Genomic DNA, 106,155 nt, shown 5'->3' with positions numbered 1-106,155 from the left:
AAGTGCTCCAGAGGATTGCTAGACCCTTGCCTTTTATAACTCCATATGTTTGATAAACAGAAAGTTTTAATATCAAAGTGTATTTGAACATATTTCATATACTATTATTGTTGGAAGCTCTTGGATGCCTGCCATGTATCACCTGAAATAGCATCCGTTTGGAAACTCTTTGTGATAAAATGGACTTGCCTGTGAAATATGATACTACAGTAACTCAGAACTATCAGACGGTGACAGATTACAAGTCTTCTTTTGTGTTGACCTGCATGTTTGGATCTTTATTGTGAAACTACTCATGAATTTTGAATAGGGTTTGGGGTTTTTTGTATTGTGCTGCATGTGATGTTTTGTTTTGTTTTGTTTTTTTGTTTTTTGTTTAGTTTATGTTTGTGGATTCACCATGAGCGCAATTAATCTCATGATGTAATAATTGGATTTCAATTACACACAATTTTAGGATATGGTATGAAAGAGCTGCTAAGTAATCAAAGCTGGGTGGGGTGTGGTAAGGGTCATTGCTTGATATTGTAAATCAAATTTTAGAATTTTTGTCGCTGTTTAATTAATCCAACTTTTATAACTAATGCCATCAAAGTTGGTAATATCCTGTAAAATACTAGATGAGACAGAAATGCTCATATTAGACCTAAGGTAGATATTGATGGATGTCAGGTCTACAGTTTAAATATATAAACTACTTGATACAACTTGACCACACTTTACTGAACTTGGGGCATGACTATTTTAGGACAGGGCACTTTGATATTTAGGAAGCTCACTTGAAAAATATAGCAAAGATGAGGGGACATTTTTTTCTTTTAGATGTGTTCCTGCCATGCAATAAAGGAAAAGAAAAAAGTTATGCTTTCATTGATTGTTATGCTTTGAGAAAGAGAACACAACTGGACAAGCAACTCGATACTTGTGGGAAATACAGTCTGAATTATTTTGAGATACAAACTATAATACCTTGACGTTATGCAATATGTAGGTAAAGAAGTATAAGTCAGCACAGTCATTTTCAGTACGTTGTAGTTCATCTTGAGAAATATTATGCATTTGCTCTGAAGATGAATGGTTATCTTGTCGTATGACAAGTATGAGTATTCCATGGTTAGATTTCTATTTTTGAACCCCAGCTCTCTACCTTGCAGAGGTGTTAAGGTGAATCCCATCAAAATAAAGAAATGGAGTCCCATCATTGGCTTTAAATAGCAAATGGTATTAGAGAATCCAAACATTTTAGACTTCAGAGTGAAAGAGGCCTGACATTCTGAGAAAACAAGGAGAATTTTCAGCCAGACTTATCTTGTGTGTCAGTTTCTGGTGATTGTCCACAGGAGATAGTGTTTACTCTGTGTTTAAAAGCAATAATGAGTGGGACTTTGGTTAGCTCCAATTTACTGCAGGCCTTCACTTTGAATGCTATGCATTGTACTTTACTCACAGTTTATATAGTGTCACAGACACCGTTTCTTATTTTGCTCATATTTGTTTCTTTTTGTTTTGCTTTCATCCAATCTCACTACAAGATACTGTGCCATATTTTTTTGTGAAAATCGTATTCAATCCACATGCAAAGGTCACCAGTGCAACCGTATAATCGTGCCCTGTGATGTTCACAGGCATGGGTGCGATGAGTAGTGTGCTCTTATTTGTGTTGTATATATTAATCACCACATATCAGCTCATGTGTGCAAAAATTGGACATATGCAATATATCAAACTCATACGTTTCAACATAGTCTTCTCATAATGGAAGTTGTAGCCTTTTTCGTAGTGTGTGATACAGCGGTGTACCAATGATTGCCTTTTCCTTCTGTTCGTAGACAGCTCACCATAGTATTAAAGTCAGTTGAAGAAGTTAAAGAAGTGTTTATATGTCTTGCCAAGTGGCAGAAGAGAGAATGATGTGAATCTATGTGTGTGACGAAAGGCATTACTTACAGGAAGTACTTTCATATATATACTTGTAATTACAGATTAAGTTATCTTAGTGTGAAAAAAAAAGGTCTGTATATATACTACTTTTTGTTTTGTGGGGGGCATGTCCGTATAATGACATGCCTTCAAGATTTGTATGTTTCCATGTTGCTTTCATCTAAAGTATGTGAGACAGTGTGACATGTTTATCAGTTAAAAGTACTTTGTGATAATGTGTGTTCTTTTTTTGGTACAACCTATTGTATGTCTTGTAAGTATATGTCAGGATTCAAGGAACGGCGCTGACATCGTAGTTTGAAGCTCGTTGGTATTAAGAAATGATCAGCTGAGTGGCATGTTAGCTGTCACAAGAAATGTCAGGTGATATGCAATGCTTTTACACTTCTAGTAGCGACATTATAGAATTTTACCTGCTTCATTGGCCTTCGTCCGTGTGGATGAAGTGTACTGGCTGCATATTCCACGATGAACAACTGTCGGTCATGAGTGCTATTCTGATTATTGTAGTTTTCTTGTTTGTGCAGTATTGGAATGTGTACTGTCTTTCACATGGCAGCTTTACCTGCCCATAGCTTCTCAAGTGTGCCAACAAACATGTCACATGTTCACAGGTACAGGTGGTCACTTGTATGCATCTCACGGGTATTACAAAACACATTTTCTTTGGATTTCGTCGCCAGGGTGAAAATTGAAAAGTATTTGCAAACAACAGCAGACAGTATGCTTCCTACAGTGTTGGTATTGTAGACGAAGACACACCTGAATATGCAATATAAATCAGCAATACACCTAGATGTGCCTTGGAAATACGGGTACCATGTTGGTGCCCTCTGTAGGGGAGAAACGGAAAGGCAACTGAGAGTAGTTTGCATCATCTGTCAAATCTTTATGTTTGTCCTTATTAGAAGAGCAGAATTCAAATGCCAGACTGAGTTCCAGTAACCTGTTTGCTACATTTGATAGCTCTATACTCCTGTACTTATGTGTTGCTCATTACTGCCTTTTACTATTTACTGCTTTGCTGACTCATATGAAGCTGAATATTGTCTCTATGTGGCATAAAAGTGAGATGGCATTACTGTGTATATTTTGGTTGTTTTTTGAGGACTCGTATGTAAGGCGTGGTACCTTCTGTTGAGTTCTGCTTGTAGCACATCTCTGCCAGGTAAGAAGCCTTGGAATACATTTGTTTACACCAGCTCATTGAGGTCATATAAGGGTTATGAGGCTGATTCTTTTTTTCTTTTCTTTTTTTGACAAAGGTTGTGACAGTACATAATTGACATACTATGTACCATCAAACTTGGTTAATCACCCACCTGTCTATAAAGGCCAGATTATATGTTTGCCTTCAGTACATTTCACATGTAAATGCATCTGTCTTTAAATAGGTCACCTGCAGATGAAGATGGATATCATCATTTTTCCTTCCATGGTCTTTCTAAACAGGTTTCCCTGTACCATCCCTGAGACTAATTATAGTAGTGAATCAGTAGGCCCCAGTAATCTTCTATTTTTCCTTTGAACTACTTGTCATTCAGAACAATTAAAGCATGTCTGTAGCCTTGATGGTAGCGATGACGCAAATTGTTTTATTTTAGCCGCAAAAACCCAAAATTTGTGCCAAAGATGGCACAGCTGTTTTTATATCAATCATTGCAGAATAAGTGAGTATGTAATGAGTTCACCCCTCGATGAATGAACCATTGAGAGTTGCATCGAAAGGGATAAACTGTAATCATAGTGTGTGGGGGAGCCCTTGCAGTAATCCAGCAACTATGAATGTGAATTATCATCATGTCAGAACTATCAAAATATAGATTGTGGGGACTTTTGGAGACTTTTATACTTGATGAAAATTTGTACTCTTTTTATATAGTGCATTTATATCATATAGAGCAATATAGAAATTTGAAGACCCTATTTTGGTATGATGAACTTCTTATGAAAAGGAATATCTTTTCAAATTCTCAAAAGAAAGTAAAAAGAAAAAATGGAATTTTGATTTCCCACCTTTTACAAATTTCAAGATAGGAATTTCCATTATTTGGATATTGTCCATTTGATAAAAGTTACAACCACAATTGTGTTAAAGTGTTCAGTTTCCGTTTTTGAAGAAAGGGTTTTTCTCCCCTGCACAGATAATATTGAGCTTTTTTCATTGATTTTAGTTCGCAATGATGTTAAAAGAGTTGCTGTGAAAATTGTGGTTCCCAGGGGTTTTCATGTTCATGCTGATTTTTTTTCTTCACTTTTCACTATGTGCTCCAGGGTACTTCTGAATTTTGAACCACAGCTGTGTGGGCAATGAAAGCTCAAGCAGTAGGCAGAAGTTTTGTGCAAAAACAACTAATGAGGGAGTCCTTTATTACTGGCCTTTGTCAGCTTTGATAGAGATTTTTATCCTGGGAGACTTGTATCATCGACATTACAAGATACCTCCGATGCAGACAATGTAGTACTCAGAAATTCACTCGTCCTCTGTGAATTTAGATAGTAACATCAGAAGACACTTCTAAGCTCATTCTTAAATCAAAAGACTAAACTTGGTTAAAAGCTGATTCGTGATCAAAAACTAGACTCTGCTAAAAGTTGATTCCTGATCCAAGACTAGGCTCTGTTAAAAAGCTGATTCTTGGTCAAAGACTAAATTCTGTCAAGAGCTGACTTTTTGATTGAACGCTAGATTCCAAAGCCGTCAACTCTTGCATAAGTTTTTGGCTTACTTGATCTGTCTTTTCAATCTTACCGTTAAGAGTTTCTTTTTTTTTCACCAGGTATTTTCAAGTTCAAGCGTTGTTGCTTTCGTGCCATTCAGATTTTGATAGTTGGCATTGTGTTGTTGTGAGCATAGTTATGTTAAAGAAAAGGTGTTCTTAAAGTTACGTGTTGAAGATTTTGAATCTGAATGTTCTTGTTTTCTTCCAAAGTACCTGTGCATTGGTTAAGATCTTGATTATTGAGCCTTATATACAGAAATTAGACATGTATACAATGTGCACACAGTGAAATTTCACTTTGAAACCAGAGTGTGATGATAATGTTATTACTATTGACCTATTAAGATGATTGTGTCAATGCATTGTTCAAAGATTTTGAATGTCTACCAACAATGCAGGTGAATTTTAAAAGAGCAAAAAGTGTCTTTCGTGTGACATGTTTTCATGTACTCCGTCAACCCACTCTTGACTACCAATTAAAGATCCTACTAAAGTTCTCTGCTGGATGTTACGCCATTAACAATCTAAGAACTCTCCAGTTAAATCAGAAGTTAAATCATCCAAAATATTATCTTGCCAACTGAATATCTTTGCACATTTCCTTTGTGGAGTACAGAAGTGGGCACAGAGAGAGAGAGCTCAGACACTTGGGGTAGCCCGCCAGCTATCTTGTGCCCTGTAAGATTACACAATAGTGTAGTTCAAAGCCAGTTTGAATAGTTTTTGCCCATTTTTTGTGAGCCCAAACTTAGCCAAAGTATGGTGGTGCTAAACTGGGGTTGATTGATGTACTCAGTAGAAATAGAGTGTGACTGAACTCAGGAGTTGTAAGACCCCCCAACTGCCAACAGAACTGTTTGTTTGTATAAATGCTGCTATAAAAGAGAGAGGGGAAGAAATAAAAAGTACATGAATGACATCATAAAATAAACTGCTGCTGATGGATATCCTCCATAAAGAACAAAACATTTTTTCTTTAAATATAAAAACCATAGAGAGATTTTGAGACCTTCAAACTCAACATTTTAAATGTTTATTTCTTTTACTTATACTTATTAATACCACTGGTACCACATATCTTCTGCATGGCATCTCTCTTTCCAGTCATGCTGGATATGAAATATATTCTGGTGTCCACATTAAGGCATGACTAGTCATAAACACAAGGTTCAGATATCCCATCCCAAGTAGCAAAGAGCTTGCTTCATTCTCTCCCCCCCCCCCCAAAAAAAAAAACAAAACAAAACAAAACAAACAAACAACAACAACCAAAACAAAAACAAAAACAAACTCCAGTATTCATTCCGAACTTGCCAATATGCAGTATTACAAGTGTTACAAGTATTAAAACACAAAACAAAAATAAAGGGGGAAAAAAAGAATGTGGCTTCTTGGATACAATAGCTGCAGTACTCCCAGCCAACTTGGTTGTGCCCCAGCTTGTATCATAGATGCAATGATTATATGCTGCAAGTGGTATGCACTGCTCTATGAAATAGAACTGTAGTCAGTATTGACATGCATTGGTTGGTAGGAAACTGGACTTTGTTAGCAGCAGCAACCTTTTGGCTCTGAAAGGAGGCAGAGAATTTAATGGAAAGAGGGAGAAAATGACATTTCTTCCTCTATGGGGAGGGTAGATGAGATGAACTAAATCAACCCTTGGTTCATTGCATTGTACAATCAGAATATTATTAAGGAATGGCCACTCTTTTTATTCCTACGTATTGATTCTCTGTACTTCCTTTATGATACAGGGATTCCTGTTGCCCAAAATACCATGTTCCCTCTAAAAATGTAAATATCGGAGTACTTAACGCACTTTGTACTGGATAATTCAATTCGAACATAACTGAAATGTCAAAAATGAGTATTCATAATATAATATTAAAGTAATGGTGCTGTATTGCATGAGTTTGTCTGGCAGCTTTACCTGCAGAATTTCAACACATTTTTAAGAGTGGTACATGCATTGGTCAAAATATTGAATGTTAAATGTAAAATAGGTGTAAATTGTACAGCTCAAATTTTTCAAGTACTCAATGGTGCTTAGATAACTGTACTGCTCTGAGATTGCTGATGACCGTACACATTCAAAATGTAAGGAAGAAGATGTTGTTACGGGCTGGTTTCATGCCTGATTTGAAAGTGTTACTGTATTCCTCTTGTTCTTTCATCTTTTGTATTAGTACTGTTTTTCATTCATTGTTACTTGCTGCTTTGTGATTCAAAAATGTTTATGGGAAAAACTGTTGAACGAGTTTGTGAGAAGAGGCGAAAGTCAAAATATGCAATTACATAGAAAAAGAAGAAGAAGTGATTTTGGTGAGAAAAAGGTGGTAAAGATGATTTATAAGAAAAATTAATGCTGTGAAAAATCAATAAAGATAAAAGTACTCTATGATTTGTCCACAGTGCATGATTTACAAAGAATGTGATTTGTTGGTGATGGGGTTATGTGCCAAAATGCTGTAGGTATCAAATGTAACCAGTTCTACCCAGCCTTTGTCCACTATAAAGATATTCAGCGAAATTGAGTTGCCAATGTAATGACAACATGGTAATTTCTGCAGCAGAATTCTGCCATGATATGGTGGGTTGATAAATCTTTTGTGGTATGTGTGTGTGTGTGTGTGTGTGTTTGAGTGGCTGTGTAGATTGTGTGTGTGTGTGTGTATGTGTGTGCATGTTCTTGGTAAAGGCTTCCAATTGCACATACATGTACTTACAAAATAATTTTTCCAGAAGCACAGTCACACTAACCATACACATTCTTCTCTTGCTGCCTCTCTGCCTGATTGCATAAAGACTTTAAAGGCACATGGTCCCGGTGGTTTAGTCAAATGCGTACGCGGGCACACGGCGCAAGTTTCCTATAGAGACCTACACTATCGACTCCTCTTTAGCGCTTATGCTGTGACCCATTTCCCCGAGTCCAAAGAAGTCCCATCCACTCCAGTCAGTGGTCCAATCACAGTTCGACTCATGATTCGGCTAAGGGGGATGGCAGCTTTAGCAAACTTCTTATGTGATGTCATAATAAGAAGCACATATGCACGCACCCTGGCATTACTACAGACTGCATGATGCGCAGAGACGACATAACGAAGGCAACGTTACTTGGCAACACCTACGCACTTTACTCTTGATGACAGCTCAACTTCGGCAATCTTCGTATCAATGCTAACGGTGATCGGCAGTATTATCAACAGCGCCCTCTATGCTACCGGAATTATGCGCCTGTAATTTCTACTTAGAAGTTGGTGTCGTCCGCAGGCCTAAGGGTGGGGCCAAAATTCCTGAACATAAGCTGGTGTTGTCCAGGGAGCCTCCAGCAATGCCAGTTTATCGAGATTTTTTAAATGATTTGCCTTGGATGGAGTGCCATAAAGGCAAGGTGTGATGCTCGGGTGAATGCTAGACTCATGGGTCATGTTATTTTACCGGTTCTTCTTTCACTTGACTATTGATTTGGGTAAATTTTCTTACTACATGACCTGTACTGAGATTTGGTAAATACATGTCTGATTATTTCACATGTTAACAGTGTACTGTAAGACCAGAAATTTTCTTTTGCATTGTTAAGTTTGCAAATTTCGCGAGAGCCGTCGTGTGCGAAATCAAAATGCATGCAAAAGTTCTTATCTACATTTTTTTTGTGTGTGCATTGAATGCCAGTGGAAATTTTCGAAAATTTCATACTACGAATATTTCTTGCTTTACATCATGCTTATTTGTGCATGTTTCTTTCTATAGCAAACAAAGATCACAGTCAACTTGGAATAATAACAGTATCCATCACAGAGATTACTCAGCCAGGTAAAGCATGTTCAAAGCTTGTTGCAGTTTGGACAGTGCTCAATATATAGTACAGGGTTGATCAATTGGGGGGGGGGGGGGGAAGTGAACTTTGAAACGCGATTGTGATAATTGTTCCACAGAGGTTTGACATTCACAATGATTTAAGATAAAATAGTTTTCAGAGGGATCTCAAAATGTATCATACTTCCGAACAAGCAGCATCTACATATGTAATTTACTGTCATGTGGAAGATAGATGTATTCTGCTATGGCCCAATTTGTGATCCATTAACTCAGTGAAGACTAGTCCCGAGCATACTTGGACAGGACCCTGGTGTCTACAGGATATGTGTGTTATAGCGAAATCAGGGATGCCAAGTTCGAAAAATTTTTATGAGTGAGATTTTCATGACTCAAAGTCTCAGCGCGCTCATGTGCGCGTGAGCGAGGGTGTGGGAGGGGTTAGTACGGAGCTTTTTCAATTTTCAGCTCTTAATGGTGCGATCAGGCGCAACTGAAGTGACTATTTTGTACTTATTTTGAAAGACAAAAGGGAAATATACCTTCAATTGCAACTATCACTTTAATCCTTTGAGCTATGCTCATTGTTAATAGGCCCAAGTTGCAGATTTCACCCAATGCGTGAGAAAAATGGGTGCTATGCGTGAGATCGTGAGACGGACCCTAAATGCTTGAGTCTCACGCAGAATGCGTGAGACTTGGTAGCTCTGCGAAATCAGCCCGTCCTCAACAGGTTAAAAAATATATGTATAAGGCACTGTATCAAACATGGTGGGATATGCTCTGAGAGTGCTGTACTGTCAGCGTATTTTTTTGGCTAATAAATTGCATTTTCGTAGTTAACCAATTGAAATTGTGTTATCACACACACACACACACTCATTTCTTATGTATATTTGACCATTTTGGAACAAAACTTGACAGTTACACCTAAATAAATATCTAAAATGAAATGCCATTGAAGTTTTTCTAATCAAAGACTCACCACAGTTGAAGAATACTCAGTATCCTCTCATTCAAAAGATCAGAACACAGCAAAAATATTACAGAAAAATTTCACCCCGGACCACACTACAACAGCATCACAAATTTGAAACTGGGTATGTTGTTACCTCCGTACTTGCATACATAATCATTCATGTTTATTAGAGAAATTAAAGGGACGGAACAACATATTGCATAGAAGGCGGTTGCAAGAACAGTTTACATATGCACGTATATCCACTGCAATCTTTTACGAAACATGAACTTCTGAATAAAAATTAAAAAAAGATAACAGTGACACGAACAGCAATGACATCTTTCCAAAGCCTTATTACCTTCAATTCATACACACTTGCGTAATCATACAATAAATAGCAAAGTTTCTTCCCAAATACCATCAATTCTCAAATCTATACATAATCATTTTACCTCTATACATGAAAGACCAATCGCATATTGATTAGAATGAAAATGTCATTTGCATCATAATGAAACAAAAGTGTGACTGTGCCATATGGAACTCGGCACAATTTGTCGAGAACTTTGCCAGTGAGCTCTTCTCTGTACAGGCTTACTTTCATTGCACTTTCCTAATTCATTCATGCAGTGGTTCATATATTACATACAGTAACAACAGAAAATGCCATTTGAAAATAAAGCATCCTCGTATAATAATCCACTGTACTGTACGAGCTGAAATTTTCGCGAATTGCTACTTGGAGGACATTTTCACGTGTTGTTAATTTCGCGGTTGCAAGGGTCTAACTCGACGTAGTTATTTGCACGTTGAATATTTTCGCGTGTTGTTATTTTCACTGTTCAAAGGCAATTCGCGAAATTCGCGAAAATAAAACCACCGCAAAAATTTCAGCTCGTACAGTATATAGTTTAGCATGACTGTATATAATAATTAAAATATTTATCATCTACCTATAGTATAAGAACTAACGCACCTGTGTATATATACCCCAAGAAAACTAAAAGAGATAGCTCCTCTACTGGTATCACTGTTGGTATTATATAATACAGGTGTACAAGTGTACAATGCCAAACTTCTCATCATCCCAACACTTCACAATGTAGTTCCTCCTCTTTCGCAGGTTTAAAGGGCAAAACAACTCATTTTTTTTTCCCCTTATGTCTTTCAATATCTTATTCAGTATCATGGTAATTGCTACTGGTAATACACAACTCAATAACACAGAAATTGCATAGATATCATTTTAATTAGCTGCTCTTAATGATGCCAGTCATCGATTATTAGAAATTACATTGTCAAAAGTGTCATCAAAAGATGAAAGAATAGTTACTGGTACTCATCTGCCACATCTGCAATATTTAGGGTGCATAAAAGTAAAAACAGGTGCCCAGTGAGGATATATCTACAAATCTGTGACATTTCATACCCAGTATTCATATCAGAAATTGAAATATATTTATAGAAAAAAAAAACTGAATATCTGCTAATAGAATTAGTTCAAAAAGAAACTTTCTACATATTCCAGAAGGAACAAGTCAGTACCATGTACAAGTTCATTTTCAACAGTAAAGAAGGCACACAAAAAAATTGATAGTGTGGCAGCATAATCTCTACGAAGGAAGCATGAAATACATTAAACTCCATCTAATTAGCACACCTTGTATCCATCATATTCACTTCAGTATAGAGAGATGAAGAATTCTGTAGAAAATGTAAGGCATCATTTCTTTCGCATATGCAGCAAGAAAAAAAAGAAAGAAATTGTAATACATGATCCATGCAATCGTAAAATTGGCAAGCTATTCCATGCACTGATACATACATATAATGGCACTTGTAAGTTATTACCTACAGTATTGGAAACTTGCCATATCCATGCTATCATTGTTGTAAATGAGAGTAGGTTCACAACTGGTGTGGTATATGTTAAAATGCCCATTTTATTGTTTTTCCCCCTAAATGATTCTACTCCTGTTAACTCTACCTTCACCCAGCAGACAGTTTGCCCAAGATGTAACAAAATGCAACTGGATATGATGAAATTCTATGAACTTAAACTTCTATTTCTCTTCTTGATATCTCCCTTCTATGTTAAAATAATATGTCACTATCTATTTTACACGAGTAGAAATTAAAAACAAAATCCTGCTTAGCAAATTTTGTTTCAGGTATTTTACAGATATAATGCAAAGATGATAAACATACACTGTGTATATCACATCAAAGCCAGTTCAAAGTGACTTTAACTGTCTTAGTAAATATTTCTTATTCACTGGGAGTTCAGTTCTCAGGAAGAAAAAAATGATAATCAAGAATATAACATCCCAAACTCATTTCTACCAAGCTATCATGACTTCAGGAGATTTGATTTATTCTTCGTATTTCCATGGTAATGGCAACTTGCATCTCCTGCTGATTTCCTTCAAAGAACCTTTGCAACCTGCCAATCATTAAAATTTTCATTTCTCATAGAAAGCCCTCCAACCCTACTTATAGCAACCCAATCACCTCTCAGAGTCTTGCTTTGTACCAGTAATAATTGTGACCGTGCACCTCAAAACGAACATAAAGTCGCACACACTGATTTTACGTGAGGACTGAAAATAAGTGAAATGGGTCAACCTAGCCGAACTTGACTTTTTCATATTTTCGGGAAGAGCGGGTCTTTTTTTACATTATGCTAAAATTTGCTATCATAAAACGGGCAGGAAAGTGTGTTTTTTTAGCAGTTTATCTCGAACATTTTTGGTAGAATAGTGTGATTAGGTGTGTCTTTAGAATCCCTTTTTCATTTCTGAAAAACCTTGTCCACACTCTTCACTTTCAACTGTAATAACTTTTGAAAGGATAGTGCTACTACTTTGAAAGTTAGCATTGATTATGGACAGAATGTGTTAGTGAGGCATGCTTAATTTCAGTTTAATTTGATAATCCCTTCATTGTTGTTACTCTGGTGGTTTACTTCCTGTTTTTTGTCCCATTCATCGCACAGCCAGCACGGTTTGGTAAAGATTAAGCGCTTAAATATACACTGTGCTTCAGAGTCTCTTTTCTCAGTTCACACTTTTCCTGAGTTCGTGCTTTCTTTCCAATATTTAGATAGGTTAGGAGAGTCCATTTGATTTGAGTTATACATCATTTTAAAGCTTAAAGTCTGCTCTTTCAGAATATGGTCTTAACTAAAAATTCATGCCTGGCGACTTTTTGTTTGTTTTGAGGTGCAGGGTCACAATTGGTAATGCACATTTCAGTGATTTTTTGCTCAACCTCTGTATGACCTGCTAGGTGCATTATCTATCCAAATGTTACACATACTTCAATCAAGTTGACTCAGAAGCTCACTCAATATTTACCCATGGGTTGCCCAACACAGCAGGAATGAGCTCAGGAATGAACTCAATTAGGAAAAAATAGCAGACAAGATGTGAGCATAACAGCTTCTCACTTAGGTATGTACAGTACACCAAAAAGGTCTACATATTTGTACACATACTTCAACAGGCATACTGTAAAAGTGGAAATCGTTGTGCATTTCGTGTGACCAGAAACCAGCGCAAAAATAAAAACACGCTAATAATTTTGCACGTCATATGAACCATTAATAAATGTCTTGATTTCACGGAATTGAAAGCACGCAAAATTCAACTCACCCAGCCAAGCGCAAAAAATTACTCGCACGAAAATGCATATCACAAGAAATTTCCGCTTTTACAGGAAGGGCCCTGAAGGACAGCACTGCTGCGAACACTAAAGAGGGGTAACCCTGTTCAGAGTCAATTAAAACTGGCCTGGTTGAAAATCTGATCAGCCATACTTCTTGTGTTGGGTGTCTACCTGTACTGCTCCAGGGTTCGTTCCTCCTTCTCCACCTTGTTGAAAGGGTTGCAGGGAGGAACAAGAGTGACCATCTTGGACATACGGGACGTCCTCTTGAAGGGTGACTGGTTGGGGTCATACCGGTCTATCCTGAGGGGGGACACAAAGGAATCATTCTCAGATTGGTTAACAATTGCGTTTAATTCATGGGAATGTACTCTGGTCTTTATTTCCTGCTTATTTTCTTTTGTGCTCTAGTTTCTCACTCATACATTTTTACCCAACAGCGAATAAATTTTTACCATAATTGACATTGATCACTAATGCCTCAACCTATCCTCTTTCTCCCTCAACAACAACAAACAATACAAACAAACAAAAATTTAGAAAAAGAAACTGTCACAAGACCTCAACCATTCATCCCCCATTATCATGACTTACAAAACTGTAGCCCTATTAAGGAAACAGTCAGTGACAGCCATGCAGTGCTAATGTGTACTTTGATTTCAATGTGGTAGTCATTGGCTGTGATATACGATATATCAAAAGAAACAGATTGTACTTTTAACAATCAATCACTATCTCTGTGAACATAAAGAAGAGTGACATAGTGAAGACTGTGCACTGGTAACGTATCTTTTCAGAAGCAAGAGTCAGAGTTAGAATGTTTGACGGTGAGAAGAATGAAGGGAGTGAGGATAAACGTCATGAATACCTGTGAACTCTGGCAGTAGTCTGAGGCGGAGGGACAGGCACATTGGCATTGGCTGGGTCTTTTCCTCTCCAGTGGGTGCATCCAGTGTAGCCGGGGATGTTGGGTCGACTGGTGAGAGAGAAATAGCAGAGAGATGGTACATATGAAGAGTTTGATCGCAAAACTCCGTTCTTGTTATCAAAGTTGACATAATACAAGTGTATGTATCTACCATTATAGGTGATGCTAAGAAAAACAGAGAAAATGATAAGAAAATATGGGATATTTTTATTTATAACTTCCAAGAATGTTCCTTGTTATGAAACAAGTGAGGTATCACTCCACAGGTTTCATCTTGCTCTATCTGATGATGGACTTGCTTTAAAATGTGAAAAAATGGTGCTTATAGCCCATTTTGCCATGAAACTCTTCACATTTAACAGTTTTAAGCGGAGTCAAAGTGCTGAGGTGTCAAGGAGCATGCTTTGAACTCTGAAATAACAGCTTGATACCTTCCCAGCACATGTGATTCTTGGACTACAAAATATCACTCATGACATTCCTCAGCCTTCAAGCAGGTGGTAAGATGAGTTTCAACTGCTACAATGTAACTTAGCTCACACATCAAAATTGAACATCTTTGGTAAATTACTGCTTCCATCCCCTATCAAGATGCAGAGTGGGCTTATTAGTACCAATAAGGCTAAGTTGACAATTACATCCTATTCTGTGATAAAAAGATACATGCCAACATGATTATTAATCTAATTCAATCTCATCTCCTCAGTCGTTGCCATGGATACTCACTGTGCTGTGTCTGTGTACCAGGGCAGGCTGGTTCTCATGACAGCAGACGGGAGGAAGAACTGGCGTGGGTGGTCCCTCTCACCGTATCCACCAATGAAGGCTGTGTAGTTGGGAATCTGGTAGTTCTTTCTGTGAGGGCTACAGCTGTGATTCCATGGAGAAGAGAGCATGATGATTATAATTAGTTTGTTCAATTCACTTAACAAAGCACACTTCAATAATGCATGAAATGATCACCCACAATATACATATCATCACAATATATGGATTTTCTTTTATACTGTTAATGGTAAATTATACACTTCGTGTATGCAGGGGTATAAAAATAACACCAAAACAAAATTCAACTCAACTCGATGGAAGGCTGGGGAAAGACAGATACCATACATACTACCAGTAACACATGAACATGTATTCAACTGAAGCTGGGAAATGTGAGTTACACCACTGTTTGTTGCTGTTGTTGCTGTTGTTGTTGCTTATAGACAGGACTTTTCAATGAAATACTAGCATGACACATTTCAGAAAACGATATTGAATAGCATTACTTACAATTCAACGGGCCCTGTCATGTGATATCCATTCCTGGTCTGGAACCAGTCAAAAGATCTTCCCAGATTCTGAGCAAAGAAAAAAAGAGAATAAGAAATTTGATATTCATGCTGAGTTCCATCACATTTACAAGATATGAACAAGATCTCATCTATAAAGGGCGGGAATTGTTTAGTTTGTGTGATACTGTGTCAACTTGAAAGTAAAGCAAAGGATCAAGTAAATTCTAAGATTTCATCAGTTTGTCATCTTTCTACCTTTTTGTAAAGAGGCCTACAGACCAATGTCAAAACTGAGACAATTTTTAATCATCTTAAAGTAATCATACAATGTATTTAGCAAACATATGCACATATATCTCAGTAGGAATCATAAGGCCTGTATATATGCTTCATATATTGCCAACAATCACATATACATGGCAAATAGCCATGAATCAAGTTGAATTCTGCAAAGTAAGATATTTTCGCTGCATCAAATTTTTTTGTGGCATGAAATTTTTTCAAATTATCACTGACATTCACTGCACATAGTGTATCCAAGAACTTCTATGTGCATTTTGCTTTCGCAAATCTTGGCTCTGGCTAAATTCATGGAACTAAAATGCATATTATGAATAAAATGAATATTCTTTGTCTTACAGTATGTAATTTTTTTTTTTCTTAAAATGAAAAGTAGATGGTTGCAGTATACAATTGTCTACTATTTAAATGCATTTCAATTTAAGTCATTACTGTGCATTTACATTCTGTTGAAAATATGAAAGTAAAGTTTGAATTGAATTGGTTTGAATACACTACATTCGTGTACAACAATCATTAATGCGACTATACATGAAAAATGACCAAGTTTGCTTGTAAGATATGCATACACAGATTTATGCAGTGTAGTGGCAATAATATGATATCAACTGCAAGGATTGGATATGTGTCACTTTCTACATGTATTGTACAAGCAGAGGAGGTCAAGTCTTGTGACCAAATATTGACTAAAAAGCCTCATCTCCACAGACAAATTACAGTAATACACATCAGAAATGCCTGTATACTGCAGTATGCATACCTGCCACTCCTGAGCATCCGGTTCGTAGCGCTTGTTGACATTAAATCGATGTGAGATCTGGTCTGGCTGTCTCTCCAGGGTCGTGGCCGGAGGGTCAACTTTGGGGGCAATCTTGGCATCCCAATTGACATCCTCATAGGACCTGAAAATCGGTGAGCAGAAAAAAAAAGAAAGAAAGAGAAAAATGGTTAACAATGTGTTGATTATTGAGCATGACAAGTTAGCTTTGTCTATTTCTACTTTATTTTGTGCTTTTCTTTTTCTGGACGACTTGGGGGTGGGGTAGGGACAAGGGGATTTGAAGTGAGCCATTTGAGTCTTATCAATTGTAACAGACATAATATTTTCCATTGTAGAAATATCAAAAGATGAGATGTCATGCTTGGCAGTGACTGAAAGATAAAATATAGACACAGAACTTTCGTGATCTTTTCGTGATGGGTTCAATTACATGGCATTTTACCCAAGCATAGTATCGATTACAATTCATAATATTTATAATTTTGCAGCATGTTAGGTGGCAGCTGGATGAAATTTGCCCATGTCACACTGGTACCTGCTTGCTTCTGCAACATATCTATATGTTATATCATTCTCTGAAATAAATATCTTCTATGAATTATGAGAAGAACAGTTAGAATGACCATTCTACACTCTCAAATACATCTAGACATTCACATTATCAACCAATTTAAATAGTACTGGTCAGGATCTACATAGGTACATGTACATACTGTACTGTACATGTATTTATTACCAAAATTCTGCTAACAGCTATAGTGAAAGTATTACAGGTGCAAACATGTAATACATACCTTTGTGTTGAAGGCAAATAGATATACCTCAGCGCAGCTTCATCCTTCCAGTCTTTGGCTTTGTCAACAGCCTGGAAAATGGGTAAGAGAATTTCATTTAAATTCACCATCATAACAGCAACATATACAAATCAGGTTCTGACATGAAGAAAGAATATTACACAACTTATTCAGAAAATAGATGGGAATTTTTTGATACATTAATTTGTAAATGAAACAGTTCAAAGAGTAAATATTATAATCACAGCTGCTCTACTGGATTTTTCACAGTAATTGGTCTCACTGGTGTGCATTGTGCGACTGCCCAGCTCAAAACTCATAAAAAGTACCGGTAGGCAAAAGGAATTTTCACTCTTCTACATAACTTGGAAGAGTAGGCTCTAAGCTGTGAAATGGTATTAACTTGTTTATAGACTATCCAAACCTATTCAAAAAATGATTGAATAATAGAGAGTAAGGAGGTGCAGTTTCAAAGAAATGGGAGAAAAGAGGATTAAAGATTAGGAGTACTCAGTCATGCTGTGGTGGAGTATCAATGAAAACAGGTTTTATTTCACATTGATAGCAGCACCAGTCCAAAAAGTTATAGTTCAAGAAAAACTGCTTATATCAGGATTTCTGTTTTGTTTTAGCCTACGAAATTTGGGCAGTAGGTAGAGAAAAGATTACAAACTTAAAAAAAAAAAAAATTGAGTCAGTGAACCCAGCTGACACACTTTGACCCATTACATAAAATCCTAATCTGCAATTTTTAGTGGATTTTGAGCTGGGTGGTCACATATATACATAACATATGTTCACATGAAAATGCCATTGTCTTTGATAAAATTTTCCAGACTTTGTAATTTCATGCACTTTATGTGAGAAAGTTATGATACCTTGTTTTCCACCAAGGGATGCTTTGTGATAAAATGCAATCACAATGAAAACAGGCTGTTCAGACTATACTTACATGGGACTGATTCTTGACATTCTTGCTGTGAATTTGCTGCCAGATCATGTGTTGCTCCTTTTCAGTTTTTCGAGGATCGATGTCACTTGTCCAACCTGAGAAGTAAAACAGGTAAAACCTTCTTGAGCGAATCAGTGAGAAATATGCATGCATACAATATCTACCAAACATTCAAGCAAAAAAAAAGATTCTTGCCTGCACAAGAATTACATGTTGATTCACATAATTGATAAATATATTTCTTACCACAATGCAAGACAACCAGCCATCATGTTGACACCCACTTTGATTACTGTGATAATTACCTGTACCTCTCCACAAATTTTGATTGTACCGACTTTCATCTGGCTTCAAAGCAGACATGAATAATATCATTATTTTCTTTTACAGTGTTTCCTTACAACTTCTTCTTCTTCCTCTTTTTCTTTTTGCTACCTCTCCCCAACCCTGCCCCCCCCCCCCCCCCCCCCCCCCTCAAATACACCATCGCGGAAGAAACATGGTTGACTGACATTCAGTAACACATGGCTATTAAGTCACAGTGTAGCTGGACCTTCCTTGGCATCAATCTTTCATTTTGCATAATGTTATGTCAGTTCAATAGACAGTGTAAATGTATTCATTTAACACACATCCTTGAATAATAATCATTCACTTCCTTTAAAATACAATACTTCTGTACACTGTATTCACATTTCAAAACATGTTTACATTTCCCCTAGGGTTTTCTGCACTGTGACTGTTGTGAGAGGTAATAACAGAGATCTGCAATATTCTTGCAGCAGTATTTCTGAGCAGTACTTGGGCAAGCCCGACCAGACGCCGTGTGAAGCACTTTATACAGCAACTGGGCTGTGTATAGTTATATTTGGGCTTTCAAATAGCATGTCAGTAAATACACACCATTTTTTAAAGACATTTGATTTGTGATTTTATACTTACCACCAAGTTTGGCTCTTATCATTGCATCACTGATCTGCCGACTGTTCCACGTTCCTGGATCATTTAATACTTTGGTTGTCTTCAGCTGCGGGTCATTATAAACTATCATTGAGGGCGCAGAAAATCTAAGTGGATTTGGTGCCGCCTTGCCATTCTCTTTGACCTTCTCTTTCTCCCTGTGGGCAAGTGTTGTTGTCGGTCTAGGAGAAAGCGGAGTGACTGTATTAGGTGGGTTGTCCGATTGTTGCAGGTTTGGAATGCCTTTTATGCCCGTGTTTCTATCAACATCTGCCGCAACTGATACGAAACCACTGGTTGGATCGATGACAGGATAGTTATCACGGTGTGGAGCTAGAGTATCATCGTTGTATTTGACAAAACCTGAATTTGCGGGCTCCTGGAAGCTAGCAACATCAAATCGTCCTCGTGAAATTGGGATCTTCATCAAGCGCCGTCTGCGATTTCCAACAATATTTTGCACATTATTTGGACCCGCATTGGTGTCAACCTGTAGGTGAAGTCGCAGGTCTCCTGTGGGTCGAGGTCTTACCGCTGTGTCGGCCATCGTAGCACTTATTAGGTTCCACAAAATATATCTGAGCTTGGTGGATGTGGAACAGGAAATATTGAATGCCGGTATTTATCACCACTAACAGTTTTAGACACGTCTGGGACTAAGTGATGATGTGAACGCCCTGCCGGGTTACCTTCGAAAGGTAAATATCCGCTATCAAGTCAGTACAACATGGTAGTTTCAGCAACGCATCAATCAGTTCAAGAGCCTTTATTCTTCTGATTATATCTGGTAATTTCTGTTCCAATGTTATACAGAAGCAGCAGATTTCAGTTTTAAAAATCCACCAGATCCCACACGGTCTCTGCTTTTCGGTCTGCTATGTGCAAGCGTCATCTCGATCCCGAATCGGCGGCGCGTGGAACACAACAATACGAGTTGCCATGAGCTACGGGACAGGTGTACACTGTTGTTGACATGCCACTTCACAACTACACTGTACACGACCAGACTGTACAGGTGTACAGACGAATTCATTTTCTATAGGGGGAAATAATTTGGTATTCCGTAAGAATCAAATCATTTTTGGTAAATCTTTTATGAATGAAGTAAGAAACTATCAGTTTGAAGTATTCTGTATGAACTAGATCGAATATCTAGTTGCAATTATCTCATTTTATTGTTATATTCTCCCTCTTTTTTTTCTTACGTCCATTCTGTATCAGAAAATGGACGAGTCCAAATCATCCTCCAGCAGAATTCCCGGGCGGGCAAGTAAAGTTACTGATTTTCTGTAGAGGCTGATTACCACGTCTAATACTTTAAAATTGTACTCATTTGATTGACTGTTTGTTTATTACCTTGTTAGAATGGAAAAGAGGGATGAAATGTGCTATTCTTAATGTTATATGAAAAATATTTCTGTGAAGGTACGAGGTAGGCCTATTGCATCAAGCAAACGTTATTTTTGCTGTAACGCTTTTTGAAATGTTTGATTTTTTTTTCGGTAGAAACATCAAATTCACTGACACCTACTGGCTTTTCCTAATGATGACTTCACAATACAAATTGCTTAGATAAGCGAGTATTTTCAACTTACACAGTGAAATGATAACCGTCTGGTTATGATAGAACGTACGGCATGGGAGGGAAGGGGACTTTGGGTCGAGAGTAAGGAGGGAGGGAGGGAGGGGATGAACATAAGGTTTGCTTGAATCCGTGGATTCATGTAGTCTTAAATTCAAAATAAACAAAACAAAACAAGAAAGGCAGTTTTGCATTGTTTATTTCGTCACAGACAGAAACAAGACAGAAAGAACAGTATGGAGACTATTGGGAAAATCATCGTCACAATTGTTGATAAAACAATGTTAATTAAATTAAAATAGACGAGAAATATTATGCAATACGCACATACACATACAGCCCTAAACACACACATACACATACACACTCACAAACACAAACACACATAGGAAAGAAGCCTTTTTGTGTCATGAATTTTGTGAGAGAGAAAGCTGCACTCAGCTGAAACACTGAACGATTAATATTCACAAGGTTTATCGATTACGGGGCGTACTTTGAAAAGAACTGTCCAGAGGTGAAGAATCGAACTTCAATACTTGAGCAAGGATTTAACATGTACAAAAACACAATAGTAAGTATGGATTGTACAAGGGAGGTTCCTCTCTTTCTTTTTTTTTCCTTTCTACATTTCTTTTCTGCTTTGTTTACCGTGTGTTCATATTCTAAAATTTTGCGAGACGCGTGATGTAGTGAAAGCAGTGTCATCTTGTTTTCTCAAACAGTTCATTTCATTCTATTTAGTATTGATTTCTAGCTGCAAGTAAGTAACCGAGCTGGGTGCTGAAAACATTGATTAATGGAATGGGTTGATAAGACACAATGTATGTCCTCGCTGAAGAGAAAGAGGATAATGTACTATCTCGAAAGACAAATAAGGTCTGTTCATTGTAAATACTGAATGTGGAGAGTGTACCATTATAATCATAATCTGAATGTGCTGTACATGCCTACACTTTTGTCAATAAACAATGAGAGTTTTTCATTTCACATCGATCTTTTGTCTTCTTCCTTTTCTCCTTCTTCGTTCTCTTCTTTTCATAATAAGATTCATGTTCCTGTCTCTGGGTGTAAAAAGCTAAGAGATGCCAAGGTCAGAGAGTAGGTAGGTAGGAGATTATGCGTCACGTTAAGGTCAAGAGGGACACGTCCCCTCGAACCCATCACGATGATATTATTGAAGGGGCTTTCACATTCTTTAAGCTGTATATCTCAGTCTACTACATAATATGCTATTTAGTATATTATGAAGTAGACTATAAACATTATTTAACTTATTCTGTTTTTAAGATAGTCATAAAACGTGACTCCTTGGTAACTGGAAATCGATTTGGGTTTTTTTTTTTCGGTCATGTGTGTGAGAGTGAAAAAAGCCACTGATGCGTCAGCCTCTCTCCTACAATGCGTGAGATTTGATAGGTCTGAGCGTTACTTCGACACGGATCAGGACCCAGTTTTTTTTTCTATCCGGGATCTTTTCTTCCTATATATATATATATATATATATATATATATATATATATATATATATATATATATCTTTCCTACCACCTACCACTATGCTTATAAGGGGATGCAGTGACAACTATGTCTGACTTGGGTATAATGCCATTTATGCGCATGTATTGTAACTAATGTAGTAATAATTTGAAGCTGCATAATGCTGTAATTTTTAAAGGTAAAATATCACCTATTACTCAAAGAATGGTGTTATTGGTGAAACAGATATGGCACAGGAATATCAGGCGGAATTCATATTTGCCTCACTTTGCCTAAATATTAAATCAAGAAGGATTACTATTTTTATAATTATGTGAGGGTCATGCAAGTACGACATAAGTTCATGGTTTCAAATCAAGGATAGTTGCTTGATCCCCTTGTTAGATTTAGAATACTGTGCAATTTCAAAAACAAATGGAGATGGGGATTGAATTTTATCTATCATCACAACGAAAAGACACACAATATCATGCCCACCCTCAAAAGAAAGAAAGAAATGATTCCGACAGATAGTTAAAAAAAAGCACACAATACATATACACAGAGACTCCAACCCCAAGCACCTTCTGATCTGGAGATTCTCCCGCCCGAAACCCCTAGCAAACGGGAGACTCCAAGTTGATGTGTAGGAAGCGCGAAGTTCCTAGGGTTCTAGATGTTCTCTGGTGCTATCTAACGCTTATTATTTCAACATACGATAGCAATAAGTAAGAAATCCTTTCCCGCCGGGAGACACAGAGCCAGGGCGGGAGAAATCAAATCTCAAACGGGAGAATGGGAGATTTTGCAAAAATGGGCTTTCGGCGGGAGATCTCCCGTCGAAAACGGGAGAGTTGGAGTCTCTGTATACACTCTCGTCCCGCCCCCTATTCCACCTTCATATGCCGGCCTCCACGAGTACACGAGCACATGAACAAACATCTTTGGCTAAATAACAGCAACATCAACAAAAGGGAAATAGAATCCAACACCTAGGTGTAGAAGCAAACACACTGAAAGCCATCGGATTTGTTCAAGTTTCACCATAAGTCCCCATAAACCTCTCACCAACTTACCCTCCACCGGTGTCCCCTGAACACCCACTCAAAACAAACAAACAAACAAACAAACAAACACACACACACACACACACACACACACACACACACACACACACACACACACAACAAACCCCAAAACATTGAAACAAACTACAACAAACAAAAAACAAACACACACACACACGAGGAAAGGTCCCGCATCGTCCCTGCAGAATACTTCGTGAAGACGTTATTGGAAACGACAAGGATTACAACTATAGTCATATAGTTTGTTGTATGCCAGCATATCAGCTATGATTAAGAAAGGAAATGCTCCTTTATGATTTTACTTTGGTTTTGCATCGTCCAACACAACCACAATAGAAATTTGAGTACCAAGGTACGAAAAAAAAAAGAAAACAACGTATACACTGGGTTCATGAACGTTTATACAGAACAAAACACACACACACAACACAAACAAAGAAGCACAAGAAAATATCCAGCATTTGTCCTTTTTAATGAGCAAGACTAAATGACTAAACCTGAAGTCAAATATGGAAACTCAATCTTTCCTATCAATCAAATACCCATGATCCATAATTTTTGCCTCAAGAACACGTAGTGCGCTCATCATGGAGCTGTGTCAGTCCGAACCTGTGAAGGTGAAAATGAGATGGCGCTATTTATAAATTTAGTAACCGACATCACACACGCTACTATAGTGTGCAAACGTCGAGTGAAAAGAGTGAATAGCACGAACTTACTTCGTGTGTGTTAGTGGAGCTAACAAAACTATCGTGCATCCGAAATCATGTAAACATTCTGACCGCATTTTCTTTTTTTTTTACTCACAGCTAACAATTAAATACTAATGTAGGACGTATGCTCACAAAAAGGTTACTCATTGTTCAAAAAGTTAGAGGCATATATTATACATTCCCGAAACTTCTAGAGTGCATCAAGTCATAACCTCAGTTTAGGTGCATCCACCCTTTTACCATGATTCTTGGCGCCATCAGATAGGTCCATGACGGTAGATATAATGATACTGATTACTGTCATCATTGTCAGTTTTACCTGCACCATATTGCCAATAGCATGTTAAGTAGGCGTATATGTCGGGTAGTGAGGAAAAACCCTTATTTTACTTATTTCAAACAAAATTCACGCGTCTCATTCGGAGAATAAAAAAAGTTTTTAGTTAACAGAGTATGAAACGAATTGATAAGAAACAATGCCAGAGTATGCTTATAGTCAGAACATATCGGCGTTTTCATGTTTTTGTTTTTGCTTTTTGTCAAGCTTTATGATATTCGTTTGGAGCTTATCATCGAAAAAATGTCGGTCAAGTAATTTGGTTAGGAATTAACTAAATCTGTGGAATCTCCTTGTAGCACAGTTACATCTCGTCAGTTGCAATCTTCCATCTTGACCTCAAAGGCCCTCATACTATTTCTATCATCACTACAGTAACTGTTGTTATTATATATTTATTATCATTATCACTATCGTGTTTATTATCCGGTAGGCACATAGTGGTTATCATCATCACCATTGTTGTCATCAGTACTATAACTATTGTCATTAACTGTATCAGACATCTGAGCAGAGTATTCTTTAATCCTTTTATTGACCTAGTTTTTACCGTCATCATTACTGAATTGAAAAACCTTTAGTGCTCTCAATCTACAAGAACAATGCGCAGAGTTCGAGTTTAGACAAAGAGGTTCTATACTTGTTTGTAGAACCTGAGTTTAGATCACTAATGTACCTGCTGCTTTTCAGCATGGCTGAGTGAAAAGAGTGAACAGTGTGAACATGCACGTGGTACGTGGCGAGCGCGATGTGCACGCTGGATTCAGTTTAGCATGCAAGATCAGTGCAAGTGCGTGCATCATCTATGAGAGCGCGTTCAATGAATGAGTCCGTCGGCGCGAGTGTTGCACTCTGTTACAGACGATTTACCGTATCTCCGAATTCATATCGGCGACTTCCCATGATCTGCTGTAAAATTTGACTTGGCTTCTATGCAGTTTTTATTTCGAGGTTGTCATCAAAGGGTCAACTATGGCATCGGAGGTAGGTAATTGCTTGAGTAAATATGAGCTAGTGTAGGACACGGCGAGATAGGATATTTATAACAGTCCCACATACTGAAATATTTGTTTAATATTTTAAACAATACTGTGTCTTGCGGCGCGGCTCGCGGTCGGGTCGGTGCTGAAATTAGAATCTAGACTGCTATAACCTATGTGTAAATTTGATTTTATGTGTGTCTCTTTTATTTTCAGCAATAGCGCTGTCGGGTCTCTTATCTTTTTTTCCTCAAAAGTGTCTCTCTCCTACCTGTAAATTTTGCTTTCTTGAGATTCTTTTGCGTGTATCTTATTTTCCTTCAGTAAATTTTAACGTACAGCTGTATAGTAAAGTCAATGAAGTACATTGTAAATTTAACTAGGTCTACAATCTGACAATATACAAGTACAATGTATGTAGACTAGGTCTACATATTATTGTACTTTGTAGCTTGCAGTGGTAGACGCCAAGCATGACCATGCAATGATATTGACCAAACAGAGGTCTGTACTCTTGGCGTAGTCTTGCATATAAAAAACAAACTTTCGTAAATTCAACCATATTCAAACGCCGTCCAAAATTCGACCACCTGCTACATGTATGATGGTGCAAATTTGGCACGGGAGGTCGAACCTTGGTGCGGGGTTTTTAACGCAATTTTGTAGGTAGGCCTACGTACATGTATTCTCATACTTTTGCGCCACAACAAAGCAAACCCACTCACTAGGCTTGACTGTCATGTATAATTCCATGCACACAGACCTGTTGTTCTAACATTCTAATTCGTGTACCGGTACATTGTATGACTCAAATATTATCATGCATTGTACATGGTTTCCTGAGTTTTAAGGTTACAGTGAGAGTTTAGCCATTGGATATCTTGGTCATTGTAGGGTTAGGGGTGGGATTTAACCCGTAATATCAACCCCATTATCCACATTGAAAATGTCGCCGTCATTTAGAATGAACATGACAGGGTCTATACTATTAAAAGTTACATCCTGTAGCCGAAAATTTGTTTTGGCATAAGTAAGAGAATGCCACTTTGTTTCCAAGCAAGTACAATTATGAAGTTGGTCACGACGGATGCACTGTTCACTTTTGACAAACACTCTTTGAGTGACCATGCCGGGGTTATTGTACTTAGAGACAACATTGAATATCACTGCCGAGTCAACACTTCCTCGTGTTTAGTCATCTGAGTGATATGGTTCTAATTCATGTTAGTTTCCTCCAGTGGAATTTGGGATATCCACTTGGATACAAAAAAAAACAAAAACATTAATTAAACAATTAGCGCCACTCCTCCATCCATCATGCAGATGAATGTATGGTCCCAGTGACATGCAAGATGGACAGACATTGTAGATTCCCCTCGCCGAATAACAACATTATAAAAAGAAAGTTCAGATAGAAAAGAAAAGAAGAGATACTTGTCTGTGATTACTCTCAGGCCATTATTCCCAGTGGTGACTTCTCTGTCACTTAGTGATTAAGCAGGTGAATTCCGCTTGCTTTTCATTAATGAATTTCTTCACATACTTTCTAGATGAAAAGTTATTTTCTAAGCCTTTGAAAATCAAATATGGGATAAAAAAGATAAAACTTTCTTTTTGGGGGAAAAATGGTTTTGTGATTTCCACATCGCCGAAGCTTATAAGCTCTCCTGTAAGTCTAAAAATGTAAGTTCTCCAAACAGTCCAAAGTACTTTATTTATTTTGTTGTAAGCATGTACTGCATAACAAGGGAAAGCAGTGCAAGTCATCTTAATTATGACTGAAGCCACAGGAGCTGTGTCTTCAGCAGATATTGACTGTAATTTAATGCAATTCCTTTGAATTAATGTAGACTGTACATCTGCTATTTTGTTAAAGGAAGTCAGCAATGTTTAGGAGTGGAGCATAGGACTGATAAATTTCTATCATTCTGTTTATATGATTTGCAGGTTCAAGAATGCAAGGACAACATACATGACGTGGTAAGACTGAATTTACTGTCATCTGTCTGTGCCCTTGCTTGGTTATTATGCTCTCTGGTCCTGCATTTGATGTACAGTATATCAAATGAGTTGATCAAATTGACAAAATGCAACTTGATGTATTTTAGCAAGCATAAACTATATGATAAGTTTAACAAGACTTTAAAATTTTCTCCAATATGACCTTTGTGAGCTAAAAGTAGCAAATTCTTCTTTTTTTTTGACAATTCATTGGGCAAATCAAATATGTGAAGAGAGAAATAACATTTGTTACCTGCTGCCTGTGTAACCCCAGTTATTCAGACATTGGTAGGATCATTAAATGTTTACATTTATTCTGTCCCTGTCAATTGCATTCTATCTACATTGTGATGGATGAGAAATAGTTGTAACTGGAATAACTGAATGCTAAATGTAATGAATGAAGTACTCTTCCTCATGTGTGTGCCTGTCTCATCCAGATGATGGAATACACGCTGTACCTCAAGATACTGTAAAAACCCAAAATTTTTGCGCATGTGAAATTGTTGAAAATTTCATGAGGAACCAAGATTTTCAAAATTAAAATGCACATGGAAGTTCTTGTCTACACTACTGGCATTGAATGCCTTTAGTATTTCACACACACACACACACACACACACACACACACACAAATGATAATAAATAGATAAAAATCATGCTGTGAAAAGGCTATACAGGTTCCAGTTTTACAGGAGGATAGGCAACATACTGCTGATCAGTCAAGAATGTGTACTGTATCTAACATTGTAGAAGAACCAATTTTTCAAGAAATTTATATCAACAATTCTACACCTCATTAAAAAACGATATGCACATCTTTGTCCAACATTAGTCAAAAAGAATATTTTGTTTGTTACAAATGAACCTGTCTTGATCTCTCTTTGAATGATAGAGCAGTGTTTTTGTTTTTTTTTATAAGCCCTCTGAGAAACCCCAACAAAAACAAAATTATTATTTCTTTGAACCTCATAAATTTGAAATAACATGTATCATTTAGGTATCTTTATTTTAGCTCTAATGATATTTCCTTTTCTTATCTTGTTCGCTTCTTGTTCTCTTTTATTTTGTTTTAATTCTCCCTCTTTTCCCTCCATGTTAAAGTCTGAGGCACTGGTTAAAGACACATTTCCAAAGAAGATTGCTGAGTTCAACAAACTACTAGCGGTAAGATATATTGAGGTTTCTTTTTTCTCTCTGTTAGAAGTGAATTTACGATATTGTTAGTGCCTGAGAAACTTTCCTTCTTTTTGATTCCTTTTGGGCAGAATTATGACCAAATAACTCAACTTATTGAGGAACTAAAGGAGTATATTAGCAAATCTTTTTAAATGAATTAGTAAAACATTTAGAAAGTTTAAAGGTACTGTATACGCCGAAAATTTCGCAAGGCTTTTATTTTTTGCGAGTTTCGCGAGTGAGCTGCTATTCGTGAAAATAAAGACACACAAAAATATTGACTCTAATCCAGATATGAATGTGACGCACATGTATACATTTTTCCGTTCCGTACAGGACTCCATGATCACGAATTTAACCACTTGCAAAATTGTCGGGAAGTCTTGATTCGCAAAGATTTAGACTCGCTAAATATATGGCGTATACAGTAGTTTGATTGGCAGTTTACCATTAAACCTATAATCATATGTGTAGCTCAATTTCCTGTCGTTACTACCAATCCAGAGTGAGACTATTGTTACCTCTTTCTTACCTACTGGGGAAAATGTTTGTTTCTTTCCACACTGAGTATAATCAAATTAACTAGTTTTACATACATTGTTAAGAAATTTCTTCTTTTTATGTACATCCATTGAAAGATTGTATTGATGCTGAAACAATTTTATCATTGTTATTGATTGAAAATTCAGAGTATTTACTATATTTCCCCCAAAAATGTATGCACCATGATCATGCTCTAAAATTTGTGTCATGACCAGCAATTATTATTTTTTTTGTTAATGTGTTTGCATTTGTCTATTTGCTGCATAAATGTGATGCTGGCGAATTACTGAACTATTTTCAGCACTAAAATCAATTAAAAAGAGTATGTAATTGTGTGGTTTTGTTTATTCAGGATGATATGTTTCAGTTACAACGCATGGCAGCGGTTCACAGTAGCATCAACATTCCAGTACCTTCACCAGTCATTGTTAATAGCGCTGACAGTGTAAATGATGCGCTCAATGCACAGGTAATAAACATTCCTATTTTTGCCATTTCATTATGATTTCTGTTCTCTTTGTTAGTCCACTAAGATAAGTATACAAAAAGGGAAACAGTAAGATAATTATGATAGCTCCTTGGTTTTACCCATGCATCAACTCTTAACCATTTGAAGAACATGTTCAGCAACTCATAGCAAACAGTGAAACATCCTTTTTTTCACTCTTTGTAAGTGCACTTCTACCTAAAAAAAAACAATACACAAACACAGGTAAAAATAGGTGACTTATTTGAATTCTCATCACTTGATTTATAAAAAGAATGTTTCTCATCATGCATCTACAAAAATTACATTGTCAAGCAGTTTTGTGTTGATGTATATCTTTAATTGATAAGGTAAAAATAAACATAGGACCCCAAAGAATTTTTGTTCTGAAAGTTTCCCATTTTATCTTTCCCTTTGGCTTTGTCTTCTTTATGCCTACAATGCAACACATTGTCTTATTTTATTCTACATTGTGTGTGTGTTCTTTTGTTTTTTTGCTCACTCTATTGAACAGGATTGAACAATGGAAACAAATCAAAATATTCAGTATTGTATGTGTTACAAATTACCTTTCAAAGTGCCTAATATTTTTTGTTTGTTTTTGCAGACAAAGAAGAGGAAGTTGGAAGAGGAGAATGCAGTACAAGGTATCAGTATTTGAATTATGTATCATGTGTTGTTGTTGTTGTTGTTGTTGTTGTTGTTGTTGTATCTTTATGATGCCATGTCCGTAAGTATACTTGCAGTTTGAAGTGAAAAAGTAATGTGTAGTGACATTTTGAGACACCATATTTAGTAAACGGCCAAAGCTGTATTTTGATCCATTCCTGCAGTATCATTGTATGGAAAATATCATAACCAGTACATTTTTGACAGACTCGAATAGATGTGTTTGTTTTGAACTTACAAATTGTGCTTGTCTCAAACAGTTTTCTTTGTTTTACATTCAAAGGCAGTTTGGATTAAAGATTCATAATCATTTTAAAAGAGGAATTATATGGGACAGAGTTGTTTTTTATTTTTGTTCTGGTTATTGCAGAGATGAAGTTTATGAGTGAGATTGTGGTATTTCAACGTTCAAGCATGCCGATAAAGCAGTTGTATGTACATGATATCCATAGTAAGACCAAATTATGACAAATTTTTCAATGCAAAACATGACATTGCTAATTCTGAATGTGTTGAAATATCTTAACCCGTTGAAGACTAATCCCGGTTATACTCAGGCAGGTGTCTGTGGGAAATGCATGTTGTAGAAAAGAAGCTTGTCCTTTGCAATATCTCACTTGCAGGTTGCAAGGTGTTCGCCATCCCGTCGGGGTCAGTCCCGTGCAACAAGCACATATCAGATCTGGTGGAGATCCTCAAACCCAAGATATGCGAGCTCATCGAGCACTGCAACTGCCTCAAGATGTGGATCCAGCTGCTCATCCCCCGCATCGAAGATGGCAACAACTTTGGCGTCTCAGTTCAGGTGACCTTTGAATCCCTTTGCTGCCTTTGAATGAGATGTTTCCCACACCCAGGCAGTCTCTGTGCCCCCCTCCCTACCCCCCCCCCCATGTCTTATCCCCATCCCCTCGACCCACCACCACCACTACCACTACCACTGCCAATACCACTACCACAACCACTTCCACTACCACTACCACTACCATTACCACTACCACTACCACTACTACCATTACCACTTCCACTTCCACTACCACTAAAAATATAACAACTACGACAGTAACAACAACAAACAAAAGTAGAGTATTTGAAAAAATAAAGAGATGTAGGGGATTATTCCTCTGTTTCAGCTGTTACAGATTTTAGATATTATATGTATCCTCTTGCAAGAATTTACTTGATATGTGATGAGTCAGGTTTGCTGTTTTCTTTTTTTTTGGGGGGGGGGGGGGCAGTGGGTGATATCCTCTCTCAAATCATGTCAACTATGTATGAGGTAGAAATGCAGTTTTTGCACAACTAAATAGTGGCTTTCATGCTTTAAGTATGAGAATAATGGAAATCTTGTTTGACCAAAATTATCTCATTCACCCCGATTGAATCAAAGCTCAAGAGACATCAATAGCACTAACAGAGATTCCAGCTGTTACTTTTTCATAGTAGTTTGTACTGTTTTTTGCCAAAATGTGGCAGGCTGCATAAAAAGTACTATTTTTCTCAAATTGTATAACCACACATGATGTCTATTTGCAGGAAAGGTAAAAATGCTGTTTTCCACCAAAAATTGGAATACCGCAATATAGTTTGCAAGGTTGTTTTTTTTTTTTGCATTAAAAAAGCAACGAAATCAACACCTGCCTTGTGTCATCAATCCTTGTAAATATGAAAAGATGAAATCAAACTGAAATTCCATGTTACCAGGTCATATGCATCCCCAAATCACACAAAACAGCCTGAAGAACTCCACAATTTTTCTCTGTTTCTCCTGGATATGGATACTACCCTCCACTGTGGTGTTAGACCAGATCATCTTTCATCTGAGATAAAAGATGAAAAATTGATCATCAATTCTTTTTGTGTTTTGTCAATGACAAACAGGAGGATACTCTTGGCGAGTTGAGACAAGTTGAGAGTGAGGCGGCAGCTTACCTGGACCAAATCTCACGCTACTACATCACCAGAGGCAAGCTGGTCAGCAAGGTGGCCAAGTATCCCCACGTGGTGAGTTAAGGGGCAAAGACTTTGGCCGGAATTCACAAATTTGGTGCAATCTTTGTCCATGGATTAAACCATGGACAGAGACCATAGTTTTGTATGGGGCGTTAAGTGTCGCATGGCCTCTTTCGTTATGAAATCAGTGATTTTGTCGATGAAATAACCATTTCGTAATGAAATAGGCCATGCGACACTTGGCGTCCCATACAAAACTACAATCTTGTCCATGGTTTAAACCATGGACAAGATTATGCTACCTTCATGAACTCGGGCCATAGAGGTAGACTGAGGATGGAGGGCTGGGACTCACCCACCTTGGTTTTAATCACTTCCTCAGCTCTTGGGTCACGGACAAAAGTGTTATTCTATAACCTATAGTGACAGCTTGTATACATGTCATCACATTCAAATGGCTTAATGTGATGGCTTGTATTGAGCATTATGAGCTCACACATTGATTTAAGAAATAAATGTCGAAGTTCACACATTAAAAATATAAATAGAGAAGAACTGGGCAAACTTAGATATTGCATGGATCCCCTAGTCCAAAAAAGGGAATTACTGTGTGTGTGTGTGTGTTTTAACCAAGACAAGATGAGGACAAGTCACGCGTATACTTGGGCAGGTGTCTATGGCTGTTGTAGCAAAATCAGTCTGTCTTCAATAGGTTAAAGAAAAGAAGAGAGAGAAAAATGGGGCCCTATAGAATTAGAAATAGAATTACTCTGCCTCAAATTAAACACCATTGGTCTGTTGTAAAATTCCCTTTTCATACACAGTTTGGTGAAGTTTAGATGGCCTAGTGAAAGACAATCGAATTGTCGTACAAAATTGTGAAAATGTCCTATGTTTGAACTATATTTGAGTAATGATAAAAATAACATCTTCACTTTGCTTTTAAATTCCAGGATGACTACAGGAGAAGTGTGGATGAAATTGATGAGAAAGAGTTCATCAACCTTCGACTGACTTGCCTGGAACTGAGAAACACATATGTGAGTATCCAAAAGTCTTTAATATAGTATTCTGCTGTATGTCGCCCCTGCCACTCCTCCAACCCCGCCACCATGTTCCAGAGAAAACAAAATGTGAAATAAAATAAAACAGGCCAGTAAGTCAAAGCTTTTGAGACTCAAAAAAGGGCTTTGACTTATGGAAATTTGGACCTGTGAATGAAAAATGATATGACAATGTAAGCAACTAGACACAATAATAAGGAGAAAGAATATTACATGAAAATAGAATAATATGTTAACTATGTGAATACAGGAAACAATTTAAATTTTCCTGCTTACACAAGCCCTGCTTACTGTTGCCTCATCAGTGGTAAACTTCAATGTTTGCATGCTTAACTCAACCAAGCCACTGGCCTTTTATCAATGCCCACCCGCTGTATATTAAAGCGACTGTACAGTACTGGTTGAGGTAGGGATTCATGTTTTGAACATTCCTAAGTGAGATAATGAAAAGTCTCTTTTGAAATATGAAAGAGCATGTAATTCTAAAAAGGATTCAACGTTTATTTGATGAAAATTGGTTTTCAAATGGCTGAGATATCCAAAAAAGTGCTAATAATAAAAGGCGACATGCCCCAACTTTATTAGTATCTCTTTGTTTCACCTTGTTTTTGGATATCTCAGCCATTTCAAAACCGATTTTCATCGAATAAACTTTTGATACCCCTTAGAACTGCATGCTCTTTGACTTCTCATAGAGTGGTTTCTGAATATCTCACAAAACGTTAAAAGCTAAATCTTCACCTTGACCAGAACTGTACACACCCTTTAAAGAGAGCCGAGCTGCATGGGGATGCGCGAGGGCCTTTTGAGATCTGCTTTGCATCCTTTTGTTAGCCCTTTGAATTACCTACTTTTGCTCCCCGATTTCGGGAGCAAAAGTTGACCAATCAGAGTGTCTGTCTTGGCTTGCACTCATGCACGCCACAGACCTCCACAGGTGGTCAGTGATGCATGCGAACAGGCATGACAACACCAAGAGGGAAGATGTGGGGAGTGCGCCATTCCATTGGTCGACCGGAACCCATTAATATTATGAATACTCAGTAGAGTTCATGTATTATGAATAATAATATGTGAAGTAGATCTCAAAAGGCCCTTGCGCTGTTGTGCTCACCCGTTACAGCGAGAGGGCCTTGACAAAAGGCTACCAATCCACTGGAATACATCATACAAGTATCTATCCACGTTTATTTCATAAGATGTCTGAATGCTTTCAAGTGAATGTCTCCGCTGTCATCAAAAAATTCACTTTGTTCACTCTTCTACCTTACATTCTTTTTCCACCTTTTTTGTTTTGGGGGAAGGACTTGCCACGATGTCAAATATGTAAAGAAATGTCAAAGCATGTCCAAATTTGTATCCCAACCCATTCTGAGCTGGACTATTTGTCTGTTCAGTACATTTCTTTTGACTTTTTTTCGTGTTGCCATTTGGCAAGTGCCCTTGCAGTTGGCTGAAATTCACTTTGGTGTATGCTTTTCCTGTGTTTCCAGCTGTCTCTGTATGATGTCATCACGAAGAACAAGGATAAAATCAAGAAGCCAAGAGGGAACAACACTGAATCCATGTACTAGGGGGAAAGTGAACTTTTCAGCACATTCAAAAAACCAGAATTGAAGTTTGACATCGTGGACAAAGCCCCTCACGTCTTTTAACACGCACTCTGCAGCAACGTATCATTTTTTGCCAACTACAAGAGAACAACTACTTTTCAGCCAAGCTAAGTATGCACTTACTGGACAATTTAGATAAGGGTTCTGTAACCATTGCGGAATGACCTCATGACAAGGAGAACTTTTTTTATTTTTAATGAAGCAGTCACTATTTTGTGGTTTTTAAGTTAGGACAAAAACTCCCACCCAGTCCAGGAAGTATGTGGATTGGACAAACTTCATCATAACTGTGAGTTAATGTTAAACCCTGTACGAACTCACACTGGTCATTATTATATTCCATCACATTCTCTTTTATGTAAGTGGTTATACAATTGTAGCATGTATGTAATGTCAATTCAGGGTAATAAAGGATGTTTGCTATACAAAGAATGTATGCAGATAATACCAGTATGATATCCATTTGACAATATTGGACCTGCCACACACTTTGTATGAGGATGAGAGCTAGGATGCAAAATCCCAGACAGTGCTTCAGTGTTTTGTATTTGTAGCCATGAAGAATTACTTGAGTCTTCTGCTTCAAAGAGGCATGTTCTGCTGGTTTATGATAACAGTCTATCCTGTGTATCATGAGATATTTCATTAATTGGTAATACATGTACAAGAAGTGGAGCTTCTTTATCTTCTTTATCTTCATTTTTAACTCAAGATTACAAACCTATTTTCAATTGCTGTTATGTTCTTTGAAAAATAACCATTGAGGACTTGACACCAACATTTTTTGTCATTGGCCCATTTGGGCTACTAAAATGATTAGATTTGAAATTTTCTTGCCCCCTCCCCCCCCCAAAAAAAAAAAAAAAATGTATTAGCAACAATAACAATTCATTTGGAATCTTGGTTTCCTGATTACGCCAACAAAAGATAAACTTTTTGGAAATTTGATTTCTCAACATCGATTTTTATTGGCCCCAAGCCATTTTTAATGTCGAACCCTTCCATTTCTGTATTTTGATGGAATTGATATCCAAATAATTGAAATTTATGTGACTGAATTTGGGTAGGCAGATGACGAGAAGATATTCACAAATGTGTTGGATGTATAAGGGTCAATTTATAGGTAAAATGAACAGTTTTGTGTGAGTGTCAATGTATGCACAATATTTTCTTGAAATTGTCACTATTGCTAGACTATTTTGACCTCCAGAAATTGTTTTCTTTGTCAGTCCTGTACTCAAGTTTGCTGCCACAGGATGAAAGTATTTTTGTAAAAAGGATCGGCAAACTGATAAAGAAATAGTGCAGACAAATAATAGCATAGATTTCAGCTGTTGCAGACAAAATTTCCTCTGTTATCAAAACATCAAAGTCATTTTTGACAATTGAGATCATCTTTGGAACGTTTTCAAGGAGCGCTCGGGTTTTATGATTCATTTCTCGCTTCATTACAATGAATTCTAGATGCACTGGATGACTCCTAATAGCTAGACCAGCATTCCCAGCATTCTCACTTCATTTACTGGTTTTCAAAGTGAAGGAGCAGTCCATACTGTAAATTAATGAAGTTTGTGTTAGGCAACACAGACATGGTCAAAACGAACAAACAAAAAGATAGCATGCTTTGCTGCATTTACAACTGTAGCAATCCAAATCTCTTGCACAATGCACAAGTGTGACATTTTGTGACCAACATTTGATTTTCATCTGACAATAATAGAGTGCCCTTAATATGGTTTGTCAATCAGTTGCAGTGAAATATCATGAATTTGAATATGCAGTCGTGACGGCAGCCATGCTTTTCGTTAAGTCTGTGAGGATCTGTGTCCCTTGTCAATAATGATGTGAAACGGTGGAAAAACAATACACCTGTAGCTTGAACAAATTATGATGGCAAAGGACTAAAAAATATATGACAGCCACCTGCTTTATGAGCTGCTGATGATAAGTTGTTTGTGCTCTTGCATGGAATACAATTTCACTATCCGCAGATAAAAAAACACCGACGTTAACGTTTGATTGCACAAGTAATTCGCTTTATAGAATTTCCCTGGCAACAATTTTGGTCAAACAAGCATCTGTACCCCCTCCATATACTGTATGTTTGAGTGTGCATCCCAATTATGGAAATAGATTGGAACCTCCATTATAAGGAGGACCTAAAAACCATGACAATTACCTTTTATATCAGGTGTCCTACTATACCAGGGTACAAAAACAAAGTTGGGACCCACAAAATTGCTATGTTAGAAAAGGATGTTGTAAAATCTGACATTTTTGTGATGATGAGATTCACAGGATTCCTCAGGGCTAGGAAGAGGAATATGTGTAGCTGAATTGTAGCATAGAGCTGATGTACTGAGAGTAGTTGGCACCAATAATAGTGCATATCTTGTCTTCTGAAGACATAGTGCTCCTTTGGAACAGATCAAGGCATCTCTTGTTTCACTAGAGGTTTGTTTGCGCTGCTAGTTATCTGTAGTTACCATAGCAACAACTGTAATGCTCATTGCTGATTGGTCTTTGGCTGCTGTTATGATATATGTAATTATTTCAACAGTAATGAATGCAAGATACACTAGTATGAAAGAAATCCTAAGATTCACCCACTTAAAAGGGGTTCTTCTTGTGGCAAAGTCCTTAGACCAATTATAAGTGTGGGCCTAATCATCGCTTTTCTCATTACAAATGCAATTGGAAAGATGAAAAAATGTTATTATGCAGAATAATTTTATTGAAGTTCCAAAATTATGACATATTTGATGCTTCAAATGAATGTGTTAGCATTATTTTAGGAAAGATTATTGTGTACTTTATCAACATGCAAAGAAGCAGCTGCTGTATACTGCAATGGTACATGTACATTCATGAAAGACCCAAGGAAATTGCACATACTACCTTTTGGAATGGAAACTCTTGGGGGAAAAAAAAAAGATGAAATTGACTCTCTCAGCTTCAGATATCTGCATATCATTTGAGAAAGTTTTGGGAGGAGAATAGATTTAAAGCATGCCCAGGATATTGTGCTTTACTACAAAACTGTGGCAGAATCAACAATGTGCACAGTCATTGGATGAGTATTTACATGTACATGTGGGCGTAAATTCTGGGCTGGTTAAATGACGAGACTGTATGATATCACTTTTTCCTTGTAGGATGATTGAGTGAATTGCACAATCATGAAGAACAGTGTTTTTGTGTGTTTTTTTAAGTTGCTTGTTTTTTTCTTTGGAATAAATTGCTCTCCTGGAATATGTATGATTGTACTGTAACATTATGATTTGCGATATTTTACAAGTTGGTTTGTACAGGTGTGTGTCTGAATCCTGGACATGTCTCAATCATGCCAGCACAGGTGGCACTATGGTATAAAAGCTGGCCCTCACTTACCCCGACCAGACGCCGTGCGACACTTGTGTACAGCAACAGGGCTGTGTATAGTTAGCCCTCACTGAAACAAAGAACTAGTCAAAATAACATGGACTCAAGTCTATGGGACTTTAAAGGACAAGTTTACTTTCATATACATTAGGATTGAGAGAATGCAGCAATATTAGTAGAACACATCATTGAAAGTTTGAGGAAAATCGGACAATCCTTTCAAAAGTTATGAATATTTCAAGTATCTGCGAAGTCACTGCTGGATGACAAGACTACTACAGTGTATGATGTCACATGCGTACAACTATGTAAGGAAAATAAAAAGAGAATTTGACAAAATTATACTTTTTGAATAAAGTGCACATTTCTTCGACTTGCTACTGACGTATGTTAAGGGTAATATTATTCCCCCTGAATTCTGAAAGAGAGAAGTCGAGTGTTCTTTTGTTATACGAGAAAAATGGATATATGTAGAATTTTCTTTATTCTTTCTTTATATCGTTGTACTCTTGTGACATCACAAGCTTACTTAGTCTTTTCATCCAGCCGTGACTGAGCAGAAACGTCAAAAATGCATAACTTTTGAACAGATTGTCCGATTTTCCTCAAACTCTCACTGATGTGTTCTACTAATATTGCTGCATTCACTCAACCCACATGTCTATGAAGGTGAACTTGTCCTTTAAGTTTGAAAATGGATTGTCGTCATTGTGTTTAAATCAATGAAGTACAGTAGTAAGTTATAATTAAAAACAGTGATAATATTAGACCCCTTCTCTACAAGCCAGCCATGAGCACAACATCCAATGAGATGAGATTCCTGGTATGCCTGTCAATGCCGTCTTCTTCACTAAAGTGTCTGTGTCAATGCATTAAAATGATCTACAGTATCATAGAAATAATCACATGTACATTTGTGCCCAAGTGATGTAATAAAGCAATTTTTAGAAAATTTGAATGTGACAGTACATTGCAATTCTTTTTTTCTTTTTTTTTTTTGGTACAGTGCACTCCCATTATAATGAAGACAGCTTTTAACAAAATTCTTCTCAGTTACAACAAAACAGAATTGTAGGTCCCGAAATTATTATCTTTATATCTTTCTATGCTTTACTGTTTTAACAGTTCTAATAAAATACTGTTAAAACAAAATTTCAGTATAACGAAAGAAAACCACTGGTCCCAACAACTTTGTTATTACATTGTATGGGAGTGCACTGTATATTGTTGCTGTTTTTTGGGCAGAACAGAACTGTGTGGATAAGATTTGAAAGGAATTCTCCCCCCCCCCCCCCTCCCCAATTTTAACTCAGTTAACAGGACTGAGTGACAAGGAAAGATAACCTATGAGTCTCAGGATACATGTAAGGTGATCAGAGGTAGACTTGAAAGTTTCTTGCAGACCATTTGTCTGGCAGGCCATCCTACTGGCTGCTAACTCTGGAAGGAAGCTACATTTTAAGTCATAAATGGAGTACCATCTTTAAAGGGATGGTATAGTTTTGGTAAAGATGGGGATTCAGGTTTCAACTTTTTGTGAGAAATCAGAAAATAGAAATCACTTACATGGAATGTTAAAGAGCATACAATTATAAGAGGAATGAAATAATTGTTTAATGAAAATTGGTTTTGAAATGGCTGAGATATCCAAAAGCATTTAAAAGAAAAATACAGTGGTCCTAGTAGAAGGTTGGACCCACCTTTTATTAGGACCCCTTTGTTTTTGGATATCTCAACCATTTCAAAATCGATTTTCATCAAATAAGCTCTTAATTCCTCTGAGAATCATACTCTTTGATATTTCATATAAGTGATTTCTAATTATCTATGCAAAAATGTAAAAACCTGAATCCTCGTCTCAAACAAAACGATACCATTCATTTAATTTGAGCCCTCTCCCCTCTTGCATCCAACTGCCTTTTATTGACAGAGCACCAAATTGTTGCATGTGTTATATTTTACTGACCTATCCAAGTAGACTAGGGCCCCCGTTTCATAAAGCTGTTCGTTAAGTTACGAACGACTTACGAGCGACCGTTGATCAGTTTTGATTTGCTATACTTATCAGAATTTCCATAATTCAGCACAGGAACTGATCACCAGTCGCTCTTAAGTCCTTCTTAAACTTTACGAACAGCTTCATGAAACACCCCCCTGGCCTCTTTCTCATCTCTACAGCCCCATTCATTCTTTCCTCTGACTCCAGAATTTTACAGAACTACTAGCCAGAGAGGAATATTTCATTCACAATAGGTACCATCATCATCATACCAAAATAAACAAACAAACAAACAAACAAACAAACAAAACAACAAAACACCACTAGCACAAACATCATAATCAATGCCACTGCCACCATTACCATCAACCACTTTCATCATCATTATTTGTTCTCATACATGTACTGCAACATTTTAATTATAGGTTTTCCCGGTCAATTTCATACTTTTGTCATTCAAGATCCTATTCCGAGCATTCGATTTCACGCATTCCACGCTCGCAGCACTGAATCAGCAATCAAATTCAAAATCCGGTCATTCGAATTCACTATCGGAGCATTCAAATTCACTCTCGAAGCATTCAAATTCACTATCGGAGCATTCAAATTCACTAGTGGAACATTCAAATTCACTATCGGAGCATTCAAATTTAAGAGAGGAGCACGCATTTCATCAATGAGCATTCAAATTCATGTCAAGCTGGCGACGGAATCTCGTCGGTCATTCAAATTCGTGAATAGGCAACCATGTTCCCATTAACTGCATTCAATTTAAAAGAAGTCCTGAATTTAGTTAGTTTGGGGCCGTGTATGCATGTGTTTCTCACTTGGCTTTCAATATATTGGGATTTATGATGATTATTTATTTTGCAGTAGAGGTCCACCTGTTAATTGACAATTTTGAACTCGCGCTTAGCAAATAGGAATACACAGGCACATGTCCCTGGGATTGGACATAAAATGGACGTGTAAAAGAGTCACAACTCCGCACGTAAAAGATCCCACTTCATTTATTCATCGCAAAGAGCAAAACATCTAACTGGACCCCATATGGAAGACCAGCTTTTGCAGCTGAATATGGGTTATCCAGCCATCTTCTTTGATAGAAAATGAAACAAACAAACAAAAATTAGGCAATGTATAGGCCTACAGACGAGCATAATACGGAGGGTTGGTTGACACATTGGAGGAAAAAAAACACAATTTCGACTACATTGAAACTGATACATGAACATTTTATTCGTGTTGTTTGTTGTGTATTGCTGTCTTATTGATTTAATTTTGCGGGACTATGTGAGATCATTGTGTGTCAGTTTGTCCTAAATTGATGAATTGTCATCATGTGGTTTGTGTTGGGGCGTTGTCAGCATGCAGTATCATCAAGAAATATGATTACTAGTCGTTGTGTTATTTGGATGCACTGCTGATTGGACATTGCAATTTGAAATTTATTGAGATGAAAAACAAAGAATACATGAACAGAGAACAATGTAGAACATGTAAACAATCCTAATTACACTATATGCAAGCATTCATTGGTTGTGTTGGCCCTTTTCCTTTCTTAAAAGTCTCCTCCATTTTCCTCGTTAAATTGATTGCACGAAGTAGGAACTTGATCGCCTAAAAATGAATTTGAACGCTCCAAACAAGCTCATTGGGACTACCACGTGACTATCGCATGAATTTGAATGCACGAGTAGGAAAGTCGGTGCTCGCATTTTGAAATTGAATGCCCAATCGTGAATTTGATTTGACGAAAACGAAATAGAACGCTCATAAATGAAATTGATCGCTCGGATTCTGAATTTGAATGCCCCAATATTTTCGCGTGCGTGCGCTGCGTGAATTTGAATGCACATTAATGAATTTGAGTGACAAAAGTATGAAATTGACCGGGAAAACCTATATTACCATCGAGTACAGTGCACTCCCATAATAATGAAGTCCTCGCAACCGGCAGTTTTTTTTTCATTATATCAAAAGTTTGTTATAGCCAAACAGTAAAGTACATGAAGATACATGTATATAGGTACCACCATCATAGATGATAATTTTGGATCTGAATTTTTACTTTGTTGTACCAAGAATTTTGTTATAACCGTGTTCATTATAATGGGAGTACAATATACAGGCAGTTGAAAGTTTCAGTCTTCATAGAAGAAGCGTAGAAGGTTTCTGCCATGCATTTGAATTGTATACGTGCTTTGTTCATAAAATATTGCCTTAACCACAAAGTTTGCTGGAGGCTGGCCCTACCTAGCAACAACTAGTGAATTCCCACCAAAAGGAACTTAGTCGGAGGGAGCAGGTGAATGAAATGGTTCAGTACTAAATTGTAGTGAGGAAAAAAAGTCCGTGAATTTTGATACAGGTGACCCCTAATACAATGAAGTCCTTTGTATTGGCAGTTTTCTTTCAGTACATCGAAATTTCATTTCAGCCCAATATGTTATACACTACCAATTATACTAGTGATGGTCGCCTAAGAGCAGCGCCCTCCGAAATAGTAAAGTATATAAAGGTATAAGAAAAGATGAAAATTCTAGGGCCTGAATTTTTACTTCATTGTGATGAGAATTTAGTCATAACTGTGTTTGTTACCCGGGATTCATTATAACAGGAGAGAATCCGTGCATTACAGAAACTGTCTTACCATGCCAGATGGGTACACTGGCAGCACTGCACAGCATATGGAGAAACTGAAATCAACCACATAAACACACACACACACACACACACACACACACACACAAGCAATACTTTCAAGGCAGGCAATGGTAAATTGTGTCAGAAGTCTTTTATTACATATCCAATATATGAAAACTATAAAGTGTCTTCTTGCAAATTAAAAAAAAAAAAGACTCACTGTGACCCAAAGTCTGTGGTAATCTTCCGAACTTCTTAAACCAATCATATAGAGTACCATAATTTGGTATATTATCCAATAGCTGTATTTAGTGCCAACGTATAATCCACATCTATGTCTCATATCCTATAAAATGTTGATGTAATACAACATTACATTTCTGTTTGTCATGGGGAGTTAGTTCAGAAGCACAATTCAGCAATCTAGGATGTACCGACAGTCTCTCAACAGTTGCATTTGCAGTACATTATCAAGAAAATATGCACTTTACTCGATTCTTAGGTGGTCATTACATGTGACACCGTTTAATAAAATGAACTGTCCTTGTGCTCAAAGTTACTTCATATTATATTCACTGGATTTCATATAAAACACTAACAAGAGCGAAAAAAAAACTTAACGTGGCTGCCCTCTAGCTGTGCATATATTGTAAATGCTCTTTCCTGCTACATTGTCTATAAAAGTTTGTGTGGAAAACTCCAATGGGGTTTGCAATGAGTGTTTGCTATATTAAGTATCTTCTTTACCAATATCCAATTCCACTGAAAGATCCATTGACCCGCTGTCACTTCATAGTCTCTCTAAAGAACAATTCTAGACCAGAAATAACTTGGTAAGATAAAAAGGAAAAACAATTTGCAAGCACAATGAACATTTCATTCCAGTTTGATAAAAAATAAAGAGGTTATGAATTGTTAACCCGTTGAGGACGATTCCCGAGTATACTCGGGCAGGTGTCTATGGGAAATGCTTGTTGTAGCAAAATCAGTCCGTCCTCAACGGGTTAATGTAGTAAAGTTTTGCAATATGGTTCTGGAACGGAATATAAATACATATGCAGATGAGTGAGATGATGATGTCATCACATTACAATTTTCCTTTTATCAAGTACAAAAAACAGATGAAAATTCAATTAACTTCAAAATAATGATCGGTCAGATTTTCAAACTGGGGCACAATTGCGTTTGAATAAATATCTTGAAACATACAAGAGTTTGTGTACAAACTGTATATGCAAGTTGTTAAGCTTATACTATTAACTCACTCATTTGCATATTCATATTGACTGCTCAAGAACTGTTTTGTGAAAATAAGCAAAACTTAGCAATTCAGAACTTCCCTAACTTTTATTGAATTTTGATGAAATTTTCACTGTTGTGCTTAGAAATGCTTAGACGAACTTGATAACTGGTCTGGAATAGTCCTTCAATGCACAACATCCAGGAAGAGTGACTATCATCGGTGTAGAGCAATGTAAATTTCAGGCCATCAAGTTTATCATGGCAACAACTTCCTTTTACAGTAGCCAGAATTTCTTTTTTTTTCTCACCTTCCAATAACAGTGAATGGCAAGATACTACAGCAAACATACAAGAGAAAAATGGAATGACATTTTAGGATTGTTTTAGAAACAAAAATTGTGTAGACCGTTGCCACTTTACAGATATCACTTCTTCTAAATGTTATCATCCGCTGATTCATGTGAGCTACTGCAGCAACAACTGTCAAAATAACAAACATATAGCAACACAGGGCTGGAAGAAAAGATAGATAAGTGAGAAAAAGAAAACTAGTCACCATGGTAAACATGGTGGAAGTGTTTCCACACTGCATGAAGCTAGTCACCCTCTGGCTACTTGGAACATTAGTTATGAATCTGCATCATGTAACACAAGTTAAATCCCAACTGGAATCAATGCAAGCAGACTCTATGGCCGGAATTCACAACGGTAGTTGAAATTTTGTCGACACATGCACATTTTGATAGCACAAAAACATGTATCACATTATGTCAACAGACATCCCACAGTGAACACACGCTGATACACACATGCACAGGGTGCACCGATGGACTAGATAAAACCCATGGATTGGATTTAAACAACTGAAGTGAATTCTGGCCACTGTGATACAATAGTAAGCAACAACAATAACTGCACCCCCAGTAGCTGCCCCTGCTTGCCACTACAGTAGGTGCTAATACTATAATTACTGACATATTGTACAGGGTAACTGCGACCAGCCTGAACGCGAAACGCACAACTACAACGGAGCGCCCTGGGGTTTTATGTACACTTGTATTTATTCTTTTGTATTTGGGCCCATATGAGGTGGCAAAATTCAGTGTAATTCAGACATTCTACATTATTTTCTTCAACTGACATACTGAAAAAGATGTGTGATCTAAAATCATTCATGATTTCATACAAATAGAGTTGACCATGCACTGGATTGCCTCAAAATGAGTCACACTGTACACTTACAATTCTTCTGTCAAACCAGTACATAGCGTACATAGGGTTACCAACGATTATCTTCATATATGCTACTCAAAATATTCTTCTTTGATATCTAGCCTTTTATTCAATCAATTGCTTGTGATTTGGAAAAAAAAAACAAAACAAGTAGAACAATTTTGCTGCTCTAAAATTGCAACATTGCTAGTGAGAAAAAAAAAAAAAGTTACATGTGACAAGAGCATGTGAGTGGACGTCCACTGTTCCTCTACCTGCTTTTACAATTTACTCTTACAATGTAGATAAATCTATATTTTGAGAGGAAGATCTGGTTTTGGACAAACAATGTTTGTCTCACAGAGCAAAACCCTTGCCATAAATACCATTTCTTTCTCCTTCTTCCAGGATTCAACTTGTGCTGGCTCCACCCTCTCTCCCTACTTCTCTCATCTTTCATTGCGACAATAATGAAAATAGAGATTGTATATAAAAAAGAACACTTATCCCATGCACGAGCCTACGGTAATGAACAACCACACCGTTTCTTTTCCTATTGGTCATATTTTTGTTTTGTTTTTTGTCAACCGCAAAAGAGACAACGAAAGCCCAATGTTTAACAGTCATAGGAACAGCGGGTGTTAAAAATGTCATCAGCTCTGTGGGAGAAGAACATAGAGTCTTGGAATATCCTTTAGCATGCCAGTCATGTTCTTATACATGTATATGCCACGTGTGTTCAATAGAATACTGGGAGGTGTTCTGGGCTGCAATGTTTTTAGTAAGACGGGATGACAATCATCATTTTCACAATCACTTCTACAATACGTCATGCATGAACAACTTCTATAAAATCTCGTTCATCTCTGTCTATAGATCAACCATCTTAATCACCACCTTAGAAATCTTTTCTTCTAAGAAGTGGTGCATACTGATTTCACAGAACAGCCATTATGGACTGCAAAATTAAGAAACAAACAGATATGAATAGATGCAAAGTCTGCACTGGCATCAATGCAGTAATGTTGTGTGAAGAAGTCTTGCACTAGCACTACATGCACGATCGGAAGAGGACATTCCTTGACCAATTCTGCTATGTACACAAACAAACTAAGCAAGAAATCCTACAACTTTGACAAATGAGGGATGACACTTTCCATACTAACTTCAACACATGACTTTGATTGTTAACATGATGAAAAAAAAATGAAAATAAAATAAAAGGTCAGGTGGGGAGGGGGGGGGGGGGCTGGTAAGGTAGTTGAAGCTATTTCCCTGGAAGCCGAACCTCAAATGATAAAGGATACCGAGTGGGTGGGACCAAAGAGAGCACTTTGAGGCAAAACAATAACACTTCAATCTGGTGCTGGAATGTTGCCTCAGAGCTTTCCTTGCAACAAGAGGCGAAAGAACCGTGCAGGGGTGACACCATCACTACGCTCCATCAAGTGGCTCTACTACTCGACCAATGTGAACACATCCTGCAGGTGCTCTCTGCCTGACTTGCTCCAAAAGGTATTTGTGATGATGCTACAGGCATTTTGTCTCTAAAAAGTGTATCTTACTGAGAAGAAAAAAAGGGGATAAGTGCTTTTTTTCTGATTTGATATATTTTTCTCCCCGCTTGGGTGAGCTGATGCTAGTCTCTGCGTAGTCCCTTCCTCTGGCTGAAACTTTTCTCCTGGTTTAGTGCTGGACAAATGTCTTTCCTCTGCAGGCATATGAAAACAAAAACAAAAGCAGAGAACACAATGTCAGTGGGAAATTCATGTTGCTCTTAAAAGGGATGGTACAGTTTGGGTTGAGATGGGGATTCAGCTTTTAACATTTTGCAAGAAAATCAGAAACCATTTTTATGAGATATCAAAGAGCACATGATTCTAGAGTAGGAGGAATTAAAAGTTTAATTAATGAAAATTGGTTTTGAAATGGGCGAGGTATCCAAAAATAAAGTAACACAAAGTGATCCTAACAAAAGGTGGCTCCCAACTTTTATTAGGATCATTTTTTTTTTGATAATTCAGCCATTTAAATACCAATTTTCATCAAATCCACTCTGCATTCCTCATAGATTTGTATGCTCTTTAATATTTCATAGATATGACAATTTTAAATCTCACAAAAAAGTTGGAAACCTGAATATCCATTCAGCAGTAACACTTCTTAATTCTTCCAGACACTCTTTATAAATGCCATTATTAAAATCATCTGTCAATCCAAGTCGTTGAAACCCTGCTGAACATTCAAGCAATGAAGCAAAGCAACTACTATGTTTCTTTATTCCACACATGTCAAATGACGATTCATCTTATTCTCTACAGTTTCAAAGTGAGAGAAAATCATAAACTTGAGGTTATACTATGCCTTCACTGTAAAGTCCTAAAGTTTGCACTTTTTTCAAATCTCCCTTTAATGGAGCCATGAGTTATAACATAATGTAATACTGCGCAGTCAATAGCAATGACTCTACATCGCTCTATTGCACAGCAATGCACGTAAACACTTCACAGACAGGAAATATAAGACGGTACATCTCAAAAGAAACCAAACAAAACAAAAGAAACAAGAGACCCAGTGGGGCCAGAGCTCATCCCAGGATCCCGCCATAAACAAACTTGAAACCAAGCCAGTGTACTCACTCATGGCACTAACTTAGCTCTCTGAGAGATTTTTGAAGATTTCATAATATTGCAAATTGCCCCCCCCCCCCCCCCCAGGCAAAAAAAAAAACAACAACACCCAAAAAACAAAATAAAAACAAACAAACAAACAAACAAACATAAACAAAAACAAAAACTATAAGCTAAAATCTGGTGGGGAAGAGTAGAGGGCGGGAGGGGCTATCTTCTGAAAGTGAAAGTGCTGAAAAACTCACGAAATGGTCTTTTTCTCTTTCTGGGTCTGATCTTCTGGTCTTGCACGGTTAAGGATCTTCAGGAACTCTGAGGTGCGGAACCTCATTCTGGAATGGATATATGCCTGGTGTGAAGAAAAAAGACACAAGATATGATGATACAACTCTTTAAAGGAACTGTACAGTTCTGGTCGAGGTGAGGATTTAGCTTTTAACGTTTTATGAGATATTCAGAAAGCACTCTATGAGATGTCAAAGAGCATGCTATTCTAAGGGGTATCAAAAGTTTATTTGAAAAATTGAGCAAAGAAAATTTGATGAAAATCGGTTTTGAAATGGCTGAGATATCCAAAAACAAGGTGAAACAAAGAGATTCTAATAAAAGGCGTGGCCTGTCGCTTTTTATCATTATCACTTTTTTGGATATCTCAGCCATTTCAAAACCAATTTTCATCAAATAAACATTGAATCCTTTTTAAAATTACATGCTCTTTAATATTTCATAAGAGGTTTCTCATCATCTCACTTAGGAATGTTATAAACCTGAATCTCGACCTCAACCAGTACTGTACAGTCCCTTTAAATTATAACGAAGACAAAGACAAACTTCCACATACATTGGTTGCCATTTCACAAGTGTCCCAAATTTGAAATCTCATCTGCAGATGGGTAGGGAGGTGGCTTAGTCAGTAACACATCCATCTTGTCATTGGAAAGTTATTACAGGAATGATAATGAAAACACTTAACAAGGGGTTATTAACATGTATGTTTGGCAATCAAATCTGTCTTTTTGTTTCGGGGTGGAGGAGATTGGTATTATATACACTGAATTATATTATTTTGACCATTAAATATGTCTTGTTCATGGCTACTATATCAGTTGATTAAACTAAAATCCCCCAAACAACAACTATTAAAAAAAAACTTATTATTACCTTTACACCTGATTTGATTTGATCTACATTCATACAGTAAAACTCTTTTAAAAAAATACATAAAAAAAAAATAATGTATTCCGGCACTATGTAAAGCTTGCATTGCTTTGCGTTTCATTGCATTGCATTGCATTGCATTGCATGGTAAAGACGGTGCTGACAGTTATCCCTGCTAGTCTCTTCAAACATGGATTTCCCTACAAAGACTCTGTGCAAATACATTGGAATGGCTGGGATAGTAACAGAAAACAAAACAAAACAAAACAAAACAAAACAAAACAAAACAAAACAAAACACCTCAATTCCCCACCCCCCCCCCCCCCAAAAAAAAAGCAACAACAACCCTCCTCCTAAAATACCTTCAAAGGTTTCTAACTAGAACCAACTTACTTAAACCAATTTGAATGGCTTAGTCTACAATGGACCTACCTTTGAGCACTTGATGTGATAGTGGAGATAGTCCCGGAAAGTGTGAATGAGGTTGATGGTATTGTCCCTTGATGCTGCGTTTGTGTGACGTGGTTCCAAAACTGTACACCAGTGGCACAGGTGTGGAAAGAAAATTACAAAAATATCAGGAATGGTTAATATATATATGATGCAATCCACGGAATGTCAACTTGCATACATTACTTAATTTTTTCTTGCATCACTTCAAGAAGTATGAACATGCTTCTGTTTAAAGTTAAAACATAGTTCTGGTAAGGGTTTGAGAACCCGTCTGGCAACATTTCATATTTGCTTGCAATATATTGAAAGAGTCTACCAAGAAACTTTATAGCTGGCTGACGCGATTTGCTGGGATGAAGAGTTGTTTTGGAGTTATATTAAAATCAAAAGTGTGGTTGATATACCAACTTTTATTCCAGAAGGATCCAAACTAACTCGGTCTCAGGGAAAATTCGGCCCTATTTCAGACAATTTACACATGCAGTTCGTGATCGCCATATTCTATACATAGGCGCTTAATAGGTGCACATTAATTTTGCATGTGCACCAAAGAAGTTCTTTGATATGCACGTTGTATCAACTCAGCCCATAACTGCAACCAGCCAAAATGTGAAACGCTCCCATAGTACAACACTGTACAATCCAGAGGGACAACTCTGCCCCGCCGTCAAAGTGAGGCCGAGTTGTCCCCGAGTCCGAGTTAGCCTGACCCCGATCGGGTAAGTCCTGAGATTGCGACTCCGGGGAACCATTTTGGTTAATATTTTGCATTTTCGTCATTACCAAACAAATATCTTGTTATGACAGTGTTATTCCACACATTTCTTAGGCACACGTGTACATTTGGGCGCGAACTTTGACAATTTTTGCAGGCGTACCAGAACTTTGATTTGGCTTTAACAGAACATAAAAGCTGCATGTATGTAGTAAAAAGATCACACAATGTGTGAGAACTAAATCGAGGTATTCATTTATGGTTATTTAAACAAGACATGAAACAGGCTAAAAGGAGCAAGGAGCTATACGCAAGACCAATGACTGTTCCAATGTAAAATCAAGCATGCAAATGCAATGTGAAGAGTTTCAAATATCATGCACTCTGATCATTAGAATGCTAGGTACAGGTACCGGTACCGGTATATTGCAAAATGCACTGAGTTTCAATCATTCAGTTTCATTCAGTCACAACTGTACCAGCATGGCTGGATAAAATTTAAACTACATCTGTAGGCAGAGCTATAGTAAATCCATCTACATACATGCCACAGGAAATCTCTCAGTGGTTGCAGAAGTAAACTCAAATAAGACATCACATCAAAACCAAGAGTCAGGGGGGAAAAACAGCACACATACATCTGCAATCAATAGTCCCACATACACAAGTTTGTGGTGGCAATGTCTGGGGTACATGAACATGTGAATATCATGTCTTTGCAATTTTGCCTTACCCACTTGGTAAACCATGTACTTAAGACTGCATGGAAATACTTGTACAGTGTTTTTACAAGTGTAGCAATGCAGAACAATATCTACAGACTTATGAACATGGAATAGTTCATGTTCTAGTGACCTACTGCGAACAAAGTAATATGCAAACGCTTTTTGAAGTTACTGAAATATGTTCAGAAATACTGTCATTAAAGGACAAGTTCACCTTCATAAACATAAGGATTGAGAGAATGTAGCAATATTAGTAGAACACATCATTGAAAGTTTGAGGAAAATCAGACAATCCGTTCAAAAGTTATGAATTTTTGAAGTTTTTGTGCAGTACCCGCTGGATGAGAAGACTACTGCAGTGTATGAATAACTTAGATGTCACATGCGTACAACAGTATAAGGAAAATATAAAGAGAATTTCACAAAATTCCATCTTTTGAAAAAAGTACACATTCCCCTGACTCGTTACCGATAAATGTTATGGGTAATATTATTCCCCCTGCCTTTAGAAAGAGGCAAGTCAATTGCTCTTTTATTATGCGAAAAAAGTGAAAATATGTTGAATTTTCTTTTATATTTTCTTTATACTGTTGTACGCATATGACTCGCAAGCTGTAGTAGTCTCCTCATCCAGCGGTTCCAACACAAAAATTTAAAAAATTCATAACTTTTGCATCGATTGTCCAATTTTCCTCAAACTTTCACTGATGTGTTCTACTAATACTGTTGCATTTTCTCAATCCTTATGTTTATGAAGGTGAACTTGTCCTTTAACAAATGTTCAAAGTAGTTCATTTCACCAAGTTGGACCAACGTGAATGATTGATCAATGTGAAGGTTTCCACATGCACAGCAGTTCCTCTCAGAGACTGCTTTATTACATTAGCAGCTGAAGATTCTGTATATAATGGCCAGTGGTTCCCAGGAAGGTACAGAAATGTTGCTCACATTTTGAAAATGTTCTATGTGATGTGAAATAGCTCTCTGCATGTTTATTTTTGTCCAAGTTATGCTTATTCAAAAGCCTATTGAGACTTTACCAAGAGAATGGTGTGTCACAGAAATAATTCTGACATTCTTTTGTTGACCTTTTGACCTCTTTCAAGTTACATAATTATATATATTCTATACAAAGCAAAAAATTGTGAAGCAGAAAACTAATTTAAAAACAAAAAACAAAAACCAAAAAAAGAACAGCCGGTTTCGGGCACTTCAGTTACTACAAATGGGTTGAACCATACCTGAGCGGTGGGGAAGTCAGCGTAACACTTGAAAATGGCAAATTAGACTTCACTGATAACACTCACCAAAAGTGATGTATCCAATGTTGTCCCCAGTTGCAGCATCTGTGCCTTCAAGTTCTAAGGGGGGCTCACGGTGGCTGAACAGAACCTGAGGTGCTGTATGGCTGGCCTTACGACCCTCCTTGAACTCCTACACACACAAACGATAACAAGAATGATGATGAAAATACAGTAAACCAGTGGTTCCTTGGCCATTATCCAGATTAAAATCATTTCTGAGAAGGTTAATTCCTGCCCCTCCAACTATATGAATAAAGACAATTACATTTAACCTCTGCATGTGCATTTGATTGAGATCTTTCATACAATCACAATGTATCAGGTGTCCACAATCACAGTTACTACCATGTACATCCTTTTGCAATTACAAACAGCCATCTTTTTATTACCTGCAATTTTAAATCTCATATGGAGCTACTACACATATGGGTTCATAACAGAAGCAACAGAATTCATCGATCGAAAGATTTTGAAAGAATTTTCACAACTACAACTATGACCTACAGATATTCCCTTCAACTTCATGTGAATGTATTCAGTGTGATTTCTTTCAAGTTCATACATTGTCAATGTATCAATAAGGGGAGGATGTATGGTGTTACAAGCAAGAAATGCAACAAAGGACTTAGTTGTGACCAACCTTGAGGTGGTTGCAACACACCAGACAATCTTACCTGCATGAAGACTTTCCCTATAATGACGTCATCATCATCCTTGAAGACCGTACTGAAAATGACCGTCACTCGGTCCTTGCGCGCAGACACATACCTGGAGCAAAATATTGTGGATTGATTGTGGAATGAGTATGGTGAGTTACCCTCTTTTGTTTTTCCTGACTTTGCAGGATATCTAGAGCACTGCAGTGAACATGCCAACATAGCTTAATTTCTTCTTCCTGTTGAGGATGGTTGATTTTGCTACAACACGCATTTCCCATAGACACCTGCCCGAGTATACTCGGGACTTGTCCTCAAAAGGTTAAAGTTCTTAGGAACACTATAAATGAAAATGCAATCAACCTTCCTTAATTCGACCTCGTAGCAGTCCAATATTTGCCTACGTTGAAGGTCTTTTCATGTCCTCTTCTCTTTATATTCTACTGATTTTAATCCCTCGTAAGTCAAAATTTCTCCAAGTTGAAGCTATTTGTCAGTCCAAGTAAATTCAACTTAGGCAAGTTGTTGTTGTTGTTGTTGTTGTTTTGGGTTTAATGGCAATCAGTCATAATTTTGACTATTTTTGCCAGACTATATAATCTCTATTTTCTCCCTATTATTTAATCATCGATATTTACTAACAATTTCAAAGTCTAGGTTGACTGTAAACTATAACAAAGGTTTGGAGGATTGACGACATATTGGAACCAGGACAGGTTACAAACACTCACATGGTCTCGTCTTCGCGATACTGGATCACTGCCTTCTTCTTGCCGCTCTCCTCGTTCTCCTGGTACTTGAAGTACCTCTCAAACACCGAGGCAAAGCAGTTCCTCTTTAGGAGGGCCACCTTGGCCGCAAACTCCTCCACATTGGGCGGGAGGTTCTCCAGGTCGATGAGGAGGGTTGCATTGTAGCCGCTCTCGGGGGTCGTCAGGAAATCACCGTACTCACGCTTCAGGAGCTGCATGAAAGCAACAGGGTTGGCAAGAAATAGATGAGTTGCACATCAGAAAATTTCTGCATTTTAAAGCTGCCATTGATATAATGGCTCATAAAGTTGAAGCACATTACATGTACATGCCAACCCCAGATAGAGCTTGTGATACCATACTCATGTTGATAGCATATACATGACAACAAAAAATTACTTTGATGAATAAATTTGGTCTCTTTGACATTGTTTTTGTAAATGCTAGTAATTGTAATACACAAGCAAATCTTCTGCAAGATGAGAAACTTGGGGTCCTATGCAAGAGGGAGGTACATTGCACAAGACAGAAAGCTTGTAGGTACAGTACTGCTCAGTCTAGACATTTCCACAGCTAGGTCTTAACCCTAAAAAGGCCGGGGGGGGGGGGGGGGGGGGGGTTGAATCAACCCCCCCCCCCTCGACATTTTTCGCGACTACTCCGCCGCGCGAAATTTTTTGACTGCGCCGTTCGCTGACTTTTTACTTTCAAGTCTCGCGCATCTTTTGACACCATTTTCGTGAAAATCGCGCATACAATTACGACGCTGCATAACGTTTTATACATGCCTGTCAGACCGAAAATGGCTCAAAAACGTGATTTTGTGTATAAAGTCTATGCAAATGGAGTTTTCTCTTCTTATTCATAAAGATATGATTATTTTCACTTTCTTAGGCTGAAACTAATTAATTTTAGCATAATTATGCTTGAAATAGGTTCTGTCATAAATTTTGCGAAAAAAAAATGATAAAACAAAAGGTCGAAAAAACAGAAAAATACATAAGAAATTCATAAAACAAGAAAATATATAAGAAATTGATTTTGATACCAAATTTTTTTCTCAAGTACATTGTTAGGAATGCTACAATGTTTTCACCAAAAATAAGGATTCTAGGAGCTTTAATTTCTGATTTAGAGCAAAATGTATGATTTTATGCATATATTAGCATAAGTAATTATTATGACGAAAATTTCCATTTCTTTATGTATAGCTTGGTAGATTACGCCACAGGTAATGCACGTGCCAAATTTCATGGCGATTGCGCGATCGACGGCCGAGATCTCAGGGGGGGGTTGAATCAACCCCTCCCCGGCCGCAGAACACCCAAAAAAGCCCGGCCTGGTTAGGGTTAAACCAACCCGTTCTCTTTTGAGATTCTGAAATCCTCAGACGTTCGACACAATCCATCACAGGAAATATATGTATCCTGGTATTGCATCACAATTTGCTATCCATTTATGATTTTTACACCACTCCTACACAGAGAACCTTTTGTTACATAGCAATTTTCTTCCAAAGAAGCATACAGGATACCATTTGAATCATTGCTCATCAGCTGAAATTGCTTTACTAAATTTGACATGGAAAATTATTCCCTGCATCAGGCTACCATGGCAGTATTTTAACTCTGTTTGCATCATACCTCATCAGCTCCATATTCTTGCAGGTCCTTGAAGAAAGTCAATGAAATGCTGACAAGTAACTTAGTCTTGTTTCCATCCTGGTTTCCAATGTGGTAGAGCACACCATCAAAGTCTAGCACAGATGAAAGATGTCAGTGAAAAGTTGATGAGTAACAAACGACATACTTTTAAGAAACTGTTATCCATGTCTGAGTAGACTGCTTGCTACCAAATTTCTTCTACTTTTCACTTCTTTGATGCTGACATTGCTACTGAAGGAGTGTGTTGGGTGTGCGCTGTGTGCATGATGAGAATGTGGTGTGTGTGTGCATAGTGTAGGGCTGATAAGTTTTTTTTTGTGTGTGTATTTTTTGTTTTCATTTTCATCTTTTGCACAATATGCTATTTAGCAACTGTATTTTGTATAATTTTGTTTTGGGCCCCAACAAGAAGCACCAGATGCTTCAAAGGGGTCCCGGCATTAATTTCCATAATATGAGCATTACACATTGCTTTTGTTTTTATTGTGTTCATAATGTACTTTTGATTTATTTTGTGCCGAATAAATTGAATTGAATTGAATTGAATTGAGTAACTTGAATAGTCTTGTTTCCATCAAGGTTTCCAATGTGAAAAAGCATATCAGCAAAATCAGTAAAATCGCAATGTCAATCTCAAGAGATTACACTGGTCGGTAAGAAGATGAATGGCTTTATTGGGGGGAAAAAATTGAAGTCAAATTCAGGGATATCATCATTTTGAGAATCTGACACATAGATCTAGTCAGTCAAGCAAAGAGGAAAATGCACAGTCACTTTCTCACAAATGGTTATACTGGGTCAATTTTATGCAAGGAAGCCTGCACACTGCGTTAATACTAATAGGTTCACAAATCAGCAACAATTGGATGTACACAAATCTCAAAACTCACCTGCAATCTTGATGTCAATCCCATCAGCTTTCCCACTGTGCAGACAAAGAAAGGAGAAAATGGTATTTGAATTCCCCCTCAAGTCTACAGTCATATTACTATTTTACAGACATACACAATGAAATATGACTGAACGACACCGACTTTCTCTATCATATGAACACTACTTCCCCATTAAAGACTGTCTTACTGCAAGAGTTATTGAAAACTAAATGCAAACTGTCTTTAAAAAAGAGCACTGCAATTTTTCAGGCATGCTCAGAATGACAAAGCTCTGCACAATGCCAGAGATGTAAAGTTCATGAAAGACAAACAAACCTTCAGTACTACATGTATGACCCCTCTCTCTACTGGACTCTAGCTCTTCACAAAAAAACAAAAAAACAAAAACAAAAAAGTGTAGCAAAAAAAAAGCTGCTGAAAACTGCTTATCCAATAATGGCAAGCCAATGGAGTAAAATGGAGTCAAGAAACGGCTTGAGCTTTTGATCCTAGCAGAATCTTCTTCAGAGGCAAAATGACCACAAAAAAAATAATAAATTAATTAATTAAATAAAAAGAAACTAAGTACAGAGGTAGATTTTTTTTTCATCTTCTTGTTCTTGTTCTTCTTCCCCTTTGTCTTGGATAATGTCCAACAAAGTTCAACAACAATAATTAACAATGCCCAAAGCACTGCAAAGCAGCACAGGCCAAACCACTGGAGAGAGGTGCGGCAATGTTGATGGCGCAAGACAGAGAAATTAGAAGTTAACTATACCAATCTAGAATGCAGCTATAATACTGACAGATATTTTCGAGTGTCGACCATACTTTCAGTGTTCGTTTGATTTTTCAAAGACAAAGCAAAGGTTCTATTCAAGGTAAAAAGTCACACCATCTTTTGCACAGTAAATTTTAGAAGTTTAAAGCGAGGCCTGGTTACATGCAGCTGCAGTGTAGTACCACCACATTACACTTAGGCCCTACAGTGTACAGTTCACCACCCACTCGACACTGACACTGCACTTATTAGTTATATAGTATAATCTACATAAGCAAAGAGACAGGAAAACAGAATCTTCTGTAATCTTAAGCAAAGGTAAAACTGAATGGCTGTAGAACCGCTCGCTCACCAACACACCCCACTCACGTTTCTCTCTGGCTCTGCTAGAGCTGTGAAACGTCGTAAACTAACACTGGTGAACAATCATCTTCGTGATAGGCTGCATTTTATAGCACTTTGAAGATTATAGAAGAAGAAGAAGAAGAAGAAGAATCGTACCCTGCAATCAGCATGTCAGTGGCAGTGCACTGCACTATCCTATGCGCTATGCACACTCTGTACTCGTATTCTAGTACAAGGGAGGTTACCAATGCAGTTATACGACATGGGAGGCAACCACTTCCTACTTACCCGGCCTGAGCATTCTCAAACTTCTGCAAGAGTGTGTCTTCCAATATCCTATTCTTGATTTCTAACAGAATCATTTTGACGGTGGTGTTGATTATATCACTCAGATATGCTTATAAATTCTGCCACTCCTTTGAAAATGAGATATTTTCCGTCAAGTCAGGTGGGGCTGGACACCAGCGATCGACGGCACTTGAGAAGGAAGTGAAGGCATCATCGAGATAAAAAATGCTGCCCTCTAGTGGTGAAATGACAACCATTCCTTCCTGATTGCCTTTGAACAGCTGCACGAGATAGCCAGCACCTTTCCTTGTATAATCTGTTGATATAGGCAGCCAACAAGTATTGATACCCCGGAATTGATACCCAATTTCTAGAAAAAAACAAACAAACAACCAAAACAAACTCGACCTTCAGACAGCCATACACACACATACGCATACACGCAATTTTTGTATTCTTTATTTCTATTTCGTTCGATGATATCAAAATCGTATTCACCACCCACAAAACTAAAATGGCAGCTATTATTGCACATATATGTTGCTTCACATTATAAAAGTTTACTTACTATGCAAAGATACAGTTTATTCACATTGATTAAAACGTTACTTTATGCATACTATAGAGTAACACACACACATACACACACACACACACACACACATAGAGACATAATTATAGACATACAATGTATTAATGTCTTCCATCCAATTCCATTCAATTTATACAAAAGACAGACTTTATTCAAACTATGTTACCGAAAAACAAAGTAACCACATTTCATATGCACACACACCCGTATACACCCAAGCACGAAAACAACCCGAGCAAAACATAAACAACAATTGAAACAAAAAGAACAACAAAATCAGCAGCAGCAGCAACATGAGCAACAACCACTTTTCCCTTCTTTTTTTTTTCTTTTTTTTTTTTGCGCTCGCAACTACTAGTATACAGGCTATGAAATTTGACTAACACATAAACTCATCAGACAGATCCGAGACGCGCCGGCAACTCAACACTGATAAAAACACACTTCAAACTGATTGACAACATTCGCAGAGACTCCAACCCCAAGCACCTTCTGATCTGGAGATTCTCCCGCCCGAAACCCCTAGTAAACGGGAGACTCCAAGTTGATGTGTGCGAAGCGCGAAGTTCCTAGGGTTCTAGATGTTCTCTGATACTATCTAAGGCTTATTTTTTCAACATACGATAGCAAAAAGTAAGAAATCCTGTCCACCGGGAGACACAGAGCCAGGGCGGGAGAAATCAAACCTCAAACGGGAGAACGGGAGATTTTGCAAAAATGGGCTTTCGGCGGGAGATCTCCCGTCGAAAACGGGAGAGTTGGAGTCTCTGCATTCGCATTGAAACCAGTATAGAATGGTAGATAGACAGAAAACGTCTGCATTCAGCCTACGTGCACACCATAGGATCTGGATACGACATCACGCAGATGCTGCGGAGAACAATAGAACCTAACCTAAAATGAGGGACTGTACGGTTCTGGACGAGGACTGGTGAGAATTTAGCTTTTAACGGATTGTGAGATATTCAGAAACCACTCTATGAGATGTCAAAGAGCATGCAATTCTAAGGGGTATCAAAAGTTTATTTGATGAAAATCGGTTTTGAAATGGCCGAGATATCCAAAAACAAGGTGAAACAAAGAGATCGTATAAAATAATAAAAGGCGTGGCCTGTCGCCTTTTATCATTATCACTTTTTTTTTGACATCTCAGCCGCAAACCAAGTTTCATCAAATAAATGTTGAATTCTTCTTAAAATTACAAGCTCTTTCATGTTTTACAAGAGGTTTCTCATTATCTCACTGAGGAATGTTCAAAACATGAATTTCCACCTCAACCATTACTGTATACAGTCGCTTTAACCATAGTACTGCACAATCCCTTTGAGAGGGTATACCAGACAAAATATAAGCAGGGACTCATCACGGCCAAAACAAAGTTTTGACAAAATAATACAAGACCAAACAATGAGAAGGGCATTAAGTTGTCTTGAACACGGGCTTAGTGGCAAATTAACGCCCTTTTCATTCTCACCCGACGTATCAACTTCTGTATCTCACCGAAGTTCATGTTTGACTTATTAAACTATCTGTCTATCTTGCCATTATAGCCTGCAATTCCATCCATCTATCTATCTATCTATCTATCTATCTATCTATCTATCTATCTATCTATCTATCTATCTATCTATTTATCTGTGTTTTATCATAGCAAGGGACGAAAGTCAACAATCCTATTCATCAATTATGTTAATTGGACAGACATAAGAGAAGAGGATACCCACCTCCTTCTTCTATAAGCAGAGACTCATTACGCCAAGAAATGAGTGAAAACTTGTCAGAGGTTGCTCTGATGCCATCATGAATCGTAGAGACACACGTAAATTGAGCTTTTTGCCATTCCTATATTTTTTTTCGATCGCTCAAGGGTACACAGTAAATTCAAATTGAATTGCAGCCTTAAAATGCTCAGTGTCTTGACCGTAAATGCGCTGATGAGCTTAATGTCCTAATAATTAGGAATAGGCCTAACATAGCAACTATCATAGCAACTTACTCGGCTTTAAGGTGAGGACTCTTTCAGGATCATTCACACACTCCTCCTTATTCTTCTTCTTCTTCTTCTTCAGCTACTGCTGGCGCTCTACAGTTTCGGTCCAGGGAATACGGTGACTGGTATCGAGATAGGAAAGCTTTCGGGCGTTGTTTTTATGATGATCGAACTGTATCCTAGTTTTGATATAAAGTGCCCATGGTGAGTATTATACACGTTAAGTGCTTACAACAACATGATCTGACAGCAATTAGTTGATATCTTATATAACGTTCCACAACGCCCACAACTCAAACTCTGTAGCCTGTATAATAGTATCGCCAAGTAAAGGTGCCGTCAGTGCAAACGAACGATACTTTGCATAGGAAGTATTGGTATGATACAATACCCCGAGGATAAACAGTTCCAGACGTTTCTTCCGGCTTTTAGGTCCCAAACATTACCTTGATATGATAGCCTTTTATCGCGCCAGTGATAAGATAGTGCCAAAAAGGAAACATGGAAAGATAAAATCACGTTTATACCGAGGAATTTTGTGGAATCTCTACAATCATCATCAATTCACATGTGACGCAAACCACTGCAGCACCTGCCGGCGGATTATCGGTTCCGAAGAAGAGATGCACCATAACATTCGACAGGAGTGTTGCAGACAGCATGCCAGCATTCCTAGATTAGATTCCCTATATAGGGTCTACTATGCCTATGTAGGACAGTCAAAATCAGACCTTCGCAATGATGTGACGAGTTTTATCGCAAAACGAGCTCAGTTGAGATATATGTGATTCAAGCTGCTAAAAAAACAAAGAAAATGATAAGAAAATACCGGATATTTTAAATTTTTACTTCTAGAACATTCCTTGTCGTGTTACAGGTGAGGTATTAATGGAAAGGTTATTGTGCTCCATCTGAGCGATGATGGTCTTGCACTATATATATGTTTAAAATGGCGCTTAGCTCATTTTGCAATAAAACTCTTCTGTGTTTCCGCATGGAGAGCGTATACAATTATAACATTAACATAATTTATAGCCATAACAGTTCCCTGAACCCCTGGGCTACATCAGTGACTCAGAGCGGAAGTCTTGATGACCAACTTCAATGGCAGTGATAATCACGGGTGCCTCTCTGGGGAGTCGTAACCAGCGGCGGGCTTGAAATGGCAGGGGTCATGATGTAAAAATGTCTCCAGCACCTTGGAGACAACAACTTTACTTGTCACGTAGTCACAAAAATACTCAAGCAAGCAAAGAAGGAGAAGGATCGAGGAGGAGGAGGAGGAAGAGGAGAAGATGATGAATAGCGACAGAGAAGAAGATACTCAAGCAAACAAAGGAGGAGGAAGAGGAGGAGAAGGAGGAGGAAGAGGAGGAAGAGGAGGAAAAGGAGGAGGAAGAGGAGGAGGAAGAGGAGGAGAAGGAGGAGGAAGAGGAGGAGAAGGAGGAGGAAGAGGAGGAGGAAGAGGAGGAAAAGGAGGAGGAAAAGGAGGAGGAAGAGGAGGAGAAGGAGGAGGAAGAGGAGGAGAAGGTGAAAAGCGACAGAGGTGAAATGGGAAAAAGGAACAACTGAGGAAAGAGAGGGATAGAAGGAGACACTGGATGGAGAAGACGAGAAAGGAATGTGGGGATTTGGCGGGAGAATGAGGGAGAGTGATGGAGATGAAAAAATAAGAACTCGATGAAGAAAATGATGAAGAAAATGATGGGCAGGAAATGAAAAGGGAAGAAGAATGGAAGGGGCTCAAGAGGGAATAACAGAAAGATCCAAAATGTTTTTGCATGAGGAGGAAGAGGAGGAGGAGGAGGAGGAGGAGGAGGAGGGGAGGAGGAGGAGGAGGAGGAGGAAGAGGAAGAAGAAGAAGAAGAAGAAGAAGAAGAAGAAGAAGAAGAAGAAGAAGAGATAGAGGAGGTAGCTGAGTGGATGCATACGTTTTTTTTTTTTAAGATTTCGGAATACGTCTTCAATATCGTGTCAACAAAACATTTTATATACAAGAGATATTTATACGCTTTGAAGGTATTTCCTTCACCTCTGGCTTTGCCCAGCGAAGTTTATTTCGCTTCTGCTGTTTTTATTCTTGCTGGAAGGTGTCAGATGCAAAAACAGACTAACAAACAGCCTTTCCTCCCTACACCTCCCCTCCTATATCATCGATAATGTTAATCTGTTTTGAGAGGATGGTATCTTAGAATGACGGATGGAAGACCTAGAGTGCCTTTAGTCTCGACTCGTTGGTATGACTGAGTGGATTGACGTACTCGGAAAATGATGCATTCTCGGTCGGCTTAAAAGACGATCAAGAGTCACTGGGGCAGATACGTTAATTTCGGCTTAAGGGGACACCTTGAAGGAGAGAGCATGCGTCACGATACATTAACATTTCGAGGTCGAGAGGAATAAGAGCACATGATGACGTTGATTTTTTAGTTAATGCTCGAGTATATTTCTGAGCAGAGTTCAGAGCCTGTGATGTGCATCGGTGTTAATATAAGTCTCTCCTCAAAAACTTAAAAACCCTCTTCTCTTTACAATTATTACCTTTGTCAATTATAAAGTTATTTTCCCATTAACCCTTTCTTGATCATCTCTATTTTTTTTCTTTTCATCAATAAAGAAAATCAAACGAATCACTGTTCAATCCACTTTTGGTATTTCAACTATCTATTGTTTGACTCGCATTACCCACACACCCTGATTTTTCTAACATTATGTATGATATAGAATTTATAATTTTCCCAGCAGCATAACATTAACTACATTCCATTTCTCTTACATTCTCTTTTTACTCTCTTTTATTTTCCAATATATTGTCTTTAAGATCTCTCTTTCTAGTTTTGTCTTTGGTCCTATTTGCTTGATATCATCAGATCATTGATAAAAATAGCAATTCACTTTATCTTGAGTAGATCGCGAAGAAGCGGTGGGACGATTTTTTTATTTTTTTATTTTTTTTTAACGTGGGACTTGAATCTTTTTAAAATGTTTAACATTGTGTATCAGTTTGTATGTGCAATGTCATGTTTGTGTGTGGGAGTGCAAACTTATTTGTATGTCTGTCTTCTGCCTGTATATGTCAGTCTGTTTTGAATGTCCGTCTGTATCAATGTACTTGTGTGTGTTAAGGCATTTGAAAAATCAACCGTTTATATAAAGTTTGAATGAAAAAATATTGCGTTTTTTGTGCGTCTTTTGAAGTATCTTTTGCAATTCAAAATGTGTGATGCCAGGTTGAGATGCAAAGAGTGCATCATTGCGATTGTCTATTTTATCGATATATTTCAAACTGAATAAATAATGACGTTAGAATATTATTACATTCACTTGGACAGATAGACTTGTTTCCCAACCTATAGGTCTCAAGGCAAGATGGCAAAGAGTTTATCGACACGTACGCTGAAGTTTGAGATACCAAGATCATTTCAAGCAATCCATGGAACGGATGTTGGTCATGTGTTCATGACAAACCATTATGAATGATTTTAACTACTTATACACTGTGTGGCATCGAGCTTGCTAAACTTCCATCTCTGCAATGAACATTAACCTACGCCACAGGGTTATTCGGAGACCAAAACTGTAGTTCATTTTTAACTTAATAATCAGTGATAATGCAACCGCTGTGCTTTATTGCCTGTAATTTTGAATCCTATCAGGCAATGTCACTGTTATAGGTACATAATTGAAACATATCTACCTTTGTCTGTCAATAAAGCACTATGCAAGTTTATATCATAGTGATTCATCGTTTTCTTCGGGATCGACCATTGATACCACTCACCATTAGTAATCATCATGATCACTGTATGCCTCAGTCTTAATAATATCGATAATTCAAATTTGCACAGCAAAATCATTTGGCAGCAACAGATGTTTTAATGTCTGTGTCACTTCTAAAGACAGACTGAAAAAAATTATCTAAATGTCTCCTCCCCCCCTCTCTCTATACGAGATTAAAACCCAATATGGCATTAAAACGCTTTATCCTGGCGAGGAAAGCGCATGTTTTAGAAACAAGACACCAAACAGGTTATATATATATATATATATATATATATATATATATATATATATATATATGTATATATACCGTATATATATACATGTACATATATTATATATAAATATGTATATATATATATATATATATATATATATATATATATGATTATAATGATGATGATGATGATCATTACACACATTAGGTGTTTTAAAAGGACTACTGTACCCAAGCCTCTTTCCTTCACAATGCTTTCCATCGTCATTCTTTCTTATTCTTCTTCTTCTTCTGGTTGAGTCTGCCTCCTTCAATAAGCTGAAGATTCTTGCAGACTGTACTTTCTGTATCTTCTGCCCTCAGAGCAGCAGCTTATCATCATAAATCATTCAGATAAAAGATGAAAGCTAAACAATTTTTCAAGCAGCGTCAGAAGATAGAAAAAGAGAGAGGGGAGGGAGATGGGGGAGGGGGTATAGAAAAGGGGCGCTGGTTCAGCATCCTATCCTAGTGCGTGTAAGAGCGTGCGGGATGCATTAATCACAGGCATGATGCTGTGGCTTAGAGGAGGTTTCTGCGCGCTCATCAACATACCCACGGAAGCGCTATTGCTCCTTCGCATCTCTGCACAGTGGGATTGGCATCGTCTGCGGTGGTGGATGGTGGCGGCGTGGATGTCATTTATCGCGGCTACACGTTCTCATCTCCGATATACATGGTGCACACATCTCGACTGTCCGCCTTCATGGTTTCGCGTCCAAACCTACCTTGCATGGTAAGCGCTGTTTTGAGTAGTATGTTTTCTTTAGTTTGAGTCATTGCGGTGTGTGAATATTGTGGTAGTAATGAGAAATCCATGCAATTTTCTGTAAGCTTTAGTGGGCAATGATGTGTTTGGTTGGAGAATATAGTTGAAGTCGTCGACGTTCCATATGGTGAGTTTGCTAGTTCATAATGGGTGTGCATTGTGCATTACCTACATTCCACTTCTTTCAGACAAAGTCGCTTTCGTCGTGTATTTTTGGTGTGTTAATTCATCCGCGAAATAGTATATGTCATTTTGCTTCTGTCGTCTGACTGCGAGTGTGTGACTGGATACATGAGTGGTGTGATGCGAATCGGGGAAAATCTGAGTATGTGTCTATACGTCGGTGCAATTGATTGTTGTTCGCTTCAAATCATCCCATCCAATCAAGTGCCGTCATTGAAATACGGCGGGGCATCTAATGCATTCATCCCTTGTTCCGCATACAAAATGCCCACTGGCGGAAAACGCATTGTGTTATACACCGTATACATGCGCTGTCTTCCGTAGATGGGTAAGCATTCATTTGGATAGTAGATAAACGTGCATGCTACCACGCCATAATCATTCATGCATGAGCGTTTAGATATTGGGCTATGCAAGATAACCCCTAATCTATTGCGTTCCGTGAAGTCTTGCAGCCGGTTAGTGATGAATTAGATGCCATGGAAAAGGGAATGAGATGCCAATATAATCTTACAGAGGACATGGTGGGTAAAATGGACAACGAAATGAACCTCGGTGGCAACTACCTTGAAATCATTTGACCCCGGCAAGCAAATCCGGTGTACTATCACGTAATTGATGTTTTGAATAATAGATGGGATACAGAAAAGAAAGGAAAAAAAAAAGCAAGGAGCGTGCAATCCCGTATCAAATATATTTACCAGCCGGATGAAAAATGCGCTATTCTCATCGGCTATCAGTCTTCGTATTATTAAGAGATCAAGAAGATTTAGTAGAGGGCTTCTCAGATTTCTTTTACATCGATAGTTTATCACGATCTTAATTCGACAGTAGCGTTTTTCATCCAGCTGCCCACCATTTATATTACAAGTTTCATCATGATTATAGTGTAACTGAGGGCCACAACATGATTCGCAATTTTATTTTGGAGTCAATTTCTTTTTTTTTTTTTTGGATGAATCTAGATATTACGTTTAAGTCATACGGCCGATCATTATCATAATTCCACTTTAAGATTGTCAGGATGAGAACATGGAGAGAAAACATACCTGCTGTTGGAGTTTGTGCTTTGCATTTTTCTTTATGGCGAGTATACGCGGAGCAAAAGCAATACGACTATACTTAAACCACTTTGAAGAAAGTTTGACTATTTTGAACCTAAATTCGTTTATTCATACATTTCTAAATAACACAAATTATTACAGTTACACACAAAAAAAGAACAAATATACTTAATTGGAATCATGCACATTTGAAATTGTAACTGGACAGGATTTAACACAAAAACAAAGATCGAATTATATCAAAATCGAGTTCAAGCCAACTAAGAAGCCAAAAAGTCATCACACGTTTGCAAGAGTTGAAATGAATATGTCTGTATATCGGCTGGATCGTTTCTAACTGCATGGGATATCAAGCAGCATTGCGCTCATGTCCAGCTCGTTCTTACATTTCAGAGAGTAAAATCTTGAGAAGTATTGATGTAAAAATGAATTGTATATAATTATAAGATAATGATAATCATGACTGTGATGACCATCGACAGGTGGCTCGAGGATTCAAAGATCATAGGTGACACAAACGAACTCAATCAGACATTTAGTGTAATAGGCCCTGTATACAGTCTGAACCAGGAACCCTCAAACACACACACGCACGCACACACACACACACACACACACACAGACCAGGATACATGGCTACCCACCACATCAATACTATCTCACAAGGAAAGACGCCCAACCAACGGTTTAACTCCGTCTCTAGATTACTGAAGACATTGTACACGTCACGTGGTGTACGGCCATTTTCATCATGTCAGAAGCTTATTTCCGAGAAAACATGGTGGATAGGAGTGGTAAAAACTGACCATGAACTCAATGGCGATTCATGACAAGAATAAAACTCATGATCAACAGCATTAACCTTATATGATTATACATGTATTACTGTACCATACAGTACAAATAATGAAATATCAGGTGAACATGTTTTATTGAATTGCTGATTAGCAATCGAATATAATCTTTAGAATTATGATTTTTAATGATAAGTGATAGAAGTTATCTAGACAAAACTTTAGAATGGAGAGTTGAGTTTACAGAACTCCTTGTTTCGCGTCCATTTAATCTGATATAGGCCTCATCAAGGCGACTTGTACTTTTGTACAGAACAGCGAATAGTTACAGAAATAATCGCTATGTATGCCAGTTGTGACAATCCTAATCACTCCCATTCTTAAACCTACTGCACTTACATCTTGGATGTGTCACAAAGCACCTATAACGCGATCAGTAAAGAAATGCCACTCCGTTTGCCAGGTTTTACCTGTTAATCACACAATCATTACTATACATCACTCGAGTGACCCTCTGGCTGTCACATTGATTTCTGTCCACAGGTTAGTGTGTAAAGTTTTTGCATAAAATATTGGACTCATTGGCATAGAGCATGTAGAGTGCACGGGTTAAATAGTCTTGCAACGTGTGAAGTCCAAGTTCTTTTAAAGGTAGAGGCTTTTTTTTTCCAGTTCCCTCCAGAATTATCCACAAACCTCACTTGAATGTGACATATATATATATATATATATATATATATATATATATATACAGGGATATGAAATGATTGGTAGGAGCAACATGTATCAAACTCACTCAGTTGATGCCAAACTTAACATGACAAACCAGGGCCGGTGCAGCGTTTTTTAAAGTGGTGGCCCAAGTTTATATTTCTGGTGCCACTTCCGGGTTTCATCTATAATTTTCTTGTAGAACTTTCAGGGTTAATCGGCTTCAACGCAAAAGAAAAAAAAAACTTTTACCACATTGTTCTGGCGCCACTTCCAGGGTAAAAAAGTAGGGGGGAGGGGCAAGCGGTTAGATCTTGTGTATTCCTATGTATTATGCAAAAAGACAAAAAGAAAGAAAAAAGGCCCAAGCCCCGGCCCTCTTTAAAAAAAAACAAAACACACATTCAACATTCTTCAGTTGTTGCCTGAAGCCTTTACCGGTTGAATGACGACAACGAAGACAACGGTATATGTGGATGTTACTTTATCATAATATAGCGATGAGCAAAAACCTTGAGTTCATCACATTCATGAGCTATCACTTTAAGAAATTTGGAGCTGGGTTATACGATCGCAGAGTAAATTTATATTTCCCAAGGGGTAATTCTCCACATCACTGACAGTTTGGTATCATACGAAGACGTTAGTGTCATCAGTCTAGAGACATTTGGGCATCGAACATGACGTCACAGAGGCATCTCACCTTTAATGTCCCCTTTTTGCTTGTACCGTTTATCCTCGTATATCCTCATTACCTGTAATCCTCCTTTGAGCGTGAAATATCGCTATTTTCCCTTGCTGTGTCAAGAATATTGAGTTACAGAAAGTAGACGAATTCATCCGATTTCAAATCTGTCTTTTTTTTAGTCTTCTGAAAATCAAGATTAATTTGTTGTATTTGCTGCAAGTGACGTAAAGGTCGCCTCAATATATTATGCACTTTCCCACAAGTTCGTCACCCCTGGTTTAAATACGAATAGGTATTCAAACTAACATAATCTGATTTTGACCAACTTCATTCAGACATGTGATTTGAATATATTTCATTATTGTAAGTTACATTTTTGAGTTAGCCATACGCGTCGGAGATTTGGGGGCTTTTAACTTTTGGGGTTACATTCTTTAAAACTTCTTTACCTATACATGAGTTGTTTGTTTGTTTGTTTGTTTGTTGTTGTTGTTGTTGTTGTTTTTCCGATGCACCATTGCTGAAGTGTAATGACCTGACTTCCAGCCCCGATGAAAATGCATTGATGCCATTCTAAAGCGTATTGTCAGCTTCAATCAAATTCAATATCAATTCAAGTCAATTTATGATGCTGATTATCTGAAATTTATGTCGCAGAAATTGGAGTAATGTTCTAAACTGCCAGAGTATTGTCATTGTGATTGTCATCACACAATCATAACATAGTTTTCGTTGCAATGGCTCACCGTTAGTTGGCGTCAGCCTTAGATCATTTTGCCTCGATTGATAATGTGCACATGTGACAACGCGGTCAGCAACTTGAAGACTTAATGAATATAAGTATTTGGACGTAATGTTAACTATATAATGTCTTATAAAAAGCAATATGCTATAACTGATTCCATATCGTCGAATACAGCAGCAATGTATACACATTATTTTGCCCTCTCTGTGCCAGTGAGCCAAATGTGTACAAATCCCACACACAAACCCATGGACGGGAAACAAACGTGGCAATCAAACAGTTAAACAATCACCTACCCGAACGACATGACGGGGAAGTGTTTGTGAAAAATGATACTCCGGCGTATGGAGTGTGATACGTGCAATATAATGCGTCTCATATTATCATTTTTTATTTTTTTATTCAGTGCCACGTGGTGATCGACGAAACATTTCAGCTTGTGTGTGCGTGTAAGATGTGTGTGTTTGTGCATGTTGACGTATACGGGTTACAGAAGACGAAAATATCTGGGAATTATTATAGCGCATGCAATACTAGTATGTCGTCTCCATTAAAGACTATATACAATAAATCTCGGTAACTGAGGGTCTGAATCAATTTACATAAAGCATTTATTTCCTTTACTGCAGATCATTAAAATGACTACCAATGACGAAATCAAACCGGACATAAACAAGCCCTCCGAATGAATTCGACCATGGACCTACGTACTATCAGTTTTTCTGCTAACTAAGCCCAGATTGTATTCTCCTTGTAATGACAGTATTACAGGATTCATTAAGACGAACCCGGCCTTATCAATGACGATTACAATCCCCTGTATGGCGCAATCGCCACATTGCTGTGGATCATAACAAAATTGGCTCTGAGCTTGTCAGTTGCTGCCGTGCGTGGTTACTACAAATAGGACACAAGGATATATTTCAGCATCAAATGAATGTAATAATACAACGCTTCTGAATTCGTAAAGCGAAGCTCTCGTATTCAGTAGACGGGAACAAATCACACTCAGACGAGGCATTTATACCTGCTTTGTGCTTTCCTTTTGTTTTTTATCCGTCAAGGCTATCATGACAGTATACTCCCGTGGTTAATTGTTCTTGCCTGAATAATGATATTGTGCACATGTATAGGCCTATGTCAAAGAGATTTTTCTCCTCCCCACCACTGCGGAAAATCTCTTTGGCCTATGAATGGAGCCGCCGCGGAACGTTTGTGTAGGACCTATGTGTGTGTGTGTGTGATGGGAGGGGGGGGGGGGTGATGGTGGTAGTCATGTTACAAACTTACCACCTCTTTCAGGTATAGTCACCACGATACACAATGAATATCCAACGTGAGCCCCGGAATTCAGTTCTTTTACAAAGAGACATCAAGGCTTATGAGCACAACCATCTTTTGACAGTATACAGTATACGAATTGATTATGACGTCAATGTGCAAAAACATCAACATAATAGAACACAAAGAACAAAGGGCGAAAATGCAAACATAAACACGACTTGAATGCAGTCGTTACACGACACCGTAAAGGAAATCATCAGGATTAGCCGAAGGGAACTCGATTTGTCTACAGACCTATCAAGACTGCATTATGTCGGATACATTGTCTATTCGGGAGGCCACAATGGCGTGATCTGCTATACCTCGAGGTTTTCGTGAGATATATATACTTTACACAAACATTAAAAACATGTGAACCTGTTTCAAATCCTCGACGACCTTAGATTTCCTATTAAAGTGATCAGATTTAAAGGACCGTCAAACATAAATTGTAGTCAAACCTACACAAAATGAGAAATTATACAGCTCACTCATACCATTTAATTGGTCATATTTTAAGCTGAAGTGGCAATTTAACCTCTGAGAACTACTGGAGAAAAAACATTGTGTCCGTCCCTTAGTCCACGTGTACATTCAGCATGGGATGTGTAATGGACGAAAAAAATATAGAAAGATAGATAGATAGATAGATAGATAGATAGATAGATAGATAGATAGATACGATAGATAGATAAATAGATAGACAGTTCGATATATATAGAAAGAAAGATAAATGGATGGATATCATAGATAGATAAAAAAATAAAAAGATGGATGGACAGATAGACGATGGATAGGTTATGATAGATGCATAAATAGATGGACAAATGAATACTTGGATACTTAGATACATACAAGTTTACCGATATATGGATGAATAAATAGATAGAGAGAGAGAGAGAGAGAGAGAGAGAGAGAGAGAGAGAGAGAGAGGTGGTGAGAGAGAGAAAGATAGAAAGGGAGAGAAAGAAAAGTAACTCTGTGATGGGAGCAGTTGATACTTTGAAATATTGTGTAAACCGTTGCTTATCAAAGTAATTTCCCATGTATTGGATGCAGTTATGACGAACACGTGCACGAGTCGGAGGCAATGGAGTAATCATAATATATCATCCAAATTGTGCTTTGCATGTATAGCTTCTTTTCGCCTGCCGGATATTCTATGAGTTTGTATTATCACTCCCTCCAGTCACACACACCACACATGCACAACTCACTGCAGAATCATTGCTACTTTGCATATGTTTAGATTTGGTTTAGATTTCAAACTCTTTAGGATTCTTCAGCATCGTCAAACATCCATAGTATTGTGTAATGTGTTGTCGTTGTTACCATTATCATCATGAATTTGTTGAATGTATAGGTGTAAGTCTCACAGAAAGAATACTTTGACCATTCCCACAAATGGCTTTATTCATGTAAATATGTACACATTATTTACATAATACATATCAAGCACATGTAGGCGTACTCATATAATATTCAAATGATACACAAACAAATGTATACAAATATAAATGTATATGAAATATATTGAAGGTAAAGATTGAAGAGCTTTCAACCAAAATGCGCTAAATCCATTGATAAATGATGGATTGGCGCCTTTTTGAAGCAAATACTTGTATTGCAAATTTTCGGGAGACTCACTCTATACGGCTTTGATAAACAAATCTTTAGTTAATGAAAGCTTGAAAGAAGGGAAAAGCCCCCGAAATTCGCATTAAAATCAACTTCATTGGGCTAAATGCAATGCATTTATCTTCACCTGCAAAGTGCATTAATGCATTGAATCATCGTAAAAATACGTGTCTACGTGTCTATGTGTATGTGTGTGTGTGTGTGTGTGTGTGTGTGTGTGTGTGTGTGTGTGTGTGTGTGTGTGTGTGTGTGTGTAAAGAGAGAGGGGGAATGAGGGAGTGAGAGAAGAAACGAAGTCTAGCTAACTCTCTCTCATCTATACCAGCTTGCTATTCTTTCTCCATGGGTTGACTTTAGAATAATAATTGCTTTCAGTGTGATCACACTTGTATGCTTATAAAAAGCAGCGCAGCACTGGCAGGATTTTGAGTATATCGTGCATGGTCTGTCTCGAAATGCTTGATTCCCTCCGATTGGGAATTCACTGAACGTAGCCAACGTCAAGGGACAAGGGATAAGGAATGCCGGGGTAATTAGGTCGCGATGAATATTTCAGAGCAAAGGGGAGCGATGTGGGATTAAGAGGTAAACTTGAAGGCAGGGGACACTAAAGCATTGAGGAGGAATGCCATTAGACGTTGTATTCTATTGGATTGGAGACAAACAACTTTTGCTTGCATGGACGATAAAACGCCTCTTATTGATATAATGATGATGATGATGATGATGATGATAACCAGGCATTGAGATGCAGATACGCTACACATAGTTCAACAATAACACAATAAATGCGTGTACTTTAACTACATCACAGCGCTTACAAAAGATATAATCATACCAGTGTTATACAGAAAAAACCCCAAATAGATCATGTAGATAGTACCAAATCATACGACTGAGGAAAAAGATAAAATATGATTGACCACATTGCGGCTTTAATATGATCATAGTAATCAATGTTAAATGCTATGCAAATCATTGCAAATAATGTCACTTCCATATTTTAGTTCTCCTTCTCTTGAATTCCATCGTTGCTCATTATCTTTTTCTTTTCGTCTTTCGAATGTCAACGTGAATGCCGCATCTGTATGTTCTAATGAATCCAAGGTAGCATCCAGAGTTGAACAGGACTAATGCTACATGATATCGACCATCTTGTTCAGATTTCAGCCGTAATGTTTGCGCATGGCTATTGCATCCGTTTCGTAGGGACACACATAACATGTATTCATCTAAAATTCTAACCCGTTGAGGATGAGTCCCGAGTATACTCAGGCAGGTGTCTATGGGAAATGCGTGTTGAAGCAAATTCAGCCCGTCCTCAACGGGTCAAGAGATGAGGATCACCATTGATTGCTGCATGGTATGGCAAGTATAAGAAGATCATTTCTGAGCACATACCGAAATAGAGTGCAGGATTCATAGGGTCTTTCAATACCTCTGGTGATTTAAATGCGATCTGGAGGAAGCAAGCTATAGATAAAGACATGAAGGCTCATAAGAGAAACTGTTTACTTCTTTGTTGTGTTCATCCCAGTATAGCTTCTTGGACATCTGTCAATGTCTGTTGGAGCTGCGAGAGTTATTACAGTATCAAGTATCAAGTATCAATTATCAAGTCAGTGAGTGAATGAATACTAGCTCGTAAGGAACATTAGATTCAAAGCCACCAACGTACAATGCTCCTTAACTCTGACATCTCACTTCAGTTATTAACTTACACCGTCAAACATCACCTGTATTCTTTGGTAAATTCACAGTATAAATATTGATGAAGGGTTAGACATGATTATATTCAAAAGCCTTGTCTCTATCTCTATCACTGTATCTATCTCTATTTCTGTCTCTATCTCTATCTCTGTCTCTGTCTCTGTCTCTATCTCTATGTTTATCTCTATCTCTGTCTCTATCACTATCTCTCTCTCTCTCTCTCTCTCTCTCTCTCTCTCTCTCTCTATATATATATATATATATAATATATCTGTCTGTGTCTGTCTCTATCACCGTCTTTATCTCTATCTCTGCTGTCTCTATATCTGTCTCTGTCTCTGTCTCCATCTCAATCTCTATCTCTATCTCTATCTCTACCTCTATCTCTATCTCTATCTCTGTCTCTGTCTCTGTCTCTATCTCTGTCTCTATCTCTATCTCTATCTCTATCTCTATCTCTGTCTCTGTCTCTGTCTCTATCTCTATCTCTATCTCTGTCTCTATCTCTGTCTCTGTCTCTATCTCTGTCTCTATCTCTATCTCTGTCTCTATCTCCATCTCTGTCTCTATCTCTATTTCTATTTCTATTCCTATCTCTATCTCTATCTCTGTCTCTATCTCTATCTCTATCTCTATCTCTATCTCTATCTCTGTCTCTATCTCTGTCTCTATCTCTATCTCTGTCTCTATCTCTATCTCTATCTCTGTCTCTATCTCTGTCTCTCTCTCTATCTCTGTCTATATCTCTATTCCTATCTCTGTCTCTGTCTCCATCTCCATCTCTATCTCTATATCCTATCTCTGTCTCTAACATTATCTCTACCTCTATCTCTGTCTCTATCTCTATCTCTATCTCTGTCTCTATTTCTATTCCTATCTCTATCTCTATCTCTATCTCTGTCTTTATCTCTGTCTCTACCTCTCTCTCTATCTCTATCTCTGTCTCTATCTCTGTCTCTATCTCTGTCTCTATCTCTATCTCTGTCTCTGTCTCTATCTCTACCTCTCTCTCTATCTCTATCTCTATCTCTATCTCTGTCTCTATCTCTGTCTCTATCTCTATCTCTGTCTCTGTCTCTGTCTCTATCTCTGTCTCTGTCTCTATCTCTATCTCCATCTCTGTCTCCATCTCTATCTCTATCTCTATCTCTATCTCTGTCTCTATCTCTATCTCTGTCTCTGTCTCTATCTCTATCTCCATCTCTATCTCTATCTCTGTCTCTATCTCTATCTCTGTCTCTATCTCTGTCTCTATCTCTATCTCTGTCTCTGTCTCTATCTCTATCTCTATCTCTATCTCTGTCTCTATCTCTATCTCTATCTCTGTCTCTGTCTCTATCTCTATCTCTGTCTCTATCTCTGTCTCTCTCTCTCTCTCTATCTCTGTCTATATCTCTATTCCTATCTCTGTCTCTGTCTCCATCTCTATCTCTATCTCTGTCCTATCTCTGTCTCTATCTCTATCTCTATCTCTATCTACATCTCTATTCCTATCTCTGTCTCTGTCTCCATCTCAATCTCTATCTCTATCCTATCTCTGTCTCTATCTCTATCTCTATCTCTGTCTCTCTCTCTCTCTATCTCTGTCTATATCTCTATTCCTATCTCTGTCTCTGTCTCCATCTCTATCTCTATCTCTGTCCTATCTCTGTCTCTATCTCTATCTCTATCTCTATCTACATCTCTATTCCTATCTCTGTCTCTGTCTCTATCTCTATCTCTATCTCTGTCCTATATCTGTCTCTATCTCTATCTCTATCTCCATCTCTGTCTCTATCTCTGTCTCTCTCTCTCTCTCTATCTCTATCTATATCTCTATTCCTATCTCTGTCTCTGTCTCTCTGTCTTATCTCTCTATCTCTATTTCTATCTCTCACGCATGCTTTCGAGACAGCATAAGATTGGATGATTAGGATCCCGCAAATTGATGAGATTACGTAATAACATGTAATAATTTCTTGTTATTGAGAACTAATTGCATTAAAGGTCCTGTTTACCTTTGGAAAAAATTGCAAGATATCACATTTGATGCATATAATTATATGTGTAGGTCTGTTGTATCACAAAACATCCTACCATATGAAATTTTCGCAATAAAGCGGCCTATACTACAAGGAGATATCAGTATTTTTTTTTCCATAACTGTAGACGGTTTAGTCTGGAAACATTTTTGTTATAACTATTGTTCACATTTTTTGTATAACCTCAATTATACGTACGGATTCAAATTTTTACAGTGGTTGTTTCTATCCCAAACTCACAATTTAGAACTATTTTAAAAGCATTACTGCTGGGTTTTTGTTTCATGTGCAAGTGGTAAATTATGCCTTTAATGTATATATTATGCGTGCGTCTATGTGTCTCTTCATCGCTGTTTTCCGTCTGTCTCTCGTTATGTTATTTCTTAAGATAAAAGAAATAAAAAGGGAAAAATTGCCCTGAACCCCCTCCTTCTATTTTTTTTTTCTTTTTGTCAGCTGATGAAACCCGGAAGAGGCACTAGAAATATTTTTGACCCCCCCCCCCTTTATGGAATTCCTGGATCTGTTCCTAATAATTATTTATAAATCATGAATCGAACTGAAGAAACCACAAAAATCCTGTTTTGTATTATTCTACACGATTATATGGAGGAAGCGTAAGATTTACCTGACATTTAAACATACCTTTGCGACAAAGGTTGCTGGAGAGAAAGTTTGCCCGAGGCTGGCTCTGCACAGCCATGACAACAGAAACCAATACTGTAAACTGAACTCCAGTTATTGAAGTGAATACAAAAGAACGGAGAAATGGAAAGAGATATTCTTTGAAACAGAAATATCAATGCACCGGCCTACTTCCTCCTTCCAACTGGAGAAAAAGATCTTCTAGCAATTTTCATCTTCGGTGTAATTTTTTTTTTTGGTGACATGAAGGAATCACACACAACTCGTTTTTAACCGGTACCCCCCCCCCCCCAAAAAAAAAAAAACAAACAAACAAAAAAAACAAAAAACAAAAACAAAACAAAACAAAAAAAAACAAAAACAAAAACAAAACACACAAAAAACAACAAACAAAAAACAAAAAACAAAAACAAAAACAAAACAAAACAAAAAACAATAACAACAACAAAACACACACAAAAAAACAATCAGAAGAATAGCGACAAAGAAAGTTTCCAGTAACCCATCAAAACTCGCGTGTTTTCAAAAGAATGTGTAATATAAATTCGTCATATATTTTCCTTCCTTGTATCACTCTCTTTACCAGCTCTTAACTCTTTACGTGCCATGGTGTAAACCCCTGTGTCCCACATTCTTTTGAGACAGGAAAGTTGTCATGCTTTGGGAAAACATTCTGTTTTTCAGATCTATGTAACTTTTATAGAATTTTGTTTCCCTGATGGACAGGTAAGGGGCAATTGTACAGAAAATGCCAGGCTTAGCTTTGATGTAAAACCTGTTGTATGACAAATCTATGATTGTTTTGTTTTGTTTTTTTCTTTTTTTGAAATTACCAGTAGCTACACTGTAAAAACATCGGTGTTAGATTTAACACCACGGGTGTTAAATCTAACACCGATCAAACTTCAATAAAGGACCACACCCACAGGTGTTGAAAATGCACTGTGATGGTGTTGAAAAGTGTTCTACTGACACTTCGTGGTGTTAATTTGACACTGTACCTGGTGTTATTTTGACACTGTACTGGTGTTAATTCAAAAATGACACCACATGGTGTTGATTTGATATTTGTTGGTGTTAATATCAATGGTTTAACACCCGTCCAGCTCCAATAAGAGACCACACCAGCTGGTGTTACTTTGGTGTAAATTCATTTTCACATTTTTTCAAAAATCTAATATTTTAATGTAAAATTTTTGATCGTCTTGTTTAAATTAAAAATCAACCAGAAGTGCAGTTACTAAGAAACTCTTCAAAAAACAGTTTAAAATTTGGAAATGACACCCGGAGGTGTTAATTTAACACCATAAATGAGCACCGAAAATTTAACACCAGCTCGGTGTTCACTATTTAACACCGGACTTTTTGCAGTGTACATTATTGTAGAGAGATGACTTTTGCACACGAAACAGTGACAACAATTAAGAATTTACTTGCAAATCCAGTCGGGAACACCCCTTGATAGTCAACCACCACATTAAATGCAAGCTATACATGTGACAGGAATTGAATCGTGAGAAACGATTTCATTGTACTGCGGCATTTGGCGATTTATTGATCAGTTTGGGCTGGTTTGTGCGTTTCATGGGCAGAATATGCGAAGTTGGCACGCCGTCAACTGAGTCGGGTGTGCAAACATGGCACATAAAGAGTTATAACTGTCGTTGGCCGCTGTCTATAGCATAATTATAGCACAATTACTTCCCACTCAGTGAGTGGCAAGATTTTCTTTATGTATCTCTTCGTTGAGCCCATTGCACAATTACCCCCCACTCAGTGAGTGGCAAGATTTTCTTTATGTATCTCTTTACCTGGGGCCATCATCCTCGTCAAGCTTAGCTTATGATGATGGTCCCCTGCATTTCATTTTTATCATTTCCTATTGCTTCCTTTCATATATGATATTCGTTCTTGAAAAAAAAAAGAAGAAAATGTATGTAAGATCCAAACGTTACGAATATTAGCTGTGTAAATGACTATGTAAGTATCTTGTTGATTTGTTGATTTGTATTGATTTTGAAATGCAGAAATAAAAACTGAACTGAACTGAACTGATAATCATGCAGACTCAATAGAAAGTTTATGTATGCCCTACTCATAAACGATGGCCTAAACAACCTTAAACTTGCTGGAGCTTTGCCCTATCCATAATAACTCATGCATGCAAGTAATTTACTGCTGAAGGAACTTGATTGCAGATGAAATGGTTCGTTGATATATAGGCTACCCCCTCCCCTCACAATAACAGCAGCGACAAAAACAAATCCATGAATCCTATTACAATGAAGGCCTATTTGTATTTACCTTTTTTTCACTCACACATAAGTTCTGTTGCTTGGAGAGATTTAGCAATGATTAACTACAAAAAACCTTTCTTGGTATTCTTTCACCCAAGAATTATATCCATTTTCGTCTGGAATGCTTTTCACTTTGTTTGCTCATTGATATAGCTTAAGCTTTATACGGTGAACCCTTTTGAGAAAAAAAGTAAAGGAACTCTAAACAGGCCCTCTTATTTGAAAAAAGGTAAAATATATCAATTATTATAGTTTCTCTGTAATCAATGTCTTTGCTGTTATCAGTATTGCCATAAATCACAAAGCTTTTATGAAAAGCCTGCAAAAGAAGAAGAAGAAGAAGAAGAAAAATCAACTCGATGAAATTATTAACAAAATTTCATCGACTGTTTTTTTTTTAAGGAACCGTTAATGGCACCTTCTCACTGTGACTGAAATGTGAAGGAACCCACTGAAAGCAAGTCTTATATGTAGGTCCCTAGATGAAAATTTTAAAATCTCTAAAAAACCGAACTAACAACGAAAACGTTGAAAGGAAGGAGTGGGACGTAAAGGAAAAGAGAGCAAAACGAACAATGAGAATACGTTACAACATACCGAGAGTGTAATTTCAACCAGCTAAGAACTTGAAGAAGAGACCATGGAAAAACAAAATGATGGATACAATTTTGTTCACAATCTTCATATAAAATGCATTCAATATACGCATTATTCAAACTATCACTGGTCTGTAAGTTTTTAAGCCTCAATTCTGTTCTGTGAGGTTACAGAAGTCCATAAAAATAGGTTCTTTCTTTTTGTCCATCAAACTACAGTGGTTAAGATAGTATTTCCTGCTCTTCCGCGCGGGCTCTCATTAATGATATCCTTAACTACATCAGTTTCACACCATGAAATCATGTGATTAAGCAAGTTGTAAACCTACATGATATGTCTGTATGCTGTCAGTATAATCATTCCACATCCTCCCAAAATAGGCATTGTTAACCTCTGAAGAGCTCGAGTTAAGGTAATTATACTGTATGAGAAGGATACAGTTGATATAAATATGTAACAGAGCAGTAGACTTTCAAGTCTCCCACGAGGTAGACAGAAATGAGAAAGGGATTGAAAGGGATGGACTAGTTTTGGTTGAGATAGAGATTCAGATTCTAACTTTTTGCTAGATGATGAGAAACCATAAAAATAAGATCATTTATGCAATAGGAATTAAAAGTTTATTTGATGAAAATCGGTTTTGAAATGACTGGGATAGCAACAATGTTCCTTAATAAATGATGGGACTCATCTTTTATCACAGGACATCTTTGTTTTACTTTGTTTCTTGATATCCCAGCCATTTCGAACCGATTTTCATCAAATATATTTTAATTTCTCTTAGAATTGTATGCTCTTTAATATTGCATATAAATGGTTACTAATTATCTCACATAAAAATGTTGAAACCTGAATCCCGATCTCAACCAAAGCTAAACTATCCCTATTAAAATTGGTCAATTCACATTATGTGAATTAGCCAATTAAAGGCGATGTCGACGGTCACCTCTCACCTCTCTGACCACAAGCTTATCATCATTATTTTTATATCAATGATAGACATGAAAGCATCCTCCCTCTTTAAAAGGTCATCACATAACTATCTATTTTTACGACTCTTATAAGAAGTGAAGAAAATTTTATTTCTTTATGTCATTGTTATCAAATTAAAGCGGAAATAATGGTGATATATTCATAATGTAGGCCTAAATGAATCAGTAACTTATAAGCCCTTGACATCACCATAATACTAGTATCCATGTAGATTGATTTTCAAATGTGAATGGGATCGACATTGGTGTTCCGGGAAACTGCATGATAGTAATTTTACAATTTTGTAATTTGCTTTGATATATTAACATTTACATTCCGTTATTGCTTGATATTGCTATGCCAAAGTCAACCCGATAGTAGAAAGAGGATGTTTGCTTCAGAGACGAGTTTAATGGATTGATAATGGTAACCGAAATATTTGCCATAGATATTGTTTCCATGGTGAAGAAAACATTCTTCGCAAAATATGGGGAAGCCGACAAGCTATATGGGGAACATAGAACTCTCGTCACAGGGTTTGCTCGTGTCGGTCTTATTTTCCGTTTTTCCTGTTCTTCTTGCTCAACTCTACTCTACTCAAAACCAGTCACCCTTAGCATAATGAATTTCCCTTTAATATCACGTGACATCAGCTATTGTTCTCTCGATCAGGAGATAGAAGTCTTGCTTTCGTCTCTGCTTTAGTTGTTTGTTTTTCTCCCACTCTTATTCATTTCGGTCGGTATTGCATCCCTTTTAAGTACTGTACTAGTAGTGTAGATTAAACCAGACTGTTCGATCTTCAAGATATGGTCATCTGCGGTCGCATGTTTCCCCCTTTTTACTTTCATCTGCATCACGTTCATACACAGTATCGATGTAATATACGCATATACATTATTATATGATTTTTTTGTTGTTGTTGTTGCTGGATATAACAAAGGAATTTTGTGTTAACACTCTTTATAATTACTGATAATAATTTTCTTTATGACAGTCGTTACAACTGTGTTGAAGCCTTCCCATCAAGCAATGTCTGTGCACGTAAACCTAGACTGAAACCCCCCCCCCACTAAATTTTCTATTACAGGTGTCTGATTTTTCTCAGACATTACTAACTCAGTATTGTTTTGTTCTACCATGCAAGCCGCACGCATTGATTTTGGGTGTAAATGCAGTTTCCCTCGTTCATGCAGGAAGGGAACCTGGATCGCTTAGCCTTTGTCAAAGGCTTTTTTTTATAGCGATGATTTCAGATAATATAGCAGTTGTGTAGTTATAGGGCCTAGTAGTGGTAGTAGTATAAAGCAAAACAAAAGTAAGGCTCATTGACCATAGGTCCCTGGAGCCATGGATCTACGTAGGTCCATGCTGGAGCGACTGGCCTTTGGCTCGCTGGCCTGGCGATTGTCGGCGCTAACAACAGCAGCGCGAATTTCCATAAAAGAGGCTAGCGATCGCACGCTTGAGGAACCTCCCTTACGAAACACGGGCGTTTGTCAACCGTGGGAGTACATTGTACATGTGTATGTAGATGTGTAATTATTTTATACATGCAGAGGGTAAGAGGTATGGGGTGTTGACAGCTGCAAAGTCCGGAGCATATTCGGCGGTGACAGTCAGCTCTCCTGTGACCACAGGTGAGTCTAGTATGATGATTGATGTTTTCCCCACTATCACTATACCTTCTAAGAAAAGGCGAGAATGCATACCTGAATGTATATCGTCGCATGGTTGCTTTGTCGTTTCTGTACAATACCATATGTCTTGTCACAGTCACTATTTACATCTTTCTGAAGTCTCGGCATCCATCTCTATGTCTGTCTGCCGTCTAACATTTCAATTTGACAGATCGAGTGAGTATGCCAAGACCTGGTAATGTGTATAGACATGTGAATCTCAATTGTGGATTACAGGAGCGGGGTTGGGTTTTCATCCTTTTCATTGTCGTGAGAAACAGATTGTAGACTGTAAATTAGTACGTGCTCATATCTAACTGTTCATTCCTGCATTATTAGGGTGTTGAGGTGATGAGGGGATTGAAACCCAACACGAAACGAGCAAAGAAGCGTGAACGCTGGTACACTATAGGTGTTACGTAATGAGGGGCTGTACGATGTTGGTATATGTTATTAGTTGCGGTGGGAATAACCCCGGAGCGCTCCTTGTGCTGAGGGCTGGTTGTAGTAACACAGAGTGGTAAGACTTTAAAGGGATCGTATAGTTTTGGTTGAGACCTAATGTCGGGTTTCTAACATTTTTTGGTGAGATAGTGAGAAACTTCTTTTGAAATATGAAAGAGCATGCAATTTCATGAGGAATTCAACGTTTATTTGATGAAAATTGGTTTTGAAATGGCTGAGATATCCAAAACAGAGCGATTCTAATTAGTGTGGGACCCATATTTTATTACGATCGCTTTGTTTTACTTTGTTTTTTGATGTTTCAGTCGTTCCAAACCCGATTTTCATCAAATAAACTTTGAATTCCTCTTAAAATGGTATGATCTGTACTATTGGTATCTCGCAAAAAGTTAAAAGCCCCATTCCCCTCTCCACCAATACTGCACCATCCCTTTAACCCCGAGAGCTCGCTCGGAAGCGAGTGGCAAAACAGAACATTTGTGTTCTCTGGAGCGCTGTGTAAGATTTTCATTATAATGGTGTCTAATCAATTTATAAACACATACAAAGGGATCCGAAACTGACCAGAAATGAGTATACATTGTATAATTCATTAGTGAAAAATTGAACAAAGAAAATCGGATTTTCTGCGCTCAATTTTTCACAACTGGAGTAATCTGATGTCATTCAGATTCATGAAATTCTTCCGTCGAGTTTTTATTGCAACTGATTGACAAATTATCCCAAATCGAAGTGAATACAGCACCAAAATTGATCAGTGTTATAGTCGTAGCCATAATTTGATATTAATTCGTCTCAAAACGTTCTCCACACACTGGAGTGAGACAAAATTCACTTGTCGTCATACATCATGTGCAGAGACTCCAACCCCAAGCACCTTCTGATCTGGAGATTCTCCCGCCTGAAACCCGTAGCAAACGGGAGACTCCAAGTTGATGTGCGCGAAGCGCACATCACGAGCGCGGAGAGTGAAGTTCCTTGCGGCCGGGGTCCAGGGCCCGCTGAAGGGCCCTGTAAGCTCTAGGGCTCTAGATGCTTTTTTTTTGTGTGTTATCTAAGGTTTATATTTTTTCAACATACGATGGCAATGAGTAAGAAATTCTTTCCAACGGGAGACACAGAAATTAAATCTCAAACGGGAGAACGGGATATTTTGCAAAAATGGGCTTTCGGCGGGAGATCTCCCGTCGAAAGCGGGAGAGTTTGAGTCTCTGCATGTGTGTTAAGGTGAGTTCCGATATTATGCTAATTTTCTCTCGACTCGTATCAATATTTCGTATGAATTCAGTGTATATCATTCATACGTGATAGTAGACGCACGTCCTGATACAGATCACTTGAGGTGGGTATGCTGGTATGAAATTCGAGGCCATAATTCTCGCCTAAGCAGACGTGTCTGTAATTACTTCATCCTTTAGTTTGCTTTGTGTATGTGGGGTGTTTGGAACATGATCTAGATAGCAGGCGTGTCTATAGGATACACTAATAATCTATATATAAAGATTCTGCTTGATAGTGTCATGTACCCATTCCAAACAGTATAAAAATATTCACAATAATTTCTAAGTACAATTAAAGGTCAGCCATAGACTGTTTTTATATATTATACTGAAGGAAAAGATACGAAACACTAATCCATTAGTGTGTGTGTGTGTGTGTTTACCTGTTTGTGCTCTTACAATATAAAAGCATTATCTTTGCTTCTTAATATTGTAATTGCAAGGAACATAGGGCCTACCTAATGTGCACTGATCTTCGATTAAATCAAGGTTCTATTATTTCATTTCTTTATTTTACCTACTACTTTCAACCACTGTTTTCGTATTTCATTTTTTTTTTAGTGTTCATTACTCGATGATATTCTTTATTGTATACAAATGCATTAATGGCATGTTTGTTTTGGTTAAACAGTGTGAAGCAAATACAGCATCTTTTTATTGTTAGAATATCAGCTGCAGAGGCCATTTTTCGCTATAATGCACACAAGTATGATAGATACAAAAAAAAAATAGACTCAAAGTGTCTTTGCAAACTTACGCTCTCACGGTGAATATGCTGTATAACGTGTTAATGAGCGTGTTTCTACTGAGCGACGAAAATTCGAGGTGATGCCAGCCGATGTGTGGTGATACCGGCCGATGCCGGCCGATGCCGGCCGATGCGTGGTGACACCTCGAATTTTTCCTCAGTAGAAACAGATCTGGTAGTGGCCGATGCCGGCTGATGCGAGGTGCTCCGTCGTCCATCTATTGAGGTGGTCGATGCGTGGTGACGCGAAGGACGATTCTCAGTAGAAACACACCGGGTAGCGGAATTCGTGGTGTATCGGACGTCTAGAATTTCTCCCCGCGCTTTTCAATAGGTTCATCGCACACATGTGTACAAAATACGTGTGTACACACAGCGACCGTGTTCGCATCATGCTTTGTTGGTACCAACTCGCTTGTGTATGTGTTATAGGCCCTATACGTTACGTTACATGTGAATTGTGGCATTCATCGCCTATTGTTCGCGTGATTAACAGCCTAACTTTGCATTACTAAGCCCTCATCACTTACTTGATTTTACACCGCGTTATTTCATTCTATATTGTCTCGAAATCGCGAGAGTACCACATTAGTATGTCGCAGCCTTGAGAAAATCTCAACTGGACCCTCGATCTCCAAAGATTTCTCATCAGTCAGTGGCAGGATACCAGTATGTTAGTTCGGGGTATATTGGATGGGAAGACGAAGAGAAATGGCTAATCAAAAAATAGCCGACGCAGTTGTAGCAAAGCAGGCTGGGTTCGGATCGTATCAACAGGCAGTGCGCGCGTGACCCAAATCTGTGACTTAAAAATACCTGACTTCCGGAATCGCCGCATTTGCACGTCACATTTGCATCACCTCGTATTTTATCGCTCAGTTGAAACAGCTCGAGTAGTCGTAAAATACGAGGTGCTGCGTTGGACAAAATTCGTGACGATGCCAGGGATGTGAGGTGCTCTCAGTAGAAACACGCTCAAATGTTACTGCATGACCGGCGCACTCATTCACAGCCACAGGCCATGTGCAATTGTTATTCAAAATGTCGAAAAGGCTATTAAATAGGTGCGAGCGTTTTATACCTCCGGATGATTTTCAGATTTTTACATTTGAACAACGATAAATTACTTATACTGAGTACAGAGTTTCAGAATTTGTAGTAATTGGGATGAAGAATAAGAATGTTTTTAAAGTTACATAACAAATTGCAATGAACAAGGATGATGACATGGCAGCCTCACCATAAGAATGCATCAGTTGGGGCTCAAGGAAACAGAACAAAAGAAGGCATGCATAGATTATACACAGGTGAACTTGTTAAGCAAGCGGTATTGTAAAGGAATTACACTGCGACATTTTTGTAATATGTGAGTCTCCTACAGTGTATGTCATCAACACTATTCAGTGTAATTTGTTGAAGATTTTCAGAGTTTTCTTTTTTTCTTCTCAAAGACCACAATAAATTCCACAAATCTATACGTGGAGCTGCCGATGTATGTACATTGTAGGCCTACTGCGTGGTGTGAAATTATGAAAATCGTCTGGAATGCCCCTTTAAAGGACAAGTTCACCTTCATAAACATAAGGATTGAGAAAATGCAACAATATTAGTAGAACACATCAGTGAAAGTTTGAGGAAAATTGGACAATCGATGCAAAAGTTATGAATTTTTTAAATTTTTGTGTTGGAACCGCTGGATGAGGAGACTACTACAGCTTGTGAGTCATATGCGTACAACAGCATAAAGAAAATATAAAAGAAAATTCAACATATTTTCATTTTTTTCGCATAATAAAAGAGCAATTGACTTGCCTCTTTCTAAAGGCAGGGGGAATAATATTACCCATAACATTTATCGGTAACGAGTCAGGGGAATGTGTACTTTTTTCAAAAGATGGAATTTTGTGAAATTCTCTTTATATTTTCCTTATATTGTTGTACGCATGTGACATCTAAGTTATTCATACACTGGAGTAGTCTTCCCATCCAGCGGGTACTGCAAAAAAACTTCAAAAATTCATAACTTTTGAACGGATTGTCTGATTTTCCTCAAACTTTCAATGATGTGTTCTACTAATATTGCTACATTCTCTCAATCCTTATGTTTATGAAGGTGAACTTGTCCTTTAAGAGTTAAATGACTTGTTGTAATATACTTTGATTTTTTTGCCACAAATTTGACCGAATTGAGGATGCTGTACTAATATTTAGTTGATGAACTCAAGTTGACTCTTAAACGGAGTTACTGATGCGAAAACCTGTGCCCGTACGACACCAGCTTTTCTTGATACATTAGAACGACAGGTAGAATACGACGAGACAGAAAAATCCGTTTGTCCGTAGGAGTTTTCTAACATTTTTTTTTTTTTTTTGGGGGGGGGGGGGGGGCATTTACGGCTCTCCTCTATAAGAGGGGATTCCGTGAAGCCAGACGTAGTGTCCGCGGAACATTGTGTAATTGTTTGTACGGAATTCAGTGGAAGAACTGTACCTGTCCACGTACAAAGTGTACGTTACCTGTCCACGTACGGTATGTTGCATCAAAGAGCTATTGGGTTAGTAGCTCTTTGGTTGTATTTAGTGTAAATGTCATTGTTTTGTCATCTGTATGTACAGGACCTCCAGGAAGAACAGTACTTGCCTACTGGTGAGGCTACCCTGTTGAAACAAGACTGAATAAATAAATAAATGAATAAAGTATGAATGAATAAACGAATAAATGAATAGATAAATGAATAAATAGATAAATAAATAAATAAATAAATAACTAGATGAATAAATAAGTGAATACATGATACATACATACATACATACATACATACGTACGTACATACATATAAATAAAATCTCCGACAACCAGAGACAGACAGAATAAACTGATATATCGGTCAAGAATGCAACATGCCCATGCGGGTTTACCAATATCTGTCATTTCATCCCTATATACCATCATGCAGATATTACACAATGTGGCACGTACTGAACAATGCCTTTCTCGTGCAATATTTTCATGTTCCAAGAAAAAAAAATGATTTAGGGAGGCACGGAAAACCGAGAAGGGATGGAAGGAAATAGAGAGTGAAAAAGAGGTGATGGAATCGGGGGTATAGAAGCTGGTGTGACATAAGGATGACAGTTTTCCCACCTGCTTGTTTCTATAATCCTAGAATTGTCCGGTGTTATGTGAACATGACTAGATCTCATGATAACCCCAGGAAAACAACTAAAAGAGGAAATAACCCACATACGGAATCACGAAGCCCTTTTTGTTTCCAAGCCACCACCACCACCACCACCACCAACCCCCCCCCCCCCAAAAAAAAGAAGAAAAACCGACAGCAACAACAACAACAAACAATATAAATGTGATGCCTGGGGTCGATGCAAACCACTTGCTACCACTCATCTCTCTTTCATTATCCAGCTGCTTTTGATCTTAAAGGGATTGTACAGTTATGGTTGAGACCTAATTTCAGGTTTCTAACATTTTTTGGTGAGATAATGAGAAACCTCTTATAAAATATAAAAGAGCATGAAATTCTATGAGGAATTCAACATTTATTTGATAAAAATTGGTTTTGAAATGGCTGAGATATCAAAAAAGAGCGATTCTAGTAAAGTGTGGGACCCACACTTTATCAAGATCGCTTCGTTTTACTTTGTTTTTGGATGTTTCAGTCATTCCAAACCCAATTTTTGTTAAATAGACTTTGAATTCCTCTTAAAATAGTATGTTCTGTACTATATCACAAGTCTTTTCTTGGTATCTCACAAAAAGTTAAAAGCCCAATTCTCATCTCCACCAAAACTGAACCTTCCCTTTAATCACAACGCTCGCTGTCCTCGAGACGTCTATCGGAAGTGAACATAATCAAGACGCGCAGATTTGCTGGTTGGTGTGAAAATTGCCTGCTTACACATTTCAAGCGAGGCAGCGGTGGACAGTGATAGCTACGGGAACGAATGGTTGTCCTTCGGTCTTTCTTTTGTCTCACTGTCATTTCTGTATTCACCTCCGTGCACAGATACTTCTCCAGTGAAGTGAAGAATCCAGCATTGTCCACACTGGTTATGATCCACGCCATCGCTCGTCTCGTAGCCTTCACCAGTCCTGTCCTTCGTTGACCACCTGCAAGCTTGACCCCGCCCACCGTCCAGTCCCTCACCATGTTCGTCTTCTACCTGCTCCTCGGCGCCTCGCAGGTCCTGGCCATCCTCATCCTGATCCTTGCTGGGTATTGGACGGGCCACACCCTTGGAGGGTTTGCCTGGGATGGGTCCTCGCAAGAATTCAACCTTCACCCATTGCTGATGACTCTGGGTCTCATTTTCCTCTACGGAGACGGTGAGTTTAGTTCTTCGTAGTACGGGAACATGACGTACATTGCTGCGTTTACACCATGTTCCCGGCGGCCACGACAGTCCCATTTGCCCGAAAACTAAAGTAGTGTGCCGTGGGTAGAGGAGACATTCTCCTGCCTCCCCCCCCCCCCCCCCCCCCTCCTCCCTTCGCCCCGGTGAACAGCTATCAGATGCTGTTCTCATGCACGGCCATTGGTCAGGCTAGTCTATCCATATTTTTCGTCGCGTCCCGTTATTGAAGGGCTCCATGTTTTGTGACGGCCTATCACTTGTCGTCGTGTTTTGTTGAGTTCACCCGCTTTTATCGCGGCATACAAAATTCCTCATTAGCACCGGGACTGCCGTGGCATTTTTTTTTTTTGTTGTTGTTGACAGTTTGAAAATCTGACAAGGCATCCTCGGCAGTCGAGGCTTGTCACATTTGCCTATCCCTTATCACCGCGTTGTTTCACGTCCATCTCGTTTTGTCCACGATGGCCTGAATCGTGGCTGCCATGGTTGCCGGGAACATGGTGTAAACGCATCATCATGGAAGGTTTTAAGGAATGATCCAAATGTAAGTGCATGCCCTGGAAGAGAGGAGATTGATAGCATTCTCGAATTGAACTGCGATGGATCAAGATAACGTTTCATTGTTTGATTTTTTTAAAAGTTTCTCGGCACTTTCTGGACAAATTAAGATGGAAAATTGATAATAAAAATGGCATCGTTGATAATTTCAACCAAGTCATAAAGTACTAGTAGTGTTTTGTAAATGTGCCCATTGTTACACATGGTTCATGGTCAAAGCTATGAAGTATATGAGTTCGAAGTTGCATGTTGTATGTGTGTCTCCTCTTGTAGATACAATGTCGTGAAGTACATCATGGCAGCCGAACGGTTTTAATCAGGCGGGAAAAGACAGGTATCCAGGGGCAACACCAGACGAAGTGTAACCGGGCGGAGAAATCCTTCGAAAATTTTGCATTGCGTTTGTTGTTGTTTTTTAACAATCTTGATGTTTATAAATCATCACTTTTATTATCATTCTGATACCTTCGCCGCTAAGTGTCCCTGGAGGCATTATGTTTTCGGGATGTCCCTCCGTCCGTTCGTTCTTTATCGATTTTGTAGACGGCGTAAGGTATGTCCAAATGAAACCTGGCATATGTTTGTACGAGTGGACAAAGATGTATACCTACCGATAACGTGCATGTGGGTACATACGCTGAACTTCTGCTTTGATTGGCATATTTAGCACTATAATTTTGGCAGGAAGGGTAAACATGAATAAACAACTATTTACATGCAATGATGTTAGTGCGGGTCATACATCAAGTTCAAAGGCTGTCGTTCCTTTGAGTTAAAACGTCTTTTCTATAGCCATTACCTCTGTTATTAATGTCTATGTAGTGACTTAAGCTGTAAGACACGTTTGAAATACGAATGATTGGCACGATAACGATGATGACAGAAGTTCAAAGAATGAAGTTCAAAGATCGAGGTCAAAGGTCGGTGTACTTTGCAACAGCAGCAGCAGTAACAACATAACTTGTTCTTTCAAGCCATTACTTGAGTTGGCATTATTATTGTTAGTTCTGTAAGTTTGCTGGACAGCGTAGAAGAAAATTTGCAATGTCGTCCATGAACATGACAGCAGTAACAGGTCAAATGTCAAGGTCACGACTTTTCCCTTGAAAGGGTGGATATGTTGTAGATTGGGATGGGGTAGACCCGCTCTCTTCTGCCCGAGTTTATCTTAACTGCATGCGATTCTCTCAAGGGATCCGTAAGATGTTTTCGCTACGTCTGCTGTGGAGATGAATTTCTCAACATTTGCAATAAGTACGTTATACCAACAAAATGAACGCAAGTAAGGGTAAATGATAAGTTTGATAAGTTTCTTATAGAGTATAATTTCTTGGGTATCCATTCATGTGGCCTCTTTCATCTTAAGTGCTTAAAGATAATGCTATATAATTTGCGTACGAGCGGTAAAAGATTTGCTTCACATTCATTCCATTTTTTGAGACCTGAGTACATGAATTTAACACTAAACATTTCATGCAGTCTTTATCAGTGATACGTTATGGGATTTATTTCTCTTCTACCAGCCATCCTGATGTTCCGCATTCTCCGGCGGGAGAACAAGACGGCAGTGAAAGTTATCCACCTGCTGATGCAAGCCCTGGCTCTGGTCTGTGCCTGTATCGCCCTCAAAGCGGTCTTCGCCTTCCATAATAAGAACAGCATTCCTAATCTCTACTCCCTGCACAGCTGGGTCGGCCTTACCGCTTTTATTCTCTTCGCCTGTCAGGTAGATAATGACTCTGCATCCTGCCCGGAATATTATTATTTCATTTTAACAAACTCAAACAGATTGGAACTGACCAAAAATAAATATTATATATGAGTGGAAAAATGAGCAAAGAAAATGGGATTCCATCGGGATTCGAACCCGAGACCTCCGGATTGCTAGCTGAGCTATATAGAAAGCCCTAGTTCAGTGTTCGTCCCAGAAACCCTAAATTCTCAATGCTCGGATGGTCAGAAGCCATGGCAATGTGTTTGTGTGTGACACACACGCACACACTTAAACCTGACATAAACCCGCAGCATAATTCGACTTGGGGATAAAAATGCGAGGGATCACCGAAGTTATAAAACTTTTTGAGTTTGTAACAAACGCAAGCAGATGGAAACTGAACAGAAATTGATTTAATTTATTAGTGGAAAAATTTTCATCTAATTCTTTTAATTCGTCAGGCTTATAGAAATTGCAATGTAGAAGATGAGGGGCCACGTTGTAAACCTCAAAATGGATTGTCGTGATATCTGAGAATGTCGTCAAGTCTCCTGTGTTGAAATTTAATACCCAATAAACTAATTTATCTAACCAAGGAACCTCCTTGATCTAACAATCTCATATAGTGGTGCATCAAATGATCTCATAGTGTGACTGTGATTGGCCAGTATATCTGTGACGTCATCTAATCTCTCTTCGTAGCCTATTGTTCAGTTTACTTTGCTTTTAGACCCCCGGATTCGACAGATTCGACAATGAGAGGAGTTCCTATAATGTACTGGACAAAAAAAAAAAAAAAATTGCCCAACAGGGTAGACTAGGAAGTGCATTTTATAAGAAAAAGAACTGTTAATAGTCCCAAGCACGAAAACAGCCTGCGCGGAGACAGGATAAAGGTCGAAGAAAGTTGTCTGCTCTTTGTCAGACAATGAATAGCAAATTATAGATGCGGGTATTGCTGTATTACACTTAACAGAATAATGATCTGCCTGTAAATGATATATGAACTGAGCTGTGCTATGTAAAATTATATCTAAATGAAAAAGCTTAATTCAAAATACGCAGGCATGCAGCTCTATATAGTTTTGACTCGTGTTGGATGCAGATGATTTATTGGAAACTACATTATACATGCAAGCATGTGACCTGGAACGTGTTAAAGAGCTTTACGATATTGTATAAGTTACTTTTATTGCAGTGTGTTGTGGTGATAATCAAAGCACAATTTCACACCGTATCGTCACATCGATTCTCGAAAGGTTTGCGTGAAATTCGACAAACAGGGAAGTGAAGTTTCATCCGAATTTATAATACTAATTATGGAAATTTGAAATAACACAATACACCGTGACCAGTGGCGTATCTGGGGGGGGGGGGGGGGTGGGCAAGGGGATCACGTGCCCCGGGCGGCACTCCTTGGGGGCGCAAAAAAAAAAACGCAAAAAAAAACGAAGAAGAAGAAGAAGAAAAAAAGAAAAAAAAAACGAAGAAGAAGAAGAAGAAGAAATTAAAAAAAAAAAGATCGACCGGAAAAGGGGGGGGGGGAGGGAGGATGGTGGGGGGGGGGGGCAGAAAACCAAATCAAACGAGATAAAAACAAAACATGATGATGACGCGGACAAAATGACAATATTTATTGTGTTCACACAAGAATTCCATGTTCTGTAAACTGAAATACAAAAATTTTCGGCTCACTCGCTGCGCTCGCTCGCCAAAATTTATATAAAAAAAGAAGGTAAGAACAAAACGTGATGATAACGTGGACAAGATGACAATGTCTATTGTGTTCATACATGTCATTTTATATTTAGCAGGCAAAATGTTTCACGGAGCAGCGGCTGCAATGTCTTTCGTTCTGAAGCGATAGCCAATTGGATCAAAAGAAGGCGCCAACGGTTTCGAACATACGGGTCGTCACTATATCTTGATTAGAATTGTAAGATTTGATAAGCAAAAAATGACAAGAGTTCCATGTTTTGTAAGCTGAAATACAAAAATTTTCGGCTAGCTCGCTACGCTCGCTCGCCAAAATTTATAAAAAAAGAGGAAGATAAGAACAAAACGTGACGATGACGCGGACAAAATGACAATGTCTATTGTTCACACATGTCATTTTATATTTAGCAGGAAAAACGTTACACGGAGCAGCGGCTGCAATTTCATTCGTTCTGAAGCGATTGCCGATTGGATCAAAAGAGGACGCCAACGGTTTCGAACATACGAATACAAATAAAAAAGATAAAAAAAAGATAAGAACAAAACGAAATGATGACGCGGAAATATACAAATTTCGGCTCACTCGCTCGTACTAATTTAGAGTATTTTTCAAGTCCTCAGTTTGTTTGTAAAAATCGTTATCTATAAGGTCGTCAGTATAGCTTGGTTATTGTAAGATTTGACATGTATGATAAGCAAAAAATGACAAGAATTCCAAGTTTTGTAAGCTGAAATACAAAATTTTTTTGGCTCGCTCGCTGCGCTCACTCGCCAAAATTTATCAAAAAAAAAATAGAGATAATAACAAAACGTGATGATGACGCGGAAATATACAAATTTCGACTCACTCGCTCGTACTAATTTAGAGTATTTTTTCGAGTCCTCAGTTTGTTGGTATAAATCGTTATCTATAAGCTCGTCACTATAGCTTGATTAGAATTGTAAGATTTGATAAGCAAAAAATGACCAGAATTCCATGTTTTGTAAGCTGAAATGCAAAAATTTTCGGCTCGCTCGCCACAATTCATTAAAATTCATGACATTTAAGTCACCCTCAAAAAAACCCTTTTAAGTGCTTGAAAAAGCATATCATGTGGACTTTGTTTAAAGCGTATTATATCGGGACCATGTGGAAGAACAGACATATTTTGAAAATATGACTGAACAGGCAATCCCCCGTTTCTTCTGTACGTATATGCAATGTATATGCAACTTGTAATGTGTGTATTTTTATATGAAGACGGAAATGAAAACAAACAAACAAACAAACAAACAAACAAACAAATAAAGTCCCTACCGTAATGGAGTTACGGTTGAACACTTTTTCAGAAATTAGGGGTGCAATTTTCGCGCTTGCCCCTGGCGCCGTTTTCCCTAGATACGCCACTGACCGTGACATACGCCAGAAAGTTATAGTGGACGGAACGACACACTCAAGTTAGATGGGGGATGTTTTCGAAGGTTCTTTTTGACCCTAAAAAGGCCGGGGGGGGGGGTGAATCAACCCCCCCCCCCCCGACATTTTTTCGCGACTACTCCGCCGTTCGCTGACTTTTTACTTTCAAGTCTCGCGCATCTTTTGACACCATTTTCGCGAAAATCGCGTATACCGTTACGACGCTGCATAACGTTTTATACATGCCTGTCAGACCGAAAATGGCTCAAAAACGTGATTTTGTGTATAAAGTCTATGCAAATGGAGTTTTCTCTTCTTATTCATAAAGATATTATTTTCACTTTCATAGGCTGAAACTAATTAATTTTAGCATAATTATTCTTGAAATAGGTTCTGTTATAAATTTTGCAGAAAAAGATGATAAAACAAAAGGTCGAAAAAACAAAGAAATACATAAGAAATTCATGAAACAATGAAATACATAAGAAATTGATTTTGAAACCAATTTTTTTTTCAAGTACATTGTTAGGAATGCTACAAAGAATGTTTTCACCAAAAATTAGGATTCTAGGAACTCTAATTTCTGATTTAGAGCAAAATGTATGATTTTATGCATATATTAGCATAATTAATTATGAATTTCTTTTTGTATAGCTTGGTAGATTACGCCACAGGTAATGCATGTGCCAAATTTCATGGCGATTGCGCGATCGACGGCCGAGATCTCGGGGGGGGGGGGGGGTTGAATCAACCCCTCCCCGGCCACAGAACACCCCAAAAAGCCCGGCCTGGTTAGGGTTAAAATACGAAATTGAAATAAATATACATGGTATTCCAAAACAGACAAATTCCCTACTCCTGTGTTCATTGATCTAAAAATAAGATAGGATTCATTAATCCGAACATAAGTTTTGTGAATGGCGTTATTTTGAAGGTTCGTCATTCCGAAGGTTTGTTAATCGGAAAATGTAATAAAGTTCGTTATTCCGAAGGTTCATTGATCCGAAAATGAAATGAAGTTCTTCCATCCGAAAATGAAAAGGTGAGTTCAACGAACCTTCTGAATTTCAAACCCTGTTTCATTTTCGGATCAACGAACCTTGGAATATAACAAATCTTATTTCATTTTCGGATAAACAAATCTTCAGAGTTAACGAGCTGTAACTACTCAGATGAGGTGATAATGTCATCAGTCGTCAATAATCGATTTGCGTTTTACTATAACTCCTGAATATCATGGTTTTGGCCGAAAATTTAGCTACTATTATCCTTCCTTCTTTTTCAAGAAGTCAACGTTGCCCTAATGTATTGCAGTGCGTGAAACAGAATAGATAGACAGATGGATAGAAAGATAGATAGATCTGTCTCTCTATAATTATTTATTTGTCAATCAATCTTTCTCTCTATCTGTCCATCTATCTATTTATTAATCAGTCTCTCTTTCTATCTATCTATCTATTTATTTATCTATCTATCTATTTATTTATCTATCTATCTATCTATCTATCTATCTATATATATATATATATATATATATATATATATTATCTATTATATCTCATTCTTCCCTCAGTGGCTTGCTGGGTTTGTTTCCTTCTTTTTCCCGAAACTGAGGGAAGAGTACCGAGCCGCCTATCTGCCCCTCCACCGGTATATGGGTGTGGCAGTATTCGCTTGTGTCATCGCTGCCGCCTTCATTGGTATCAACGAGAAGTTGTTCTTCGTGTAGTAAGTATTCTACTTTGTTATATACACTGAAAAAAAGTCGGGTTTTAAATATGAAACACCGAGCTGGTGTATTTTCTGGTACTTATTTGTGGTATTAAATTGACATCTTGAGATGTCACTTCAAAATGTAAAACTTATGTTATCCTCAAGTTGTCGAACCCATGGTGAAACGAAACACCGAGCCTTGTAAACTAATTTCACGATGCCAATTGTTGACCTGTTGCAGCTGCGATGTCCAAGCTGTTTCACTGTCACACATTCGTGAGCTGATTTCCACTTTTAATAGACTTATTTCAAGGCCGTATGGAAGTGGAGACTATACTAAAAAGCGACATTACTTTTAGGCGTCTGAGCTATCATGGCGACAATATTATAGAAGCTGAATACTGATTTATTTATTTTTTTGTCTGTGCAATGTGGCAATTGTCCTCATTTGATTAATTCAAGTAGCTGCATTTTCCTTTTATTTTCTTGTTGTTTTGCTATTTTTTTTCTGTGTGTTACTGATTTTGCATTGGGTGCTGTGTGAGCGTGCATTTGTGTGTGTGTGTGTGTGTGTTTGTGTTTCTGTTATCAGAGTAGGGTCACCTCCCCGATCAGACCTTAGAATGCGTTCTTCTCTATCGTATTCCTCTTACCTCCTGATTCAGTGGCACCAGTGGTGGTACAGCCTACTCCACCCTGCCTTCCGGCGCGTATGTTGGCAACTTCCTGGGCTTCTTTATCCTTGCATTTGGGCTTATTGTGGGCTACCTTGTGACCAATCCCAATTACCAGCGCGAGGAAGTTCCATGCGAGGAGACGGTACCACTGTCTTCCGGAGGGATGCGGGGTTTCCAGGCAACGGAAGCTGTTCCCGAAGCCCAAGAGGTCAATGGCAACTAAAAGCAGCTGAAAAGAAAAAAAAATAGGCGGAGTAATCCATAGTGAGTGGAGAAGAAACAGGAGAAGAAGAGGAAGAACTGGAAAAGAAGAAAATGATGATGAAAAACAGGATGAAAAGAAAAAATAACAAAGAGATGCGAACTTATTATTTTATTATTTATCATGTTTAGGCAGCATGCAGCTACACATTGTGGAGTCATTAAATATTACGTAATGTACAAAACAACTCCGTATAATGATTGGCCAGTCTGAATCAAGCGCCTTCGAACGTACGTTCGCACCAATGATACTGATACTCCGATATACTATATAAATAGAGGATATTGGGATTAAAGTAAGCAATGAAGAAATTCAAAGTGTCCTCGAGGATATTACAAAAGGCCTTAACTTCATGATTTATACTAGGATTTAATGTTGAAGCGGAGTTAAAAACTGGAGATTTCTTCCTTTTTTGTGACAAACACCTGTTAATAATACCCAAAGTTCATTGTTTAGCAGTAGTGATGCAGATGTTCATGGTCCAGTAATCTCCTGATAAATGCCCTGATCCATATTGTATGTCACCGGGTATTCTAGTTCGAGCTACAGCGTGTAATCAAACAAGCGAAATAAATATAAATCAAGAAGATTTCTTACAAGGGGAGCTGTTGTTGTATGTATTTAAGAGCTGGTGTTCCAGGCATTTACATAAATATGGAAAAAAAGTATTCAAGTCCAGTGAGAATGCAACCACTCAACTGCTGCTTCGGTGAGCGGCACAGCCATCAAGCTGAGCCCAAGAAATGGGACAATTTTTATGTCAGAAAACGAAAAATGCACTGTTCTCTGATGTCACATGACATTATTATGCAACAAATATAGCAAGCAGACCTCTTATTGGGGTTATCTTTCCTCCTTTATGCTGATAACTCTTCTCTGGAAGCTGTGAAATTGCACTTTCCAACGCCATTCTATGTAAACAAAGGCATCGACGTTTGATCAAACTGTCGTTATGAATGAGATTTCCGATAAGAAGGGGTGTGTTGTTAGTTGCGTATTATACCAATAATGTGTGCTTTGAGTGACCCAGACAAGCACATTGTACATACACTGTCCGCGAAGTTCCTGGTACAGAAAGGGTTAAATCTATGTGACGTTTGTTAAATTTTAGATCAAATCGATGCTGTTGATACTCGACCACGCCTGCCAATATATCTATGTGAATATTCGTGGTCCTTCACGTATATCACGTCTATACACAGAATGATATAGTCCTCAAACTCCAAACGAGTAGTCCTTGAACGAATGATTGCTTCAAGCCATTGGTCGAACTCAATAGTGTTAGACCCTTCTCCCCTCATACTAAGTAAATATTCCTTTTGTCCCTTAAAGCATCAACGAAGACAATTATTGCACGTGTTGCCTTCCGAGGTTCTAACTGAGTGTGTTTATATTAGCTCATTATGGTGCATTGTGGCGGGGCTGTGTAGAAGTTGGGCCTATTTCGGCCTCGCAGTCTCTCGCTCATGATTGTATAGTTCTTCACAGGATCTATAACAAACATCATCATCGTAGGAGCTTTGTCAGTCGGAAATCAATTTGTGATAGATAGATGAGGAAAAAACACAACGTAGCTGAATGTTTCAATGTTGAGGATAAAATAATGAGAAAACGGTTGATTAAGTTTTTTACTGCGATTATATTACTTCCAGTTCGTGTAATGCAAGTCCTATAAAATAATCGTTAATAAATGGGATGAAAAGTTATGGTGCATTCACTATATCGAACTGTTCTCTAGTGATCATAGCAGCATTCGTTATGGTCCCTTTTAAGCCTTTCTCAATGTACGTTAACTGGATGCTGCGCTATAAAAATAGTCTTTTTGAGATAATGTACCTTGAAAGTGGATATGTTGATGTCATGACGTGTGTATGCTTTGTTTGGAGTGTACATAATTCTTCATTTCATTTAAGCTGATGATATATGTTCATATTCTGTAAAAAAATGTGTAACTCGATCTCCTTCTCCATGTACCTTATCTTTACTTTGACATGGGATATCAGTTGTATTAGATGTTGTATCAAAGGGTATAGTTTACGGAAAACCAAACTATCAACCTTGTCTACCGCAAAAGATGTAGACTGTTAAGTGTTGACAAGGCTTGTTGTTGCGCTTGTACCGGTCAACATGCTTCCGCCTTGGCATCATAATATTATTGCTGTACTCTGCATTTAGATTGTATGAGCTCATTAGCCATTATTAAATGTTTTAGACTTGTGTTCCTAAATAGTTTCGTCATTAGTAGAGGTCACCGTGTAGATTTTCGTCCACTCCCTCTTTTGGCAAGTTCTCAAATCGCTATCAGTATTCCCTTAAAAAAAGTGTTGTTATAACTGGAGTCTCAGAGATTATCTAGTTTTCCTGCTTGATATCCGTTCCGTTTGTATGAGGTTGTTTTTTTTTTTATGTCCCTGCTATTTATGTGTGTGCTTTAACTCTAACATCATCGTTATTAATGTCCATATTGTGCAATCAATATTATGCATATCTTTTAGCGCATTGTAGGGACATGAAACACTATGCGCTGTATACGTATAAGCGTTATTATGTGAGATATATTGTTGAAAGTCTAACTGAATGTATTATCTCGTTCTTTTACCCAGGGTCACTATCATCAACCGAAACTAAAATGTATTTAGTGCTTTCTCGTAATAACGATTGAGAAGATAGAAGTATGATTAAACCAGTGTATCGTCCTGACTAACAGACCGGCAAGTGCTGTCCGCCGGGGATCCATAAATTCATTGCAGGCGTATACATCTATACAAGCTGAATAATTATAATGGAATAGGCGGACAGACCAAATTTCACCGAAAAGAACTCAGAAATCATGAATCACAGAGATACTTCGACTTTTTGTTGATGTGCAAGAACCTTTCGTAAAGAGCAACTTTTTTTTGTTTAAATCGGACTAAACTTGACCGTGTATAAGTGAGCCCGCAAGAGCGTATTGTGTCTGTAGAAGATACAAATTTAGCTAGTAGAGAGAATTAAATTCATGATGATGTAAGCGATCATGTCGCAGAAAATTGTCCAATGTCGTGCTTTTGGTATGATATACTCTAATCCGTATAGACTAATAATGTGTAGTATTATGCGTATATATTTGGAATGAAATTGAAATAGACAATAAATATTTTATTGCTTTGAAAGCTAAGTTGGCTGAAGCTGATGTTTACAATTATTCTTATGATGATCAGCAGGTTGGAGTGTACAGAATACAGGTGAAAGTTGTCATGTATTTAACACGTATGTAAATGTGTACATCAGGCGCGCCGGAAGCAGTTTTGGATTGGGGGGGGGGGGGCAAACATTGGAGGGGGCTCAAGATTAGACCATGCATATGTTACACAATATACACATACACACACACACACACACACGCACACACATCTATTATATATATATATATATATATATATATATATATATATATATATCAGCTATTATTATGTAAAGTGGCGTACGGTGGGTCGAAACATGGGAGGAACCATAAAGTAATTTTGACGGTCTGTATGTTTGTGCGTGTGTGCGTGAGCAATAATGGGACTACAATACATTACGGAATGTGATACATTCAACAACGCAGTCATTGAGGAACATTGTAAGTTTATGGAATGACGGTGTGAAACGATCGACAAATTATATACTGTCAGCAACATAAGGTGAATGGCATAACAATGAAATGCGAGCGAGCGACTGAAGCGAGCGAGCTTGAAATTTTTGATATTCTACAGTTCCAAAACTGGAGTTTTAATTGTAGCTATATATTTCGCTTTGGAAATAAATGGGGGCGCATCGGGCGCAACTGCTGGCAATTATTGGCAGCAACATTAGGAGAATGGGATAGAGATTCAATGCGAGCGAGCGAAGCGAGCAAGCTTGAAAATTTTGACATTCTACAGTCCCCAAACTGCGGTTTGTAGCTATATCTTTCACTTTGGAAATTAATGGGGCGGTGTATCGGGCGCAACTGCTGGCAATTACTGGCAGCAACATTAGGAGAATGGCATGAGGATTCAATGCGAGCGAGCAAAGCGAGCGAGCTTGAGAATTTTGACATTTTACAGTCCCAAAACTCCCGTTTGTAGCTATATATTTCGCTTTGGAAATTACGGGGGGGCATCGGGCGCAACTGCTGGCAATTACTGGCAGCAACGTTACATAGGAGAGTGGCATAACGATTCAATGCGAGCGAGCGAAGCGAGCGAGCTTGAAAATTTTGACATGTTACAGTCCAAAAACTCCCGTTTGTAGCTATATCTTTCGCTTTGGAAATTAAGGGGGGGGGCATCGGGCGCAGCTGCTGGCAATTACTGGCAGCAACGTTAGGAGAGTGGCATAACGATTCAATGCGAGGGAGCGAAGCGATGGGACTACAATACATTACGGAATGTGATACATTCAACAACGCAGTCATTGAGGAACATTATAAGTTTATGGAATGACGGTGTGAAACGATCGACAAATTATATACTGTCAGCAACATAAGGTAAATGGCATAACAATAAAATGCGAGCGAGCGACTGAAGCGAGCGAGCTTGAAAATTTTGATATTCTACAGTTCCAAAACTGGAGTTTTAATTGTAGCTATATATTTCGCTTTGGAAATAAATGGGGGCGCATCGGGCGCAACTGCTGGCAATTATTGGCAGCAACATTAGGAGAATGGGATAGAGATTCAATGCGAGCGAGCGAAGCGAGCAAGCTTGAAAATTTTGACATTCTACAGTCCCCAAACAGCGGTTTGTAGCTATATCTTTCACTTTGGAAATTAATGGGGCGGTGTATCGGGCGCAACTGCTGGCAATTACTGGCAGCAACATTAGGAGAATGGCATGAGGATTCAATGCGAGCGAGCAAAGCGAGCGAGCTTGAGAATTTTGACATTTTACAGTCCCAAAACTCCCGTTTGTAGCTATATATTTCGCTTTGGAAATTACGGGGGGGCATCGGGCGCAACTGCTGGCAATTACTGGCAGCAACGTTACATAGGAGAGTGGCATAACGATTCAATGCGAGCGAGCGAAGCGAGCGAGCTTGAAAATTTTGACATGTTACAGTCCAAAAACTCCCGTTTGTAGCTATATCTTTCGCTTTGGAAATTAAGGGGGGGGGGCATCGGGCGCAGCTGCTGGCAATTACTGGCAGCAACGTTAGGAGAGTGGCATAACGATTCAATGCGAGGGAGCGAAGCGATGGGACTACAATACATTACGGAATGTGATACATTCAACAACGCAGTCATTGAGGAACATTATAAGTTTATGGAATGACGGTGTGAAACGATCGACAAATTATATACTGTCAGCAACATAAGGTAAATGGCATAACAATAAAATGCGAGCGAGCGACTGAAGCGAGCGAGCTTGAAAATTTTGATATTCTACAGTTCCAAAACTGGAGTTTTAATTGTAGCTATATATTTCGCTTTGGAAATAAATGGGGGCGCATCGGGCGCAACTGCTGGCAATTATTGGCAGCAACATTAGGAGAATGGGATAAAGATTCAATGCGAGCGAGCGAAGCGAGCAAGCTTGAAAATTTTGACATTCTACAGTCCCCAAACTGGGGTTTGTAGCTATATCTTTCACTTTGGAAATTAATGGGGCGGTGTATCGGGCGCAACTGCTGGCAATTACTGGCAGCAACATTAGGAGAATGGCATGAGGATTTAATGCGAGCGAGCAAAGCGAGCGAGCTTGAGAATTTTGACATTTTACAGTCCCAAAACTCCCGTTTGTAGCTATATATTTCGCTTTGGAAATTACGTGGGGGCATCGGGCGCAACTGCTGGCAATTACTGGCAGCAACGTTACATATCGGAGAGTGGCATAACGATTCAATGCGAGCGAGCGAAGCGAGCGAGCATGAAAATTTTGACATGTTACAGTCCAAAAACTCCCGTTTGTAGCTATATCTTTCGCTTTGGAAATTAAGGGGGGGGGGCATCGGGCGCAACTGCTGGCAATTACTGGCAGCAACGTTAGGAGAGTGGCATAACGATTCAATGCGAGGGAGCGAAGCGAGCTAGCTTGAAAATTTTGACATGTGACAGTCCAAAAACTCCCGTTTGTAGCTATATTTATCTTTCGCTTTGGAAATTAAGGGGTGGGGGCATCGGGCGCAACTACTGGCAATTACTGTCAGCAACATTAGGAGAATGGCATAACGATTCAATGCGAGCGAGCTTGAAAATTTTGACATTCTAGAGTCCAATAATTGCCGTCGTAGCTATGTTTTTCGCTTTAGAAATTAAGGGGGAGGCGCACCGGGCTCAACTGCTGGATGCGAGCGAGCGAAGCGAGCGAGCTTGAAAATTTTGACATTTTACAGTCCAAAAGCTGCCGTTTGTAGCCATATTTTTTTCCTTTTATTCATATATATACATATTTATTTTATTTTCTTTGTTTATTCATTTGTTTTTATCATTATTATTATTATTATTATTTTTTTTTTTTTTGGGGGGGGGGCTTTTTGGGGGGGCAAAAATGCGTTTTGCCCCCCCACTTTTTGGATTGGGGGGGGGGGGGCGGCCGCCCCCCCCCCCCCCCCTGCCCCCCACTTCCGGCGCCTATGGTGTACATACACAAACACTGACAAAGCCTAGATACCAAACTGTAGGCTTACCTGTGCTTTGGCGTCTTGTCCGCTACCGGGGGTTTCACGCTCTGGCGATCTTCAGGCAGACTGACTTTCATATACTGATATATATATATATATATATATATATATATATATATATATGATTATATGCACTCAGCAAGAAAGAAGAAGAAAGTAAACACTTTTTCGAGGTCATATTTTTCATAGAAGATTTTTATGAAAATCATTGTATTATATACCATCATATTATTAAAGGTAATTTAATTGGCTATTGGGCTCATAGGTTTATTAAAAGGAGAACTTTACGCGTGAGTGAGCACATTCATTTGTGTCCACCAAGGCACAAAATTAAAAATTGCAAAACTTGACACGCTCTCTGTCATTTGCAAATGCCCTTCACGATAATATTGACAACAAAAGACCAGTTTAACACAATGAGAGACATGAATGAAATAGGAAAAATTATTCATTTCAAATGTTCATTTCCACTCGTTTTAGAGTGACTTCAGGGATCACTCCAAAATCTTCGAGTGATCCCTGAGGTCACTCCAAAATGAGTGAAAATGAATATTTTCACTCAAAATTCACTCCAATTGCACTCTAAATTCAATCTTTTTTGTATTGAAATTCACTCCTTTAAGAGTGAATATTTTCACTCGATTTTTTTTTTTTTTTTTTTCACAGAGTAGTGGCCCTGGCCCGGGGCCAAAACTAATGTCGAACCGTACATATCATGTAATTCAAGGTGGATGCAATAAATACACGAAAGAATTACAACATACTATTTGACTTCAGGAAAATCGGACTCAAAAGATGGAACTAAAGTATTTGTCAAAATCTCACTCCCCGAAAACGCCAATAATGTTGAAAGCAACCACCTTTCCTACGCTTATCGCAAGAAAATGTATTATTATGTCATCATATCGCACGTTTCTCTTAAATATATGCTGTATTATCACTTTATCTTCACGTAGAATCCTTTCATAATATTATCAATATCTATAAAATGTTAGCCTTTCTTAATAAGAACTTACTGCAGCCTAGAAATATCAAAAATAACTTTTAGGGGGAAATAAATTGTTACAGCTAAATTATAACAAAGAGAATGAAGTCTAAGAAAATATTGTTTTCAAGAAAGAGTTGTGATGTGTGCAGATGCCATTATTATCTCTAGGTGCGGTTGCAATCATTATTTTTTTAAAAATATTCAGCGAAACGCGGTGTGAAACTTGATGATGACACTAGTGCCATTGGTCATGATTGTTACAGTGAACTTGAACGTGGTGTGCATTGTGTGCAACCATGCTACTCTCTATACTGAAATGATAAGAAACATGATTTTGGGCTACAATATATATCTATCTATATATATATATATATATATATATATATATATATATATATATATGTTTATATATATATATATATATATATATATATATATATATATATATATATATATATATATATTATGTTATATATGATGATACTTGTAGTACGCGTGTTGGTACCAGTATAGAAAAGATGAAGAAGTAGAGTGGTAATGCATTTTGACAGTCCAATTGCTATTTATTTGAGATCAAATTTTCGACGAATACATTAGTCTTCCTCAGGGTCGACTTTCAGAATTGTCGACCCTGAGGAGGACGAATGTATTCGTCGAAAATTTGATCTGAATGAATACTCAAGTAGCACTGTTGGACTGTAAAAATGCATCACCACTCTACTTCTTCATCTTTATATATATATATATATATATATATATATATATATATATATATATATATACATATATATAATTATATATATACATATACATATATATATACATATACATATATATATACATATATAATATAAACATAAGTAAAATTCCACAAACTTTCATGAAACGTACACCTTCCATCAACTTAATTATTACTGACTGAGATACTAAAAGGGTGATATTATTTCCTCTGAAAGAAGAAGTAGGAACCTATAGTACTCTCTCATCATGCTATTAAAGTGAAATTGTGTTGAATTTTCGCTTCATTACGTCCTCGCTGTTATCGAAGATGACGTTTGTTTGGAGTAGCATATCCAGAAACGACGGGACCTAAAACTCTAAGAAATTCACAACATTTGATTAGATTGTCCCATTTTCCTTGGACTGTAATGATGTGCTTTTATCAATATGGCTACTATTTCACTCAATCCACATTTACATTTAGGCTCGGTTTCCTTCAAGGTGTTTCTGAGATGCACCGGCCCCTGCCCCTCCCTCATTATAGTCTTCCCCCGCGAGTCCGCCCTTCACCCTATCTAGAGCTACCTCTTATCTCTCCACCACTCGATTTCTGCTCCATCCCTATCTCTCTTTAATATGAGTCGAAGGTATCATAATTGTCAAAAAGGAGTACAGATATATTAAACGCAGGATAGCAAATTTTATGTCAAGTTGCGGTTTCGTCACATCAAGTAGGCCTAGGCTTGGCCTATATGCATCAAACTTTTCTCTTGCATGCCACTCGAATATGCGTTGGAATATACTCAACGTGAGGAGGAAATTGTTTTGTCTTAATACCAGGAAAATACTT

At 37.9% G+C, this 106,155-nt stretch overlaps 4 protein-coding genes across 5 annotated transcripts; 2 read left to right on the top strand and 2 right to left on the bottom strand.

The window, feature by feature from the left end:
* Positions 1-13,280: 13,280 nt before the first annotated feature.
* LOC139731229 (protein SPMIP7-like) lies at positions 13,281-19,978 on the bottom strand. Its single transcript, XM_071642116.1, has 8 exons — positions 19,091-19,978; positions 18,149-18,243; positions 17,197-17,267; positions 16,382-16,523; positions 15,320-15,387; positions 14,768-14,911; positions 13,982-14,089; positions 13,281-13,416 (listed from the first exon to the last, which is right to left on the bottom strand). The coding sequence occupies exons 1-8, from the start codon at positions 19,653-19,655 to the stop codon at positions 13,281-13,283; spliced, it is 1,329 nt and encodes a 442-aa protein (XP_071498217.1). The 5' UTR covers positions 19,656-19,978.
* A 5,155-nt stretch (positions 19,979-25,133) lies between these two features.
* LOC139731228 (proteasome activator complex subunit 3-like) lies at positions 25,134-35,010 on the top strand. The gene is made up of 9 exons (XM_071642115.1): positions 25,134-25,288; positions 27,232-27,264; positions 28,390-28,452; positions 29,360-29,476; positions 30,102-30,141; positions 30,787-30,968; positions 32,045-32,167; positions 33,070-33,156; positions 34,674-35,010. Exons 1-9 carry the CDS (start codon positions 25,277-25,279, stop codon positions 34,752-34,754), a joined length of 738 nt encoding a protein of 245 aa, XP_071498216.1. The 5' UTR covers positions 25,134-25,276; the 3' UTR covers positions 34,755-35,010.
* An 11,501-nt stretch (positions 35,011-46,511) lies between these two features.
* Positions 46,512-57,812, bottom strand: LOC139731242 (actin-related protein 2/3 complex subunit 2-like). The gene is made up of 9 exons (XM_071642127.1): positions 57,617-57,812; positions 56,221-56,255; positions 55,310-55,422; positions 53,646-53,878; positions 52,933-53,026; positions 52,262-52,388; positions 49,494-49,594; positions 48,149-48,252; positions 46,512-46,984 (listed from the first exon to the last, which is right to left on the bottom strand). Exons 1-9 carry the CDS (start codon positions 57,688-57,690, stop codon positions 46,960-46,962), a joined length of 906 nt encoding a protein of 301 aa, XP_071498228.1. The 5' UTR covers positions 57,691-57,812; the 3' UTR covers positions 46,512-46,959.
* A 7,106-nt stretch (positions 57,813-64,918) lies between these two features.
* On the top strand, positions 64,919-97,067 carry LOC139731227 (transmembrane ascorbate-dependent reductase CYB561-like). 2 transcript variants are annotated; one of them, XM_071642112.1, is made up of 5 exons: positions 64,919-64,970; positions 88,589-88,908; positions 91,019-91,221; positions 95,895-96,049; positions 96,700-97,067. In XM_071642112.1, the coding sequence occupies exons 2-5, from the start codon at positions 88,731-88,733 to the stop codon at positions 96,932-96,934; spliced, it is 771 nt and encodes a 256-aa protein (XP_071498213.1). In that variant the 5' UTR covers positions 64,919-64,970; positions 88,589-88,730; the 3' UTR covers positions 96,935-97,067. The 2 variants fall into 2 exon arrangements, with proteins under 2 accessions (XP_071498213.1, XP_071498214.1); XM_071642113.1 differs by lacking the exon at positions 95,895-96,049.
* The last annotated feature ends 9,088 nt before the right edge of the window (positions 97,068-106,155 follow it).

Source organism: Diadema antillarum, unplaced genomic scaffold (assembly GCF_040938485.1).
Source record: "Diadema antillarum isolate AM-2024a unplaced genomic scaffold, OU_Dant_1.0 seq00000367_RagTag, whole genome shotgun sequence".
NCBI classification, from domain to species: Eukaryota; Metazoa; Echinodermata; class Echinoidea; order Diadematoida; family Diadematidae; genus Diadema; species Diadema antillarum.
This window is presented reverse-complemented; position numbering and strand designations above follow the sequence as displayed.

Excerpts from the sequence above, each read along its gene's own strand:
- LOC139731229 (XM_071642116.1), bottom strand. The coding sequence starts at position 19,655 with ATGGCCGACACAGCGGTAAGACCTCGACCCACAGGAGACCTGCGACTT. Across the intron at positions 16,524-17,196 it reads TATTTGCCTTCAACACAAAG|GTCCTATGAGGATGTCAATT; the intron begins GTATGTATTACA and ends ACCGATTTTCAG. Across the intron at positions 15,388-16,381 it reads CGGATGCTCAGGAGTGGCAG|AATCTGGGAAGATCTTTTGA; the intron begins GTATGCATACTG and ends TTCTTTGCTCAG.
- LOC139731228 (XM_071642115.1), top strand. Across the intron at positions 30,142-30,786 it reads AGAGGAGAATGCAGTACAAG|GTTGCAAGGTGTTCGCCATC; the intron begins GTATCAGTATTT and ends TCTCACTTGCAG. Across the intron at positions 32,168-33,069 it reads TGGCCAAGTATCCCCACGTG|GATGACTACAGGAGAAGTGT; the intron begins GTGAGTTAAGGG and ends TTTAAATTCCAG.
- LOC139731242 (XM_071642127.1), bottom strand. The coding sequence starts at position 57,690 with ATGATTCTGTTAGAAATCAAGAATAGGATATTGGAAGACACACTCTTG. Across the intron at positions 53,027-53,645 it reads TATCGCGAAGACGAGACCAT|GTATGTGTCTGCGCGCAAGG; the intron begins GTGAGTGTTTGT and ends ATTTTGCTCCAG. Across the intron at positions 46,985-48,148 it reads AAAGAGAAAAAGACCATTTC|AGGAAAGACATTTGTCCAGC; the intron begins GTGAGTTTTTCA and ends ATATGCCTGCAG.
- LOC139731227 (XM_071642112.1), top strand. The coding sequence starts at position 88,731 with ATGTTCGTCTTCTACCTGCTCCTCGGCGCCTCGCAGGTCCTGGCCATC. Across the intron at positions 88,909-91,018 it reads CATTTTCCTCTACGGAGACG|CCATCCTGATGTTCCGCATT; the intron begins GTGAGTTTAGTT and ends CTCTTCTACCAG. Across the intron at positions 91,222-95,894 it reads TTATTCTCTTCGCCTGTCAG|TGGCTTGCTGGGTTTGTTTC; the intron begins GTAGATAATGAC and ends TTCTTCCCTCAG.